The sequence below is a fragment of the Bubalus kerabau genome, chromosome 23, assembly GCF_029407905.1.
Source record: "Bubalus kerabau isolate K-KA32 ecotype Philippines breed swamp buffalo chromosome 23, PCC_UOA_SB_1v2, whole genome shotgun sequence".
Lineage (NCBI taxonomy): Eukaryota > Metazoa > Chordata > Mammalia > Artiodactyla > Bovidae > Bubalus > Bubalus kerabau.
In genome coordinates, this window is record NC_073646.1 from 39,893,162 (window position 1) to 40,031,409 (window position 138,248).

General features: G+C 58.3%; 2 protein-coding genes across 7 annotated transcripts; one reads left to right on the forward strand and one right to left on the reverse strand.

Moving 5' to 3' along the window:
- The first annotated feature begins 18,059 nt into the window (after window positions 1–18,059).
- TNRC18 (trinucleotide repeat containing 18) lies at window positions 18,060–102,917 on the forward strand. Of its 5 annotated transcripts, none has more exons than XM_055562681.1 (30): window positions 18,060–18,630; window positions 20,538–20,973; window positions 40,143–40,298; window positions 42,679–42,804; window positions 43,251–44,990; window positions 53,578–53,680; window positions 53,926–54,131; window positions 54,662–54,808; window positions 55,281–55,471; window positions 56,747–57,176; window positions 58,701–59,696; window positions 66,018–66,193; window positions 66,612–66,748; window positions 66,916–67,044; window positions 68,435–68,606; window positions 70,094–70,454; window positions 73,648–73,923; window positions 78,260–78,502; window positions 84,905–85,326; window positions 88,872–89,024; window positions 89,277–89,418; window positions 91,120–91,237; window positions 91,642–91,717; window positions 91,983–92,091; window positions 94,655–94,771; window positions 95,166–95,330; window positions 95,848–97,148; window positions 100,610–100,846; window positions 100,957–101,031; window positions 101,447–102,917. In XM_055562681.1, the coding sequence occupies exons 2-30, from the start codon at window positions 20,787–20,789 to the stop codon at window positions 101,651–101,653; spliced, it is 8,898 nt and encodes a 2,965-aa protein (XP_055418656.1). In that variant the 5' UTR covers window positions 18,060–18,630; window positions 20,538–20,786; the 3' UTR covers window positions 101,654–102,917. The 5 variants fall into 5 exon arrangements, with proteins under 5 accessions (XP_055418656.1, XP_055418657.1, XP_055418659.1 ...); XM_055562682.1 differs by having other exon boundaries at window positions 56,750–57,176; XM_055562684.1 differs by lacking the exon at window positions 66,916–67,044.
- Window positions 102,918–106,565: 3,648 nt separating this feature from the next.
- Window positions 106,566–117,783, reverse strand: SLC29A4 (solute carrier family 29 member 4). 2 transcript variants are annotated; one of them, XM_055561482.1, is made up of 11 exons: window positions 117,612–117,783; window positions 117,133–117,138; window positions 114,077–114,202; window positions 113,680–113,793; window positions 113,088–113,179; window positions 111,104–111,173; window positions 109,786–110,033; window positions 109,076–109,211; window positions 108,773–108,960; window positions 107,887–108,127; window positions 106,566–106,900 (listed from the first exon to the last, which is right to left on the reverse strand). In XM_055561482.1, the coding sequence occupies exons 1-11, from the start codon at window positions 117,781–117,783 to the stop codon at window positions 106,758–106,760; spliced, it is 1,536 nt and encodes a 511-aa protein (XP_055417457.1). In that variant the 3' UTR covers window positions 106,566–106,757. The 2 variants fall into 2 exon arrangements, with proteins under 2 accessions (XP_055417457.1, XP_055417456.1); XM_055561481.1 differs by having other exon boundaries at window positions 111,104–111,178; window positions 113,088–113,216.
- Between the last annotated feature and the right edge of the window lie 20,465 nt (window positions 117,784–138,248).

Sequence of the window (138,248 nt, forward strand, 5' to 3'; positions counted from 1 at the left end):
GTCCCCAACGCGTGGACAGCCGCGCGGAAGCATATAGTCTCTCCCGACCCAGCCTCGGATCCCAGAGGCCATGCTTCCGCCCTGTTCTTTTGGTCAAAGAAGTCTCGGGCCTGCCCTGGTTCAGAGCGGGGATGCACATTCCACCTTTTGGTGGAGGCGTGTTCTAAATCTGACACTGGCCACAAAGAACCTCCCCAGATGTGGATGGCTGTCCACACTGGCCCCCACTCACCTTCCCGGCCACATGCCAGGCTCCTCCAGGTGGATGGCTCGGTGGAGGAGGATCTGGGTGAAGACCTCGGTCAGGAAGATCCCCTGGAGGAGGAAATGGCAGCCAGCTCCAGTATTCTTTTCTGGAGAATCCCACGGACAGAGGAGCCTGGTGGGCTACAGCCCATGGGGCGGTAAAGAGTCGGACACGCCTGAGCGACTGAGCCCACACACAAGATGTAAGGGGGTCCTTAAGGTGGACCCAAATCCAGCGTGACTGGTACCCTTTAAGAAGAGATTAGGGGGACTTCTCTGGCAATCCTGTGCTTAAGAATCCACCTCACGATGTAGGGGATGAAGGTTTGATCCCTGGTCAGGGAACTAGGGTCCCTCATGGCCCATCCGCCCCCCTGAAAGTTAGAAGATAAAAACTTTCAGTTAAGCAAACTACATGGAAAACAAAGATGGTGAGGACTCAGACCTCATTGCTTTCTAATTCTTTCCCCACAGTTTACTTTTTTTTTTTTACTTTGGCCACAGAATGAGACATGCCGAACTTCCCTGACAAGGATCGAACCTGTGCCCCCCGCAGTAGAAGGCAGAGTCTTAACCAGTGGACTGCCAGGGAAGTCTAGGACGGTTTACCCTTTTTTTTTTTGTATAATTTTATTTAGTTAGTTTTTTTTTGGGGGGCAGGCTGGGTCTTCGTTGCTGTGTGCGGGCTTTCTCTAGCTGCGGTACTCCGGCTTCTCACTGCAGCGGCTTCCTTGTTGCCGAGCACAGGCGCTAAGCACACAGGCCTCCCTTGCTGTGGCCTGCCGGCTCCGGAGCACAGGCTCAGTAGCTATGGTGCACAGGCTTAGCTGCAAGTGGGATCTTCCTGGCTCAGGGATTGAACCCGTGTCTCCTGCCTTGGCAGGCCACCAGGAGAATCCCCACCATTTCCTTTTCTTATGCTTTTGAGTCTCTTCCCATTTACCGTGTCTGTGAATACACCCCATAAAGGTAGGTCACTGCGCATCTTTGTCCAAGTCCGCGTTGAGTGGCAGCTCGGGAGTATTTAAGGCACAGGGATCAGCAGATGCTCTGAACCAGTTCAACCTGTGCTGAACGTTCACCAGCCCTTAGCACCCACTGCCACGGTGCCCACGGGACAAGTCTGGGGGGGTGGGTGGCCTGGGGTGCAGGCCTCCAGTGGGGGGTTTATGAAGCATATCCTCAGAAGCCCTTTTCAGCTGACCCCCACATTTTAGTTATCTGTGGCCACGCAAGAAGCCATCCCAGTGCTGCTGCTGCTAAGTCGCTTCAGTCGTGTCCCAATGCTGGTGGTAGGCACTTATCTCGCTTGTGAATCTGTAGTTTGGGCAGCTCTCGGCGGGGTCAGCTCAGCCCTGCCCCATGTGGGGTCTGCTGGGACGTGTCCAGGGGCTGGGTGCCTACCTCCAAGGTGACTCCTGGGGATGAAGGCCGGCAACCAAAGGAGCCTGGTGTGCTCAGCCTTTGGGCTCCCAAGAGTCTAACATGACTTAGCGACTGAACAGCAAATTGGCTCCCACCCGCTTCCTCAAAGCTGGGCCGCCAGGGTGCCAGGCTCAGTCGGCAGTGCGTGGCCATGTGGGTGGCTCCCGGTGTGAAACACTCCCATCAGCGTCCACCTGATGGATGAGAAGACTGAGGCTGACCAGGAACACAGAGGAGAAATGGACGGAGGTGGGGCTTGTTCCCCCATCTCCCTCCTTTGCACCCATCCACAGCCCCGTGCCTGTTGACTTAGGCCCCTGCTGCCTCCAGCCAGACTGGGCTTCCAGAACATTCTGAGCCTCTGTTGCTTGATGCTCGGGGGACAGCTCCGACTGATGGTGAATTGAGCTGACACCATAATTTGTATCTTGAGTATGAAGATGCGGTTGTCACCGGAATAGACCCAAAACCCACCATGAATAATTCCTGTGTTCTCAGCAGAACACCAATAAAAGGAGCCTTTGAATAAATAACACTCAGCCCACCCAGGCGTGAAGGGGAAGAGAGATGCCTGGGATCCTTGGAGCTTGGCTCCCGTGGATGAGGTGGGGTGGTAGGGTCCTGCTCCCCGGGGACAAGCCGCGGCTCGTGGGCAGGCGGTCAGCAGGGCCATGGTGGGCAGGCCAGGGGCAGTGTCGCCTGTCCTGGCCCAGGACAGCCAGTTGCCTGGGACAGGAGGCCTTGCCCGACTCTCTCCCTTCCCCCAGGCCCTGCTGGGATCCTTTTGGCCTAAGCAGAGGCTGATCTTCCAGCCTGGAATGCCTGTCTCTGATTTTTTTTTGCCTAGTAAACTTCTCTTCATCCTTGAAAACCTGCCAGAATGACGTCATCCCCCTCATTCATCAAGTGGACATTTCACTGCGGTCTACTGGGCTGGGCATGGGGCTAGAGTAATAATAAAGCATGGGGCCTCTGGGATGGGCTATGGCATGCATGTCTGCATGTATCATTTTTACGTATTTTCTTTATTTGCCTGTGCCGAGTCTGCCGCAGCCTGTGGGGTCTCCAGTGCGGCAAGTTAACTTTCAGTTGTGGTACGTGGGATCTACTTCCCTGACCAGGGATCAAACCCACTGAAGCATCAGGGAAGTCCCTGGGCTGCATTATGGACTGAATGTCTGTGGGGGCCCCCCCCAAATTCATGTTGCTCTCCTAACCCCCAAAGGTGATGAGGAGGTGGGGGTCTTAGGGAGTTGATGAAGTTATGATGGTAGAGCCCAAACGAATGGGGTTAGTGGTCTTGTAAGAAAGACCCTAGAGAGTCCCCAGTCCCTTTCCCCGCGTGCAGATACAGCGAAGAGCAGCCGTCTGTGAGCCAGGACGCAGGCGCTCCCCAGACGCCAAATCTGCCGATGCCTCCATCTTGGACTTTTAGGCTCTAGAACTGTTTCTAGGGAGAAATAAATTTCTACTGTTTAAGTCACCCAATCTATGGTATTTTTGTTACAACAGCCCAAATGAACTAAGACAGGCTGAATTCCCCCCTACTCTACCACATAATCCGTAAGTTGAAATTCTAGCCCCAGTGCCTTGGAGTGTGTGTGTCTGTGTGTGTGTGTATTAGTCACTCAGTCGTGTCCCACTCTTTGCGACCCCATGGACTGTAGCCCACCAGGCTCCTCTGTCCTTGGGATTTCTCAGGCAAGAATACGGCAGTGGGTTGCCATTCCCTTCTCCAGGGGATCTTCCTAACCCAGAGATTGACCCCAGATCTCCTGCATTACAGGCAGATTCTTCACTCTCTGAGCCACCAGGGAAGCCCTGTATTTGGAGACGGGACCTTTATTTATTTATTATCTTGGCTGCACCACACGCATGTAGGATCTCAGTTCCCCAACCAGGGATTCAACCTGTGCCCCCCGCCCCCACAGTGGGAGGGCAGAGTCGTAGCCACTGCACCCCCAGGGAAGTCGCAAGAGAAGGGAACTTTAAAGAGGCAATTAAATTAAAATGAGGTCATTGGGGTGAGTCCTAATCCAACAGGATTGGTGTCTTTATGAGAAGAATCAGGGCACAAACATGCACAGGGGGACGACCGTGTGAAGACGCAGGGAGAAGACGGCCGCCTGCAAACCAAGGAGAAGAGGCCTCAGAGGAAACCAACCCTGCTGACACCTCGGACGTCGGGCCCCCAGAAGCGTGAGAAATATGCTTCTGTGGTTTAAGTTGCCCTGTTTTTGTTGTGGGGCTGTCCAGGTGGTAAAGAACCTGCCTGCCAATGTAGGAGACAAAAGAGACTTGGGTTTGATCCCTGGGTCAAGAAGATCCCCTGGAGGAGGGTATGGCAACCCACTCCAGTATTCTTGCCTGGAGAATCCCACGGACAGAGGAGCCTGGCGGGCTCCATAGGGTGCACAGGGTCGCAAAGAGTAGGACGCAACTGATTTAGTGGTGGCCCAAGTGGACTGAAGCAGTCTCTTAGGCTTGTAGACAATTGCAGGAGGGATGATGGGGACCATCGGGAGGGAACAAGATGGTCAGAGACCTGTTTTTCAGCTCCCTCTCAGGGGCGCCGGTTGCATCCTGCTTCCTCTTTATCCCCGCCCTGCCTTTCGTCCTATCTGGTTATGTACAGATTTTCCTTATCCTTTAGGTGTTTGAGGTCGTCTTCGCGTGTTCAGAATGTGTTCTGTGAGAACTGTTTCATTCATAAATGTATTCTTGATGAATTTGTGGGAGAAGGTGAGTCCATGTGGAACTCACTTCCTCCTACTCCACCATCTTTTTTTTAAGATTATTTTTTTTTTATGTGGACCATTTTAAAAGTCTTGCTATTGTTTCTGTTTTATGTTTTGGTTTTTTCGATCACAAGGCATGGGGGGTCTTTGTTCCTGGACCGGGGATCAAACCCACACGCTCTACGTTGGCAGCTGAAGTCTTAACCACTGGGCCATGAGGGAAGGCCCTACTCTCTTATCTTGACTGGAGCTCCTGAGAGATCTGAGTTCAAGTCCCTCCTCCATCATCTATCACCATTCCGCCCTGGGACCTTGGATGTGTCCCTTCCCCAACCTGGGCCTCCGTCTCCACGTCGTAACAAGATTCCAAGGCATAGCAGCGCGGTCGCCCACACCACACCCGGGCAGACCAGCAAAGGCCATGCAGGAGGACCTCTGCCTGCCAGCTGCAGCCTTGGTGATCCAGGCAGTGGTGGCCCTTTCTGAGCCCCTGTTGGCGCCTCGGAGGTGGAGACGCTGTGACTGAAGCAGGGTCAGCAGCAGGTGGCCGTAGGAAGGGACCCCCAGAGGCGGATCCCTGCATTCAGGATGTGGGCGCCGGCAGTTTATTTGGGGGGCTGCCCAAGAAAGATAGGGGAGTGACACAGGCAAGGAAACAGCCAGAACAAGGTGTGCAATTGGGTTTTGATCATTAAAAATCGCTTATTTGTTGATATTTAAGTTTTTTGGTTGCGCTGGGTCTTTGCTGCTGTACACAGTCTTCAGTTGCGACTTGCGGGCTTCTCAGTGCAGTGGCGCTTCTGGCTGCGGAGCACGGGCTCTAGGGTGCGCGGCATCAACAGTTTCGGAACGTGGGCTCAGTACTTGTGGCACATGAGCTTAGTTGCTCCGAGGCTCGTGGAATCTTCCCAGACCAGGGATCGAACCCATGTCCTCCGCATTGGCAGGTGGATTCTTTTTTTTTTTTTTTTTATGTTTTGAACCCCCAAATTGGCAGGTGGATTCTTAACCACTGTACCACCAGGAAATCCTTTATCCTTTTTTAAAAAATTGGAGTATAGTTGATTTACAATGTTGTGACAATCTCTGTTGTACAGCCAAGTGACTCAGTTACACACATATATGCATTCTTTTTTCAAGGGGGGTAATTTATTTCTTTAATATTTATTTTTACTTATTTGGTGGTGCCAGTCTTAGCTGCGGCTTGTGGGATTCTAATTGCCTGATCAGGGATCGATCGAACCTGGGCCCCCTGCATTGGCAGCGTCTTAGCCAGGGTCATCTGTGGCCGTGTAAGAGGCAAGACCACCAGGGACGTCCTCATTCTTTTTTCTAATAGTCTCTTCCATTATGGTTTCTCTCTGGAGATCAGATATAGTTCCCTGTGCTGTCCAGGAGGAACTTGTTTATCCATTCTAAATGAGACTGTTTGCACCCACTAACCAGCCCCAAACTCCTAGTCCATCTCTCCCTCCCCCCACCAGGGCTTAGCGTGGCGGGAACCCTGGAGACCGTGTAGAACCTGGCAGGGGGCGTGGATGCCCTCACTCTAGTCAAGGGCTGCTGGGTGGGCCACGACTTCCTGCCCCTCCCGCCTGCCCTGACCAAGTCACGGCAGCTTCTGATTGCAGACCCCCCATTAGGAGGGGAGTGTGTGCGCTGCCCCTACACTAAGAGACCTCAGCCTCCTCTCCCGCCTCGCAGCTGGCTGGAGGACCCCGGTCCTTCTGTGGGAGGGGCTTCCGGTTGTGTCCTGGCTCTGGGATAAGGCGTGGGTCAAGGTCAACGTTGTGGGTGGGATTCTGTGTCCCACAAAGATGTGTTCAAGTCCTGTGCTCTGGAACCTCGGTATGCGGCCTTATTGAGATAGAGGGCCATTGCTGATGTCATCAGTTAAGAGGAGGGGGTCACATTGGAATAGGGTGGGCCTTTAATCCAGTACGACTGGTGGCCTTGTGAGAAGAGGAGATGAGGACTTCCGTAGTGGCCCAGTGATTAAGAAGCCACCTGCCAGTGCAGGGGACACGGCTTTGACCCCTGCTCTGGGAAGATCCCACGTGCCAGAGAGCGACTAAGCCCGTGCTCCACAGCTACCGCACCAGTGAGCTTAGACGAGAGAAGCCAGCTCTGTGATGAGAAGCCTGCGGACACGGCAGCAAAGAGCGGCCCCCACTCACCACAACTGGAGAAAGCCTGTGCGCGGCAGCGAAGACCCAGCCATAAATAAATAAATAAATAAATAAAGAGGAGGCAAGGATTCCCTGGCAGTTCAGTGGTTAAGAATGCGTCTGTCAATGCCAGGGACATGGGTTCGATCACTGGTTCAGGGAGATGCCACACGCCTTGGGGCAACGACAGCCGTGTGCCATAGCTCCTGGGCCTGTGCTCTAGAGCCCCATGAGCTGGCGTGCACCTACAGCCTGTGGTCCGGAATAAGAGAAGCCACCTCCATGAGAAGTCCGAGCAGCAACCAGAGAGGAGCCCCCACTCGCCGCATCTAGAGAAAGCCGGTGCACAGCCAGGAAGACCCGGTGCGGCCAAAATAAACAAACAAATAGAAGAAAGCCAGAGACAGAACCTCTCAGAGAGGGTCTCCAGGTGAGGGCACGCAGACAGAGGGTGGGCAGCCTTGTGACGAGGGGGGCAGAGGTCAGAGTAAAGCGGCTTTCTAAGCCAAGAAATGCCAAGAACGTTGGCCGCCGCCATAAGCTGGAAGAGAGGCCCAGAGCAGATTCTCCACCACGGTTCCGGAGACGGAACCAGCTGTGCTGACACCTTGACTTTGAACTTCTGGCCTGAGCCGTGAGAGAGTAAATTTCTGCTGTCTGGGTGACAGAGGGTGACGACTGGACAGCATCATTGACTCAAGCGACATGAGTTTGCGCACGCTCTGGGAGATGGTGTAGGACAGGGAAGCCTGGCGTGCTGCAGTCCATGGGGTCGCAAAGAGTCGTACACGACATAGTGACTGAACGACAACAGCCGCCTAGTTTGTGGCCACTGGTATGGCGGCCCCAGGCCAGCAACAGAGCTGACTTCAGTTGTGCCCTGGTCAAAAATTGCCAGGGCAGTGGGCTGACCACAGTCCACGCATTGCCAGCTGGGAACCCATCCCCTCCTGAGCACCTGCTCAGTACCCAGCTGTTGGTAGAGGGAGTGAGGCGGTGGTCACCTGGAGCACGGGGCTTCTGTGCCCCCTGGCTACCTGAGCGCCTGTGAGCGTTCAGAACCGCGTGCGTCTCAGGCCCAGCTGCAAGCTCATTGTAAGCACAGCCCTCCTGCTTGATCTCAGGAAAGGAGCTCCACTTTACAGCCAGGTAAACTGAGGCTCGGAGAGGGGAAACGGCTTGTAAATGTCACATACCAAGTGAATGGCAGAATCGGGGTTGAACCCAGGTCGGCTGGCTCCTCAGATCCCTCCTGCTTCCTTCCAGGGTCATTCCATGAGCACCCCCCAGCACAGGCAGCCTGGCTAAGGACAGACAGCATTGAGTTTGAACCCCACCACAGAAGGGATGACACCGTGTCTTCTTTTTCTGACCTTGCTCTGGAAGTCACGGTATCACTTCACATGTCTGGTTGGAGACGGAAGATTCCGCCTCCACTGGGAGAAATGTCAAGGTCACGGTGTGGAAAGGGGACGCGTCCTTGGAGGATGCAATGTGTCAGGACAACCACCCGAAGAGCCTGGCCCCAGGGCCCTGCAGCCGTGGCGTTTTATCATCTGGAGCTGGAACTGTGACCTGGTGATCCGGTGTGGGCGGGGTGTGGCGAGGGGCTGGCAGAGAGAGAACCAGAGGAGGAGGAGAAGGGGAGAAGGGGGAGGCCGAGGCAGGGGAGGGACCGGGGAAAGCCTCCAGGTTTGCGGCTGGTACAAGCCCCACCCCCGGTGAAGCTCTGCCTCTGGGGCAAGGCTTTGTGGAAAAATCTCATCCATCAGTCATTCCTCAGGTCTGATTAGATCTTGCCCTTAGAGAAGAGCGTGATGGGAAGACAGCTTATTGGCAGTCTGTTTTCTGTCCAGCGTTTCCATCTTTCTGGATAAGCTGCTGGGGAATTGCCTCTTTCTCACTGCACATGGCCATTGCCTACCACACAGAGAAAATGGAAGTTCGCAGGAGAGGATGGGGCCAATGGGAAGATAATTAAAAATTGAGAGGGAGGGAGGGGGTCCTTGATCCACCTAGGACATTCGGGCTTCAGTAGTCAAGGCATGTGGACTCGGTGGTTGCGGCTTCCAGGCTGCTAGAGCACAAGCTGGGCTCTGGAGCACAGGCTCAATAGGTGGGATGCACGGGCTTCGCTGCTCCATCGCATGTGGGATCTTCCCGGATCAGGGATGGAACCTGTGTCTCCTGCATTGGCAGGTGGATTCTTTACCACTGAGCCACCAGGGAAGCCCCCTTTTTACTAAAAAAAAAAAAAAATCCATTTATTTATTTTTGGCTGCGTCGGTTCTTAGTTGAAAGCAGGAGGGACCTTCGCTGTCGCGTGTGGGCTCAGTGGTTAAGGCGTATGGCCTCAGTTGCCTCAAAGCATGTGGGATCTTAGTTCTCTGACCAGGGATTGAACCTACATCCTGGGCATTGGAAGGTGGATTCTTCATCTCTGGGTCACCAGGGAAGTCCCTGTGCTTCGTCGCTCAGTTGCTTGCAACCCCATGGACGGTAGTCTGCCAGGCTCCTCTGTCCGTGGGGATTTTCCAGGCAAGAATACTAGAGTGGGTTTCCATTCCCTCCTCCAGGGGATCTTCCCAGCCCAGGGGTCGAACCCAGGTCTTCCTCATTGCAGGCAGATTTTTTATCGCCAGAGCCACCAGGGAAGTCCCTGGGGCCCACTTAAAACCTCTCCTTCTTGTTTTAGGTGGAGGCCCCGTGTGACGTGGCTCCTCCTACTGCTCCTGGGCTTTCTCCTTGGCAGCGCTCACCAGGCTCACGGCTCTCTGTTAACCAGCTGTCCCCTTCTCTGGACTGGAAGCCCCACAGGGAGGGGAATTCTGGTTCATCGTGTTCACTTTATCATCAGGCCCTAGCACAGATCCTGACGTGTACGTATTTGTAAACAAACACAAGGGAATAAATACAAGGAATGATAAATGCTCTGGCAGTGAGAGTCCTCTATGATGATCCTCTCTTCCCCAGGATGACCTTACATGGAGGTGGACAACTCAGGAAATCTAAGTGGCCTGGGATGCTGAGTCACCACATGGAGTTCAGCTGCCCTGGAGGGTTGCCCAGGCTCAGAGCAGACCACGTGTTGGGGAGAACACATTCGTAGGAGCTGTGTTGAACTACTGAGATATTGGGGATTTTTGTCACTGCCGCATAACCTAGCCCATTCTGATGATGCACCATGAACAACAGGAGATCTGACCCCCTGGGGACTACTGGCTGCAACCCATTCCCCCCGCTAGATGCCGGGCCACTTCTGTTCATTCGTTTCAGGCCTGACTCTTGGGATGGTATGGAAATTCCCTGGCAGTCCAGTAGTTAGGACTCTGTGCTTCCTCTGCCAAGGTTGTGTGTTCAATCCTTGGTTGGGGAACCAAGATCCTTCAAAAAAAGAAAAAGAAAAACTGGGCTGGTATATTGGTTTGCTAAGGCTGGTATAACAAAAGGCCATTGACTGAAGCCACAGAAATGGATTCTCTCTCAGTTCTGAAGGCAGGAAGCCCAAGGTCAAGGTGCGGGCGGCGTTAGTTCCTTCTGGACTAAGGGGCAGGATGTCTTCCTGGCCTCTGCCTCTGTCTGCGTCCCGTTCGTATGAGGACACCAGTCCTCCTCCAGTATGATCTCATCGTCACTAGGTACAATGACCCTATTTCCAAATAATGTTACACTTGGAGGTACTGGGGGTCAGGATTTGAACACATGAATTTTGGTGGGGAGGTATTCAACACATGGGAGAGGGGCTCCATGAAGAAGGCCCAGGGGAGCTGGGCCAGGTGAGCTGGGCTGGACAGAGGAGGGTGGGGGAGAAGCCACATATTTCCAGCAGGAGAAACCTCGTAAGCAGGCCTTTCTGGCAGGGTGGCTCTAGAAGGTTCTTAAGAGACTCCCTGCGGCTGCAGAAAGTATGTGAGTGCGTGCGTGCATGTGTGTGGGGGTGGGGCAGACCAAGACAGGCAGGGAAAGTGGAGGGACATGGGAAGGGGGGGCCCTGTCAGGCTTGATCTTTGTGGGTTTGTTTTTGACTTTCTGCTGACTCTGGAAATGGACTGACAGGGGTAGGGGTGAGAAAGAGGCAGGAAGGCGAGGGAAGCTTTCAAAGCTGTAGCCATGGGAAATGTTTTTATTTTCTGCTTGAAAGAAAAATGCCAAAGAAGGATTAAAAAAAAAAGGAGGGAGGGGGTGAAGAGAGTGAGAGAGGCTCGTGTGTGACTCACACACACACACACACACACACACACACACACGCATACACATCCTGGAAGCCTGTGGGGTAGGAGGCTCCTGGGAGGCCTGGGAAGCAGGGTTTGGTCCTGCCGTCCCCTCCCTAGAGAGGCCACCACTGGCCTCGGAGGACCAGTGAGGAGCACGAAGACGCAGAGCTGGGTTGAAACCTGTCTGGCTTGCTGGTTGTCACCCAGACTGGGTGGTCTTAGGAAGGCATCTCACTTCTGTGGCTCCCAGGGACCCTTTGGATGAGTGTGTCTCTAACAGGGGGACAGACGTGTGCAACAGAAGGTATGTGTAAGGAGCAGAACGAATATCCGGAGGAATGTCCAGACTGGGGTGGTGTGTCAGACCAGGAGACCCCTAGGGAGACGGGAGGTGGGATTCTCCAAGGACGTGCTGAGTCCGAGCTCCTCTAGGTAAAGGGAGCCCCAGGGCCCCTGAACTCCTGACCAAAGAGCCCTCCCAGCCGGGAACGGGGGCCAGGCTCCTTCAGTCAGCCTGACCTTACCCTGCCCCTACCAGGCCCAGGCCAAAGGGGCTCCCATTAACCTCTGACCCCTGTTGCCTCCCCGTCCCAGGCGAGGGCAGGAGAGAGGCCCCAGGAGAAGGTGGAGACGGTGGACGAGGCAAGGCAGGAGTGGGGTGGCAGGCTGGGTTAGTGCAGTCGGCTGTGAACCTTTTCTCAGCTAGCCGTGGTCAGGCTTGGGGCTCCCAGGGGTGCTGGGACTCCCCATTGGTATCCCCCATTGCTCTGCGCCCGTGTGGGTCCACCGCTGCTTTCTGCACCTCGGGTTTCTGGTCTGTTAAATGGGCCAGACAGCACCCGTGTCAGAGGGCAGCCCAAGCCTGCACGGAGCAGAGGTTTGAAGCAGAAGGAATTTTCAGACGGGAGAGCAAGCCTGAGCGTCCTGCTGTGGATGCAGGTGGGCTGGGCTGGGTGTGCAGGGGCCACGTGGGGCAGGGCGGTGGGCAGGGGCGGAGACGCCTCTGGGGGGCCAGGCTGCCCGTGGAATTTACTCCGGAGCTCTCAGCATGCACAGGCCTGCCGGGTGGGGGTTCATAGGCCCAAATGGAGCTGCCAGCCGGCAGCAGAAGAGGACCTGGAGGAGACGGGCGGGCAGCCCCTGGGGGGGACTGACTCCCCATCGAGAGGTGCAGCACTCCTCCCCTGGCAAACCCTCCCCCACCCCCCACCGCAAGCACACAGGCTGCCAAGCCCTCCATTAGTCACCCTGGCCACTGACATACATAAATCCCATTAGTCATGGGCGCACACACAGGCTTGTGGAACACACCCAGGCACACCCAGACAAAGAAGGCCCCGACAGAGGCCTTGCCCGTGCCCGGTGTCCCTTCCCTGGGTGCCTAGAACAGTGTGGGGACCCTAGGCGCTCAATGGACACGTGGTCAGCCTCACCCTCCAAATACTGCCAGCCCCCCACCTCCCCTGCAAATAACCACAGCTGTCCCATCCCCTGGGAACACTAGTACCCCAATAAGCGCCCCTGAATGCCCTTGGCCAGTCCTTCTTCTGCTCCTCTGCGGAGTGGGAGGGGGCTCGGCTGGCACACGGGGCCCCTCCCTGTGCCTGTTCCCCAACGGGTCTAGCAGAAGATCCAGTCCCCAAGGTCAGCAGAGCTCCTTAGCAGGCGGCCCCCAGGCTGATTTATTGGCGGTTTATTGGGAGAAACACTATCGCTCTAGGATTCTGGGGGGAAACACACACACACACACACACACACACACACACACACACACACACACACACACACACACACACACACACACACACACACACACGACGCTCGCGGTGGACTTTAACCTTGGGCTGAAACCGCAGCGCTTTGTTTTCTGAGGCGCTTCCTGAGGCACGGCGGGGCTGGGGCCGGGGGAGGCGCGGCCGGAATGCGGCTCACCCGCCTCTCCACTCCCAGGCTGCGTTCCCACCGCCAAGGGGAGCGCTCAAATTCTTCTGGGCTCGGCCCGGAGGCCTCGTTCCCTTCACTTGTGCTTTTAGAAATTCTAGGAAGGAGCCGAAGCTCCCTGGGTGAGTATTTCGCAGCGAGGTTTCCAAACCCTCCGCCTCCGGCATCTTCCACGTGCCAGTTTGCTGTCGTGTCACTGGCACAGGGAGGCTCCCAGGAGGCACGGTGAGTGTGTAAGTGGTGTGTGTGTGTGTGTGTGTGAATGCCTCCCCCTTCGGCGGCTGTCCCCACCAAAGTCCAGGAGGCTGTCCAGAGGTGGCTGTCCTGATGAATAGAGTGCTCTGCCTGCTTGTCGGCTGCAGAGCACTGGTGCGAAGGCCTGTTCCCCGCCCCTCTGGCAAAGAGACAGACAAAGCTGGTGACATTAAGCGTAATTATTGCAAATCCACCCCATCTGGATCAGTCCCCCTCTACCCGCCCTGCTCCTGCCTGGGGTAGAAAGACTGCCGCCCCTGCCAGGCTGCCTCCAGCGCTGGACCCATTCCTGCTTTCCCGCTGGTTCGCCTGTTTTCGACAAAGAGGGTGGCTGACGAGGGGGTCGAACTGGGTCCACACAGGGAATAGCAAAGAGGAGATGGGGCTGGCACCGGGTGGGGAACCAGATGAGCCCTTTGCCTACAGGCGAGGCGCCCGGAGACCCCTTTTGGTCCTCGATGCACACAAAAAGTCCCCCTCCCCACATGGTGCACCCACAGAGCGCTCCAAGGGCAGAAGGGTGGCCCAGAATGGCCGCAGAGTCCGCGCTGGGAGGCTGAGTTCTGAGAAGCCACTGTGACCCAGTCGTCGTCCCAGGATGGCACGCACAGAACCCGAACTGGGCTCAGGCAGGCGCGCCTGCGGGTGGCGGTGCGCGCCCACCGCAGCCTCACCTCGCCTTCCAAGTAGTAAGCGCGTCGCTGGGCGCCCCTACCCCAGGGAGCAGTCAGGGGAGGCCCAGGCCCCCTCAGGGTCCCGCGGCCGCAGGGATGGAAGCTGGTGGTGCCCAGTGGACAAGGCTGTTCGTTCACTCTCTAGCCAACAGGGAAATTTCTGACTTGACTCCCTGCTTAATCTCAGGGCCCCCACGACCTGACCTGGAGGACAGGGTGTCCGGTGCGGTCCAGACGCCGGCCTCACCGGGAATACCGGCCCAGGCAGTGGGAAAGAGGCCCCCCTCCCCCCGCGCCCAGATTTATGGCCCCAGCCGGCCCCCCGCACCGGAGACTGTCTCCGTCCCCTTAAAGCCAAACAGTCGAGTGGAAGACCCGACCCGGCCTGGGGAAAAGGCCAGGGCTGGAGGCGGAGCCGAGCGCCGCAGGGATCCGCGGGACCCGGTCGGCCGGCCAGACGCTCCGGGGTCCCCGCTCTGTGTGCAGTGCGTCCCGGCCCCTGCGGCTTTCCGCTCTCTGGCGAGGCATCCTTAGGCTTCCTGGCGGGTCGGGACTGATTTCGGCGGGGCTGGTCGAAGCTCGGCTCGGCGCCGAGTCGTGACTGGGCCAGTCCCGGCAAGGGGATGGTGAGCCTGGCTTTCCCGTGCGGGGCCTCTCCGGGTTTTAGCAGTACCCGGGCCAGGAGCTCCCTGGTCGTCTGATCTGGAACCTGAAAACAGGCGCTTAAAAGACTGCGACACGGCTTCCCAAGCGGGCAGCGAAGGCCGGCGAATTCCCGGGGCTGCCTTCATGGAGAGGCTGGTGGAGCGCGGGGATTTCGGTCCCACTGCCCAAAGCGGCTTGGGGCAAGTGGTGGAGGTGGCTCGGGTGTCCTCGCCTAGGAAACGATGGTTTCTTTTCGTGGGGGGTGGGGTGGGGAAAGGGGTCGGGGGAGAATGCCGTCCCTGCGGCCAGCCACACCAGCATTACCGGGAGCACAGGGTTTGACCCTGAATTGGGCAGGATTGCCCCAAAGCGCGGAACGCTCAGCCCGCGCCGCGACAAAGGAGCGGCCAGGGAACGCTGAGTCCAAGGTTGGCCTCTCCTTTGGTTTTAAAACAAAGCGAAAGAAGATTGTCAGTCGGGCTGCGTCCACCGAACTGGAGACCCGGGAACGTACAAAAGGCCTCGGCTCTGGCGGCCCCGGGGATAACCGCGGACAACAGCGCGGGCCTGGGCGGGTCCTCCGGCAGACTGAGGTTTGGGGTTGCGAGGAGGTTCCCCGCTTCAGCCGATTTTCCGCCCAGCCAGTACAAAACACACGCGCACACACACACTGCGTCAACACACACTTTTTTGGCCACGGATCCTGCCGAGTAAACACAAGTATGCGGGGGGGAGGGGTGGAAGATGGCGGCTGGACCCGGGAGGACCGCGGAGCCCGCGCGCTCTGACCCGCTCCGCGAGGGGCGCCCAGGCCCGGGTTTATGTTGAGTGTGGCCACCAGAGCGGGGAACGTGTTTCCCCAGACCGCGAGCGCCGGCCGGGGGTGCCTCCGAGGCCCCCTACGAATGGCGGGGGGTCTTGAAAGCAGCATGGACTGCGCCCACCTCTCCATTTGGGATCCGTCCGCCGCCCTTAAGATGGCTCCCGGCCGCCTGTTTACCCGGCGAGTGCGGGCGGCGGGGCGCCGGCGGAGAAGAGCAAAGATCCGGGCGCACGCAGGTCGGCCCGGCCGGCCCGCACCCCGACCCGCGCTGTAGCTCGGAGACCCGGCACTGCCCCGCACGATCTGTCCGGCGAGCCAGGAGAAGCCGCCGCTGCCACCTCTGGGTTCCCAGGCCCTACACCCGGGCAGCTCTGGCCAGGGGCTCTGCGGGCCGCGGGTATGCGCGGGGAGGGCGGCACAAGGGGGCTGCAGCCCACAACGGTCCGGGGTATGGGGAAGGGAGGGGGCTTACGCTTGCCCCCCGAACCTCGGCCCTAATGAAATGCAGGCTTGGTTCGCCACGCCGACCAGGCGCACACTTGGAAAATGCAGACGCCATTGGCAAATCCAGGGCAAACAGGCACAATTTTTATTAGCAACTAAATGATTTATGGCACACATACCGCGCCGGCACAATTACGGCGTCTTGGAGCATCCAGGGGTGAAAACATTAAACATTTATAAAAATAGGCTTTTGTTTTTTTCCACCCCCGCAAGCCCTTTGTATTCCCCACCCCAACTCTCTCGACTTTTTTTTTTTTTTCCTTGAGCTATATTAAAACAAAGAAAAACATTCCAGATCCCGGGTGGGGGTATTGGGATGGAGGATAAGTGTTTGGGGTCTGAATACTGAGCGATGGGGGCTCGGGAGTGGGAGGGTTTACTAGGAACCCACAAAGGCCTCTGGATAAGACTGGAGACACTCGGCGCCCACCCGGGCTGCGCCCCCACGCAGGGCCCCTTCCCCGGCTTTGGCTTCCAGCAGCCTCGCGCAGCTCAGCTGCATTTACTTTACTTCTGTAGTCACCCCCCTCCCCCAAGGCACACAACACAATACCTCCTTTCTCTAACCCCCCTCTCCTCTCGGTCTGTGCTCCCGGCCGTCCCGGGGCTGCACTGGGAGCCTCCGGCCGCCCCGGCCGCCACTGAGACCTGCTTGCCCTGCTCCGCCACTCCTTCCCCTCGGCTCCCGCTATTTTCGAGGCTTTCTTTCCTTCTCTCCCCTCCGCCCCCCCCTCCCCAGCACGCAGAGCTCCAGCTTCCAAAAGAGGGCAGCCTAGAAACCAGCGCAGGAGGCTCCAGGAAGGGCAACTTGAAACTGCCCTCAAGAGGCTGAACTTTTTTTTCCCCAAAAATTTATACTGGAATTAAATTAAGACACCCCCAGTTCGCTCTCCAAGCCTACCCCCTTCTTTTTCTAAAAGTGGAGTAAAGAAAATAGAACGAATGGGCGCGAACTAGCTCATTATCCCCCTCCTCCAGAAAAGTTGCCTTAAAAATGGATGGGGGGGGGAGAACGAACGATGCAAAAACGCTGAGTCCGCAGCGAGGGGCGAAAGAGCGGGCTTCTCTTGTTTTAATTAAAATCTAATCACCACGGTCGGTCTCTGAGGCAGGATCGGAAAGGATTTCTGCCCCTCCAAGCTTCCTTTCGAGGGTACGTAATGCCTAGCTGGGCACGGGTTCCTGCGGAGCTGCGGAGGGTGCGGGCGCCCAGGACGGCCCCTACGACCGCGTCCGCACTCCTCGCGCCCGCAGCCAAGTAGGTTGCCGCGGGCAGCTCCCGGCTACTCAACCCAGAAAGGATTTTGCTGAAAGCGCAAAATAAAAGTACAAAGTCTGGGGGATTGGGGCTCCCCTCCCCCTCCGGCCGCTGCGGCCAGCCAAGCACTTTTTGGGCTTGGCTGCTGCTTCCTCTGAGCTCAACAGATTTTTTTTTTCCCCCGGTCTCGCCCTCCCTGGAGGGGGCGCGGCGGATGGAAGGCGAGAGAGGCCCCCAGCCAAGAGGTTTTTAATATTACACTTTAATAGGTTTCAGAAGGCCCCGTGGAGAAATGCTAATAGGCTGAAATGTCAGAATCGAGAGGGAGTCAGTTCGCGCTCAGCCGATCTAATCCTTTTTTCTGCTCTGATTTTTTTTTTTTTTTTTGGTCGGGGGGAGAGAGAAAGGGAGGGGAGCGCCCACGCAGAGAGCCTTTGGGGAGGGGCGCGAGGCAAAGCGCCGCAACCCCGGCCGGGGCGAGCGGGGGGCGCGCCCTGGCCCGCGTTTCTATAGGAACCCCTTTTAGAAGATTAGAAACTCACCCGCTGCCCGCCGCCGCGGCCTCTCCAAAATATTAATCAGTAACCATCTGACACCGCGTTTCAGGGAGGAACCCGCAGACCAGGGCTAGGAAAACGGCCTTCTCGCCTGCCCATCCCACCCAACCGCGCTGTTCGGGGAGAGGGAATGAATCGCTGCTTTGTTTTAAAGCGAGGTGGGGGAGGAGGGAAAAAGCCGCCCTTGTCCGTTTTGGCGTCTTCCACCGCGCGTTCTAGAAGGCGCGCCTCGGGGGAGGTGGGGAGCCGGGGGGCCCCGGGCGCGGGGCGCAGCCCGCCGGGCCCCCGGCCCTTGCCGGCTCGCTCGGCTTGTCACCTCCTCCCGCGAGCAGGAAGCTGACAGGCGGCCCATTAAACCGCGCCTTGCAAAGCCCAGGATTGCGGCGACAACCATCTTCCTCTATTCTGATCACTCAGCCCAGACGCTGGGGGGAGGGGGGAGGAAAAGGGAGGAGGAGGAAGGGGGGGGTCCGAGCTGGTGGAGGGGGAGGGCTGCCTAGAAACGGCCCGGAAAAATTCTCACCACCAGGTTTGATCATTCAGCCCCGCTGAGGGGAGCCTGGAAACTGCTGGAGCCCCTTGGTCCGTAATTGGTTTTATAGGAATGGCCCAGGGCCAGGGTGTTTACATGCGCGTGATGGGCGGCGCGCGCGGCCAATGGATGGCGGCCGGGGGCCGGCCTGCGGGGAGGCGGGCACCCGGGAACAATGCGTGTTTCTTCGCCGGAGAGTGTTCCCTTCCCCCAGTCACCCCCTCCCCCCCCGCTGGTTTTTTTTTTTTTTTTTTTTAGATCCAGCGAGAGGAACTTGAAAGGGGGGTTGTGTAATGTACCTTTTCCAATCCCGGGCTGTATATGGAGATTTGGGATTCTTTAAACCGGCGCTACCTGGATTTTATTAAAAAGCGGGGAGTTCGGCGGGAGGAAAGCTGGCTTTTCCGGGGGCTGCGGGAGCCCGGCCGCGGGAGGGCGGAGGAGTTGGCGCGTCGAGCGCTCGGCCCGGGGAGCGGTTTTCTACCAAAAAAAGGAAAGGCGGGCAAAAAGTGTGAGGCGGCTGCGGGTGGCGAAGGGGAGCTGCGGCCGCGGGATGGCGGGCAGCACGGGCGCCTAGCCGCGCCGGGAGCCGGGGCCGCCACCGGAGTCACCGTCGCCGGAGCCCGGATCTGGAAGCCCCGCCGCGCCAGGTACGCCGCCGGGCCGTCCGCCTGCCCCCTGGCCGGGCACGATGGTCTCCAAACTTCTCCAGATGGCCCCCACCCCACCTCTCCCTCGGGGTGCGCTGGGGATTCCCGCAGCTCTCCAGCTCTGGAGAACAGAATCGGGGGGAACCAGGGCCGGCATGGTGGGGCGCCCTGGGAGGGGTGGGGGTGAGTCCCTGAACGCTGGGCACCCGCCTGAGCCCCCAGCTTTGCTTTAGCCCGCCCAGCCCGGCCGAGGGGCGTCGGTTCCCTTCTCGGTTCCCGGCAGGCGGCGGGGGAGCCAGGGACGCCTAGACGTTTTCGATTATAGGCTGTTTTTAATTAAAAGCCGGAATTCAGCCATTTTAACTGCATTTAAGAGGGGGAGAAAAGTAGGGAGAACGCAGCAGAGCCCGCAGATGGCCGAACGAGCTTCTCTACCAGAGCAAGGGTGTTGCGGGGGGCTTCACCCCGACTTCCCCAAAGTGGGGCGCTGGGGTATGCCCCGAAGCGCTGGCTTTTAAAGGAAAGCTACACAAAGAACATTTTAAAAAAATCACGGAAAGCTCATCGCCTCCTTAAGACATGTATCTTCGGATGTGGCGATCTTAGATTTTTTCCAAAGTAAACGCGGATCTGGTAACCAGAGCCTGATGGGAGGCAGCGAGGGAGGGAGCGGGTGTTTGTAACCAAGACCGGGTTAAAATAAGCACCCTTAGCAAACTTGGGGAGGGAGTCTGGAGGACCCCTGGGTGGGGATGGGGGTTGTGGCTGAGAGGGTCTGCAGGTCCGGGGCCTGGGAGGCAGCCGGTCGCGGGGCGCAGGGCGGGTAGCCGTGAGCCCGGTGGCTTTGGCGAGATCGGCGGCTCTAGGAGCGTCCCGGCCTCTTGGAATCAGGAATCCGAGCTGCCGCGGGCAGACGGAGGGCGAGGGCAGGGTTGGCTCCCAGACCCCCCTCCCGCCCCCACGGGAATCGGCAAATCTTTTAAACAAACAGCTTTAAACTGGAACTACGCGGGGATTTGCCCAACGCTGGGGGAGGCGCCCCTCGGTCGGCCGGCGCCGCCAAGGTTTTCTTTGTAGGTTATTTTTGGGGTCGGGGGCAAGCTAGGGTAGGAGCGAGACCCCTGAGTGCCTCCTTTCCTCTCTGACGCCCCCCAAATCCCCCGCGCTAGGCCACGTCCTCGGGCCGCAAGATTCCCAGGCCAGGGCGTTGGAAAATGAAACCAAAGCTTGTTTTGAAGGATTCTTTCCAGTCCTCAGGCGAGAATGCCACGTCTCGGGTCCTCGGACTTAGACTGTACGACTCATAGTGGCCCGAGGCGGGTGGCGAGAGGGGGCGATGAATCTCTTTAAAAATGAGAAACCCACTTAGTACTCTCTGTCGTGAAAAAAACTAATCCCGCGGCTCGGGGCGAGCTCAGGGAAGCCAAACTCAGAAAAGGAAGACAAGGGCCCCCAAAGGTTAAATATTAAACTTTTCGGATCAGATAGTGACATAGTGTTTAGGGAGAGATTTCGCACCGCTCACGGGAAGGTTTCACGATTTGAAACCCTGGAGCATGTGACGCCCAGGAATCCAACACACTTCGGAGGTTTGTATTGACGCGCCCCGGGCGCGGCCGAGGGGCCTTCCTCAATTTCGGGAGCACCCGTGAGCAGCCGAAGCCGAGTCCGGGCTGGCCACTTTTTGAGCCGGGTGCGCAGGTGCCTGAAGCCGCCGAAGGGAGGAGCATGGAATTGAACTTTTTATGGAAAAGGGGTTCCTCCTGGTTTCACTTCTGGCCTCTTCGGCAGCCCCCGGTCCCGAACGGCAAGACGACTTTCTGAACTTTGTTTCTTTTTCCCCCCCCTCCTTTTTCTTTTCTCCTCCCTTCTGCTTCTAACGCGGCCCGTCTCCTCTCCCCGCCAAGACGCCTTGTGCGCCGCCTCGAGCCGCTCCGCCTGGCCGCCCGGAGGGGCCCCACCGCCGGCCGGCCGTGCGCCTCGGGCCGCGGGCCCGCAGCCGAGCGCAAGCCCCGCTGGCCGCCGCCGCCGCCATGCACGCCGCGGAGCCCCCGCCGCCAGAGGACTCTGGGACTACGCCGACGCCGAACTTTTAAGTCCCACTGAACGAGGCCCGCGGGCCGGGTGGGGGGCTGGCCGCGGCACTCCCGCGGAGGATGGATGGCCGAGACTTCGGGCCCCCGCGGTCCGTTCACGGCCCCCCGCCGCCGCTGCTGTCCGGCCTGGCCATGGACAGCCACCGCGTGGGCGCGGCCACGGCCGGACGCCTTCCCGCTTCAGGCTTGCCCGGCCCGCTGCCGCCCGGAAAGTACATGGCCGGCCTCAACCTGCACCCGCACCCGGGTAAGTGCCCTGCGCAGTGCCCGCCCCCTCTTGTCCCCTCGGGATCCTGCGGGGGAGGCCGGCCCCGGGGAAACTACCAGGTCTGTTCCCCCATCCCCGAGCTCGCACTGGGGATTCGACCCCTCCTTCTCCCCCGACCGGTACACTGGGTGCCCGCGAGTTACGGTCAGGCCCAGGGGGTCTCTCCGCCGGGGGCAGAGGCCAGTCTGGAGGCCCTGACGGACATGGGCGCTCCACTCTGTAGCCTTCCCCGGCGCGTCCGGCTCTCCCGAGGCGCTCCAGTCGGCCGAAATGGGAGCCATCAGGGGCGATTCCAAACCCGAGGCTCCTGCAGTTGGAGCCTGGGCTGGAGTTTTAAAAATCTGGGCGAGAAAAGAACAAACCCCGCTCCACACCCTTTGGAGACGTCTGCATCAGAGCTGCAATGCTTTTCTTGGCAAATGTCCTTTCAGGCGCCGGGCGTCCGGAGTCGGTCCTTAGCTTCTAGTCTCTCGTGTGGGGTCTCCAGCTAGTCCGGGCGCCTGGTGTGTGTGTGTGTGGGGGGGTGTGGAGTGGGGGGTGGGCAAGAGAACAGAGACCCCCCAACACTGGGAACTCGGCCTTCAGCGGGCGGCCGGCTGCCCTTGAGAAGACCCCACGTCCCCGGGGAACCGTGGCAGGACCCGTACCCCGGGAGGAAGGCAGCACCACGGCCCTGGAGACCCCTTATTCTCCGGCAGCAAAGCCGGCGGGGCCCGACGCAGGGATGCAGACACTGGGCGGCCGCCATCCCGAAGCTTGGGGAAGGAAGCGGCGCGGGAGACGATCGGCCCGGCACGATCCGCGGCGGGAACACCCTGAGTCTGACATGGAAGCGCGGGCGGAGAAAGCTCGCTGGATCCTGCCGTTTCCCCAGCGGGGCTGCCCAGGCTCGGTGGGGACCGCGCGGGAGAGGGGGAAGCCTGCCTGGGCCGCTGCGGTCTGGCGGGGGCACTCCCAGACACCCGGACCCCAGACCTGCCTTTAGCCGCTGCGGGAAACCCTGCCCCTGCTCTCCGGCTGCCTCCAGCCTCTGTGCCTGGCGTCCCACCTTCGGCTTTTAAATAAAAAAAAGAATAACCCATCTCTCCCACCACCAAGTGTAGTCTAGGACTCTTGTGAGTTCTCCGGGACCCCCTGACGCTCCCTTGGCCTTGGGGTCTTGGAAGGGACACCTCCGGCCACAGCCGCCGCCGTGGCCTTGCCCCACCGACCCTGCCCGCTCCGCTGCGCTCGCTTTTTTTTTTTTTTTTTTTTTTTTGCCTCCTTCTTTGATTTTTCTCTTGAAACTTTTCAGGAACCTGAGTTCCAGGGCTCGGCGGGACAAAGGGCCTTTGTGAGGCACCGGGCGGGGGAGGGGCGCGCGCGCAAAGATCCCTGCCGGCGGGGGCGGGGGGCGTGTGTGTGGGGGGGGAAGGAAACGGGTCGTGGCCTTGGGGCGCGCGTGTCCCCCAAGAGCTGCCACAGTGAGGGCCAGGGTTTTCTCCCAAGTGGTGCACTGCGGGCCAGGGAGGGGTGCCGGAGACCCTAGCCAGAGGAAGGGCCGGGGCTATCCCCCTTTTCGCGCGCCCCCAGAAGCCGCGGTCATTTTTGTGTCTGCGCTCCGGGAGTCTCTTGGCCCAGCTCCGGGAGGTGGCAGGGTGCTGGAATCAGACCTCGGGGTCTTTCTGACGGGCGGGGCCTTCTCTCGCTTTCCAAGAGGCTTGGGAAAGGGCGCCGCAAGCCTCTGGTCTCCTGTCTGGGCCTGGCCTGGCAGCCGCCAAGTCTTCTAACCAGAAGCCGGGGGAAAACAGCCGCTGCTCCAGGGGGCCCCTGCGTGCGCACACCAGGCCGGTGCGCTGAGCCCAGCAGCAGCCAGACCCGTTGGGTGCCCATTAGGTAGATGGGGAGACTGAGGCACCGGGCGAAGAGGCTTGGTGAAGGGGCAGGCAGGACGGGGAAGTCCAGCGGGAGGTGGCTGCAGAGGCCTGTGCCGGCGCCTTGTACGTTAGGAGCGGCCTGAGTTCTGCGTGCTCGGCGGCTGAGGTCATGGAGGAAACAGAGCCGGGCGCGGGAAGCGCTACCCCGGCAGGGCGCGGAGGCCGCCGCTCAGGCCGGTGCAGCCGCGGAGGGAAGGCTGGCTGGCACTGGCTCTCGCTCCCCGCACCTTCTCAGTACGGTGGCCGTACTGAGACCTAGGGACCCCAGAAACCTAGGGACCCCAGGCCAACGCCCAGAGCGAGCCCACGGCTAATCCCATTAGCCAGGCGGTGGGGAGCGGCTCCCCATTCACTGTTTGGGGTGGGGCCGGATTACAAATTCCTTCACCGGGAACGTCCCCGCCCTTCTTGCGGGGTGCAGGTGCTAAATTTTCTCTTTCAACGGGCGCATCACCTTCTTGGCTGTCAGCTCTCTAAGTCTCGCCAGTGTTATCTGCCTCATCTTTATTTATTTTTGTACTGGGAAGCCTGGAGAGGCTGAGCTATTTGCCCGGGGTCACACAGCCAGAGAGGCCCAATTACCTCTGGACTCCAGTGTGGGCGGGAACTCCGGGTAGATCCAGCTTTCCAAGGCAAGAGGGAGCTGGCCGAGTGGGGAGAGCTCAGAGCTGCAAGGGCCCCCTGGCTGGGGAGGTGGTGGTGGCTGGGACCCCATTCAGGCAGGTAGTGACAGGGGTTGTGACGAGTGAGGGTCTTCAGGGAGGAGATGAGGTCTGAGCCGAGAGGGGTGACTCCTTGTTCTGCTCAAGAGGAGATGAAATCAGGTATAGATGGGGCTTGGGATGAAGAGTCCCAGTTCTCTTCCCCGTATCCTTGAGTATTGTGAGGTGTGTGAGCCCTGAAATGTTCACAGCAGTGGGTGAAATGGACAAGTAAGTGACAAGCACCTGGTCCGCCAGCCCCTCTGCTCTGGGTTTGGGAGGCTTGGATTCAGTCCTCCTCACCATTGCAATTAAAGAGCTGTTAGCAGGATTTTGTGTTTGGATGTTTATTCTCCCTGCCCCCGACACCCGGGCCTGGCCCCTGGAGGCTGTGTGAATGTAAAGGTAGGAACCCAGGATCAGGTCCTGCACTTTGGACTGACCGGTGGACAATAGCTGGCTGTGGGCCTTCTCCAGGGTCTGATCAGCTCTATCTCTGGAATCCAGCCTGTCGGCCTACTGGGATTGATTTAAAAAGCTTAATCAGTGGGACTGACTGGTGGAGTGATGCGATCCCCAAGATAAGGGAGATTTGCTAGGTGCATCCTCCTCTGGGCAGAGGCCCAAGGGAGGCCTGAGGGAGGTTCTAGAATCTGGAAGGGCCTCTGCAGCCCTCCCCTCCTGCTCTCTGAGCCTCTTGGTTCTTTAGCTCTCAACCCCACGCTTTCTTCTTTCCGCACTTGTTCATTTGTTCTGCAGAGGGATTTCCAAGGGCCTCCTGCGTGCCAGGCACCGCTCTAGCTCTGGGGCTCCGCGGTGACCAAATACAGAAGTCTTTGCTGTCACTGAATCTCCCATCTTAGTGTGCAGGGGGCCAGGCAGTAAACGTAAGTCCGCCAAGGAAGTCATTTTAATGAGAGATAGAGGCTGTGAAGGAAGGGAAATGCCGAGGGTCTCTTTTTGGCCAAGTGGTGACTGGCTGGAGCCCTGAGAAAAGCCGGAGCTTGGCGGGGTGGGGAGGGGGGATGAGAGGAGGGGAAGGGGAGTGGATGGGACCCTGCAGGTCCCTGAAGGCCAGTAATGAGGTCTTGGAATTTCAAACTGTGAGGAGTGAGAAGGCAGTGGAGGGTTTTAAATGGAGGGAGTGACTCAAATTGAGGGACATTTTATGGAACCAGTCTGGACTCTTAAACAAAACATGTCGTGGAAGGCAAAATGAAGGCTGAGGACTGTTCCTGGTTAGAGGAGACGAAAAAACAGACAGCAGGAGGCCCTGTGTGGCCCTCGATTGGATCTTGGATCCGGGAAGAAATTGCTCTAAAGGACATCACTGGGGCAATTGACGAAATTGGAATATGAACTGTAGATTAGCCGATAGCACCCAGTCAGGATCACGTTTCATGAAGTCGTACTGTGATTATGTAAGAGAGCAGCCTTGCTCTTCGGACGAGAGACTTTCAGGGGCAGGGGGTGTGAGGGCTGCAGCTTAGGCTCAGGAATGGCTCAGGAAGAGGAAAAAAAACTCATCTAAAATGTTCAGATGTGGCAGACGATGATAAGTCAGATGACTTCAGATAACACGTCGGGTGAGAAAGCGGTTCACAGTTGCTGAACCTCAGGGAGGTCATAGGGCAGTTGGACTGTTTGTTCGCTGTGCTAGTTCAGACTTTCCTTTGAAATTATTTCCAGGGAGGCGTTTAACAAAGTTAGTCTGGATTGCTGGAGGCTGGTAGATGGGAGAGAAGCTGGGGACTTGTCAGTGATGAGGAGGCTATCAGGATGATGTTGGAGACCCGGGAGGGGAGCTGGAGGGGAAGGCTGGGGTGTGGTTCCTTGGGAGGGTGGGGCCTTGGAGATAGATGTGGAGGAGCTGATAAGGAGGACAACAGACGGGGTTTTTGGTTGGTGCTGCTTTTGCAGGAATGGGGAGGAGAGGATTTGAGGAGATGGTGGTGATGGAGCCTTCTTGATTTGAACGTGGCCAGCTCGGGGCGTGCTTGGCTCCTGGCGTGGACCAGTCTGATCTTAGTGACCTGCCACCAGGTCCCTTAAGCCCTCTCTTTGGTCACATGGGGTCCTGTCATGAACCTCCCCTGTCCTTCACTTCCCAGCCCAACTTTGGAGGGCATAGGCTTTAGGCCTGCCCAGGGGCTTCGGGGCAGGGGGGCCCTAACAGGGCCCCCCCCAGGGCTAGGGTCCTTGTTGCACCAGCTGCCCGCAGAGGCCTGGCATTTAACTTTGGAGGAAGTCAAGGCCATTTAGTGGGGATCATAAAAGCTCACTGCCTCTGCAGGCTGTGAATGTATTTACCATCTGCATCCCAGGTAACGAAGAGATGGACCCTCAGCCCAGAGTGAAAAACCTGCTTTGCACACTTGTCATGAATAATTGTGTATGGGCTGGGTCTCCATACACCAGCTGGGGCTCTGTCTGCAATCTCCAGATAACTGCTGAAGGCCGGAGGGCCTAGGGACTGAGGTTGGATTGCTGGAGTTTCGATGTTTTCCTCCTTGCCTTGCTGGGTGATGACTCAAAGCCTCGGTTTTCTTATCTATGAAATGGGTTCATTTAGTGGCCCGGAAGTGCCCAGCACACAAATAGCCCTCTGCAGAAGTGGCAGTAGAAGTGATTGCTGCAGTTAAAATATGTCATTCACCGTGAATCCCTGGCTCTAGTCTGGTCCTCTCCGAGGGCCTCTAGGATGCTGTTGGCCCCTCTGGATGGTCCATAGGCTCATTAGACTCCAGGGTCCCATCTGGAACCCATCTTTTTTATTATTCTCATTTTTGGGTGTAGTGAACATTCTGTAAAACGCTTCAGTCTCGAATGGTCAGTACTTGCCCTTTCACAAATCCTACAAATGGGTGTGTAGAACACACCCACGTCAGCACCAGCCAGCACAAGGTCACGACATTTCCTATATCCAGAGGGTTCCCTCTGTGCTCTTCCGGTCACTACCCACCCCCACCCCCAGGCTCATTTCTATACCTTAGTTTTGCCTGTGTTTGAACTTGCTGTACATGAAATCGTGCAACCTGTCCTTCTTGATCTCTGGCTCTTTTCACTCACACTGGGTGTGTAAGATTCGCCCATATCTGCGGCGTGAGGCAGTCATCGATTTCTGGTTGTTATATAGTATTCTACTACGTGAATACAGCAAAGTTCACTCAGTCCTCCGTTGATGGACATTTAGTTTCTTTGCAGTATTTACTATGAATAGTGCTGGTATGAGCATGGCCTTTTAGTCCATACAGGTGCACATTTCTTTGGAGAGAGAGAGAGATATATATATATAGTATGTAGAACTGAAATTGGTGAGTCAGAGTGTGTAGCTTCAGCTTTTGTATCGGTGGGCTTTCCAGTGGTTGCACCGTTGTACAATCCATTCCCTGTCTTCCCAGCCCGTGAAATTGTCAGTTGCTTTAAATTCTATTCATTCTGGTGAATCAGTAGTAGTATCTAATTGTGCATGTATCTTAAATTGTTTTTTTTTTTTTCCCCTGTATTTGTATTGAGGAATACTTTGCATCCTATAAAATTCACCCAGTAGAAGCATATGCTTCTGCATTATGCTTGGTATAAACTTTAGAGTAAAGGTTAGGTATCATTTTAAAAGTCAGATGGGGGAACTTCCATGGTGGTCCAGTGGCTAAGACTTTGTGCTCCCAATGCAGGGGGCCGGGGTTTGATCCCTGGTCAGGGAACTAAGATCCTGTGTTGCGCAACTAGGAATTGGCATGACACAACTAGAAAGATCCCTCATGCCCCAGAGAAGAGTGAAGATCCTGAGAGCTGCACCCAAGACCTGGTGCAGCCAAATAAATAAATATTAAAAAAAAAATGTCATATAGTGCTGTTAGGATTATAAAGAGAACAGCAATCTCTTGCCTCCTGTCTCTCTGTTCCTGGTGCCCCTTTTAATTCTCTTGGCTGTTTCTTTTGGCCTTTTCATCCATATTTCTGTGTAACAACCTGCTTCTACTGCCGGTTATTTTTTAGAGTTTGAGATTCTTTACTGACTTCTATGGAAGATGAGGATTTTGTATAGACTGTCTTAAGTTTCTTTTCGGACTCCCATTTATTAATATTGGCATGAGACCAAAGTCAAGTTTCTTTGCCTCTCCTGCCTTGGTTTTCTCATCTGTGAAATGAGGATAATAATAGTATCTGCATCATGAGTCGTTAATACCTGTAAAGCATTAGAACAGTATCTGGGGAATAATAAGCACTTAGTAAATGTTTATTGTTTTGTTGCCGCATCCTCTCCCCTGCCTCCATTTTCGCTTCCTTTCTCCTTCCAATATTTGTGAGATACAGTTTTGTTTAAACCAGTGTTATTATTCGGAGAAGGCAATGGCACCCCACTCCCCTACTCTTGCCTGGAAAATCCCATGGACGGAGGAGACTGGTAGGCTGCAGTCCAAGGGGTCGCTGGGACTTGGACATGACTGAGTGACTTCACTTTCACTTTTCACTTTCATGCATTGGAGGAGGAAAAGGCAACCCACTCCAGTATTCTTGCCTGGAGAATCCCAGGGATGGGGGACCCTGGCGGGCTGCCGTCTCTGGGGTCGCACCGAGTCGGACACGACTGAAGCGACTTAGCAGCAGCAGCAGCAGCAGTGTTATTACGGCTTTGGGTTTGTAAATACTGTTGATATTTGAGTCAAGTGGTATAATAAAATTCATTTCTTTATTTCCTTGAGTTATTAATTGCATCTGGCCCCCCCTCCCCCATTTGCAAGGATTACTTAGAATCTCTGTCTTCTCATTTCTTGGTGTACTTTTCATTTGGTTACATCTGTTGGATGAACTGCCTCTTTCTTTTCTTGGATTTCCTTTCTGCACGTCTTCTTCCTGCTCTAGTTGGGCTTGCCTGGTGCTTAGGTTCAAACTCATTGTCCCTTTGTGTTGCGTTGCATCTCCTGCTTCCTGATTTTCATCCCTCCCTTTTTTCTGCTTTACTTCCTTGTTTTGCTGGAGCGTATCTTGCAGTAGCATTCTATGAAAGGGTACATGGAACACACATTTTATTGAGGCCTCATATACCTGAAAATGCCTTTACTCTACCTTCACACTTGACTGGCAGTTTGGAAATTATTTGAAGGAATTACAATGCCACCTCCTAAATTCCAGTGCAGCTTTTTGAGGGTGTGATGTTATTTTGATTCTTGTTCTTTGTATGTGAACTTTTAGTCTTCCCTTTTACAAGTACTTAAACTCTTTTAGAACCACATAATAGTCAAGTACACGGGCTCCAGACTTCCCTGGTGGTCCATTGGTTAACACTCTGAGCTCCCAATGCAGGGGGTCTGGGTTTGATCCCTGGTCAGGGGACTAGATCCTGCACGGCACAATGAAGATAGACGATTCTGGTAACTAAGTCCCGGAACAGCCACAGAAATAAATATTTTAGAGAGCGTACATCTTAAAAAAAAAAATAAAGGAAGCAATGCTAACAAGCTGATGGACTGGGATCCAAGTGTGGGACTTGTTGACCTTTGTGGAACTTTCTGATGGAGTCTGCAGGTCTTCCTTGCTGTCTTTCTCGGTCTCCCAGGCAGGAGTCCTAACTGGTTGCAGGGAATTTAACCCTGGCCACCCCCTTCCAAGAACTGAGTGTACATTTCAAGGATGAAGAGTTGTACTCTGGTTGCATTTGAGTTTTGGTCTCCACACCAGCCCTGAGAATCTAGCCAAGCCCCTCAAGGGCTCCCTAGTGATCAACACGTTCCCTTTTTAAACCGTGTTAGTGTTATTTTTGTGACCTTCCAGCATCCGGGAGGGGATTTTTTTTTTTTTTTTGGAGGTGGGAGCGCTGTTCTGTGCAGCTTGAGGGATCTTGGTTCCCCAACCTGATACTGAATCCCTGCCTACTGCTGGAGAAGCGCGGGAGTCCTAACCACTTGACGGCCAGGGAAGAGCCTGGGACAGACTTGTCCCGCTCGGTCTCTGTGGGAGCCACCCCCCTGTCCTGGGGTCCTTCTCTGTCTCCGCCTTCCCCGCTGGGACAGATGCCCCCACGGTTCCTAGAACGCCCTCCCTCTATTCCTGCCTCTACTTCCTCTGGGCTGGGACCTCCGTTAGGGGGGGAAGAGAAATCAATGGGGAAATCCTCTGTAATTGCTTTCGAATTGGGAATGTCTGGAGCCCTGGGGCGAGGCTGGGGTGGATGCATTTGCATATCATTGGCCGGGCTGAGGCCTTGACCACTCCAGGCTGCCTGGGGATTCCCTTTATTTAGATTTGAGCCTCTACTTTGGGTGTCTGGTGGGAGCTAGGCAAAGGCCTAGCCTCCGGGGGTAGGGGGCAGGTCCTGGGCTGGGGGAGGGGCTGGGGTTACACCCAGATCACCCTTCCCTTGCTGGGGAGGGGCTGGGAGGTCTTGAGTGACTAAAAGGTGCCCGTGGATCTGACCGTCAGGGAGTCATGGCAGGCTCCAGCTGGAGGGGAGGGAGGCTTGATTCGGGGAGCTGGATGAATAAAGCCCCTCCTGCCTCCCTCAGGCCAGGCCTCAGGCCCAGCCAGACCCCTCCCCACCTAGAGGGGGCGGGGCAGGTTGATCTCCTGGTTTCTGAGCCTCTGCTTAGGTTAGAGGAGAAACACGATTCTCAGCCGGTTACCATAGGGATGGGAGCCTGGGGACGTCGATCGTGGTCACAGGTCCTGTGGGCCAGTCACAGGGGCAAGAATGTGCAAGGTAAGCCCCCCTCCCCACCCCTCCGCTCGCTCTGACCCTAGCCTTGCTGGTCTGTCTGGGGTCACCTTCCTCCAGGAAAGGGGAATGACGCCAAATAGAGGAGACATGCATGGCCCCAGTCACAGATTCCTTCCTTTGCTGCCTGCCCTTCAGTTCGCTTTATTTTTAATTTCCTGTTTTAAAGGGGAGAGCTTTGCATGATTATTACTAGCCACACTGTACAACTTGCGGGATCTGTGTCCCGACCCGGGATTGAACCCAGGCCGTGGCAGTGAACGCCTGGAGCCACTAGTCCACAGGGTACTCCCCGTTTTACTTTGGAGGAAAGTTCGGTTCAGGGAGGTTGTGTCCCTTCCCCAAGGTCACACAGCCGGGAAATGTGGGATCTGGGGGCCAGACCTGAGCTCTCTGGCCGGAGAGCCAGGGGCTTAGCAGAGGTAGCAGGTATGAAAAAATTTTTTCTTTCACTTCTCCTTTTCCTTTTGGGGCTCATTTTTATTTATATATTTGTTTTGGATTTTGCAAGTTCTGTCCATGTCAGAGTTCCATGGAAATTACTCAGAGTGTAACATCTTTGCACGCTTGTGTTCAGATCTGCCCTCTGCCCTCCATTTTTTAAAGGATATTTTTCTATTGGGGCTTAAGTGACACAGAAATCGGTGGAGATCATAAACGTCCAGTTCAGTTAGTTTTTTCATTGACGGAACCAGGTTAAGGAAGAAACCCAGGCGTCCAGCCCCGTCACCCTGTCCCAAGGTGACCTTTACTGTGGCTGAGACCTCCAGCTCTCCTAGTTGTGTTTCTGCGCCCTTCACGTTTGTGGAAGCATGTAGTGTGTTCTCGTCCGTGTGAGGTCGTGAGTTTTATCCTGGCCTGGTCGCTCCAGTGCCTTCTCTCGCTGAACGGGTTCCCTCCTATGACATTGTCACAGTTTATCCAGCTCATCATTGGAATTTGAGTTATTTCCCAGTTTTGGTGATTACTAGTGGGGAAGATCTCTGAATTCCAACTTGCAATCTTTTCTCCGCATACCCGCGAGGGCGTTACTGGGTCAGAAAGGTGTCTACAGTCTGCCAAACTGTTTGAGAATGGTTGTACTAATACTTTATGTCCTCTCTGGTTGTATATTTTTAATGTTGTCTGTCCATTTTAACTTTTCTGACATGTTAACTCTTCCGGTGGGTGTGTAGAAGTTTTCATTCACACTTCCTCCATGGTTTAAGAGGCTGAGGAGTTATTGGTAACTTGGACGTCCTTATTTGCCATCCTCTTGTTGAATCTTGCCAGTTTTTACATTGAGTTGTCTGTCTTTTGCTTATTGATTTGCAGGTGCTCTTTATATATACAAGCCCTTTCTTGGGAGCACAGGTCTTTTTTTTTTTAATGTGGACAATTTTTAAAGTCTTTATGGAATTTGTTATAATAATTGATTCGTTTTATGTCCTGGTTTTTTGGCCACGAGGCATGAGGGATCTTAGTTCCCCAACCAGGGATCGAACCTGCGCCCCCCTGCATTGAAGGTGAAGTCTTAACTACTGGACCACAGGGGAAATCCCAGGACACAGGTCTTTTTCCATGAGGTGGTTCACATTTTCATTCATCCAATAGTGTGACGTGACGAATAGATGTTCCTAATTTTCATATACTTCAGTATATTGTTCTTATCTTCATGGTCTGTGCTTTCTATGGGGTCTTTAAGAAATCCTTGGTTGCCCTTGATCCACGAAGGAGTTTTCCAGTGTTTTCTTCTGGAAGCTTGTGCCCTTCCTGTGTGGATCTGCAGTGCTCCTGGAGTGGATTTTTATGTATGGTGTGAAGGACGGGGTCGGGATTCATGGCTTTTCCCAGATGGGTGGCCAAGGGGCCCAGCAGTGTTTATTGAAAAGACCATCTTTCTCCACCTCGTGGGCCTGTTTCCTGTCACCCTAGTCCTATTTGTCCTTACCCACATGCCCATGCCACAACGGCTGCATTGTTGGCATCTGATAACCTAATTCTCCATGGGGTCGCAGAGTTGCACACGACTGAACGAATGAACAACGAAAACCGAAGTTCTCCACCGTTTTCTTCATCTGGAAGGCAACGTTGCCTTGGCTTTTCTTGACTGTGTGTTTCTGTATCACTTTTTCTTTTAACTAGTAAAATACATACAACAGACGCTTAGCATTCTAACCATCTTCACGTGGACAGTTCGGTGGCATTAAGTGCTTTCACACTGTTGCGTGACCGTCACCCCATCCATCTCTAGGACATTCTCGTGCCAAATGGAAACTCCCCCTTAAACACTAACTCCCAGCCCCCCTCCCCCAGCGCCTGGCACCCACCCTTGGACTTCCTGGCTCCGTGGATTTGACTCCTCCAGGGACCTCCTAGACCTGCAATCATTGTAACGATACTTGCTCTTCCGTGCCTGACTTATTTCGCTTAGCATCCTGTCTTCAGGGTTCATCCAAGTTGTGTCAGGTGTCAGAATTTCCTTTGTTTTTAAGGTTGAATAAAGATAGACCACATTTTTAACATTAAAAAATTTTTTTAATATGATAGACCTTTGAGTTGCTTCCACCTTTTGGCTGTTGTGTATAATGTTCCTATAATACATGGGTATGCAGGAATCTGTACAAATTTTCAGCCTGCTTTTAATTTCTATCTCACTTTAGAGACAGGTGTTCAGTTTCCATCCTTCCCCACCCAGCACACCCCTCTTCCCCGCTGAGATTTGGATCGGGATTGCTTTACATCTCTGGGTCACTTTGGCTGCAGTGGGCATTTTCGGGAGGGACCCCCGGAAACGGGTCCAGGCTTTTGATAATCTGCTGATTTATTTCCAAAAGCTGAAGATGTTGGCTCCCTCCTTACTCCCCCTGGGTTGCTCCCCTCCACCTTCACCCTCTCCACAACTGAACCAAAAATATGCTGATTTGGTAGATAAATATGATGTCATCCTTCTCAATAGCGATACTTTTACCTGAATTCTGATGTTATTTACTGTTCTTCATCTGTGAGTTGCTCGAGATTCTTACTGAATGATAAGGCTCTTTCTTTATAAGGCAGAGCATTAACCCTTTCTCCCACCTACGTATTCCAGAAGTCTCTTGGGGTGAATGGGAGTCTGAAGGTCATTTTATCCAGAGGGTCCTCGAACTATTTTCCGCCGCTGTCATAGAAACGGCTAAGTCACATGTCCATGCTCTGGGCTAGAATGGACTCTTTTTTTCGGGTGATAACCCTGATCGGATTGTGCTCATGAGATGTTCTGATAGCCTTTGGTGACATCTTTAAGGGATGTAGTTTCCTTTGCGAGGCCAAAACCTTCTAAGATAGGAAGGGGGAAGAAAAACATGTTTGTTCTGTGTTTGGTTGGGGAGGGTTCTCTCGAGTAAAAAGATGAAAACAGGGTCTTGAAGTCTGGGTGGTGTGGCTGAGTGGAAAAGTGTAGATTTCGGGGACAGAGCCTACTTCTTCCTCTATGAAAGGGATAAGAACCCTCCCCACCCCCCAGAGTTCATGGTAGGGTTGGGGGGGTGGCTTAGGGACAGAATGAAATGAAGGGTGGAAACTGTCTTCTGGCTGTAAAGTGGGACCCGAGAAAGTCTCCTCTTTGTCCTTAATTCAGTCCTAGCTTATCATGACCTTGCCCATCCCTCCCACCCATAAATTTTAATTGAGCACCTACTGTGTACAGTGGGGGGGCCCGGGGCGGGGGTTCCACGATGGAGTAAACCTTCACTGTAATGGATGGGTCTGCAAACTGCAGCCAAATGCGGCCCATCTCCTTGTTTTTGTAAATAAAGTTTTATTGGGACAAAGCCCAGTCCTTTTAAGTATTGTCAGGCAGGCAGAATAGGCCTGCGATGCCTGAAGTTTTAGTTATCTGGCCCTTTCAGGAAAAAGCCTGCTTTTCTACTCCTGTTCAGTGGGTGGAGAGGGACAATCAGCAAGGAACTCCAGTAAAGAAGGAACTAGCATGGATTTGGTCTGATAAGTGGTGATAAGCACGGTGGAAAAAAATAATTCAGGAAAGGGCGTGGAGGGTGGGGTAGGTTGCTGCATCACCTAGACTGTAAGAGAAGGGGTGACATATGTACCAATGGGAGCAAACAGATAACTTCTATCTGGAAGGAGGAATGGATTCTGGGCTGAGGTGCAAAGGCCCTGGGGCCATGGGGCTTTGCTGGTCCATGTTCCAGTCTAGGCTATGATAAAGTCCTCTGAGCCCGTCTCTGTTTACCAGACCTCTGTACCCACTTTGATCTCATTGAGTCCCCTCCCCGCCCCCACCAGCCAGGACTTCAGGTGCCTGAATAGTCACTTAAATAGTCAGCTTAGAGTCACTTATATAGTCAGAAGCTTAAATAGTTAGCTTCTGGAAGGATCCCCAGGGACTCCCTGCATTGCAGGGGCACGATCCCACTGGCGGGCTCAGGTGGCCTCACCGGCGTCCTCTCTGGGGACTGCCGGCAGGTGAGCTCCTTGCAGCCCCTTAAGGGGTGCATCCTGGTGGTCTTGTTCCCCAGCCCCAAGCATCCAGGAGCTGCCCCGCCTGAGCTGTGACGGGAGGAAGGAAGCATCTTTTCAGGATTCGAGTTCTGTCTCCTGGTGACCTGGGCCAGCCTTGGACTTGCAAAGCCCTGAAGCCCGCCCTGTGTTCTGGGTGTCGATAAGCGGGGGGCAGCAATGGCGGAGAACAGGCTGGCCTACACCCCCACACTCGTGGCTCTCTGCTGTGTTCCCACAGTGCACTGCCTGGGGTGGGAAGGGCTGGGATGGTGGTGGGTCCCAGCGAGGGGCAGGCCTGTTAGCTCAGTGCTGGAGGGGACACAGGCGAGGTTGGGGTGCTGAGGCTGGGCGGAGTGCCCAGCTCCCTGCTGCTCACATTCCAGAGGCACCCTGGACCCCTTCCCCAGGCAGCGGCAGGAGCACTTTGCCCCATAGCCAGGCCTCAGTGTCTCCTTTCTCACCCCCGGGATGTCCTTCCTCTCTCACTGGGGACAAGAGAAGACCTCCGAGGGCCAGGCCCTGCGTGTGTGGTGGGCCTCCCTCCCTCAGGGTCCAGCTGGGTGGGACTCCTGAGCTGAGGCCTTGGTGTGCAGTGTGCTTGCAGCATCACCCGAGGGACTTGATTGCCCAGGCTTGGTAATGCTGGGTCATCTCTCTGAGCCTTAGTTTGAGCCTTGTAATGAGATTCCTGTCCTATCAGGTCTGTGGGAGGGTGTGCCAGGATGGGAAGGTGCCCGTCTGGGGACCCCTGAGCCTCGAGGCATCCTGGGCAGTGGGGTCTGGGCAGCGGGGTGGGGCAGACCCAGGGAGGGATTCAGAGGCAGAGAGGAGCTTGTGTGTATGTATGTGTGTGTGTGTGTTTCAAAATTGAGGTGAAATTCACACAGTATGCAGTTCACGACTTGAAAGCGTGTGGTTCAGTGGTAGCTGTGCGTGTGTTGAGTCCTTCAGTCGTGTTCGACTCTGCGACCCTGTGGACTGCAGCCCGCCAGGCTCCCCTGTCCATGGGATTCTCCAGGCAAGAATATGTGAAAGTGAAAGTAAAGTTGCTCAGTCGTATCCGACTCTTTGCCACCCCATGGACTGTAGCCTACCAGGCTCCTCTGTCCATGGGATTTTCCAGGCAATAGTACTGGAGTGGATTGCCATTTCCTTCTCCAAGGGATCTTCCCAACCCAGGGATCAAACCCAGGTCTCCCGCATTGTAGACAGACGCTTTACCGTCTGAGCCACCAGGAAGTTAAGAATACTGGAGTGGGTTGCTATTTCCTCTTTCATGGGATCTTCCTGGCCCAGGGGTTGAGCGTGCATGTCTCTTGTATCCCCTGCATCAGCAGGTGGGCTCTTTACCACTGCACCACCGGGGGAGCCTTCGTGGCAGTTAGTACATTCATAATGGGCAATCACCAGTCCTCTTGAGTTTCAGAATTAAAATTTTATTTTAAGGAATGACAGATGGAATTTGGGTAGAGGTGGTGGTTCTGCTCAGACCCTGAGCTTTTTATTTTAATATTTATTTGGCTGCTCTAGGTCTTAGTTGCGGCATGTGGGATCTAGTTACCTGACTAGGGATGGAACCTGGGGCCTTCCTGCCTTGGGAACACTGAGTCTTCACCATTGGACCATTAGGGAAGTCCCCAGACCCTGACCTTGAGCAGTTGCTGGCCTTCTCTGAACCCCAGGTTGTTGCTCCTCAGCTGCTAAGTCATGTCTGATTCTTTGTGACCCCATGGGCTACAGCACACCAGGCTTCCATCACCAACTCCCAGAGCTTGCTCAAACTCATGTCCGTTGAGTCAGTGATACCATCCAACCATCTCATCCTCTGTCGTCCCCTTCTCCTCCTCCCGCCTTCAGTCTTTCCCAGCATCAGGGTCTTTTCCAGTGAGTCAGCTCTTCGCATCAGGTGGCCAAAGCATTGGAGCTTCAGCTTCAGCATCAGTCCTTCCAATGAGTATTCAGGACTGGTTCTTAGGATTCGCGGGTTGGATCTCCTTGCAGTCCAAGGGATTTTCAAGGGTGTTCTCCAACACCACAGTTCAAAAGTGCCACAGGTTGTGTGACTATGAATAATGAGGCGCTTCATGAAAGTATTTTGCAAATGTGAACTCATTTAGTCTGCGTGCCCCCTTGGAGGGGGCAAGGTTCCTGTCACCCTGCTCTTCAGCCTGGGGAGGTAAAGGCAGAGTCCCAGAACCCTGGGTGTGGGGGCCAGGGTGCGTCTTTCACTGTCTCCTGGGGGCCCCCCGTCACGCCCTGTTCTGGTGGGGGCCTGGCCTGCTCCGGTTTCTGGCAAGGAGGAAGCCTTCCACCCAGGCTGTGGCTAAATTAAGTCTAAATTAATTAAAATTTAATAAAATTGAAGATGAAGTTCTTTAGTCTCATCAGTCACGTGTTTTGGGGGCTTGGTGGCTCCTGAGTGTCCAGCGAAGATCCAAAACAGGTGTGGGTCCTGCGGGTCTCCGGCCGGCGGGGGTCACTGGTTGGTCGGGCCCTGGTCTGTCCACAGTGACCGGCCGGCCAGCGGGAAGGCTCTACCATAGGGGTCCTGGGGGCCACGTGTGGCCGCCCTGTAGGAGGGGGTGTGGGCTGCAGGGCTCTGGTTCAGCCCTGGCTCTGCCCCCCGGCCCAGGACTCTGTGCCCCGTGGAAGGCCTGGGAGGAGACTCGGAGCATCTTCGTGAAGCCTGGGGTCCGCTGGAGTTGGGCTGGGTTCCCCTTTATGATTGTGAATGATGATACTTCATGATGGGTGCCCTGTGTGTTCCATAGGCCTGGAGTTAAGATGCTTGCGTGGGTGGGCAGCGGCACAGAGGCCTGTAGTCACCAGGGGGCGTCCGGGGACCAGTCAGGGGGACTAGGCCCCCCTCAACCTCACTCTGTGATGAGAGGGGTGGAGACCACCCCCAGCCCCCCACCGCAGCCTGTGCTGGAGGATTTCCAGTGGAGTCAGTGGGCTCTTGTTTGACTCTCACTGCCCCCCCGCTGGAGCCCTGGGGGGGCCCCCACCCTTTTCGGGGAACCCAGGAGGCTATGGCTGTATCCCCAGGGGGTGGGTGTGAGGAGAGCTGAAGGTAGCGCTGGGGGTGTGTGTGCGGAGCTCAGAGGCAGTCTGGAGACACCCGTGGGGTTGGGGTGGGGGTCAGCCGCCTGACTTCCACCCCAGGGGTCAAGGCGGGACGACGCCTGGGCTGGCGGTGTGTCCTCAGGGGCTGTGTGTGCCAACCCTGACATGTGTCCGTCTGCTTTGGCCCTGAGCGGATTACATACAACGCAGCCCCTTTAGGCCAAAAGTTGATGCCTGCTCTGTGCCAGGCCTTGTGTGCCCCTGGAGAGTCCGCGGCCCCGCTCGCAGGGAGGGCATCCTCCCCTGGGCTCACGGCATCTCCATTGCCAGGTTGTCCTGGGCAGGGGGCTTCTCTGAGGCCCGGGGGAGGCCCCCGAGGTGGGAATGAGCGGAGGGTCCGGGTGGAGAAGGAGGCAGCGGCTGGGATTGTCTCCTGTGGACTCTGAGATCTTACCCTCTGCTTCAGGGGCGGCACTGGGGAAGTGGGTGGGGACGCTGAAGTTGTGGAAATAAACGCCAGCATCCTGGGGCTGGCGAGCCCGCCTTACAGCGTTGCACGCTGCTCTGGGAGAGTGGGGGACACAGGCCCGCCTGCGTCTCCGGGCCAGGGGCCCCCAGGGGAGGCAGTTCGGGGTGCCGTTGAGCCCTGTGGCAGGCGGGAGCCGTTGGTGGCATCCGGGCCCCAACGCCCTGCCAGGCCTGGGGTGCCGCTGGGCGGGTTTCACAAGCTGGGGCAGGGGCAGGCCCGGGGCAGGAAGAGCCGGGGGCTGATGTAAGCCCTTGCACAAACCCCTTCCGGAGCCAGCCGCCCGCCTGCTTGCCGAGGAGGAAGCCGGGGCTTGGGCGCCCCGAGGCCCCACTGCCCAGGCTGGGGCCACACGGGCCGCCGGACCGGCCACCATGGCCCTGGGGCCTGAGGGCTTGGCGCTGGAGTCCGGTGAGGGGGCCGGCGGGGCTGGCACTGGGGGGCACCAACGGGGTGGTGGTGACGCCACGTGTGGCCAGAAGGTGTCCTCCGATAGCTCTGGGAGACAGGGAGAAGGCCCTGCCCCTTGCACCCTGGGGGGACACGGTGGCCGTTCAGGGTGCCCTGTGCCCCCTGGGAGGTGCTGAGGGGGGTCTGCAGGCCCTCAGGGTGAGTTGAGGGCTCAGGTCGGGTGGGGCCTGCAGGCCCCTGGGGGCTGGGCTAGGGCCCCCTGGGTACCCCGAGTCTTACGTTGCCTGCGTCCCCACGGCCACTTTGCTCTGGGCCGATGTAAACAGCGGGTTTGGAGAGGTTACCTGGGGGGCACACGGGGAGCGCTCATCTCGGACGCCAGAACTGGCGCTTGGCACCCTCCGTGGGCAGTGCTGCTGTTTATTATTGTCACTAAGTGCATCCTTCTTGCTTCACCACACTTCTCAAGGGAGGTCTTATTCTCTCCGTTTTGTTGATGAGCAAACCAAGGCCAGGGAAGGGAAGCCCCCTGCCCAGGTCTTGTAGGCATCCCCCTGGGCTGTGAGCAGGGGGCCTGCCAGCGTCTCCCCCTAAGGGCGGGTATGGGGCAGGAAGGAGGAGGCCTCCCTGTGGGCCGGGGCGACAGGGGCGTGGCCGGGGTGGGTGTGGTTTCCACCTGGGCAAGCTGGCTGTCCCGCCTGCCTCCCCTGGAGGGACCCCAGTGGAGGGGCCCCTGGGCTCCCTTGCCTGCTGCTCTCATCCCTTCCCCGGCTCACTGGCTCATTCCTGTGGTCCTGGGTTGCCTTAAGAGTCCCTGCTCACAGGTCGTGGGGGTCAGGCACGTCCCATCTCAGCCTCAGCATTCTCATCTGTTAAATGGGCACACTGTTCCTCCTGCACAGGGTTGGCTGAGAGTTGATCCCGGCGCCTGTCCAGGGTTGCCGTGAGGTCCTCGGAGGTCCTTCTCCAACTGAACCAGGGGTTCCCCCGGGTCCAGGCACTCAGAACCTGAGTCCCCTGCGACCGCCTCATTCTGTGTCCCCTGGAGGTCCCTGCTCCCACACCCGTTCCCCAGCCCCAACTTTCAGCTGCAGATGGGGAGAACCACACCCCCTCGGGTATGGGGAAGATAACGCCCGTCTGCCAAGAGTGCTGGGTGCTCTGGAGGCACCTGGGGTCTCTTTCTCCAGCCCGGAGTCTTTCTGTGTTGACCCAGGCTGGTCCTTAAGTCCAAGGCGCTGGGGTGGGGCAGGGCGGAGGCGGGGAATTCGGGGCGGTGGGCTGGGCGGCGGGGGCCTGCTGGCTGCCTGACGGCCCCCTTCTCTCTGCAGGCGAGGCCTTCTTGGGCAGCTTTGTGGCCAGCGGGATGGGGCCGGCGGCCTCATCCCATGGGAGCCCGGTGCCCCTGCCCTCTGACCTCTCCTTCCGCTCCCCCACCCCCAGCAACCTGCCCATGGTGCAGCTGTGGGCCGCGCATGCCCACGAAGGTAAGGAGCGAGCCGGGCGGGCGGGCCCTGGCCGCTGTCCCCAGCACTCCCCAGCCTGCCCTCTCCCCTTTGCCCCACCGTCACCCCTCCACGCTGCGTGTGGCCTGCGGGGCCCAGCCCTGAGCCTCCGCTCCGTGCTTCAAGCGCTCAGCAACCCCTCCGGCTGCCGCAGGGCCTTCACACGTGCTGTTCCCTTGCAGCCCTCACCCCAGCTCGTGGGCTTGGCTCACCTCCCCCGTGCGCGTTCTCCTACTCGCTTGTGACCACACATTTCATCTGTGTGCTTTTTCATGAAATACCTATCTTTCCAGCCGGCCGAGCTCCCAGGGCCAGGCCTAGTTTGTTCCGCTCGCCGCCGTCCCCTGGCGCATAGCTCGACAGTAACCTTAACTGTGGGAGCAGTGGGGCCAGGCACCACTGGGCTCTCTTGCTGCCGTTCTGCAGTGACACCCCTAAATGTGGCGGGGGGGGTCTGCCAGTTGGCTTCCTGCCCGGCCTCCCTGGAGCCTCAGTTTCCCCTCTGTCACTGAAGGGATGGGCCTGGGGGTCGCCGCATTCCTCCCTGCCCTGGGGCTTGGGTGGATTTTACATGCTGGGTGCTCACTGGCTCCTGGTGCCTCCTTGGGCATCCTGGGGTGTGCGCCCGGCTCCCAGAAGATCGGGGTCTTGGGAGCAGCTGCTGCAGGTTCAGGCTTTCCTGGGCCTTTCACCGCCTGCTGTCTCCCCGCTTCCTCCTCTGTGCCTTGTCACTGAGCGCTTCCGTCACTGTCCTGACTTGTGGGTGCCCCACACAGAGGGGGCCACCCGCCTCTGGGTCTGGGACGCTGGGCAGTCCTTCCGGGCTGGAGTCCCATCTGAGCTTCCTGCTTCCACTAGCCCCGGGGGCTGGGGGTGAGGTGGGGGCTACCTGTGGTGCCTTGTGCTATCTGCTTGCCCCCCTGCTTTCCCTGGGGCTTCCCAAATGGTGCTAGGGGTAAAGAACCCTCCTGCCAATGCAGGCGACATAAGAGACGCAGGTTCAATACCTGGGTAGGGAAGATCCCTTGGAGGAGGGCATGGCAACCCACTCCAGTGTTCTTGCCTGGAGAATCTCATGGACAGAGGAGCCTAGCAGGCTACATACAGTCCAGAGGGTTGAAAAGGGTCCGATACAACTAAAGCGACTGAGCTCTGCCTTCCCTGACTCCCTTTTCTCCTTTGCCAACAAATACCAGTAACCATAGTAACGATATCAAACGCGCAGTGTGCTTCCGCTGCACAGAACGCGGCACAGTGGAACTCTTCATCCTCAGAACAAGCCGTGAGGGAGGGACTGTCATGCCCATTTTACAGATGGAAAAGCAGCAGGACCAAGCGCTGTTTCAGTGATGAAATGACCCATATCATGTTCCTCATTGTTTTGTGGTGGTCGTTGGCGTCCTTGCCGGTGGGCCTGCGGGAGGAGAGGCGGGCCCAGTGTGGCCAGGGATACTCTTGCCTTCCTGGCCTCGGAGGGCAAGGGGGCATGGGGGACCCAAGCCCCTCAGGGGTTGCCAGTGGGCCCGGGGTCCTGTATCACCCACAGCCCAGGCTGAGAGGCTGCCCGCCTCCCTGGCCTCCTGGGCCTCCTTCTCTTGTGTACTCTTTTAGGCCTCTTGTTTCTTTCTCTGTGGCCACTCTTTTCTGTCTTCTGTGGCCTGTAACTTACAGCCCTGGTTCTGGGCATCACAGGTGGGAGTGGAGGGGGCTTGAGAGGTTAGGAGGATCCCTGGTAGGAAGAATTCCTTCTTAGCAACACCTGCCTGGGAGACCCAGCAGCTGGAGATTATGCTGGGTAGGCTGAAGTTCAGAGAAGGCAGGCGACCTGCTGGAGTTACACAGCAGAGAAGTTAAACCAGTACACCCTTCAAACAAGGTCCATGTTGGGCTGAGGTTAAGAGCCCTGGTGACCTCAGTTCAAAGGCAGGCTCCTCTTTTAGGGGTGGAGTGGGGAGGGGGCCTTGGGCAAGTGGGCCTCTCTGAGCCTCAGTTTTCTCATCTGTAAAATGGGGATTTTAAGAGTATCTGCCTCATAGAATTTTTTTTTCCTCCCTGAAATGTGAATGGGAATTGAACAAAGGCAAAGCAGTTGAAAGGGCTTGGCCTCTGATGAGAACTGCCACCTGCATCATCATCATCATCGCCCTCCCCTGGATCCAGTTTGATTCCCTTCCCAGGGGATTCAGGAGTCCCAGGGGCTGCCTGGGACAGGAAGGAGGCCTGGTGTGCCAGGACTGGGAGGGGGCCGTCCTTGCCGTGGGGAACTGGTGCTAAACCTCGGCTTCCAGCACCAGCAGGTGGGGCCTGGAAGGAGCCCCCTGCGGGGGCACAGGGGTCTCAGCCGCGCCTTTCTCTCTTGCAGGCTTCTCCCACCTGCCCAGCGGGCTGTACCCACCCTACCTCCACCTGAGCCACCTGGAGCCCCCCAGCAGCGGGAGCCCCCTCCTCAGCCAGCTGGGTCAGCCCAGCATTTTCGATACCCAGAAAGGTCAGAGGGCAGGAGTGGTGGGGAGACTTGGGGGTGGGCTGTGGAATGGGGTTGGGGGGAACCACTACCCCAGCACTCCAGACTGCACCCTGGCTGTGTTTCCCAAGACTCCAGCCCCAGGCTCCCGGGGCCACCCATGGCCTTCTGGGACCTCCTAGCTACTGGGTCCTCAGCTTATCCTATTGGGCCCTCTGCGCAGCTCTTAATTCTGGCCTCTCCCCCTTTCACAGATGAGGAGACTGAGGCTCAGAAAGGTTAGTAGGTGGCCGAGATGAGGTTTCAACTTGTTTTTCATCCATTTCTAGAGCTGTCCTGTCCCAAGCCACACCGCAAGCAGTGCATGTTCCTCCTCTGTGCCTCGGGGTCCAGGGTACCCTTCCCGGCCTCCCTTGGCTCTGGACCAGGCAGTGGGGGCATTGGCTCAGGTCTGCGCTCTTTCTTTGCAGATGGCTTCTACCTGCCCGCCCCGGGGGCTCCGGGTGCCCCGGGCACCCTGCACTCTCATGCGGCCTCCTCCAGGACCCCCGGCAGCCACTCCTCGGGCACCTCGACCAAAGGCGCTTCTCGGGAAGGTCCAGCCAAGGAGAGGACTGGCCGAAGCGGGGAGCCACCCCCACTGTTCGGCAAGAAGGACCCGCGGGCCCGGGAAGAGGCGGCTGGGCCGCGCGGTGTGGTGGACCTGACCCAAGAGGCAAGGGCGGAAGGCCGCCAGGACCGAGGGCCCCCACGCCTCCTCGAGCGCTTGTCCCCTTTCCTGGCCGAGCCGGGGCCCCTGCGGGCGCCGGGTTCAGCCACCGCCGAGTCGAAGGGCAAAAACCCGCCGCCGCCACTGTCGCTGAGCCTCTGCAACGGTACCGGCACCGGGGACGTGGGGATCCCCGCACTAGTAGCCGAGGGGGCCCGCGGCACCAAGGACATTGCGCGCCAGGACGAGAGCGCGCGGCTGCGGCGCGCAGAGGCCCTGCTACCCGGGCCCTGCCCGTGCCCCTCGCCACTCCCGCCGCCGCCACCGCCGCCAAGCAAGGGTCCGCCTGCGCCCCCTGCCGCCTCCGGGGCCTTCGCCGCGCCGCAGCCCGCCCCCACTGGCGTCTACACCATCTTCCCTGCGGCGGCCGCGCGGGAGCCGGGCCGTGAGCACCGCGTGGTGGCACCCACCTTCGTGCCTTCCGTGGAGGCCTTCGACGAGCGCCCGGGGCCCATCCAGATCGCGTCGCAGGCGCGTGACTCCCGGGCCCGGGAGCGCGAGGTGGGCCGGCCTGGGGTCCTGCAGGGCCCGCCCGGGTCTCCGCGGCCACCCCCGGACCGGCCTGAGAACCTCCGCGAGAAGAGCTCTGTGATCCGCTCGCTCAAGCGGCCGCCGCCAGCCGAGGCCCCACCGGCGCGGGCCGCACGCGCCTCCCCGGACCCCCGGGCCTACCTCCCCGCCAAGGAGCTGCTCAAGCCCGAGGCTGAGCCCCGGCCCTGCGAGCGCGCCCTGCGTGGCCCCGCTGTCACCGCCGCCTCCCAGCAGGCCGCCAAGCTTTTCGGCCTGGAGCCTGGGCGGCCGCCCCCGCCCACCGGCCCTGAGCACAAGTGGAAACCTTTCGAGCTGGGCAACTTCGCCACCACGCAGATGGCCGTGCTGGCCGCGCAGCACCACCACGCCAGCCGCGCCGAGGAGGAGGCCGCCGCCGCCGCCTCCAAGAAGGCCTACCTGGACCCCGGGGGTGCGCTGCCCCGCGCCGCGGCCACCTGCGCCAGGCCAGGTGCTGACATCCATGCCGTGGCCCACGGGCCCGGAGAGGCCTCCGCCATGCAGAGCCTCATCAAGTACAGTGGCAGCTTCGCCCGCGAGGCCGTGACTGTGCGCCCAGGCGGCTGCGGCAAGAAGAGCCCCTTCGGAGGCCTGGGCACCATGAAACCCGAGCCGGCGCCCACAGCTGCCCCGCGCGCCCAGACGCGCCTCCCGCACCCGGGGGGCCCTGCAGCATCCAGCGGCCGACAGCTGAAGCGTGACCCGGAGAGGCCTGAGAGTGCCAAGGCCTTCGGCCGCGAGGGCTCCGGGGCCCAGGGTGAGGCGGAAGTGCGACACCCGCCTGTGGGCATTGCTGTGGCCGTGGCCCGGCAGAAGGACAGTGGCGGCAGTGGCCGGCTGGCACCTGGGCTGGCGGACCAGGAGCGGTCCCTGTCGCTGAGCAACGTCAAAGGTGAGTCCTGGGTCCCACCCCCACTTGCACCTTTAATTCCCCTTCACCTCCCCACCTCTGCGATCCTTTCTCCCTGCCTGCCACCCCAACACACACACACACTCTATCTCTTCTCTCCCAACCGGCCTGGTTCTCTATTTGTCCTTTATTCCCCTTGTGGGCTATGACTGCTATTTAGGGTTTATTGCTTCTTCTGTTATGCATGTAGAAGAATGCAGGAAAGGAGAGGGAAGTAAAGGGACCGTTAGATTTGTTTCCATGACCCTGAACACCTAGAGATCTGCCAGATTCATTTTCCCATCTGATCTGCAGAGCTCCCCGTGCACTGTGATCTTGGGTTCTGCTTTTTTTTTGTTTTTTTTGCCCAGGTAGGTAGGCTCTTGCTGTTGGAAACTATAAGTAGCAGTTTTGATGGCCTCTGTTGTTCTGTCCAGAGCACTCACCGTAGCTACCTTTGCCATTCCCTAGTGGCATTTCAGCTTTTGCTCTGATGTTTTTGTGTTTAGGAAGTGGCTCTGAATATTTTTGTGCATTGCGCCTCCCTGATATTTTGAGTCATTTTCTAAGAATAGATTCCAACGAATAGATTAGCTTTAAGCTTTCAATTCTAAGTCCTTGAGGGAGGTAATCGTGCCTTACTTACCTAGTTCTGTGTTCCCAATACCTAGCGTGGGGCCTGGCGCATAGTAGATGTCTGATAAGTGGGGGAATGGGTGACTGAGTGTGACCGCTGGAAGCCAGGGACCCCCGGTGTCCCTGTGGTATCGACAATGGATGCCTTTGTGACTTCTTAGGTAGTTAGAGATTTTTATATGCTTGTTTGAACTCTTTGATTTTAGACTACTCAGAGTTGTGTTTTATTAAAAAAACAAATGTCGTTAAGCTGGGTAGGAAGTAATGGTACATTTCTTTTAATTACTGGTGAAGTTGAATATCTTGTCCGAAGGGGGTTGATTGGTTACATTTAGTTTTGTCCCTTGCATATTTTCCCAGTTGGATTCCTTCCTGGAATTTTGCATAGTTGATACTAATGGCATTTTGGTTGGAACTCTGGGCTTGGGCTGCCCAGAGAGAGCCCAAGTGAAAGTGAAGTCTCTCAGTTGTGTCCGACTCTTTGAGACCCCATGGACTGTAGCCTACCAGGCTCCTCTGTCCATGGGATTTTCCAGACAAGGGTACTGGAGTGGGTTGCTATTTCCTTCTCCAGGGGATCTTTCCAACCCAGGGATCGTAATCAGGTCTCCTGCATTGCGGGCAGATGCTTTACCATCTGAGCCACCAGGGAAGCAAAGAGAGAGCCCAGCGTTGAGCCAAAGGCCCCACCTACAGGTTGGGCGCCGAGGCTGCCCTGCTACCCCAGGTGCGTCAGTGTGTGGAGGTGCGGGCGTGGCCGGCTGGGGCCAGAGCCCCGGAAGGCTCAGAGCGGGTGACGCTCAGGGAGCCTTTGTTAAAAGACCGACTGAAGCCGTGGCTCTGCGTGGAGCACCCTGCCTGGAGCCAGAGGCCGCCCTCAGACCCCAGGAGCTCACGAGGCCTTGCCTTACTTAGTCTGCAGTCGAGAGTCTGGGTGTCAGTCCTTGGCTTGGAGGTGGCTGGGTGGCTGGTGGACAAGCCCTCTTACTAGGTAGATTCTTCTGGGAGAGAAAAGACCTTTTGGGGGTCCTTTTTGTAGAAGAATGCTCATGAGAAGCGATATGGCCCTCCTGCTGGGATCACTTCCTGATACCTAGCTTGCCTGTCTCTGCCCCAGGGATCTGTGTCTGTGGTTGTGAGTGTGTGTGTGCGAATGTGTCTGAGGGAATGTGTGTGTGTGTAAGAGTATAGGTGAGAATGTGTCAGAGAGTGTAGGTGAGAATTTGTGTGTTTAAGTGTGTGTATGTGAGAATGTTTGTGTATGAGGGAACGTGTGTGAGAGAGAGAATGTGCATGAGGAAACGTGAGTGTGAGAATGTGTATGAGGAAATGTGTGTGTGTGAGAGTGTATGAGGAAATGTGTGTATGTGTGAGAATGTATGAGGGCATGTGTGGGTGAATGTGTGTGAGAATGTATGAGGGCATGTGTTTGTAAGAGAGTATAGGTGAGAATGTGTAAGAGAGTGTAGATGAGAATGTGTGTGTGTGTGTGAGAGAGAATGTGTATGAGGAAATGTGTGTGTGTGAGTGTAGGTGGGAATGTGTCAGAGAGTGTAGGTGAGAATGTGTGTGTTTTAAGTGTGTGTGTGTGAGAGAATGTGTATGAGGGAATGTGTGTGTGTGTCAGAGTGTAGGTGAGAATGTGTGTGTGTGTGAGAATATGTATGAGGAATGTGTGTGTTGAGTGTGTGTGAGAATGCATATGAGGGAATGTGTATGTGTGAGGATGTGTATGAGGAAGTGTGTGAATGTGTATGAGGGAATGTGTGTGTGTATGAGTGTAGGTGAGAATGTGTGTGTATAAGAATGTGTATGAGGGAATGTGTGTGTGAGAATGCGTATGAGAATGTGTATGAGGAAATGTGTGTGTGAGAGTGTAGGTGAGAATGTGTGTGTGTGAGAATGTGTATAAGGGAATGTGTATGAGAGAATGTGTATGAGGGAATGTGTGTGTGAGTGTGTAGGTGAGAATGTGTATGAGGGAATGTGTGTGTGAGAATGCGTATGAGAGAATGTGTATGAGGGAATGTGTGTGTGAGAATGTGTATGAGAGAATGTGTATGAGGGAATGTGTGTGTGAGAGTGTAGGTGAGAATGTGTGTGTGTGAGAATGTGTATAAGGGAATGTGTATGAGAGAATGTGTATGAGGGAATGTGTGTGTGAGTGTGTAGGTGAGAATGTGTATGAGGGAATGTGTGTGTGAGAATGCGTATGAGAGAATGTGTATGAGGGAATGTGTGTGTGAGAATGTGTATGAGACAATGTGTATGAGGGAATGTGTGTGTGAGAGTGTAGGTGAGAATGTGTGTGTGTGAGAATGTGTATGAAGAAGTTTGTGTGTGTGTAAGAGAGTGTAGGTGAGAATGTGTCAGAGTGTAGGTGAGAATGTGTGTGTGTGAGAATGTGTATGAGGGAATGTGTGTGTGAGAATGCGTATGAGAGAATGTGTATGAGGGAATACGTGTGTGTGAGTGTGTACTTGAGAATGTGTATGAGGAAATGTATGTGTGAGTGTAGGTGAGAATGTGTGTGTGTGAGAATGTGTATGAAGAAACGTGTTTGTGTGTAAGAGAGTGTAGGTGAGAATGTGTCAGAGAGTGTAGGTGAGAATGTGTGTGTGTAAGAATGTGTATGAGGGAATGTGTGTGAGAATGCGTATGAGAGAATGTGTATGAGGAAATGTGTGTGTGAGAGTGTAGATGAGAATGTGTGTGTGTGAGAATGTGTATGAGGGAATGTGTGTGTGAGAATGTGTATGAGAGAATATGTATGAGGGAATGTGTGTGTGAGAATGCGTATGAGAGAATGTGTATGAGGAAATGTGTGTGTGAGAGTGTAGGTGAGAATGTGTGTGTGTGAGAATGTGTATGAAGAAATGTGTGTGTGTGTGTAAGAGAGTGTACGTGAGAATGTGTGTGTTCAAGCGTGTGTATGAGTGTGAGAGTGAGTGGGATCCGAGAGCAAGGAGGGGACAGTCTGGGGACGCGGCTTTCAGGAATCTTGGGGCTGAGGCTGTTTTCCTGTTTCCTGACTACAGTTGGAAAGTAGGTGATTGGAACCTTGACGTGAAAAAAGGTGAAAGTGTTGATCGCTCAGTTGTGTCTGACACTTTGCGACCCCATGGACTGTATAGCCCACCAGGCTCCTCTGTCCATAGGATTCTCCAGGCAAGAACACTGGTGTGGGTTGCCATTCCCGACCCGGGGTGGAACCAGGGTCCCCTGCATTACAGGCAGATTTTTTTTTTACTGACTGAGCCACCAACTTTCCTCAAAAAGGAGCCCCATAAGAAGTGGGTCTCCCCGCTCTGGATGGCCTCACGGGAGGGAGCTGGCACCACCCTGACTAACTGTAGTTGTCAGCCGGGCACTGCTGGGCCCCCAGCCTCCCGGCTCCTCCTGGGGAGTGAGCCCATTCCCTGGCAGTGGGTTCAAGTCTAGGCTATGCCTCTTGCAGCGGTGTGCCCTTGAACCAGAGGCCTCAGCCCCCGGAGCCCTGGTGTCCACGTTCACTGTGTGGCGCTAGGAGGGCTGCCTCGTTCCCTGGCGCCAGGTGGGCTGATGGGCACGCAGTAGGTGCTTCATACACGGGTCTACCTTTTCTCTGCTCACATTTAGAGTCTTCAAGGCTCAGAGTTTCTGCCCTAAGCCTGAGATCTTTTTTGAGAAATGTCCCGAGTGGGCTCACTCAGGGTCTGGTCTGGCTACTGGGATCTCGGACCCTGAGATGGATGAAGGACGGACCTTGTGTACACCTGTGAGCTCCAGACAGCGGTGCCGATGCTCGAGAGGCCAGCAGACCAGCACTGTCCCTGCCATTTAGCCGGGGGCAGGTGCAGGCAGGCCCACGTAGCCCCGGCCAAGGTCTCCTCCTACAGCCCCCCAGCGGAGGATCTGTTCATCCCCCAGCTTCCAGACGGGAGAGCAGGGCCCGTGGAGGTGGAGTGACACGCCCTGGGTCACTCGGGCTAGAACAGGTGGGCTGAGCTTGAACCTGAAGCCCAGGGCTGTGCCTCCCGCCTCTCCCCCTTGCCTGTTGTCAACTCTGTGGTGGCGTAAAACCGGGGACCAGATCTGGGGGGCTGTGATGGTGCCCCCCGAACCCTGCTCCACTGTCCATATCACCCAGCAGAGCCGGGGTCGCACTGGCTATAAGCCGTGGTGTGGACCCCAGACTCGAACGAGCGTGGAGTCAGCCGGAGCTGTGGAAATGTGCAGATGGGAGTCCAGGAGGAGGTTGCCATGGGAACCGGGCCTCAGCCTGGGCAATAATGGCTGGGATTAGAGGCTGTGACCCACAGAGAAGCTGTCGCTGCTGGGGATGCGGGCCCCGGGGCGGGGCTGCAGACAGGCAGGCTGTGGGGCTGCCGTTTCCCCGGCGCTCACCCTGTGCAGGCTCTCTGCTTGGGGGCCGTGCACCTGCGTGGGGGGCGGCCGGACAACTCACTCAGACCCCGACGCCAGCTGGGCCCCTTCTAGGCAGTCAGGAGTGTGACCTGGGCAGTGCCTCTACCTGTCTGTGCCCCGGTTTCCTCATCTGAGGTGGCTGGTGTGAGGGCTGGAAGTCCTCTCCTGGGTTGATGACTGGATGAATGTGCGCACGGAGCGGCCCTCGGACCCTGCTGGGCACAGGGTTGACTTGAAAATCGCCAGAGCTCATGCCTCAAGGGCTGGGGAGGAGGGGGTCTTCTGTGTGTGTGGGACCTTGGGCTTGGCTCCCCTCTGCCCCACACACGTGCCTCCTGGAGGAACTGGCCCCCGCCAGCCTGAGCTCAGCAGAGACAAGCCAAGGGCCCTCTTGGTTTGCTTGTTCGCAGGCGGTTTTCAAAGCCTTAGTCAGATCACGTCTCATCCCTGCTCAGCACTTCCTCTGGCTTCTCCTTTCACCTTGGACGGAGTCTCAACCACATTCCCTTCCACGGCCCACAAGGCCCTGAGTGCGGTCTGCACCCTGCCCTTCCCCTGCCTGCTTTCTTCCTTGGCATTCTCACCCTGATGAGGCAGGCACACTCCTGCCCCAGGGCCTTTGCACCTGCTGCTTGTTCTCTCTGCATTGCCCTCTAGATGTTCTCACGAGTTTGTTCATTCGCACTCCCCATGTATATGCTGAGCACCTTCCTGTGTCAGGCGTTGTGTAAGGGGAGAGGTAGATACCTCAGAGTGAGACTGCTCAAGCCAGAGCAGCGCACTGTCTGATGGAGGAGACGGACGATGAATAACCAACAAGCAGAGTGGCTGTGTGATGTGCTCAGTGCAGTGAGGGAGACAAATAAGGGAGCATGATAGAGGAGAGGTGGTCTGGGAGGGCTTCCTGGAGGAGGTAGCATATGACCTGAGGTCTTCCTGGGGAGACTGAGTACTACAGGGGCCAGGCACGTGCACTCTAGGTGGGGGGAACAGTGTGTGGCCCTGAGTGTGGCTGGGGGTGCACTGGACAGGACAGCTGGGCGGCCTGGCACTCGGTAGGAGGGACAGGGTGAGCAGGGGTTAGAAGGAACAGTTGACGCAGGAGGTCGGGGTGGTGCCCAGGCCGCGGTGGTGGAGGGCATGTCACATTTCTTTGGACACCAGCTGAATTTGGAGGGAGTGGTCTGGGGCTCTGGCCTGAGGGACCCTGCAGGTGGTGGCTTCTCCAAGCTGGGCTGGCCTGCGTGCAGGCTTCTGGTGGGGCCTGCAGTGGGAAGCCCCTGAGGCCTGTGTAGTGACAACCAGGGTGGTGGAGAGGAGTCAGGCCTGAGGACTGAGCTCTTGGGGACAGGCCACACTCCAGGCATGTGACCCTTCTGGGAGCACCAGAAGCTCTTTGCCAGAGCCTGTCCCCCAGTGCAGCATGGTCCCGTAGATGGAGGGCCCTTGGGGTTTCTGTGGGCCTGGGAGGCTCTCCCCTGGGAGAAGGCGTGTGCTCTGGTTTCTCGGTCTGGCCGCAGGACTCTGAGTGGCCCTGCCCAGAAGTGTGGCCGCCCTTGAGGGCCTCATTCCTGAGGTGGGGCCTGTGAGGAGGGCCCCTTCCAGCCCTTGGTGAAGGGGGTGGGCAGGAGGGTGGGCGCAGGGTACCCTTTGACTTGCGAACGGCACTGAGTCTGGCGGCCTGGGTACCCTGGCTGCGTCTTAGCTTCTCTCCCACCGTCCACCTTTCCCCTCTGCTTCCCGGCCTCTTGCCACGAGCTGGGTACAGTCATGGGGCCTGGGCGCTGGCACAAACAGAGGGTCTGCTCTGGCCCTGCGTGGAGTAAGGTGGCAGGCAGCCTGGGGCTCGCTTCTGTGACCCACAGGGGCCAGATGGGAAAGACTTCTTCACCCATTCTCACCCCACCCACCCGGTGCCCCAGCTCACTGGTTCTTCTCTCCTTAACCGCGCATGCTGCTTCCTCGTTGCCCCAGGGGCTTCTGGAACCTCCTGGGCCTGCCCCTGGTGCCCCCCAGCCTGTCTCCAGCTGTCTTTTGAACTGTATCCCTTCCCTGACCTGCTTGGTCCATTGGGCATATGGGCTTATGGCTGTCCCTCCCTGCCCACTCGCCTCCTGTTCCCGGTGGTGGGCTCCCACCTTCCTGAAAGGAAAGCCTCTCCTGGGGAACAGTTCTCAGGAGGTCTTTGGGAGTTCCTGGTGTTGGGGGTGCAGGAGGGAAGAAACAAGGCGAGAGGCCAATGGCAGCATGCCAGGTTGGATCCCTGCCCCCGGGGGCTGTGTGGGGCTTGGGGGGCCTGCTGGTGGACCCTGGAGAGGGGACGGGAACACTTGTCTGCAGCAGAGTAGTAACTGACAAGGTCCATGTGCCCGCGGGCCTGGGGGCGGCTTCCTCCCTGAGCGCATGTCTGGAGCTCCAAGTGGGTGGACACTGGCCCCAGGAAGGCTGATCCTAGGGAAGGAATTAGTCCAGCCTCAGTGGGTTTCTCTTTTATTTTTGGTTGCTGTGCATGGACTTTCTCAAGTTGTTACTACTGGGGGCTTCTCTCTTGTTGCAGAGCACGGACTCTAGTGTGCACGTGGGCTCGGGAGTTGGGGCTCCCGGGCTCTGGAGCATAAGGGCTCAGTAGCTGTGGTGCACGGGCTTCGCTGCCCGGTGCCATGTGGGATCTGCCCGGCCCAGGGATCAAACCCATGTCCCCCGCGTTGGCAGGTGGATTCTTCACCTCTGAACCACCAGCAAAGTCCTTGGTTTCTCTTTTGAGAAAAGTCTCGGCTGCTGGCTGAGTGGTCTCTGCCGCTGGTGGCCGTACCTGCCTCCTGGGCCCTGGCCTGCCTCTGCAACCATGCACGTTCTAAATTTTGGCTCATGATGTAGAAGATAACCCAGGGATGAGGAGCTGGGGAAGGTGGCGAGTGAGGAGGGCTGAGCTCCCGTGCAATCGGTCAGGGCTTTGGGAGGGGCGGGGAGCCCAGGGGAGGTGCAGAGGGACCAGCTGTGGGGGCCTGGGGGTGCCTCCTGGGCACCAGGGCCAAGATGGGCCAGTTGGGGGGCAGCCCCTCCAGTCGCCGCCCCCCCCCCAGCCCCGTCCCACGCACATAGGGTTCTCCAGTTTCAGTTTTCCGACTTGATTTTGAAGAGATCAGCCACACGTGTGCAACCGCCGGAACCATGGCGGGGCCTCCGGGTGGCGGCTGGCTTCCCGTGACCCAGGCTTGGCTCCACGTCTGCATGGCGACCGCTGTTTTGGGTTGTGGCTTTCCCTCCGTCTTGACCCGCCCCCAGCACCTGCCTTTCCGGCACTAAAGGAGGAACCCTGTCCCCGAGTGCTGCTCAGTTCATCCTGGGTTATGGCGCCGTCTGTTTTACGACGTTTTCCTGCAGCTTCCCGGTTACCTGGGAGAGTTACAGGTGGGCTCTTTGAGGGTGGTGGAGGGTCGTTTCTGGGCACAGAGGATGTCTGGCCAGGGTAAGGGACCTGCTCAGATGCTGAGGGCTTGTTGGGGGCTCTGAGTGGGGCTCACTTCCTGCCCTCCCACCCGCCCAGGGCACGGCCGAGCTGACGAGGACTGTGGCGATGACCGGGCCAGGCATCGGGAGGAGAGGCTGCTGGGGGCGCGGCTGGACCGAGACCAGGAGAAGCTGCTCAGGTGAGGCCTGGGGGGCCCCCTGGGGCGGGGTGGGTGGCCCTACGTGGGCATAGGGTGGTCCTGAGCGTGTGGGACCCCTTCCAAGGAAGGCCTGGGGCCCCTCTCTGGTGAGCCCCAGCTGGCTTTTCTGCCCCTGGGTGCTGAGCAGTGGCCTGGTGTCCACTGGTCCCTTGGGGCACCCCTTTTTTTGTCCCCCTCGTCCCGGGGCCGTCCCAGCCTCACCGATGCCTCCGCTCCCCTTCCAGAGAAAGCAAGGAGCTGGCGGACCTGGCCCGTCTGCACCCCACCAGCTGTGCTGCTAACGGCCTGAACCCCAACCTCATGGTGACTGGGGGCCCGGCGCTGGCGGGCTCCGGTCGCTGGTCTGCCGACCCTGCGGCCCACCTGGCCACTCACCCCTGGCTGCCCCGCTCGGGTAGCACGTCCATGTGGCTCGCCGGACACCCGTATGGTGAGTGGGGGGTGGGGATAGTGGAGGCCTGAGTGTTTCCGTCGGAGCATGGTGCTGGCGGCTGGTGTGGGGCGGGACCCCTCCTTTCACCCCGGTAGTTCACCTCTCTCACTTGTCCGAAGTGGAAAAGTGTTAGTCGCCCAGTCGTGTCCGACTCTTGTGACCCTGTGGACTGTAGCCCGCCAGGCTCCCTTGTCCATGGGATTTCCCAGGCAAAAATATGGGAATGGGGTTGTCATTTCTTTCTCTGGGGGATCTTCCCGACCCAGGGATTGAACCCAGGTCTCCTGCATTGCAGGCAGATTCTTTGCCGTTTGAACTGCCAGGGAAGCCCAAGCAGGGTCATTATTGATGGCCCCAGCCTTGTGGGGTTCTCTGCCAGGCCTATTGGTGGACAGTGGTCAGAAGGGGTGACGGGGGAGGGTTCACAGCCAGCCAGCTCTTATCCTCGGCTTCCTCCGTGAAGACCCAGGAAGAGAGGGGGAGTGGGGAGTGGCCCCAGCACTGACTTGGGCCTGGGTCTCTCCTAGGCTTGGGCCCCCCTTCTCTGCACCAGGGCATGACGCCTGCCTTTCCGCCTGGCCTGGGGGGCTCCCTGCCTTCAGCCTACCAGTTTGTCAGGGACCCCCAGTCAGGCCAGCTGGTGGTCATTCCCAGCGACCACCTGCCTCACTTTGGTAAGTGGTGGTCCGTGGTAGGGGGCAGGGCTGTGATGGCCTCATACAGTGAGACTGTCCAAACGCCATGGGCCTCCCGAGGTGGGGAGGGGGTGTCCACGCCGCAGAACGGGGTGGGGGTGTCACGGAGCCACAAGGGTCCTTGTTCTGATGAGTTCCTACCCAGAAAGCCCATGTGGAGAACCTAGGCAGGGCTGCCCGGGCGGGGGGCCTGGACTCCGCCTTGGTGCCCCCAGCCCTCAGGAATCCAGTTTGCAGAGCACTGGGTGTAGTGGGAGGAGGTGTGGAGTTGCCGTGTTGGCCACTCCCGCTGTGTGGCCTCGGGGCCCCCAGGAAGCACCCGGAGGCCCAGCTGAGCCCGTTCTGCCCCTGTGAGCACACGGTCCCTCTCTGGGCCTCGGCTTCCCTGTCTGTGAAGTGGGGTGACAGGAGTCGGGAGCTGGGTGCAGCCTCACGGTCTTCTCGCCCGCAGCGGAGCTGATGGAGCGGGCCGCCGTGCCGCCCCTCTGGCCCGCCCTGTACCCGCCGGGCCGCAGCTCTCTGCACCACGCCCAGCAGCTGCAGCTCTTCTCGCAGCAGCACTTCCTGCGGCAGCAGGAATTCCTCTACCTGCAGCAGCAGGCGGCCCAGGCCCTGGAGCTGCAGAGGAGTGCCCAGCTGGTGGTGAGTTGGGCTGGGGGCCATGGAGACCCTTCCTGGAGCCCCCTCCCATTGACGGCGAGGCAGAGGGGCCAGCCGGCAGACAGTCCAGTTCTGGACTGGGAGGGAGAAATGAGAGGTTGGTGGTCAGGGAGGGCCCCCCCGAAGGAGGTGACGTCTGTCCAGAGACCTGAAGAAGTCGGTTGTGGAGGAGCCCTCTGGCCAGAGGGGATGGGGTGAGCAAGCCCGAGAGGCAGACAGAGCCTGGCAGGGTTGAGGAGCCATGGGGAAACCGAGGCAGGAGAGGTGGCCCCTCCTGTGGATGGGAGGTGTTTGCCTGGGAGCTGAAAGGATCCCAGTGGGCTCCTGCCATCTCCTGAGCCCTGCCTGGCCTAGCCGGGTGCTTGATGGCCTGGGCCTCCCTCTCGGCCAGGGCTGGCCTCCACCCACGTTGCCTGGTCCCGTAAGATGGGCGACACTTGGTGTCCCCCTGTGTGGGTGGACTCCCCAAAGCCCACAGCCCTCCTGCCTTCTTGAAGGTGTTCCTGGATGCTTGTCCTCTGCCCAGCTTTGTCCCTCCTTTTTCGTGCTTCAGCCGCTCTGAAGGAGTCAGCAGATGACATACAGAGAAAGGGGCCTGGTTTTGAACCTTGTAGTTCTGCCATGCCTGGCTGAGTCCCTTCGGGCGAGTGAATTCACCTCTCTGGGCTCCAGGTTTCCTCCTGTGGAAATGCAGCGGCTGTAATTTCTGTGTCATCGAGTTCTTTATTGAGATTTTACAGCGGTGAGGGTGGGGGGCTTGGAGCCCTTCTTCATGGTGTTTTTGTGTGCGGGCAGCCTGCTGGGCCTGGGCTGATTTTGAGCCGTTTCCTCACAGCCCAGGAGGCTCACTGTCGGAGGTGTTTGAGACCTCGCTGTCATAAAGCAGGAGAGGGTTCTCAGGTAGTGAATCCTCCGTGCAGGCAGCTTTCCTCAGCCCGTGGTGGAGCCGGGGGTGGGACAGTCCTGCGTCTTCAGGGGCCTCCCACCTCTGCCTGGCCCCCTGCGCTCTGTCTCTGGGGGTCCTAGGGGAGGGTCAGGGTCTAGACCAGAGGTTCCCCCAGCCCCGTGTGCTGGAATTCTATAAGGAATGCTGTGCTTGTTACGCGAGCCGGGACGGAATGTCCATCTCAGGCAGGGTCCTGCAGCCGCTGACCCTGCCTGGCATTCTCCGTGGGCTGGGGGGAGCCTGGGGGGACGGGGCCGGTGCTGGGTGATGGCTCCTGCCTCACTGACCCTGCCTGCCGGCCCCCCCGACAGCAGGAGCGGCTGAAGGCCCAGGAACAGCGGGCGGAGATGGAGGAGAAGGTGAGCAAGCGCAGCCTGGAGGCCGCAGGCAAGGCCGGCCTGGGCGCCGCGGGCCCGGGGCTACTACCGCGGAAGCCACCTGGCCTGAGCACCGGCCCCACGGGTACCTACGGCAAAGCCATGAGCCCGCCGCCTTCTCCCCGCGCATCCCCTGTGGCTGCCCTGAAGGCCAAGGTCATTCAGAAGCTGGAGGACGTGTCCAAGCCTCCCGCCTACGCGTACCCCGCCACGCCCAGCTCCCACCCCAGCAGCCCGCCGCCCGCCTCCCCACCACCCACCCCGGGGATCGCCCGCAAGGAGGAGGCCCCCGAGAACGTCGTGGAGAAGAAGGACTTAGAGCTGGAGAAGGAAGCCCCCAGCCCCTTCCAGGCCTTGTTCTCAGGTAAGAGCCGGTGAAACGGGTGTCCCGGGCGCCACTCACTCATTGGTTCAGCCGCTCGTTCCTTTCCCTGTTGAGCGCCTGCCATGTTGGCTCCGCCAGGAAGTTCCTTCTGGTGTTTTGGCCAAACTGGTACGTGGCCTGCTGCCAAGCTCTGGAACGAACCATCCGCCCTCGTCTCTCTAGTCTTCCCTCGGTTGGAGGGTCAGGGGAAACGGGTGTAATGTTAGAATTAGGTCCTGAGTTCAGAAGGCCTTGTTCTGAGTTTTGAACAGAGCGACGCCTGTGAGGTATTCGGCACCACCTGATAATAACAGTACCTTCCGGGTCGGACCCCTGCCCACGTGCGGCACGCGTGCACACATGCGCCCTCTTCCCGTGTCCTGTGTCCATGGGGACACGCAGCGGGTGGCCTCGATGGGGCCTGAGGCTTGTGTTCCTCGTCCCGTGTGAGGACGTGAGTTCGAATTCCAGAGTTCAGATTTCGGCCTCTGGGATGCTGTGTGTGGTCTCGGGCCGGTGGCGTCCCTCTCTGGGGAGAGCCGATGTCTTGCTAACGGTCGAGTCAAGTGTGGAGCACGGGCCAGGCTGCGGTGCGGTGGGGGTGCTCCGTGTATCTGTCTCCCCTTGTTGGTTCCTGTTCAACCCTTACTGCTTGTGCCCCCCACCTGCCCCCTGGACGGGGCCTGATGCTGCAGAGTCAGCTGCACACCACCCTGCTCTCCGGGAGGTTATACTTTGTGGTGGGGGGAGGTCGGAGGTAAAAAGGTGGGGGCGGCACAGTGTTACTGTCAGCGTTTGAACAACTTGAACTTCCCGACTCTGCTGGTGGATTCTTGTGGGACAGATGGCAGAGTCCGCCGGGCTGGGTGGGGACCATTTAGGGGTCTTTTTTCTTTTTAATAACTTCATTTATTTCGGCTGTGCTGGGTCTTCGTTGCTGCGCAGGGCTTTGCCCTAGTTGTGGGGAGCGGGGGCTACTCTTGCGGGGCACGTGCTTCTCATTGCGGTGGCTTCCCTCGTTGCAGAGCACGGGCCCTAGGGCGCGTGGGCCTTGGTCGTTCCGGCTCCCCTGCCCTGGAGCGCGGGATCGGTAGTTGCGGTCCATGGACTTAGTTGCTCTGTGTCATGTGGGGTCTTCCCAGACTAGGGATCGAACCCGTGTCTCCTGCACTGGAAGGTGGTTTTTTTTTACCACTAAGTCACCAGGGAAGCCCCCTGTTTAGGATCTAATTACCAGGTTCTTCTGGTCCAGCTTTGTGCCAAATGCTGAGGTTAGGAGCACCAGAGACCAAAGGTTCTGCCTTTGAGACCCGAAGACCCTTGGGGGCTGCAGGGTCGCCGTTTTTTTCTCTCTGGGGCCCAGATGTGCAGAGACGCCCTGGGGTTCGTCAGGTGCCGTCGGGAAGGGCCTGCAGCCCTGCAGGGCGGCTGAGGAGAGAGGGTGGCGGGCAGGTGGGTGTTGACGGGGACACAGTTGTTGCACAGGGCCAGAGGGGCCCCCACTGACCTGCGTGTCCTCTGCAGATATCCCAGCCCGGTACCCGTTTCAAGCTCTGCCGCCGCACTATGGGAGGCCCTACCCGTTCCTGCTGCAGCCCACGGCGGCTGCCGACGCCGACGGCCTGGCCCCCGACGTGCCGCTCCCAGCCGACGGGCCCGAGCGCCTAGCGCTCTCCCCTGAGGACAAGCCCCTGCGCCTGTCCCCATCCAAGGTCCCAGAGCCGCTGCGCGAGGTCCCGGATGAAGAGCCGCTGGTGGAGCGGGAGGTGAAGGCGGAGGTGGAGGACATGGACGAAGAGCCCGCCCAGCTGCCCTCACTGGGGTCCCCGCTGACGCTGCCCCCCGAGGACGCCCTGGCGGCCCCGAGCCCGGCGGGAGGCCTGCTGGAGGCCCAGGCGCTGAGTGCCAGTGGCCAGGGGCCTGAGGAGCCCCCCAGGTGCCCGGACTTTGCTGAGGGAGCTGAAGCGCGGGTCGATTCGCCGGGCCTGACAGAGTCCTGTGCGGCCGCTCCGGACTTGGGGCCGCGGCTGACGCCGGAGCCGCTGGTGGAGGCCAAGGAGGAGCCAGTGGAGGTGCCCGTGGACATGCCCGTGGCCGTGCCTGTGCCCTTGGCGGAGGTGGTGCCCGGCGAGGAGGACCTGGCCCAGACGGCCCCGAGTGAGCCCCGACCCAGCCTGGAACTGCCGGACTGTGATGTGCCCGCTGGGGAGGGCGAGTGCCCAAGCCTAGAGGCCCCCGAGGCCGGCCCTGTGCCCGGTGGCACCTGCTTCCTGGAGGAGGCAGGCTCTGAGGAGTTCCTGCCCAGCTTGGAGGACCCGCTGGCCGGCATGAACGCCCTGGCGGCCGCCGCAGAGCTGCCGCAGGCCCGGCCCCTGCCCTCCCCAGGCACTGGAGCCCCGGCCCTGGAGACGCTGGAGGCCGCGCAGAGCCTCGTCCTGGAGCAGAGCTTCCTGCACGGCATCACCTTGCTAAGCGAGATCGCCGAGCTGGAGCTGGAGAAGAGGAGCCAGGAGGCGGCAGGTGAGGCTTCTGGGGGCTGCTTTCCTCTCCTTGGCCTATTTTTTAATTGTTATTTATTTTTGGCTGTGCCACCAGGCTTGTTGGGATCTCAGTTCCCTGACCAGAGCACAGAGTCCTAACCACTAGGCCACTGGGAAATTCGTGCTTTTTCCCTTCCTATTTAAAAAAAAAAACAAACTTATTTTTTTTAAGTGGAATTTTTAAAGTTTCAGAATCTCTAGAATCTGGTTTATTTCTCATCACTTTTTTCCCCCTTTGTGAATTAATTTTTAAAAATTGTAAAATACACATACCGTAAATTGTACTGCTTTAACGGTGCTAGGTTTTTGTTGCCTGTGTTTTTTTCTAGTTACAGCAAGCGGGGACTGCTCTCTAGTTGCAGAGCACAGCCTTCTTACTGCAGTGGGTTCTCTGGGTGCCGAGCACAGGTCCTGGGGCGCTTGGGCTTCAAGAGTTGCAGCTCCAGGCTCTATAGTTGTACGGGCTTAGTTACTCTGGGGCATGTGGGATCTTCCTGGATCAGGAATGGAGCCCGTGTCTCCTGCATTGGCAGGCAGATTCTTGACCACTGAGACACCAGGGAAGCCCCACCTTAACCATTTTTAAACGTACAGGGTGGTGGTATGTAGTCACATTGTCATGTAACCAGCTTATGGCTTTCTTAGTGGTGAAATTTCTCCTTGTTCTGTCAGTGGTGAATTAGCGGGATGCTTTGCACTGGGAATGACCAAGACTCACTGGCTTAGAAAAAGTCGGGGAAATTTTATTGGCTTGTGGAATCACAATATGTCAGTAATGAGGTCATGTTTCAGGTATGGCTGCATCCAGGTGCTCAAACCCAAGTCAAGTCATCAGGAGTTCTTTTTTCCCTCTTCCCTGTCCCTCCCTCTCATAGCTTCCCTGCTTTCTATTGGCTTCATTCGGGGGGGTGCACTTTCCTCGTGGGTCACTGGTACTTCTCCCAAGCCCACGGCCCATGGACTGCAGCCAGCATACACACAGAAGAGGCCACCTCTCTCCTGGTAGCTCTGGCAGAGATGCTGTGATACACTCAGTAGTTGGCTGACTGTGGTTCATGCTTTTTGCAGAAGCAAAGTCTGTATCCCAGGAGATGGGATGGACTGGGCTGATCCTGCCCAGCCCTGGATGGGGGAGCAGTCACTTCCAGGATGTAGGTGTGTGTGTAGGTGGGTGGTCATCCTCAGAAGGAATGGAGTGCCTTCAGCAGAAAGAAAGTGTCTTCAGTGAATTCTGGGCTGGCACAAAAGCACTGATGTTCAACATAGAAATCGAAGTGCTCCAAGAAATACGTAAAGAGCCAAAGAGTCAGGCGCAGCCTTGCCAGTCTGCCGTCCAGCCAGAACACTCGCGGGGGCAGGGTGGCGCTCAGCTGGGGGGAGGTCGTAAGAGCAGTTCCGGGTGTTCAGCTGTATTTCCTCTAGAATATCTACACTCGAACGAGTTTCTATAATTAAGACCATTTTGAAGCAATGTTTTGTTACCTGCCTTTTCCACTTTGTTGTTGTTCTGCCGCTACGTCGTGTCCGATTCTTTGTCCGATTCATTGTGATGCCGTGGACTGCAGCACGCCAGGCCTCCCTGTCCATCACCAACTCCCAGAGCTTGCTCAAACTCATGTCCATCGAGTCGGTGATGTCATCCAACCATCTCATCTTCTGTTGTCCCCTTCTCCTCCTGCCTTCAATCTTTCCCAACATCAGAGTCTTTTCCAATGAGTCAGCTCTTTGCATCAGGTGGCCAAAGTATTGGACCTTCAGCTTCAGCATCAGTCCTTCCAATGAATATTCAGGGTTGATTTCCTTTAGGATGGACTGGTTTGAGCTCCTTGCTGTCCAAGGGACTCTCAAGCACTCTCAAGTCTTCTCCAGCACCCCAGTTTAAAAGCATCAGTTCTTCGGCACTCAGCCTTCTTTTTCCCTTAGTATATCCTTTATTAAACATTTTTGAAACTGTGCGTTCTTAAACAATTTTTTGGAACTACGCAGTTTTCTGGCCAGAGGAGGCCCCAGACTTCAGTTGACCCAATCCTCAATTATCAGGCATTTTAATTTGCCTTTTTTTCTATAATTTTATTCCCTTCCTTTTGCTGTTGTAAGTAACGTGATGATTACTCTTGGAGAAAAATCTTTGTCCGCACCTCTGCTTTCCTAGGGGTTTGTTCCCAGGGGTGGAATTGCTGGGTCAGAACCAGATCTCTTTTGTCATCAGGGTCCAATGCCCCCTTTCCTGGAAGCTTGGATGAGTGACACCTCCTTCCCCGCAGGCGTCTGTTGTTTTGTGGGGTTTTTTCTTTTCTTGGTTGCTGTGCTCGGGCTTTTCTCCCATTGCAGGGGGTGGGGGGCTGCTCTTCATTGCAGCGCTCTGGCTTCTCGCTGCGGTGTCCTCTCTTGAGTTGTGGTGCACGAGCCTAGCTGCTCTGCAGCACGTGGAATCTTCCTGGACCGGGGATTGAACCTGTGTCCCCTGTATTGGCAGGTGGATTCTTAACCACTGGATCACCAAGGGACTCCTGTTGTTCAAGTTAATTGTTTCTTTTCTTTCATTTAAATAGTTCCGTACAAATTTCCCACCCCCACCCCCAGAAGACACACCTGTCTAGATCCTGCCAACTGGTGGGTTTTCAGTGGGGACCACACAGGCCAAGGGGCCTCTGGGAAGGAGAATGCTGAGGATGGGTCACCAAGTTTGGGGGCTTCTGCCTGCTCTTGCCTGTCTTCACGCTGCTGCCTGATTCATGCATTCATTTAGCTCCTCCTATACACCCGGCAATATTGGGTACCAGCAGTGAACCAGGCTCTCAGCGTGCGGCCCTCAGCACTGTTGGGGTGACAAGCGGGAGGCCCAAACAGTGGGGGGGGACAGGGCAGGGGTGGGAAGGTGGTCTCCCATAGCAGATGGCCAGGGAAGCCCCTCTCAATAGGTGGGGGAGGGAGATTCTTCAGGGGAAAACCATGCCAGGCTCAAGGAATAACAAGTGCAAAGGCCCTGGGGTGACTGTTTGCCCCAGGGTAGAACAAAGGTGAGGAGGCCAGGGGCTGGAGGGGAGCCCAGAGGGGAGAGTGGGTGTTGGGAAGTGGGATCACTGTGGGGGGGTCATCTTTTACTCACTTGGAGTGAAATGAGAGGCCACTGGAAGGAGGATTTGCGTTGCACTGATAGGATCAGACCTCACTGCGGTCTCTTTGGGGGCTGTGCGGGGGCTGATGCTGGGGTGGGGAGACCCAGTAGAGGCTCCCGTCTGCATCCAGGCCCAGGGTGGTGAGGGGTGCACAGGTGCGGGCAGGTGGGTTCTGGGTGGAAGTTGGAGCTGGCAGGCTTTGTGAAGGGACTGCAGTTGGTGTGTAAGGACGAGGCTAAGGGTTCTGACCCGAGTTGCTGGAAGAGAAGAAAGGTTTCTGAAGCGGGGAAGCAGTGGGAGGGGCGCATTCAGGGGGATCCCAGCGGCTGGCGTGGACACGGATGCTCCTGGTGGTGCCCTGCAGTGCCCTCGGCACTCTGCAGTGCAGGTCTGCTGGCCTGAGCGTGGGCTCTGTGATCCCGGGGTGGGGGCCGGCGTCAGGCTGGAGCGGGCGCTTGGAGGCGCCGGCGTGCAGGGGAGGGCCTGGGGGCCCTTTGCCTCCGACAGTCATGAACGGACCCTAAGCGTCGGTGCCCTGCCGAGGGCCTGCAGGCCTGGGCCGCGAGTGGTCCAGGGCTCCAGCTTGCCCCACGGCCCCATCACTTCCTGGCGCCACTCCCACTTCCCCACTCCTGCCCCACGCAGCCACCCGTGGGCAGCAAGCACGGGTGTCCCAAGGCGAGTGGCCGTCCTTCCCGCCCTCTGGCACCATAGTCTCTGTGATGGACGGCTGGTCCTGTGGAGGTTCCAGTGAGTGTTGGGCTGGTTCCCAGGTCACCTCCGCGTTGGTACAGCTGCAGGGCTGGGGTATTAGCTCGGGCTGCTGTAATAAACATACAAGCGCGGTGGGGCGGGGCAGGGGGACAAGTCTTGAGTAACAAGAGTATGTGTTCTCATGACTCGAGAGGCTGGGCATTCTAGACCCAGGTGTCAGCAGGGTTGGGTTAGTTCCTCCTGAGGCATCTCTCCTCCACAGACCTGTGGACAGCCACCCTTCCCTGTGGAATTCTTCCATGTGTGTCCGTGTAGCCAAACGTCCCCTTTTATGATGATGCAGTCTCGCTGGATCAGACAGAGCCCACCCTGACACCCTCGTGTTAATTTGTTCCCTCTTGAAAGGCTCTGCCTTCCGAGCTGTGATGGTGTTAGGGCTTTCCATGTGGACTTGGGGGCACACAGCTGCTGCCCTCGGGCCACCAGGCTGCCCTCTGTGTCCTGGGGACCCCAGCGAGGCTGGTACGTTGGAGGGTGAAGCAGGTGATGGAGTCACTGTGTGGTCCCCTCTGATGAAGCAACTCTCCCCTGCCTTATCCAGCAACTAAGAAACTTACAGCTCGGAGGACCTTGAAGGGATTGGGGTGGGGTGTGTCACCTGGGGTGTGGGCCACATGCTTCAGTCTAGTGCCAATGCTTGAGGCTGGTGGGGTTCACTGCTTTGTGGCCTCAGTGTCTGTCCCAAAGACACAGAAGACCAAAAGCAGGGACTCGCACCTCCCCACCGGTGACGTGTGGTTGTGACTCGAGGGGAGCACTGCTGACACCTAGTGGTGATGGCGAGGACGCCTCTCAGTGTCCCAGGATGATGCCCAAGAGCCGCCCTGCAGCAGAGATTCGAGCCCACGGCCATGTGAATGGCGCCAGGGGTCAGAAGCCCTGATCTGGGCGATACATTTGTTAAGGCTGAAGTTAGGGAATTCTGCACGTTGGTTGTAAGCAATAAACTTTTCCGGCACTTCCCAGGTGGTCCAGTGGCTTAGACTCCACGCTCCCAATGCAGGGGGACCGCGTTTGATTCCTGGACAGGGAAGTAGATCCCACATGCCCCGACTAAGAGTTGGCATGCCACAACTAACGGTTCTGCATGCCACAACGAAGACCCAGTGCAGCTAAATTAATAAAAACTTTTAAAAACTCTCTCTTTAAAAAGCGAATATACTTTTCCCCTCAGATACACACAGACCGTTCTCAAAAATTGATCATATGTTACATCACAAAGGAAACATCAGTTGGAAAATGAAAACTCATGTTATTTTGGTAGAAAGACTGTGGAAAAATAGGTTCTCAGGTACCACCGTTGAGATCCTGAGTTGCTGCAGCATTTCTGAAGGGCAGTCGGAATATTCATGAGAGATAAACGCACACACCTTGATCATGTTAATTGCACAGACAGGAATTTTCTGGAGACAGTGCCTGTCTGTTCACTACCAAAAAAAAACAAAAAAATCTGGAGCCACCTGAATGCCATCAGCAGGGGATTGTTTAGGTAAATTAAAGCTTATTGATCCGAGAGAAAACTAGGCTGCTGTTACTCGGTTTCGCTGCATAAAATTGCTGATATTCTAGTGGTTCTGACTTACAGAAATGGCACTTTCTGTTCGGGTTCAAGCTATAGCATGCATGCGTATTTTTGTGCTAATGGGAAAACACGTTGAGTAGCAACGAGCAGAGTGTGATGCGGTGTGTATTGATGGGTGCCGATTTCTGCTTGTGAAACTCGAGGACCTCCCTGGTGGCTCAGATGGTAAAGCGTCTGTCTACAATGCGGGAGACCCGGGTTCAATCCCTGGGTCGGGAAGATCCCCTGGAAAAGGAAATGGCAATCCACTCCAGTACTATTGCCTGGAAAATCCCATGGACAGAAGAGCCTGGTAGGCTACAGTCCATGGGGGTCGCAAAGAGTCGGACATGACTGAGCAACTTCACTTTCACTTTCTGCTTGTGAAGGATGCCTGGGTGTTACCCATGTTTGAATGTGTGTAAAAGTTTCTGGAACCACCTGCCACGCAGTGTCTGCAGAGGCATCCTCTGGGAGGGGCCTGGTGGTGGGAGGAAGAAGGCTTGTGTTTCATGACACTTCTCTGCTTGGTTTGTGGTTTTTATCATGTGCACATGTGACTTTCGCAATTTACAGAACTTATCATGGGGTTATTTTTTTTCTCATGGTGAAAACCACGCATAGTCCTTGTGGAAGATTTTCAGGACAGATAAGCAGAAAGAGAGTTGCCTTGTTAGGGCGCGGCTCTGCCGTTCTCTGGTGACCACCTGCGCGTCTGTGAGTGGACGTGCTGTGAAGGACAGGACCCTGACCCGTGTCCTCTTCCCAGGTAGGGATCTGAGGAGGGTCGCCTAGGTGCTCGTGAGCCCGGCCCCCAGAGTGTGGGCTCACTTGCCTCCTCCCACAGGTGCAGAGCGGGGCCCGCCCGTGCGGCCCTCGCTGGAGAGCCTCCTGGCGGCCAGCAGCCACGTGCTGAAGGAGGTGCTGGACGGCCCCTTCGTGGATCCGCTCAAGAACCTGCGGCTTCCACGAGAGCTGAACCCCAACAAGAAGTACAGCTGGATGCAGAAGAAGGACGAGCGGGTGAGGCGTCCTGGGTGTGGCTCGGGGGAGCGGGCTGGGCAGAGGACGGGGTGCACCCAGAGAGGCTGCCTGGCCTGGGCCTTGGCAGGGTGCACGCTTAGGGGAACCTGTTGCACTCCCAGCTTCCACCACCACCTTGTGGGACGGTCCCTGGCGAGTTGTCTCCTCTTCCCTGGCCTCAGTGTACCACGTGATCACGTGTCCAGGGTGTGTCCCGTGGGCAACGGCTTGGGGGCTCGAGGAGAGCAGATGTGCGCGTGACAGATGCCAGCCCTGCCCGAGAGGCACTTGCAGGCCACCTCAGCCTGGACACGGCCCCGCAGGGTTGGCTTTCTGGTCCCTGGCGTGCACACGGGGAGTCTTGGTGAGGGTGGCGTCCCTGCTGTGAGACCCCACGCTCACCCGCCGCTCCCCACAGATGTACGCCATGAAGTCCTCCCTGGAGAGCATGGACGCTATGGAGCTGGACTTCCGGATGCGGCTGGCGGAGGTGCAGCGCCAGTACAAGGAGAAGCAGCGTGAGCTGGTGAAGCTGCAGCGGCGCCGCGATTCCGAGTGAGTGCGCCCCGCGGCCCGGGCTCTGTAGGCGCCGCGCTCAGGAGGTCCGCCGTGCAGGCCGCCAGGTGTGCGTGGCCCCGAGTGACGTGTGCGCTCCGTGCGCCCCCTTCTCCGCGCCCCACCCCACCCCCGGGTTCACAGCCCAGCGTGTGATTCTCTTTAAGGGACAGGCGCGAGGAACCCCATAGAAGCTTGGCACGCAGAGGCCCTGGCAGGCCACGGAAACGGACCCACGCCCTGAGCGCCCTGTCGCCCCCCCGCAAGAGAGGGAAGAGCCGCATCCATAGCGGAAAGTAAGGCTGGCCCCTCGGTGGGTCGGGGACTGGCACAGAGCTCGGAGGGGAGGCGCGCGGGCCCGTGTGGGGCCTGTGTCAGCGCCGGGGACCTGGTGTCCCTCAGGCTCTGACCCGCCGGGATCGGCAGCTCGCGGGCAGCACGGCGCGCTGCCCCGGGCTGGCCAGGAGGGTGAGCGTGGAGCGGACAGGCACACCCACCCCAGCCAGCAAGTTGAGCGTCACCCCAGAGTCAGGCCCGTCTTCCTGCCGCACTGGCGTCTTTTGCGGCTAGGGCCTGCTTCCCTCTGTGATGGGCGGCGTCACTCCCGGGCTCCCGGTGCATTGTGCCCGGGGTGCTCCCTGTGTCTGGGGCCTCCGCCTCCACGCACGCTGGGGAGAGGCTCCTTGGAGCCACATGTGGCTGGAGCGAGAGCGCTCCCTCTGGGTTAGCTGTGGATAGAGGAACGGTGCTGCGGTTTCCCCGGGCCTTCGGAGCACGCCTCAGCCTGGGCCAGCAGGGCAGGCGGCCAGCAGGGCTTGGGTGAGGAAGCAGAGGGGCCACAGGGTACCTTCACAGCCGCAGGAGAAGACAGCCCCAAGAGCCCCCCTGTCTTGCATTTAAGCTTGGATGTCCCTGACTGACCAGAGGATGCAGAGAGAAATACCCTGTTACCAGCCACAGGCGGGTGGGGAAGGCCACTCGTGGAGGAGCAAGCAGAGGCTGGGGCTGCCCTCACGTGGAGCCGCTGGGGAGGTGGGTGCGCCTCCTGCCGAGTCCCAGGTCTGCTGCGCCTTGTGACCGTGGGCCAGGTGTTAGCTCCTGTAGGTGAGCACCTTCCTCTATAAAGAGCAGTGTGTGGAACCAAGTGTTGTTTTGTGGTTAAAACACAGACACGGAGTGAGACGCACGGTAGAGACCTGGTAAAAGTTACTTCTGTCTTATTAGTACTTGTGAGGCGTTAGCGTGAAGCGGGCCACCAGGACCCTGGCCTGAATGCTCAGGCACAGCACAGCGAGGCGCTCCTTCACAGCAGCTCTTGATTGTAACCCCCGCGCCATCCTGGTGGATGTCTGTTGCATTTCTGGTCCGTGTTCTTGGCGTGCTTGGGTACGGAGGTCTCTGACCGTGACGAGATGTGTGTGTGTGTACGTGAAGGAGCACAAGAGAGAAAGGGGCCGGCAGAGACACTGCTTTCGAGAAGTTCTTCTTTTTTCCCCATTAAACACTCATTCTGCCTCCTTCACAAGTGTCCTAGAGTCCTGGCACCACAGTGCTTCAGACTCGTCAGCCTGCCATCAGTCTGTGCTTCAGCATCCAGAGCCCACCCTTCAGGGCCATGAGGGCGGACCCCCGGCCCGTGCATGCTGCCTGGCCGGGCTGCTGACCGGTCCCATGTCTGGGTTTCAGGCTGAGCAGCAAGCCCCTGCTGACCTCAGACGACTACGAGCTGGGAGCGGGGATGAGGAAGAGACACAAGGGGCCTGAGGAGGACCACGACGCCCTCGGCGGAGCAGGGAAAGCCCGGGGGAGGAACCAGCCTTGGGACGAGCACGAAACCTCGTCAGACTTCATGAGTCAGGTTGGTTGCCCCATCTCTCAGGTGTGCTGTTGGCTTGAGGCAGAGGGTCTGGCAGGGCTGCCGGGGCTCACACACCCCCTTTGCGGGTCTCCTGGCCCTGTTGCGCAGACATTTTCGGAATACACTTAACTGTGGAATCACTATGGATAAAATGGAATAGTAACCTGGGCGCAAACGCTTTTGTTGAGGGTGGTTGCCTTAGTGCCAGAGCCACTCCTCCAATCTTGGTCATTGTGCAGAGCAGGAAACTAAGGCCCAGGGGAGGTCAGAGAGCTGGCGAAGTAACACAGCCCCAGGTGGAGCTGAGGCTGAAAGCTCGTCCTGTGTGTGTGCTCCGTGACCCTCTGCTGAAGTGCAGAGGAGAGACTGCGAGTTCCTAACCCGATAGTGCAATTACTCAGTTGTTTCATGGTATAATTATTTAATGAGCGGCTTCACCATTCTGGAGTTTGAAGAAACAAGGGCTTGATGCCATTGTAATTTCCTCTGGGAACTCTCCTGAGGTAAAGGGGCGAGCGCCAACACCTTGAATTTTCTTGTTTCTGCAGAGCATTGAAATCACCCACTTGAAGGCCCTCATCGCTGAATACTAACATACCTTGTTGTCCCTCCCAGAAAAACCCTGTGGGAGGGGGCTGTTACGGTTGACTCGGGTGTCAGAGAGAAGGACCTACATAGGGGAGAGTGGGTCTGTGGGGAGGGGAAGAGAGCCAGTTTGTAGTTTGTACGTCAGCATCCTTTGTACTCTCGAACCGTGAAGGGCACTCTTGTTGTCTAATTGACACTATCCCAACTTTTTCTCTCCTTATGAAATGTTACCTGATTAGAGACAAAATAGCAATGAAATGTTCAAATGAGGGCCATTGAAGCTGCATGTTTCAACAGCAAATGACTCCAGCTGATGGGAGACGCGCAAGCAGGAATTTATCTGTGAAATCTCTAATCATTCTTTCTGCTTCAGGCGTCCAAGGCACATTCAAGGCATTTTCTTGGCAGCTTCAGCCCATTTAGCTGGATGGCCTGGTTTAGGCTGCGAGGCCACCTTCATCACCTGCTTATGCAGCTGAGATAAGCAGATCAGCTGTGCTGTGATATGGGTTTTCCGTCTTTGGGTTCATCCCTCCTCCCTTAATCCAGCTACCTTCTTCCCCTTGGCTCCCTGGCAGCACTGTTTTAGACGCTCCCCCCTAGGAAGCACAGCGCCACAGCCAGCCGGTGGCGAAGAGAACTGTGACCACAGGAACAGCTCTTTAATAAGAGCTTCAGGTGCCTTTTCTCAGTTCATCTGCAGCACAGCCCAGTGCTGCCTGTGCGTAATCACCCCCATTTTACAGGGTAGAGGAACTGAGGCTAAGAGGAATTCAGCAACGTGTCAGAAAGCCACAGAGGCAGGGAGGAGGAGCCCAGGTTCGTCTGAGCTCATGCACTGAGACCCACTGTGGGTGTCAAATGTCTTAACCCCACGACTTCCCAACTTCCCTTTCCAGCTAAAGATTAAGAAGAAGAAGATGGCTAGCGACCAGGAGCAGTTGGCAAGCAAGCTAGACAAAGCCCTCTCCCTCACAAAGCAGGACAAGTTGAAGTCGCCCTTCAAGTTCTCAGATGGTTCTGGGGGAAAATCAAAAGCGAGCGGGGGCTGTGGCAGGTACTTGACGCCCTACGACAGCCTGCTGGGCAAGGACAGGAAGGCGCTGGCCAAAGGCCTCAGCCTGTCTCTGAAAGCCTCGCGAGAAGGTAAACACAAAAGGGCCGCCAAAGCCAGGAAGATGGAGGTGGGGTTCAAGGCCAGAGGCCAGCCCAAGTCGACCCACTCCCCCTTCGCCTCGGAAGTGAGCAGTTACTCCTACAGTAAGTAGTGGGCCGCGCCGCCTCAGGGCTGTTCTTCCTCCCTTTCCTTCCTTTCCTCCTCTTTTGGCCTCGAAAGCTCGATGGCCTCTGGTGATGGTCTCTTTTTCCGCTTTGGCGCCGGTACCAGGCCGGAAACGGAGGTGGTTGTGATGAATGGGCACTGTTCTTTGGGCAGCCACCTGTGATTGGTGGGGACTCGTGATTGGCGGGCGGGTGGGAGCGGAAGTCCGCCAGCCCTCCCGTACCCGCCTTCCGTTGGTCGGCGCTAAGGCCATCTGTGTGGAGGCCTTGTGCTACAGAGTTGGCGGCTGCTCAGCCTAGAGCGGTCGCTCGTGAAAACCATAGAGCTGACCGGGTCGCTCCCGCCGTCAGGCGGCTGCCAGTCCTCGAGCTCAGTGTTAGTGAGGAAGGCGTCTATGGAGCACACACCAGGGCGGCCTTTCCTGTTGTCTTTGCGACGGCCCTCCACGTGGTTACCCGGTTTGTTTCCGAGGATAGATGCTGAGGCAGGGCCCAGCCCGTCAGAGTCAGCGGCGCGGGATGGCCCGTCACGATGGGCGCTGCGTATTTGCTGCCTGGGCGGCAGCCGCCAACCACATGCGGCTTTCGGGCCCCTGAAACGTAACAGCTGGTGGCACTGAGGCACCGAGTTTACGCGGAGCCTGCGGCCTTGGCGCTTCTTGTCTGGGAACTGGGGGAGCGTGGGTTTCCGGAGTCCGGACGGCCTTGTCCTCACCCCCACCCCCGACACCCGTCCGCTGGCCCAGAGCCCGCCGCTTGGCACCTAATAGGTGCTCAGTAAGTACCTGGGCGGAGCGTGTAATGCCAGGATGGGTGGCTGCCCAGGGCTGTGGTCGCCGCAGCAAGGCCGGGGAGGGGCTGTTTGCCTCCAGGCATCTGTCCGCGGGTTTCTTCGAGGGGGACCCCAGGGCATGACTTGGGTAGAAAGCTTTCTCCTTGGTGACTGCGTGCGTCTGTATGACTGGGCCTTTCATCGGCTCTGTCTAGTCCATAGGGTCGGGGGCGAGGGTGATGACTGTTAAAGGGCAAGAAATGGAGTGTGTTCTTAAGGAAAGAAAGTCTCTATAGAGTTAAGATACCATGGCCTGCCCCTGGAGTGCTGTCCATAGCCCTAAGTGAGCTCGCTGGGTGGGTGAACAGCTGGGAGAAGGCATCTGGCGCGAGATGAAGCTGCTGCTGGTGTCTTTGGATTTTAACGTTCCTGGTTTTGGTTACCCTGGGTCTCCAGCCTTGATGCTCATGGGTGGGGGGGCAAGGATCTACTTTTGTGCCTTATGTCCCCTAGGTGGGATCGGTGGCCGAAACACCTCAGATTCAGGTGGGTGTGAGCTGAGCGGCACTGCCCAGGCCCCTGGCTGCCTCGCGCCAGTTCTAGAGACTTGTAGTTCCGAAGGAGAAGGGAAGGGCTTTCCTTTGCTTGTTCTGGAATATCACAGAGAGCAGGGATTGCTTTTCCTTTGATCTTTCAGTGGATGTGGCCTGGCTGGTGTTGGAAGGATCCTCTGCTCTCCCCCTCTTACAGGGGGATGAGGTGGGGGTTCAGGCTAGAGTCCAGAGATAAGCTGAGGTCTTTGCAGGGGGTGGGGGGGCTCTAAGCTGCCAAGTCCACTGTGGCAGATGTGTGTAGGCACGCAAAGCAGTGTTCAGATTGCTCATCTCTGTTGCGCTCTTGTTTAAAACTGCACTGTTCAGTTGAGAGAAGTGGGTTAATGCTGCCCCAGGGTGGTCAGAAGGCCTGTCTGCAGTCAGCTGGTGGCTGTGATGTGAGAGAGAGTGGAGAGAGTGGCTGGCTGTGGAGAGAGTGCGCCTCTTCTATTTTTCACATTAGTCTTTTTGCCTTCCCTGTAAATGCGTGCATGCAGGGTCACAAAGAAGTCGAGGTGTTTCCTAGCCTTGAGATGCTGTATCGGGAGGAGAGAACGTGGGCAGAGAGAACGTCGCCCTCCTGCATTTTCACTGTGGGTTGTAGGGATCCGGTGGCTTGCTTGGGTTCTGGTGGGAAGCCAAGTTGGTCCTTGTCACGCACGGACTTGTCCAGCCTGGCAAGTGGCTTCAAGAAGGACAGGATGGAGCACACAGGAGGGAGAGCTGTGGCTGGGGGACAGGCAGAGGCGTGTCCTCGTCCCACCCAGAGTTGCCAGACCACCCTGAAGTTGGGTGTTGAGCGGAAAGCATAGATGTTGGAGGAGGCAGCCAGAGAACCCCTGCCCCCCAGCATATGCACGTGCACACACATACACACACACTCTCTGTCTCACTCCCTCCTTCTCTTGGACTTGGGGAGGGCAGCTGTGTTCCTTAACGTCTTTGGGACGGATTTGACGAGATGAAGGGATTACAGCCTTTGGCTGCAGAGCCTTTCTGTTGGATGGAATCTTGCTCACCAGCCTCGTGTGTAGAACAGACCAAAGTGGTGTGAGTCTGCCTGGGGAGGGATTGGAAGGGGCCAGAGCTGTGCCCACTTGACAGCTCCCTCCCCAAAGCCTCAAGCAGCTCCAAGGCTGGAGACGTGTGGGAGGCCAGAACCAGCATGCTGGTCCCCCGGCTCGGATAGGAAAAGAAACGGGGTAGGGCTGGGAGCCGCAGTGCCATTCGTCAGACGCCGCTGTGCTGACTGCCGAGCAGGAAGCTGGGTTGTGAGTCTTTACACGCTTGCCCCGAATACCACTGCGAGCTGGTGTTTTGGGAAAGAGGGGCTTTACCTGAGTCCTTCCCTTCTTAGGCTGCTTCCCTCCCCACGAGGAGCCCGTGGGCTGGCTGCAGTCCTGTGGGGTGGACTGGACTCGGCAGTGACCTCCCTGCGCAGGGCAGAGACCTTCCTGAGAGTGGGGCTTCCACCTCCCTCAGGGCCGGGAAAGACTGTTCGCCCTCTGGCCATGTGGTGGGTGGTGCTGGCAGCAGCGGCCCAGCCAGGGCCTGGGTCCAAACCATGAAGATGGGTTGTATGGGGCCTGCGGCTCAGAGGCCTCCCAGGCGAGAGATGAGGCCCAGATGGGGAAGAGCACGCCAGGCGGTGGAACTCTGCTGGTTCCACGGCTGGTGGGCGTTTGGACCTCGGTTCTGGCGCGTGGCAAAGTGTCCTCAAAGGTGCCGAGGCTAATGGAAGAGACCCTAGTCCCTTCCCTCCCCCAGCTCTGTGACTTATCTTTATTAAAAACTACTTTGACTGCAGATACGGATTCAGAGGAAGAGGAGGAATTCCTGAAGGACGAGTGGGCTGCCCAGGGCCCCTCCAGCTCCAAACTGACACCTTCCCTCCTGTGCGGCATGGTGGCGAAGAGTAGCAAGCCAGCCGGCGGCCCCAAGCTGACCAGGAGGGGCCTGGCGGGCGCCCGGACTCTGAAGCCCAAGCCGGCCGCCAGCAGGAAGCAGCCGTTTTGTTTGCTGCTTCAAGAGGTCGAGCCCCGTTCCTCCTTCAGCGATTCCTCGGAGGACTCGTTTGACCAAGGTTACTAGCTCCAAACACAAAATAACCTTCCGTGTTTCCTATCGAGCGAGTGAGTGCGAGAGCGAGAGCAGAGCGCGAGCGCAGGGAGGGCGGCCGGGAGCCGCCGGGATGGCCCGGCCAGGTCGGCCGTCCGGTTCTTGGCAGCGTAGCCTGCCGTATCAGCCTGGGTCCTTTAATTTTTGTTTTTATTTGTACCTGTATCATTGTGATAATACCATTGGCTGGCTCTTTTGGAGCTTTTATATGGACTGTTTTTAGTCTTCCTCCCCTTCTCCCACCTCCGCCCGCCTGCCCCCTCCCCTCGCCTTCCCGCCCCTGGACCGCAGGCCTGGGTGGGTCCTCCTGGCGTGGCCATGGCTGCGGAGGCCTCCCAGGGGACGTTTTGTAAATGGAATTCTGTCGTGTGGGCGTGTGACTTGATGTTTGTACCGCGATTTTGGTAATACCAAGCTTTATTAAACATACCGAGTTCATTTTTAACTAAATCCGTGTGCCTTGTCTCTCTTGCTGTGTCCTGACTGGACCATTAGGTTGCCGCTTCCCTCATTTGTTCCCCCCTCCCCCCCTCCCTACCCCCCCCTCACCCCCACCCCACCCCACCCCCACCCCAGAAGGGGTAGATGGAATAACGCAGTCTGCGCTCTCTCTATTATTCAAATATCCCTGGTAGCTGTTGGCATGCCTTTCATTTTCCAGGTTTAAAGTCAACTGCTTTCACCTCAAGCTTCATCTTTTTTTTTTTAAGCTGCTTGTTTGTCTTTTGTTTTCTTAAAGCTTTTTATGCAACAGTGGTTAAAAAACTTGCAAACGCTCATTTTCTAACACATGTTTCTGCTTTGGAGGGCATGTAGGCAGTGCAGGATCAAGACCACTCTGCATCCCCGAGTTCTGTTGTGAAATCCAAAGGCTTCATTGCCTTGTTGGGGCAGAGCTCAGAGGAGTCCCAGGAGTCCCAGGCTGGTCTGCCCCCGGCCTCACTTAGGCAGAGAGGGTTGGTTTCAGCGACCCCTGTGAGCTCCCTGGTAGACTGACTTGTCTCAGTCTTCCAGGACCTCCACTCCCAGATGTCCTGAGGTGGGGGTGAGGCTTTCCAACCCTGGTTTAGGGTTTGCTTCAGGGCAGACCCCTTTCAGGGACCCCAGCGCTGGTGGGGGGATCGCAGAATCCTGGGGGGTCTGAGCCTGACTGGGAGGCGTTTGGATGATCAGGAGAGGATGGAGCCGGTGCTTCGGGGCTCAGGCTCCCCGTGCGGCCGCCACACCTGAGCGAGCACAGCCTGGGCCGCTAGGTCTCCCGCCGACCTCGTCTTGTGAGGCCTTTGTGGACACGTCTGGCTGGTTCCTCATTCCCCTCTCGCCTTCCCGGGGCTGGGTCCCCATACCTCCTCCCCTTCAGAGGCCAGAGTTCCAGCTTCCAAGGTTTGGAGCTCCCGCCCTAGCCCAGACCCCGCAGAGAAGCAGGCAGCATCCCAGATCTGGTAGCCAAGGGCCCACCTACCAGGGCCAGGCCCAGCAGCGGACAAAGCCCATGCAGGGGGCAGGCGGGTCTTCGCTGCACCCAGACCGCTGGTCAGGTCTCAAAAGGGATATTTGGGTAATAGGGCCTTCCTGATGCCTGATACTAAAACACCTAACTGGCTTGGCTTTTCTGGTGTGTCTGCTTTCTCCCCCCAGCAGCTTGGCCATACCTTCACCCTTGACCCCTCCCCATGACGCTTTGAATGTCTGTTTTGGTCTCTCGCATTTGCTCTCACGCTGCACTCTGGACGCACAGCGAAGGCTGGGAGTAGGGCAGACGCGCAGCGGGTCACTGAGCTTGGGTGCGAGCCGGGCTCGTTGCTCCGTAGGTAGGCACAACCCCTTTCTCTGTGTCCCCTCTGCACCCCCCACCCCTCGGGGTTTGCCCCCATCGGCTATGGCAGCAGCGGATCGCTTTGGCATTTACGGATCGGGTTTTGAAAAACCAAGTGACAAGAGCCAACCCCCACATATTGAGCCAACAGGTTTTTTTTTTTCCTCGGGGGAAAAAAAAGTTTTTCTGCATTTCCTCAGGTTTCTTTGTTGGGACTTTTTCCTCCCCCTGCCCTTGGCAAGCTCTGTCGCCTCAGGTGTGGACAACTCCAGAGTGGATTCCGTGGTCCCGAGGCACCTTCCCTCTCTCAGTTTCCCCTACCCCCTTGGGCTCTGGCCTGAGCAAGACTGGCCACCCTGGGAGGAAGCCAGGGCTGGCCCACAGGCTTGCGGGAGCAGGGGATAGGGAAGGGTCTCAGGAGACCAGGGTGACCCATTCAGCATTTCTTTTGTGGGAGACATGCCCTTTATTTTGGCTTTTTGCTTTCCAAACATTCTTCCATCTCGTGGTGCCGGGTTCAGGCTACTCCTGGCTTTCTGGGATCCAATGCAGACAGACGTTCCAGACATCCAGAAACCCAGAGCCAGACTAGGAACCCTGGGTGGGAGAGAGAGCCGGAGTCTCCACACCTGAGCAGCCCCACACCCCACCCCACGCCCACCCCCAGCCCAGCCAGCCCCCTGCCTGCACCCTGCTCAGATTGGCCAAGCCCCAGGGTGGAGGGGGGCCTGCCCGAAGCAGGGGACCCAGGCGCTGCCAAAAGTCTGCCTACACTTAGCCTGCTTTGCCGCTGTGGCCCACTGGGCGGAGACAGAACCATGTGACGTCCGCAATGTGAATGGATCGCAAGTGTGCACGGCCTGCCTGCCGCCTGCCCGCCCCGCCGGCCTCCATCCCGCTGCCCCCATCGCTCAGGGAGCCGGGTCTCCGTCTGCTCACCCCTCCTAACAGCCCTCCTCTCTCTCTGCCTCCTTCCTTTCTCAGCCCCTTCTGGGCCTTCCTCAAGCTCTCATCCACCTCCCTCACCGAGGGCTCCCTCGGCTGGGACAGGCAGACCAGACCCCCCACCCCCCACCCCTCGTCCTCCCTGGCATCCCCGAGGCCGCCTCTTTGGGCTGCTCACTGCAGCGCAGCAAGCAGGCGACTGGGGGGCGTTGGCAGGAGAATGTGGAGTTGGCCACCGTCTAGGGCTCGTCCGCCCCTGGACCCAGACTCCCAGCCCCCAGACAGTGCAGAGAGGCAGTAGCTCATAGTCCTCCTTCCTCTTCTTGGTGAGTCCCCTCCAGGCTCCCAGCGCCCCTGGGCAGACAGACACCTCCTTGGTCACAGCGCCTCGCGGGCAGACTGGCCGGATGCCCTCCCACCCACTGGCCTGGGGGGGTCAGCTGAGCTGTCTCCCCAGAAAGGCGGGGCAGCTGGCCTGTACCTCCAGGCCATCTCTCCTTCTGGCGGAGGACTTAATTCACATGCACGGAAGGCCACCTTCCCTGGTGCGGCCTCCAGCCCCACTGCCCTCCCCGCCTTTGTGCCGATGGTCCGAGCTGGGCCAGTTCTTGGGGAGAAGCATCTTTCCGTCTCACCACCCAGCGAGGTGGGCTGGGGCTCTCCAAGAGTCTTTTTCCCACTAGGCCGTGGGTGGTGAGCTGCCAGCCCCGTGTTCGAGTCCCACTCTGCCGCCTGAGCGCCTTACCTTGTGGATCAGAGTGGGCCGACCAGCCCGGCCGCTCCCTTCCTGGCCCCTGGAGGTGTAGCCGGCTGTGGCTCCCTTGGCTGAGCCAAGCTGAGATTCTCACAGATGAGGAAACAGCAGCTCAGAGAGGACTGTGGATTTGCCCCAGGCTTCCCCAGGGTGCTGGGCCTCAGCTGTGGACCCCAGAGCCTGTAGAGCATTACCATCATGGGAGCCCCCGACCCACTCCGAGATGAGACAGAACTCCACCTTCTGCTGCCAGCCAACCCCCAGGCCTCCTGTGGGCGAGACTGCCCCCTGCCCGCCCCCACACACCCCGGGGCCAGCGCCCAGCCTGTGCCCGCAGGGTCCTCCCGCCCCCTGACCCCCGCCCCGCCCTCACCTCCCTCCTCCTCCTCCTCCCACCTCCTCCCCCAGCTTTCATGTGTGTTGGGTTGTGTGCGCGCGTGTGTGCGTGTGAGACCGTGGAGAGCGCTGTCTCCAGTCCTCGTCCGTGTGTCCGTTCCACCCCCCCCCGCCCCCCCACAGCACAGGTGCATGTTGGTGCTCCCCTGCAGAAACACTCGCCTCCCAAAGCCGCCGCCCACCTCTGGGCTGCCAGGTCGCCCAGGTCTTGGGCTCACTTTGATGGCTGGGGGCGGCAGGGGGCGGGAGGCGCGTGGGCTGGTGAGGAGTCCGGAGCCGGGCTGGGGCCGCGTTCCCCCCTCGCTGGCGCTGCAGCGGCGTAGGGGGCAGCGGGGGGCGGTGCCGGCCCGGGCCAAGGCTCTGACTCGTACCCTGTTTTCTGCACGCCAGATGAGAGCTCCGAGGAGGAGGACGAGGACGATGAGCTGGAGGAGGACGAGGCTGCCGGCAGCTATAGGCTGGGCGCCCGGGAGCGGGCCCTGTCGCCGGGCCTGGAGGAGAGCGGGCTGGGCCTGCTGGCACGCTTTGCTGCCAGCGCCCTGCCCAGCCCCACCGTGGGGCCGTCCCTGTCCGTGGTGCAGCTGGAGGCCAAGCAGAAGGCCCGCAAGAAGGAGGAGCGGCAGAGCTTGATGGGTGAGTCCCGGCGGTGGGCTGTGGGGCGGCGGGTTCCACTGCCCGGCCTGCAGGAGGGGCTCAAGAGAAGGACGGGAACTCCAGGGCTGGGCCAGGCCTGGGTGGACGGCCCTGGTGATGGGGGCCTCCCTGGCCTGCCACTCCCTGGGGAGGGGTCTCCAGAGCTGTGCCCTGACCTTCACTGGCGATGTTCCCAGCAAACAGGACCTCAGGCGCCCAGAGGCAGCTCTGGGGTCTGCAGAGGCCTCGGATCTGCACGCTGGGGGCTGTGGGAGCCCACTGGAGGCCCCTGGCCCAGCCCAGGGGTAAGGGAGACCACTGCAGGTTGGCGACACCCAGGCTGAGCCAGGAGAGAAAAATGGGAGCTGGCTAAGGTGATGTAGGAGAAGTCGAGGTGCACGTGGAAAGAACAGGCCGCAGGAAGGTCTGGAAGAAGGGGAAGCTCTTCACACTTAGGGCAGTAGGCGGGGCTGGTTTATTCAGTGAGATGTGCTGGCCCAGACAGGGCAGATTTCGTGGGCCTGGGGTTGCAACCCAGCGGAGGTCATTAGTGGGGGTGACCAGGTGCCGGCTTACCGTCTCGCTGCCCGGCTGGGCAGACAAAGGCAGCAGGCACCAACCCTCGGGCAGGAGGCCCAGCCGTGTCCTGGCCTTGCGTACCTCCTTTCTGCGTCTCCAGTCGTATCTCTGTCTTCTTGGGACAGACAGACACCTTGGGACTGTCTCCTGGGCTCACTCCCATTCTCACGGGGCCACTTTCCCCACATGGACCCAGCTCACCTTGACTGGGGGTTAGTGTTTGGGCTGTCAGCTCCCTTTGCCCTTTTCTGAGCCTCGGTGGTACACGTGAGGCCCTCCTGGCAGGGGCTGGAGCACGGGAAATGGGCCCTGCTTGCCACCCTGCCACCCCGACCCCCCGGCCTCCCGCAGCTGCCCTGACTTCGTGCACCCCAGAGCACATTCCCAGTGGCCCGCACCGCCTCCAGGGACCACGTCTGTCAGGGCTGGATGGCCCGGTGCTTTCTGTGCTGAGAAACGTTCCACTGTCAGGACAGACCACAGTTGGTTTCTTCACTCACCTGCTCAAGGGCCCCGAAGGGCGTCTGGGTGGCACCCTGGTTCTGGCGGTTTTCACTGAAACTTCTCTAGACTTTTGTGTGCAAGTTTTTGTCTGGACGTGTTTTCAGCTCCTTTGGGTAAATACCAAGGAGTGTGATCACTAGATTATATGCATATGTTAAGATCACGCTTCGTTTTTTAAGAAACTGCCAGACTGTCTTTCGAAGTTAACCACCGTTTTGCAGTCCCGCCAGCAGTGAATGCGAGTTGCTGCTGCTCAGCACCCTCACCAGCGTTTGGTGTTAGTGTTTTGGATTCTGGACGTTCTCATTGTTTTAATTTGCATTTTTCCTAATGATACACTGTGGAGCTTCTTTTCGTATGCTTATTATTTGTTATCTGCATATCTTCTTTGGTAAAGTGTCTGTTAAAGTTTTTGTCCCATTCTTAAATTGGGTTATTTAATTTAAATCTTAATACTGAGTTTTAAGGGTTCCTTTTGTATTTCAGATAACAGTCAGATGTGTCTTTTGCAAATATTTTCTCCTGGGTCTCATCTTTTCATTCTCTTGGCAGTGCCTTTCACAAAGCAGAAAATTTTAATTTTACTGAAGTCCAGCTTATCAGTTCTTTTTTTTTTTTTTTAATGGATTGTGCCTTTGGTTTTGTATCTAAAAATTTACCGTCATACCAAAGGTCATCTAGATTTTCTCCTACATCATCGTCTAGAAATCCTGTATTTTTGCAGTTTTAAGTTTAGGCCTGTGATCCAGCGTGAATTAACTTTTGTGAAGGGTGTAAGGTCTGCGTCCAGGTTCTGGTTTTTTTTGCGCGTGGATGTCCACTGGCTCCAGCACCATTTGTTGAGAAGATTCTCTCTTTTCCATCTTTTTCTCCTTTGTCAGGCATCATCGGACAGTTTTATGGCAGTCTCTTTCTGGGCTCTCTATGCTGTCCCATTGACCTGTTTGTCTATTCTTTTGCCAATATCTCCCTGTCTTGATTACTCTACCTTTACAGTAAGTCTTGAAATGAGTTACCTTCAGTCCTCTGACTTTGTTCTTATCTTTAAACATTGAGTTGGCTGTTGTGGGCCTTTTGCCTCAATATACAAACTTTAAAATTGATATCTACAAAATAACTCGCTACATTTCTTACTGGGTTTATTACATTGAATCCATAGATCAATTTTGAAAGAAATGACACTTTGACAGTATCAGTTCTTCCTGTCCATGACAATGGACTAGCTTTGATTTCTTTTATCAGATTTTTTTTTTTAATAGTTTTCCTCATTTGGATCTTTTACATATTTTGTTAAATTTAGTTTACTTCATTTTGGGGATTGTTAGTGTAAGTAATACCATCTTTTAAATTTCAGATTCCCACTTGTTCATTGCTGGTATATAGGAAAGATTCTTATCCACTGTACCACCAGGGAAGTCCTTTTGGATGCTATTATAAATGGAATTCTGTTGATTTTTGTAGTGTTTGCTGCTAATGTATAGAAATGCAACTGATTTTTGTAAATTGATCTTATATCTTGCATCCTTGCTAAACTCATTTGTTCTAATAATTTTTTTAAAGTAGATTCCTTAGGATTTTCTATATGTAAGATCAGTTCAGTTCAGTTCAGTTCAGTCGCTCAGTCATGTCCGACTCTTTGCGACCCCATGAACAGCAGCACGCCAGGCCTCCCTGTCCATCACCAACTCCCGGAGTTCACTAAGACTCACATCCATCGAGTCAGTGATGCCATCCAGCCATCTCATCCTCTGTCGTCCCCTTCTCCTCCTGCCCCCAATCCCTCCCAGCATCAGAGTCTTTTCCAGTGAGTCAACTCTTTGCATGAGGTGGCCAGAGTACTGGAGTTTCATGCCATCTACAAATAGAGGTAGTTTTATGTTTTCCTTTCCAATGTATATTCCCTTTATTTTCCTTGCCTAATTGCTCTGGCTAGGATCTTGCGTGCAATACTGAACAGAAGTGCTGAGAATAGATATCTTTGTTTTTTTTTTCCTGTCCTCCCTGCTCCATAGATATCTTTGTGAGAAAGCTTTCATACTTTTTCTATTAAGTATGATGTGGTTGTTTAGTTGCTAAGTCATGTCCAACTCTTTACGACCCCATAGACTGTAGCCTGCCAGGCTCCTCTGTCCACGGAATTTCCCAAACAAGAATAGTGGAGTGGGTTCCCGCTTCCTTCTCCAGGGTATCTTCCTGACCCAGGATCTCTTCCTTGAACCCAAGTCCCCTGCTTGGCAGGTGGATTCTTTACCACTGAGCCACTTGGGAACTCCAAATATAATGTGTTATTTAGCAGTGTTTTTTTTCCTTCATTTGTCAGGTTAAGGAAGTTTCCTTCTGTTTCTCATTTGTTGAGTGGTTTTATCACAAAAGGGTACTGAATTTTGTCAGTTGCTTTTTCTGTGTCTGTTGATGTGCTGTTCATGTGGTTTTAATGTTTTATCCTATTAATATGGTGTATTATATTGATTTTGTAAAGAGTGTCCAAGCAGCCTTGCATGCCTGGCCTGTGTCTCACGGGGTCATGGTGTATAATCTTGCCTGTGCGTTTCTGCGTTGCGTTTACGTCTGTTTATAGTTATGTTTTCTTGATGGATCGATCATTTTATCATTGCGAAACGTCCTTCTTCTTTCTCCATTTCTGTCTTCAAACCTATTTTGTCTGATAATAGTAGAGACATACCTCACAGATCATGTGGGTTTAATTCCAGACCAAAGCAATGTTGCATTTACCCAATATTGCAGTAAAGTGAGCCACACAAATGTTTTGGTTTCCCAGTGCATATAAAAGTTGTGTTTATACCATGCTGCTGCTGCTAAGTCACTTCAGTCGTGTCCGACTCAGTGTGACCCCATAGACGGCAGCCACCAGGCTCCCCCATCCCTGGGATTCTCCAGGCAAGAACACTGGAGTGGGTTGCCATTTCCTTCTCCAATGCAGGAAAGTGAAAAGTGAAAGTGAAGTCGCTCAGTTGTGTCCGACTCTTAGCAACCCCATGGACTGCAGCCTACCAGGCTCCTCCATCCATGGGATTTTCCAGGCAAGAGTACTGGAGTGGGATGCCATTGCCTTCTCCAGTTTATACCATATTATAGTCCTAAAGATGCAGTAGTATTATGTCTTAAGAAAAAAAGCACCTGCCTCAGTTAAAAAATATTTTATCGCTAAAAATTGACAACCATCTTCTGAGCCTTCAGTGAGTTGTAGTAGTAACATCAAAGATCACTGGTCACAGATAAAACAAGCATGGTATCATATAATGATAATGAAGAAAGTTGAAATCTTGTGAGAATTACCAAAATGGAACACAGAGGCATAGAGAGAACAAACGCTCTTGGAAGACGATCGCCCATAGACTTGCTCGACGCAGGGTTGCCACCGATCTCGAGTTGGTAAAAGGTGCAGTTTCACAACGAAGTGAGGCCTGTCTGTACAGCCACTGCAGCTCAACTTTGGTTACTCTTCGCATCGTATGTCTCTTTTAATCCCCTGATGTTCAGCCTATTTTTGTTTTATTCTCTTCTCTACTATTTTTTGTCTGTTTTCTGGGCCTGTTCCTTTTTCCTCCTTTCTGCCTGTTTTTTTGGGGAGGAGACATTTAGGACGCTGGCTGGGAATCAAGGCTGGCCGTTCTGCTCCCTGCTCCGGCCTGTCCGCAGCAAGGCTGCAGCAAGATGCTTCCGTCTCTGCGGGCCTCGTGCTTGTCCCCACCGCAGGGCCCTGACGAGACCGCGTCCTCTGTTCCCGGCACTGCTTGTGCTGCCCCAAAGGCTCTTAACTGTTATCTTCCTACCCGATCTTACGGTGAGCAGGAGGCCCCAGCCCCTGCTCTTCCAGGCGAGGGCCCAGCCCCGCTCGCCGCCCTGCCCTGCGCCGGCTCCCTGTGCAGTGCGCCTGCAGCGTTCTGTGTGCGTCCTGGATTCCAGGGGGCTTTCTGCAAGGGACCTGTCATCAGGTGGGGGTCTCAGTCCCTCATACCCAGAAGCAGAGCTCACAGGCCAAGAGTGTTTTATGGCCTGCACCCTAATCAGCCAAGAAAGCCCCAGCTGTCTCCCCTGCAGCAGGAAGTCTGTTAACTAAAGATGAATTAATTAATAAGATCATCATTCTTTGCAAGTGGTTCCTTCTCCTGGAGTGTGGCCCCTCCCCTGGCCCTGCCCTTGCCACCGAGGCTGCATCTGTTGGGGTGATGGGTCTCAGCCTCCCGCAAGAGCCTTTGTGGCCAGGCTGCTGGCTGCCCAAGGGTCAGTAGGCCTGAGGTTCAGCCCTGGCTTCTCGGCTGACCCGGGGCAAGTCCTTCTCTGGGGCGGTCAGCCCAGGATTGTCACAGACATCTCGTCCCTGGGGTCTGCCTGGAGGAGGCAGGCCCCTCTTCATTCCCCTGATGGGGAGAAGCACCACTCACCCCCATTTAGAGTCTTCTCCTGGCCACCAGCTCTGGGCCAAGCTCTGTACTGTACCACGCTGGGGGCTCCAGGAGAAGGTGGGGATCTACTTCTAGGGGTGGAGCACGCCAAGATAGACAAACACAGACGGGACCTCTGCAGTATGCTGTGTACCTGTGGTGAGGAGGGGTGGCCCGAGGACTCCCCAGGGCGCGGAGTGGGTCTTCTTAGAAAGGAGGCTGCAGTCATCCAGGTGGAGGGCAGGGAGAGATGGTGCTGTGGGCAGAGGGGCCAGAAGGAGCAAAGACCGGGGGGCTTACAAGGACAGAGGACAGCGGATGTTGGGGAGAGGTTGTGCGTTCAAGGAGCCCAGGAGCTGGGCGGAAGCTGGGGGCTGCCCTGCAGCAGAGGGAAGTGGCCCCCTGGCTGTGGGGAGGGGCTGGGCCCCAGATCTGTGTGGGTTCTGGGGAATCCTGTCCTCTTGAAAGGGGACTGGGTGTCTAGGACCCCCCAACTTTGAGAGGCAAGGCCCTGCTGGGGCTCGGGGATTTTGTGTGGACTTTCCCGCCCGCCTCCCTTAGAGCTGCTGCCCATGCAGGTGTGGGGCTCTCCCCGGCTCACCCTCCCAGGGCTCCTGGATTCTCGAGGAGGCCCAGGAAGAGCCGGGAAGCTCACACGTGCCCAGGCAGGAGACGCCACATTCCCAGACAGTGCTTTGGGGCAAAGGGTCCGGAGCAGAGTCTGGGCAGCCTGGGGTGATTCGGGATGGGAGTGGGCCACAGTCCTTCTGATCTTCGGCCTCAGGTTCCTCCCCGGAAGCGGCGGAAGCCTCCCCGGGCGGCCTCATCCCTGCAGCAGGGGTGGCGTGGCCAGGGTGGGAAGTGGGGGCCGCAGAGCGCCCCGTCCACAGCCGCCCCCCTCACCTGCACGCAGGCACGGAGTTCGAGTACACCGACTCAGAGAGCGAGGTCAAGGTGCGGAAGCGGTCACCCGCCGGGCTGCTGCGGCCCAAGAAGGGGCTGGGGGAGCCAGGTCCAGCCCTGGCCGCGCCTGGTGCGCGCGCCCCTGGCCCCAGCAGCCCCGACAAGGCCAAGCTGGCGGCCGAGAAGGGGCGCAAGGCCCGCAAGTCGCGGGGCCCCAAGGAGCCGGGCCCGGAGGCGGGGCCCGAGGCCAGCGACGACGACCTGTGGACGCGGCGGCGCAGCGAGCGGATCTTCCTGCACGACGCCTCGGCGCCCCCCGCGCCCAGCAGTGCCGCGCCCACCGCCGCCAAGCCTGGCCGCTGTGCCAAGGCCGGCCTGCCCAGCCCGCGCAAGGACGCCGGCCGCGCCAGGGACAGGAAGGACCCCAGGAAGGTAGGCCCGGGACGGGGAGGCCGGGAGCCCGGGGGGCAGCGCGATGCTGAGGCCTCCGTTCGTGGTGGGCACTCCTCTGGGTGCCCCTCGACGGGCGTCTTTAGTGAGAACACCCAGCAGCTGGGCCAGTAAGTGCCGTCGTGTGAAGCGTGGGCTCGGGCGGTGTTCCAAGGCCTCTATGGGAACTGTCGCATGCTCCACGGCAGTGACTGCTGTCGGTGGCAAAGGCTCACCCCAGGGGAAAACCTCATTTCTGGAGAAGTTAGTGAAAATAGACGTGGGATTTTTTTTTTCCCCACCCGAGGGAACATCTCCCTTTTGAGAACTCGGTGAGAAGTCTGTACTGATGGGGCCTGCTGCCCTTCCAGCTGCACTCATACTATACAGCCAGCTCACAACACTGGTCTCTAGCTCAGGCCCCTCTGCCTCGCGTCCCCCACACCACAGTGTCATTCTCGAGAAAGCCACCCAAAGAGCTGGGACTCGGCGTCGGCCGGTAGGGGAAGGGGCTGCGTTTGGGCGGCATCTGCAGGGACCCCTTATTCGTGACCCCTCACGGCCAAAGCCACCTCGGGTTTTTCTGGAGAGAAGATGCTGGAATAATACATGATGATGACCGTACTGGGGGATCCGCGGTGGGGGCCCGGCATGTCCTAATCGCTCTGCCATGGATGCTGCATGTGCTGGTGGGGGGACGCTTATGTCCTCTGCTGAAAGACTCTGACTCCAACTCCCCTGAGCTGGCGCAGACCCCACAGGTGGAGCCCTCACCCCCGAGGTCGGGCGCAACTCCCAGGTGGTCACCTGTGCTCTTTGCCCAGCTGGCTGTAAATCAAGGATTTTCATGACTCCACCCCCGCCCCCTACTCGGGTCAATAATTCCCCAAAATGACAACTTGGGAGGACACTTGATTTACTGGTCCAGTTTATCGTAAAAGATGCAGCTTGGGAGCAGCCAGGTGGAGGAGACGTGCGGGGCAGGGTGTGTGTGAAGGGGCGTTGAGCCCCATGCCCCCTCCGGCACGCCTCAGTGTGTGGACCAGCCCTCTCATGGTCGGAGCCCCAGCGCTAAGGGGTTTTCGTGGCCGCTTCATCACGGAGGCACGATGGAGAGCAGTCACTCAGGCTCCATCCAGCCCCTTGCTCCTCTCCCAAGAACGGGGATGAGGCCGAAGTTTCAAGTTTGGGTCGTGGCTGGTCTTTCTGCAGACCAGGCCCCATCCTAAGGCCACCAATGGGCTCATCACGCGTCCCCTTCTTAGAACAGAAGATGCGCCTGTGACCCCGGAAATGCCAGGGCGCTGTAGGAGCGCTGTATCAGGAACACAGCAGGGGACAGGGAGAGACCAAGTACATACTGCTTTTGACATCACAGGCCATGTAAGGAGGGTTTTACAAGCCATATAAGAAAGTCTTAAAAACTGCACCTCACAGGTAGCCCCGGAACCGTCCCAGTCAGCCCAGCGGCTAATGATCATCAGAGCTGAGCTTAGAACACTGGAGGCCTAGCGCCTGAGCCCTTAACCACAGGGCTCCCAGCCTCTCTGAGCCTTTCCCAAAAAGGCAGCTTCCCTTAGAAGAGAACCAGGGGCTCACCTGATCCCAGCCTTCTGACGATACAGTCAGAGGCGGAACGGAACAGATTAACTGTCTAGGGCATCAGACACGAAGGCAACCGCTCTAGGGCCAGACAGAGTTGACCGTTTTGTGAGACGCACTTTTGTATCCTGCTCTCTAGACTTGGAGTTAGATCTTGTGCATTCCCACATGCCATGAACTTTTTAGTTTACTTTTCTTTCTTTCTTGTTTAAAGTCACTCTCTAAGTGAAGGAATAGCATCCCACCATCTGGCCATCCTGTGGTTTTCAGTATCTCCTGCCAACAGCCATGCTGGCCATCGGTGATCTGGTTGACGGTGGTGTTTGCCATGGCAATCATCCCAGCAACAAACATCTCTGCTCTGTGTACAGGACTCGTCACCTTCAGAATTCTTTTCTTTTTATAAAAGAAGAAATGTTTCTTAGAAATGGGCTTTCTGGTTAGTGGGAAAGAAAGTTACCAGTTTTATCTGATTGTAACAGTAATTGGATGATAAAGAAAAGGAAGAAAATTAAATTCCATGCAGCGGTAACTTTTTTTTTTTGCTGTCAATTTCCCTTTCTTCCTGAGTATGCAACTGCAAAGACATGCCCCATAAGACGGGCTGTCTATTTAATAATAGAAGTCAGGTGGAAAAGGAGACATGACCACTGAAACCCTGTCCTTCCACCCCCAAGATGCCTTCTGATTTCAGAAATGGGAAGAGGATTACAAGACACATCAGAAATAAGAAAACACTGTGTGTGTCTGTGTGTGTGCACGCGCCAAGTTGCTTCAGTATATATAAAGCTGTATATATATACTTCTGCCCCCAAATAGAGATTAAAACGAACACATTTATCCTTGTAACATTCCCCACTTTGTTCCTTTTAACGCTGTTGGCTTTGAATTTCACTCGTCTCTTGTGGAAGCTGTGACTTCTACTGTTGTCTTGGTAACATTTGCCCAGTCTTCTTTTTTTCTCTGTCTTAATTTCCGTCTCCCCTGACCCATGACTCGGTCATTGGTATCAGGCACGTCTCTTCTAAAATGCACCAAGTGACCCCTACCCTTGCCTCCCGTCACCTCTGTGGCCTGAGCCTGCTTCCTGCCCCGAATATCATCACGTGCATCTCCCATGCTGTCACCTCTTCCTTGGCACAGGGCCTTGGCCCCTGGGATAGAAGCTTGTAACTGTCTGTGGACACTCCGGGTTGCTGGACGTCTAGGTTGTTGCCACTCCTTTGCTCTGATAAGTGGAGCCTCGCGCAGTCCCCATGCACTGGCCCACTTTCCAAGCCCCCAGTGGAGGGAGCATCCCAGATCCACCCTGGGGGCTTTGAGCTCGGTGTCCCCCACTGCTGGGGTGAGAGGAAGTGCCCCGGGCAGTGGGGGCACGGTGCTGCACGCTCCAGCCAGGAATGTGCCCGCCTCGCCGAGCGACGCTGTCGTCATTCTTGGCCTCATTCAGCAGAGGGAAAAAGCAGGCAGGCAGCCAGATGAATTTCAGGTCTCCATGCCAAGGCACCTCGGTCGGCTGGTCACAATAAAAAGGGAGGCCTCTTCTCCGTGTCTGCCAGATACACTTGGCAGAGGGTGGGGGGAGGGAGGCTGCACAGTGGAATTTTCGGTAAATTCCCATCCGTGTTTAAGGAAAAAGAGTCCTGTGTGTGCACAAATGCGTTTCGTAGCCTGTGAGTTTACATGGTTGTGTGTGCTTGGGGAAAGTTCTGGAAAGGACACGCCACGCTGTTATCATTCCCTCTAGTCACCTCTGCGGTCGGTGGGCTCGTTGGAGAGGAACTCAGTTACATGCACGTCGATATTCTTTTTTTTTTAATAACAAGTAATACATAGTGGTAATAAAGCCAGATTAAAACCAGAAATGCTTGCCAGGGGCGGGAGGGTGAGTGTGGGGACTGGGCCCACTCTGCCCTCTGACAGCCACTCTCTGGCTTCATCCCCAGAAGAAGAAGGGCAAGGAGGCCGGATCTGGAGCCTCGCTACCACCGCCCCGCGTTCCTGCCCTGCCCACCGAGGCCCGGGCCCCTCATACCAGCTCCCCAGCCTCTGCCAAGAGGAGCAAGGCCAAGGCCAAGGGCAAGGAGGTGAAGAAGGAGGTGAGGTTCCCCGGGGGCCTAGGCACGGCAGAGTTGCTTTGCTCAGTTAACAAATGCGGGCGATCCTGGGTGCCCCTCCCAACCCCAAGATCCGTGTGCAGCTGGAGGTGCTCCCTCAACCCATCTTGTCCTCCTCCTGGCGCTCAGGTGGGATCTGGCTGCTGCTCTCTGTGCCACGCTGCATGGCAGCCTGACGGTGACCCCGGGGTCTGGCCCGGCCTCAGCCGTCGGTCTGTCCCGCTCTGTTCTCAGAACCGGGGCAAGGGAGGAGCCGTGAGCAAGCTGATGGAGAGCATGGCCGCTGAGGAGGACTTTGAGCCCAACCAGGACTCGAGCTTCTCCGAGGACGAGCACCTGCCCCGAGGCGGGGCGGCAGAGCGGCCGCTGACCCCAGGTGAGCGCCTGCCATGCCGTGTTGGCACGGGCCTGGAGTATGGGGGTGCAGGGGGTTCCCCGGAGGCCGCTGCCAGCAGGGCCCGAGTGGGCCAGGCCAGGCTTACATAGAGAGGGGACAGGGTGACGGGGGATTGGCGTGTGCAGAGGCCCCGAGGTTGGACGGGAGCACAGCAGTGCCCGAGGTAAGCTGCAGGAAGGCCAGCGTGAATCTGGGCTGGTCAGTCAGGGCGGGAGAGCGGCCTTGGACTGGGGGCAGGCAAAGCAGAACCCCCTGTCTTGAGGGCCTCGGTGGGGGTTTGGACTTTGCCCTGAAAACAGTAAGACGGAGGTCAGGATGGTCAGGTTGGTTTCACAGTAAACTCTTTGGCTGCTGTGTAGACAGGGAATTGGAGGGCTGGGGCAGGGAGTGGGGGCCAGGAAGATGAGTTAGGAGACTGCTGGGGGATCTGAGTGAGCAGCAGTGGGGGTGGGCCGGGGAGTGGGTCCAGGGGTGGTGGGACCCCTGTGGGGAGAGCCGGGGGCACATGGGCGGGATGGAGTGTTCGGGGGCTGTGTGAGCAGACGCGGGGAAGCAAGGCCTGTGGACAGGTGTTGGCAGGTGGGGGCAGCTGTCATCGAGGTGGGTCACAGAGGGAGCCGCTGGGCTTTGGTGGCTGGGGTTTGGGGTGCCTGGAGGACATCCCAGGGAGATGGCTTCCAGTAGGCACTTGGACCTGGGGGTCTGGAGCTTGAGATTAAAGAATGTGAATTGGGGGAGTACAGTGAGAAGAGCCAGGCCAGGCCCGAGGAGCTTTGTCACCTACTGGGGAGTGTATTTGTCCCCTATCGCTGTGTAACCACCAAGCATGCAGACTCAGTGATGGTTGGGAATAGGCTGTCAGCAGGACGGCGGGGGACCTCAGCCGGGCTTGCTCTGCTGATAATGGGACGGCCAGCAGTCCACTGACACCAGGGACAGGTCTGCCCGGCCGGGGCCGCTGGGCTGCTCAGGGTGTGTTCTCTGACGGCCCTGCTGTCAGAGGCTCGAGAGGGACCGGAAGGCCTCTGGAGGGAGGCCTCCCTTCAGATTCAAGTGCTTCTCCCCTTATCCACTGGCTAAAGCAGGCCACATGGCCATGCCCAAGGTCAAGAGGTGGGAAGTCCATTGCACCCATGCTCAGGCTGTGGCAGGGGTGTGGGTGCAGGCGGGGACTGAGACCTGGGCCCGTCATTCCGTCCATCCCAGCCAGTGATCCGGGTTTCTCTGGGTGAGGTGACAGCTGTCAGGGGCTGGGTCCAGGGTCCTACAGAGAAGAAGGCCGGGTCCAGGAGTCTGAAGCAGCGTGGGTGGGCCTGGAGGAGAATGGAGGGAAAGAAGGAGCGGCAGTCTCGGGCCAGGGGCTGGTTGGGGCAGGGAGCGCAGCCTTGGGGATGTTGCTGCCAGAACAGGCAGTGCTGCCCTTGGGGAAGGCCGGAGACTGCAGCTGAGGGGCGGCAGTGGGGTCTGATGGCACGGAGCCTGCAGCTGAAGCTCAGCAAGCGCTGGTCCTTGCATGGGCGTCACCTGGGTTCCCACCTGCCTGGGGTCTTTGCAGACACTGGGAGGGGGGCGTGTGCACGTGGGCACACTGCAGAGAGGGGTGCTGGGGTGGCCAGGTGGGCCCAGGGGGCGTCTTGAGGCCACCCCCTGCTCCAGCCTCACCTCACCGCCTGCCCTCAGCTCCTCGCTCCTGCATCATTGACAAGGATGAGCTGAAGGACGGTCTGCGTGTGCTCATCCCCATGGACGACAAGCTGCTGTATGCGGGGCATGTGCAGACCCTGCACTCGCCAGACATGTGAGTGGGGGCGGGCCGCCCCGCACAGAGCCTTGCTGGGCCGCTGTGGGCGCCTTGCTTCAGCTCTCTGAGCTGTGGCTTCCCCACTCCCCCCATAGGATGGGGGCTTAGGCAGGCTTGGAGGACAGCACACTCTGTGGGCGGGCCAGGGGGCAGGGCGGACTCCCAGGTGGCACCCAGGTGGACAGGGCTCAGTGGGAGGGAGCAGGAGAGGGTGTGCTGGCCTTCCCTGCATCTGTGACCCCGCCTGGTCATGTCGAGGAGACCGTCCCAAGCTTGTGCAGCAAGTCAGCAACCCCCCCGGCTTGCACACCCCATCCTGGTGGCCCAGGAGGTAGAGCTGGCCGTGGGCTGGGGCGGGGTTGCCTGGGGGAACCTCACGTCACCTCGCCCCATCTTTGCAGATATCGAGTGGTGGTGGAGGGTGAGCGTGGGAACCGGCCCCACATCTACTGTCTGGAGCAGCTGCTGCAGGAGGCGGTGAGGGCGGGCCCGGGGGCGGGGCCGCGGGGGCTGCTGCAGGAGGCGGCGGGGGCGGGGCTGCGGGGCCGGGGGCGGGCCGCTGGGCTGCTGCAGGAGGCGGTGGGGGCGGGGCCGCGGGGCGGGGGCGGGGGCGGGGCTGTGGGGCGGGGGCGGGGCGGGGCGGGGCCGGGCCGGCCCGGGCCGCTGGGCTGCTGCAGGAGGCGGTGGGGGCGGGGCCGCGGGGCGGGGTGGCCAGCCTGGCGCTCACTCCTCCCCTCCCCAGATCATCGATGTGCGGCCGGCCTCCACGCGCTACTTGCCGCAAGGGACCAGGATCGCGGCCTACTGGAGCCAGCAGTACCGCTGCCTCTACCCTGGCACGGTGGTCCGAGGTGAGACCCGCCCCCAAGACCCTCACGGCACCCCCGTTTCCCAGCGTGTCAGCATGGATCCATTCGGTTCCTGAAGGCCAGCTCAGACAGACTTAAGCATCGAGTTTTATCGGCGTTGGACGTGGTTGGAGCGGGGACTTTCCCCTGGGGTCATCAGGACTCGGTCCCTGTGTGCGTCAGCCATGCTGTCAGCTGTGCTGGCTTCACTCCCCACTCCCGAGGACTCTCACCTTCTGAACAGACCCTGTCCTCATGGAATGCGCCGCTTTCCCATCTGAGTCCCAGGATGGAGTTGCACTGAACTGGCCTGGGTCACCTGGGTTATGTGTCTTGAGCTCATCCTTGCTAATGAGTGAGGCAGCTTCCTGGTTTTGCCTGTGGTCTGGAAGAGACGGGAAGGCGGCTTCCCTAGGGAATCTGACCATGTGAACAGAATAAGAGGTTGACAGCTGGGCAGACAAAGGGTAACAGTAGCCCAGAAGACGTGGGTGTGGATGCAGACAGAACTAGCAGATGGGCAGGTGGTGGACACTGAGCTAGTGCAAAACCAGTGTATCTGGGAGCCAGGAGTCTGGGCGTGTGTTATAACCCCAAGTCAAACCCGGGGGCAAAGGGAGTCCACCTGTCGGCCGCCTAAGTCACCTGTATGTGCCCAGGAGATGGGGACGGAGCGCTGGGCCAGAGTCCCCTGATGAAGGGAGCCGTGCCTCCCCATCCAGCTCTCCTGGGGCTCCAGCCGGGACCTGCTCTTGCAGTCCTGCTGAGAATTCCACCTCTCTGCTATGCTGCATCTCGTGTCTGTCTCTTTCTGTCCGTTTCCCTCCTTGTGGCAGAGGACCTTCTCACGGCTTCCAGAGACAAAGGGTCCATGGGAGGGAAACTCCTCAAGTACACACATGTCCGAGTCCGCTTGTTTTCTCCCAGTCTTTAGAGGTAGTTCATAGGTATAAATTCTACATTGGAAATCACCTTCCCTCGCTTTTTCTGAAGTCAGCATTCTATTGTTATATGGATTCTGATGTCGGAGGTATCCTACACCAGAGTTATTCCCAAATTGTCATGGGAGACTTGGCACCGTCCCCTTACTTCCAGATCTGGAATCTCATGTGGCCTCTCTGTCTCTCTCTCTCTCTGTTTCTTTCTCTCTCTCCTGTGTCTGTCTGTCTCTCTTCTTCTCTGTGTCTCTGTCTATCTCTTCCTCCCTGTCTCTCTCTTTCTCTCTCTCCTCTGTGTCTGTCTGTCTCTCTGTCTTCCTCTCTGTGTCTCCCTCTCTGTCTCTGTCTGTCTTTTCCTCCCTGTCTCTCTCTCTCTATCTCTTTCTGTGTCTCTCTGTCTGTGTGTGTGTGTTTTGTTGGGTATTTGGGGGAAGGGCGTTTTGGTTTGGAGGAAGATTTCCAGTTCTTGGAGATTTTTCTCGTCTCTCTTCTTGGAGAGTCTCCTCCCTCATTTACCGTCTTTCCCTGGGTCTCACACTTGTCTGGTGGCCCTCTCTTGCTGTCTTTTGCCCATTATCATCTTTTTCTTTATTTTTTTCTACTTTCTGGGAGATTTCCTCACCCCTGCCTTCCGGTCCTTCTATTCTGTTGCACTTTTGATGTGTCTGCTATTGTTTATAACATTTCTAAAAGTTCTTTCTTATTCTTTGATTTTTTCTGTTTTTAGTGATCTCTCTTTGTTTCATGGATTCCTTTTTTCCCTGAGGCCATAGTTTCCATTTGCGGTTTCCTCAGCTCTGTTTCCTTCTGCAGTCCCCTTCCCGTCTTTGTGCGGGCTCCTGTCTGTACCTCTGTCCTTCTGCTGTCTTTTGCTGAAGGCTCTTCTTTCATCACTGGCGATGCTCAGCAGAGGGACTGGAAGCTGTGTGTGGGCAGGGCCTGACGGCGGGGGCGCCAAGTACGAGCGCCAGCGGCTCCTCTCCCGCCAGCCCGCCCGTGGCACCATCCTTCGGGACTTGGGGCTCCGCGTCCGGCACCTAGGAGTGGGGCTGGGGGACACCATTCAGTGTTTGGACTTCCTGTCGCCCTGGTTGGTGTGGTGCCCACCACTCTCTGCTGTGCCCAGTGTCCTGGCGTGAAACAGCTGCTGTGTGGCCCCTAGTCTGCCCAGTGACCCCTGCACCTCAGCCTGCAGAGGCGCTCGGTGCTCAGGAGAGGGGACCCCAGGGCTCCCCTGTGAAAGCTGGCTTTCTTCCCATTGGCACAGCGGGCCCAGCATGGAGGAGTCCCGCTCGTCCACTCGGGTGTCATCTTCCGAGAGGGCACATTCTTGCAGCCGCTGTCCTCCAGCCCGCTCCCTCTGCTGTGTGGTCCCACGCTCGCTGTTCCTTCATCACTCTGGGGAGGGCCTTGAATAGGTGGACATGGCCACGTGCCTGGCTGGACAGGGGGAGCCCACGCTCCCGGGACTGCCCAGCTCAAAGCCCACGTCCTGCTCCATTGCCCACCTGCCCTCACGCGTCCTGCGCCCGGGGCTGCTCAGTGGCTGGTGTCTGCTCCCCTTTGCCCCGCGTCTGCCAGGGGGCCCAGGCCCGTGGGCCTCCCCTGACCCTGCCCTCCTCCAACAGGCTTGCTGGGCCTGGAAGATGACGGGGACCTCATCACCGTGGAGTTCGACGATGGGGACACCGGGAGGATCCCCCTCTCGCACATCCGCCTCCTGCCGCCCGACTACAAGATCCAGTGTGAGTGGTCTGGGACCCCCCTGCCCCTTGACCAGTAGGAAACCCGGGCTTCGGAGGGGAGATGCCTCATCGCAGCTCCCTCGACTAGTCAGAATTAGGACCGGGACACTGACCCAGAACTGCCAGGGCTGCAGGATGTTGAATCCTCCAAATGGACCATTAAAACCACAGTCAGCCCTGCCCTGCTCGTTTATTCGAGGAAGCCTCACTGCACACGGGTGCAGACCCCCGAGCTGCGTTCCTGCCGACGGGCCTCCCGCCTGACCACGCAGCTGGTCCAGGCCACGCTGCAACGTCCGATTCCCCTCCACCCCTCTGCCCATGGACGGGTGACGCTCCAGCAGCAGTGGGGGGCGGAGGCCGGGCCTGAGCTGCTGTCTGTCCTGCCCCGCAGGTGCGGAGCCATCTCCGGCACTCCTGGTGCCAAGCGCCAAGCGCCGCAGCCGGAAGACCAGCAAAGATGCCGGGGAGAGCAAGGATGGGGCCGCGCCAGCATCCGAGGAGCCCGGCGCTAAGGCTCGGGGTCGCGGGCGGAAACCCAGCACCAAAGCCAAGAGCGGTACGTTTTGGGGACCGGCCTGCCGCACTCTTGTAGTGTCTGCACAGAGACCCCCCCACCCGCCTGTGCGGGAACGTTGACAGAAGCAGGCTCAGGGAGCTCGTGGGCCTTTCAGAGGCAGAGCCGAGGTCCAGGCAGGCGTGTCCTTCCAGAATCCAGTGCAGGGCTTCCAGGGCAGTGGTACGTTTTGGGGACCGGCCTGCCGGCACGCGGGGCCTGCCGCACTCTTGTAGTGTCTGCACAGAGACCCCCCCACCCGCCTGTGCGGGAATGTTGACAGAAGCAGGCTCAGGGAGCTCGTGGGCCTTTCAGAGGCAGAGCCGAGGTCCAGGCAGGCGTGTCCTTCCAGAATCCAGTGCAGGGCTTCCAGGGCAGTGGGGGTGGTGCGGTGTGAGATCCGCTCATCCCGAGGACCTGAGAGGGCCCCCAGCTCCGCCCAGCCCTGCAGGGCCAGGAAGGACATGGGCTCGCTGGCCCCCCAGCCCTGACTCACGGGGCTGCTCCTCCTCTCTTGCAGACAGAGCTGCCGTCCTGGAGGAGGGGGGCTCGACAGATGACGTCCCCGGTACCCCACTGGTCCTGGAGCCCGTCAGCACCCCAGGTTCCAAGAAGAGCCCCCCAGAACCTGTGGACAAGCGGGCCAAGACCCCCAAGGCTCGCCCGGCGCCCCCACAGCCCAGCCCAGCACCATCCACCTTTGCCAGCTGCCCGGCTCCCGAGCCCTTCGGGGAGCTGCCAGCCCCTGCGGCGGCCCTGGCCCCCGCCCCCCTCGTCACCGTTCCCATCACCATGCCCGCCACCCGCCCCAAGCCCAAGAAGGCCCGGGCTGCCGAGGAGTCAGCCAGCAAGGGCGCCCGGAGGCCAGGGGAGGAGGCTGAGCTGCTGGTCAAGCTGGACCACGAGGGCGTGACGTCGCCCAAGAGCAAGAAGGCCAAGGAGGCCCTGCTTCTGCGGGAGGAGCCCAAGGGCCTGCTCGGCCTGGGCAGCTATGCGCCGGCAGCCGGGAGCCCCGAGCCCAAGGCCGCCCGGCCCAAGGCTGCGGATGGTGACCTGGCCCAGGAGCCTGCGGTCGGGCTCACGTTCGAGGACTCTGGGACCCCCAAGAGCCCGGACAAGGGCCAGGCCGAGCAGGACGGGGCTGAGGAGTCGGAGAGCGGCAGCAGCAGCGGCGGCAGCAGCAGCGACAGCGGCAGCAGCAGCTCCGAGACGGAGGCCGAGGAGGACGGCCAGGGCGGCGGCGGGCGGAACTGCAGCGCCTCCAGCTCCAGGGCCTCGTCCTCCTCCTCCTCCTCGTCCTCCTCGTCCTCGTCCTCCTCCTCGTCCTCATCCTCCTCCTCCTCCTCATCCTCCTCCTCCTCGTCTTCATCTTCCTCCTCCTCCTCCTCCTCATCTTCATCCTCCTCCTCCTCATCTTCGTCCTCCTCCTCATCCTCCTCCTCCTCCTCCACCACAGACGACTCCTCCTGCAGCTCAGATGACGAGGCCGCCCCTGCCCCCACGGCCGGTCCCTCCGCCCCGCCGGCCCTCCCCAGCAAGGCGCCCAAGCAGGCGGGCAAGGCCCGCTCCTCAGCCCACTCCCCTGGCAAGAAGGCGCCGGCGCCTGCAGCCCAGGCTCCCCCGCCACAGCCTACGCCACCTCTGCCGCCCAAGGCCCAGGCCGGGGCCAAGAGCCGGCCTAAGAAGAGAGAAGGTGTCCACCTCCCCACCACCAAGGAGCTGGCCAAGCGGCAGCGCCTGCCGTCTGTGGAGAACCGGCCCAAGATCGCCGCTTTCCTGCCCGCCCGGCAGCTCTGGAAGTGGTTCGGCAAACCCACCCAGGTAGGTGCGGCGGGGGGTCATCTTTCTCTGTCGTCCCAGCAGGCCCATGGTGGAGGGTTGGGTCACAGCTGTGGAGTCCATGTGATACCGAGTCCCACCCATCCCGGAGCAGCACTGCCCCCCTGGTCCCGGGGACCTAGACCCACCCTTGGAGGCACCCGGTTGACCCACACAGTCCTGTGGCAGGCCTGTAGTGACTGTGTGGCTGGTCTCAAAGCCATATAGCCACGTGGCCTGAGTTTCTTTTCTTCACTTTCGGGCCGGCCAGGTTAGCAGTCATAGCAGAGGCACTTCTTTCCCTCTTTGCAGGTTGAAGTCCAGGACTGAGTCTCCTGGGCCTGGCTGGGTCCCTGCCCGCCCTGAGCTAGTCGGGGTGGACCGGAAGGCCCAGCATTCTGGCTGACTGGGTCTGAGGCACATGGCCGCGCCTGGAGTGGGTGGGGGTCAGTTCTGCAGAAGGACCCCTCCTGGTCCACCCTGTGCCTTGTGCACATACTGACACACTTGTACACGCACATGCACACACCTGCATGTGCATGCACATACGTGAAGCTTCTATATGTAGAAAGGGAACAGTCCAGAGGCCACCAGTCCGCCCCACGCCCCTGGGCAGGAAGAGCCGGGCTCCTGGTCCAAGGGTATAGCCAGTCAGGTCAGGTTTGCCCACAGCATCCGCTGCCCTGAGCCAGGGTCCTCTGAGGCCACGCGGGAGCCAGGTGCCCTGTTGGGTGTGGACCTCTGTAATGCCAGTGCTACCAGGCACGCAGGCTTTAGGGGTTCGTTTCTGTGGTGATGTATCGAGACTCGCTTGGGGGTTTCTGTCTTGGCAGCATTTAGGGCTGGCCACTGTGCCAGCCAGGGGCGGGTGGATCCCCTGGGGCGGAGCAGACAGCTCCACCTGCCTCCAGGCTGCACCCCAAAGACTGTTTAGGATAGGGTGGGGGATCCCCCTTTGTCAGACAAGGGGGTGTCCTCCCACTCCCACAGCTCGTGCTCTCCTTCTGACGTCCTTGCCTTTGATTCATCACCTGGGGTCATCTGGGGCAGAAGATCTGCTCCTTGACCCTGCAGGGTGTGAGCTATCTGACTTTCATCCACCTTGGATTGCAGGCTCCAGGCTGAAAGCGCTTCTCTTGGCAAGGCCACTACTCGAGACAGCAAACCGGGGTATAGGGATTCTTTTAGGGTCTTTGCTGATGAGCCACACTCAGACATTCCTGACCAGGCCCGCCAGAGCCCTGATCCGGGCAGACACTTCATCCAGGGACATATCGAAGAGCAGTGGTTTCTGAGCCAAGGACAGGCTCACCCCCACCACCCTGTCCCCAGGGCGATTGGCCAGTTCCTTATCTTGGCATCTGCTCTCTGCACATTCCAGTGTTACTATTACTGAGTGCACTTACTGCTGCAGAGGTTGGAGCACAGGGCCAAACTTAATAGAAAAGTCTGCGGTTGTCAGCTTCAGGTCTAGCTGGATCCAGCAGCCCAAAGGCTGTCTTCAGATCCCTCTCAGACCCGTGCTCCCAGCTTTACTTTCTCCTTTCGCTCTCTGTCCTGCTCTCCTTCTCCGGCAGCTCCTCTCCTCTTGGCAGTAGGCAGCCCCGTAGCTTTCAGCTGACCTGCTAGCTCAGAAGTGACAGTGGGAAGGAAGGATCTTCTTTTAAAAAATAGGGTTCCAGGGAAAGTGGGTGGAGCCTCCTTTGGCTTAGGGCCTGAGCACACCCCTGAGCCAATCACAGTGGTCAGAAGGAGGGTGGGCTGTTTGGATTGGCCAGATCAGGTCCCGTGTTGGCCACAGGGGCGGGGTCAGCCCCACTAGGCACTCCATGGATCAAGGGGGGCATCTCTGAGTCTGAAGAAGGTAGTCTTTGAGGCCTGAAAACATACCTGCTGTCAAAGATGAGCCGGCTTAGAGGTCTTAGCCACCCATCTCACCTTGAATCAGTTTGAAACATGCCTTGAGCTGAAAATAATTTGAGCGGTTTACAGAACAGGTAAGAAAGTCTGTCATGGACTTCACTCCTTGTCCAGTGGTTAGGACTCCCTGTTTCCACTGCAGGGGGCACAGGTTCGATCCTTGGTCGAGGAACAAAGGTCCCACATGCTGTGATGTGGCTAAACAAACAAACAAGTCTCACCAGGGACTCAGTGAATTAAAAGTAGAAAAGGGTCAGCCGGGTACGGTAGGAAATTAGTATGCAGGTTTTCCTTGTTCATACAAAAACAAAAACAAAACCCACACCCTTGGCGCCGCCTAGTGGCCAGTCCGAGAAGGGAAAGGCGGGTTTTACAACTCGGTTTGAAGGGAAGGCGCACGGGCTCCACTGGAGGGCAGAGCAGAGCTGCGCCGGCTTGGCTCCTGGGCAGCATTGGCCTGGGGGCAATGACTGGTCGCAGGGCTGCCTTGGGCAGAGTTTGGGCTCCGATGGCTGATCTGTTGACTCATTGGAGCCTGCATACCAGCCTGTCCCAACGCTGGAGAGGCAGGAGCGCTGAGAGGCTGTCAGGGAGTGTTTACTGCGAGAAGAGAAATCCAGCCACCAGCCCAGGGCTGGATCCTGTTGGCCAAGCTATGATCTTTGTCAGTGGCTTTCCTGGGGTAATGTGGGGGGCAGTCGGCTGTGCCTGGGGGTTGACAATGTCCAGGCCCCTCTCCCGGAACAGACGATGGCACCCCACTCCAGCACTCTTGCTTGGAAAACCCCACGGACGGAGGAGCCTGGTAGGCTGCAGTCCATGGGGTCGCTCAGAGTCGGACACGACTGAGCGACTTCACTTTTACTTTTCACCTTCATGCATTGGAGAAGGAAATGGCAACCCACTCCAGTATTCTTGCTTGGAGAATCCCAGGGACCGGGGAGCCTAGTGGGCTGCCGTCTGTGGGGTCGCACAGAGTCGGACACTAGTGAAGCGACTTAGCAGCAGCAGCAGGCCCCCCTCCCTGGCCTCTGGTAGGGCCCACTGGTGCAGAGACCCGGCACTGCTAGCTGCTCAGGGTGGTGCATGTAGACTGAGGCTGCCCAGAGGGCGATGGGCTTTGCAAGTGTCCAGTGGAATCTAGGTCCAGTGGAGCAGAGAGCACGGGGCTGGGGCGACCTCCCCATCCCTGTCTGGAGGTTGGGGGTCAGCAGGGGCCGGCTCTGCCTCAGGGGCTAGTGTCAGGACCCCGCAGGAGGAGCGGGGGCCTGCTGGGACTCAGCAGTAGGTGTGGCGTCTGCAGCGCTGTGCCTCATGTGGGGGGCGTCCCAGGGCCCTCCCCCCACCCGCATCAGTGCCCACCCGGTTCTCAGCACGGAGTCTTAGTTCACGTAAAGTCCCTTTGGAGGCCCACTCTGCCGCGGGGGTGAGCCGGGGCTCCCGATCAGGGCAGGCAGGGGCCTCTCGCCCTGCACTGCCGCTGCAGAACCCAGGGCCTGGGGTTGGGGAGGCGCACCCTCCCTGACCCGCCCGCCCGCCTGCAGCGCCGCGGCATGAAGGGCAAGGCCCGCAAGCTCTTCTACAAGGCCATCGTGCGCGGCAAGGAGATGATCCGCATCGGGGACTGCGCCGTCTTCCTGTCGGCTGGCCGTCCCAACCTGCCCTACATCGGCCGCATCCAGAGCATGTGGGAGTCGTGGGGCAGCAACATGGTGGTCCGCGTCAAGTGGTTCTACCACCCCGAGGAGACCAGCCCGGGCAAGCGCCTCCACGAGGGCCAGGTGGGCCGGGCTGCCCTGCTCTGGGGTCTGGGGGCCAGGTGCCGGGTTGGGGCCAGGGGTCAGGCAAGGCCGGGCCCAGGCTCACTGCAGCCCCTCGTCTGCGCACACAGCCCTGGGACCAGAAGTCCGGCCGCAGCCTCCCCGCCTCCCTGCGGGCCTCCAGCCAGAGGAAGGACTTCATGGAGGTAGGAGCGCGGGGTGGGGCCTCCTGTGACTCCGCCCACTCGGGGGACTCCCGACCCACATCGGGGTGGGGCCTCCCATGGCCCCGCCCGCTCGGGCTCCGGACCCGCACCTCTGCCTACTGTGTCCCGGTCTCTGCCTCTGCCGGCCTCTGTCGCCCTTGCTGTCTTCTTCCTCAAGTCCCTGGGTCTCTGTGTGTGTCTGTCCCTTCCTTGATGTCTCAGTCTCTGTATCTCTCTGTATCCATCTCTGGGTCTCTCTCCGCCTCTGCCTGTGTCCCTGTCCCAGGGGCTCTCTCTGGGTCTCTGGCAGCCTTCCTCCTCCGCCCGCCTTCCTCCTCCGCCCGCTGTGTTTCTTGGGTTCTCTCCGGGGCTACCCTCTGGCCTGCCGTGCCCTGATGCCGCCGTGTGCCCACAGCGCGCCCTGTACCAGTCCTCGCATGTGGACGAGAACGACGTGCAGACGGTGTCGCACAAGTGCCTGGTGGTTGGCCTGGAGCAGTACGAGCAGATGCTCCAGACCAAGAAGCACCAGGACAGCGAGGGCCTGTACTACCTGGCGGGCACCTACGAGCCCACCACGGGCATGATCTTCTCCACCGACGGCGTGCCCGTGCTCTGCTGAGCCGGCGGCCCGCCCGCCCCCCACTGCCAGGGCTCGGCGGCCACGTGTGCGGGCTGTGTGCATGCAGGTGTGCCCGTGGACGCCCCAGCGTGTAAGTGTGTACATGTGTGTGCCCGTATGCATGCACGTGCGTGCTCACATGTGCACAGGTCCCGATCCCCTCCCCTCTCAGCGATCAGGGTATGGCTCTGTCGGCCTCTTGGGGCCCCCCAGCACCTTGTAAGCACTTGGCCAGGCCAGGCCCCGGGACCCTCAGGCCGACGCCAGCTGGGGGTTTGGTGGGAGGGGGTGTCTGAGCAACCAAACTCATGCTTGCTCGGAGGTTCCCACCGCTGGTGGGTCCTCCTGGTGCCCAGCCCCCTCAGCACAGCGCCCACCCTGAGCCTCCCACCACGGGGCCGGGCTGGCCTCCTGCCCCCAGCCTCACTGACCCGGCCGGGCCTGCGTGGGCACCTGCCTGGGGTCCGGCCTCCACCCTCCACCCTCTCAGGATGGCCTGGATTCGGGGAGCAGAGCCAGGTTGGGGGGTGGTCCAGCAGCATTGGCCAGGCGCCAGGGGGAGTGGGCTGCATGCCCTGAGGCCCCAGGGAGGGCCCACCCGCCGGTCCAGACCCTCACACTACAGACAAGCCCATGGTGCTGAAACCTCGTCCCCATGCCCGCGGGGAGGCGGCAGTTCTTAGCCTGTACAGTTTTATTGTACCAAGAGACTCTCCCCTGTATCATACGCCTTTAAATGGAGTCAACTTTTTAATTATATATATAAAGATAAATATATATAAATATATATAAATATAAACTTTTTAAAACTGTGAAAAAATAGCTACGAAATTATAAAAAAAAAGCGAACACATTCTGACGTGCAGAATATTATTTTTTATTTCCTGTTAGATTGTGAGTGTCTAGCACCCCGCTTCACGGGCCCCCGTCCTGTCCCAAGCACACCCCCCGCCCGCCCCCAGCCCAGGTGTACTGAACTTGCCCCCACGATGGAGAAGGACCTAGGGAGAGCAGAGGCTGAGAGGGCAGATGGCCCCGCTCAGCCCACGAAAGCACTTAGCAGCCCCCGCGCCTTCCAGGGGACGGGAGGCCTCGTCCAGACAATCTTAAGGGAAGGAAAAGCCAGACTTCGGTTTTGTTTTTTGGGGGAATTATTGTTTTACTTTTTTTTTTAAGTTTCTTTTGGAATTTTGTTTGTTGGCGAATTCTGTGTGATCTTTTTCATAAAAAAAAAAAAAGAAAGAAAAAGCTATAATTGGAAAAGTGCGGTTGTCTGGCGTGGTTCATTTCAGGGGTTGGGGTGGGCCTGGTGTTGGGACGCAGCTCCTGGAGGGAGGCTGACATTTCGAGGAGGAGGAGAGCAGCCAGCGGCTGCCTGCGACTGTTGGCGAGCGAGCCAGTCTAGCGGAAATGGAAAGTACCCTAGCCGCACCGACGCTGTCCTTGCTGACGCTGGTCAGCGGACACAGTCAGTGGCTACCGGGCGGAGGCTGGCCTGTGTCCGTCGGTGCCGAGTTCTCCCGGCCAGGCTGGAGTGGGCCAAGACGGCAGAACATAAGGACCCGTGAGCACACCAAGATCACAACTCTGCGAAACAGTCATCAGTGAAAAGGACCAGGACCTACCAGAAAGATCTGCAACTGAAGACGTAAAGAAGGAACCCCAGTGAGACAGGAGGGGCGGACGTGCAATACAGTCCAGTCCACACCCCCAGGGGCTGAGCCACATACTGGAGAAGAAGGACTCCTGCAGGAGTGAGCCTCAGAGCCGCACACCAGGCTCCCCTGCTCGGGGTCCTACTCTAGGCAGACATGCCCCCCAGCATCTGGCTTTGAAGGCCAGCAAGGCTTAATTTTGGGAGTTCCACAGGGCTAGGGGGAAAAACGTCACCCTTAAAGGGCACACACGGAATCTCTTGTGCTCCAGGCCTCGGGGGCAAAAGCCATACCTTGATGGGAGATTGGCAGGTCTCCCAGATCTTGGGGTGGGGGAGGTCTCCTGGAGAGGCAGGGGGTGAGCAGCTATGGCTCACCCTGGGGACACAGACGTGGGCAGCAGCCATTCTTGGGCACTCCAACCACGTGGATGCTGGTGTGCACAGCTGCACAGCTGTGGGGCACCCCCTCCAAGAGCTGGTCCTACCCAACAGCCTGCAGGCCCCAGTGTTAGGACACTGCCTTCTGAACAACTAACTGGGTGGGGGGCGCAGCCTCACCCATCAGCAGACAGGCGGCCTGTAGACTCGAGGCCAGCACAGAGCCCAGCTCCCGGGTGCCAGCCTCTGGCCTGCCCTCCAGGAAGCCGGCTGCAGCCTTAGGCCAGCCTCACCCACCAGGGGGCACACACCACACAGGCAGCAATTCCTCTCTGGGGCACAGATTCAGACAAAACCATAGAATTCAAAAAGACACAGGCACGCCTACGTTCATAGCAGCACTATTCACAACAGCCAAGACGGGGGAACAGGCTGAATGTCCATTGACAGATGAATGAGTAACAGTGTGGTCCATATATGCAGCGGAATGCTGCTCAAGCGTAAAAAAGAATGAAATAACGCCATTTATAACCAGAGAGTATTATACTAAGTGAACTCAGGAACAGAAATATCATATGATATTACATGTGGAATCTGAAATATGACATGAAACAATCACAGACAGAACAGACTGATGGCTGCCAAGTGGGGAGGGATGGAGTGGCAGGTTGGGGTCAGCAGACGTAAGCTTTTATATAGAGAATGGATAAGTGACAAGGTCCTACTGTACAGCCCAGGTAACTTCAATATTCTATGATTATAATGGAAAGAATATGTTAAAAGATATTAACCGAATTGCTTTGCTGTACAGCAGAAATTAACACGCTGCAAGTCAACTATACTTCAATAAAAATGTTAAAACTGAAAAAAAGGCACCCAAAATCTATAATACACACACAAAAAGAAAAAGGAATACAAACATTAAAAACAGGCATCATATCACAAGAGAACAAAAGAAAGTTTAAAAAAGAGACCTATAAAATGCAACTCCCAAGCAATTAGCAAGAGGGCTATGAGAAAATATCGATAATTACTTTAGGGACTTCCGTGGTGGCCCAGTGGTTAAAAATCCGCCTTGCAATTCAAGGGACGCAGGTTCGATCCCTGGCCAGGGAACTACATCCCACATGCCTCGGGGCAACTAAGCCAACGCTCCACAACTAATGAGCCCGTGCTCTGCAACAAGAAACCTGCGCACTGCAACTAGAGAGTAGGCCCTGCAATTGTAGAAGGTCCACGCGCAGCAACGGAGAGCCTGAACTGCAACAACGACCCCGCGCAGCCAAAAATCCTAACAAAAACCTATGGAGCTGAGTGCTCCCAGCTGCATCCACTCTGGAAGAGATAACGAGGGTGCTGACGCTGGCGCGAGATGGAGGAGCCGCACTCTTGCGGGGGTTCGGGGGATGCTGCGCCAGGGTCTTGGCGCTGACCCCGCCCCGCCCTGCCCCGCTCCCCCGGCCCTGGGAAGCTCAGGCCGGACCCAACGGGCACCCGCCCAGCGCCCCAGCGCCCCAGGCGTGCATGGGACACGGATGGCTTTGCTGTTTGAGGGCGGTGCGTGGAGGGTACAGTGTGCCGATGGCGAAGGCAGCGAGCTCAGCGTCTGCAGAGCCTGGGATGGGCTCCTCCATCCAGGACGGTCCTTGGGCTTTAGAGAAACTGAGTCACGGGCTGGTGCGCGCTCCCCCTCCCTCATCCCTCCACCTCTTCCCCTCCCCTCCCCGGAGCCCCGAGGAGCGGCCCCTGTGGCATCGCCCCGCGTGGGCTCGGCCGGTCCCCGCCTCCCCAACCCTCCTCCCACGCGCCCACATCAGAGAGTAAACCGACCCGGTTTTCGGGGAGACTGAGACACAGAACAGCGGAGGAATCTGCTCCAATCACAGTCTGTCAGCCACAGAGCCGAGACCTGACCCCGGAACGCCCCCCAGCCCGCTTCCTCGCTCTGACCCTGGACGACAGGGCCGAGCTGCCGTCCCTTCTCCTCCCCCATTTCCAGTGGGCGCGAGCCACCCTCTCTGACCGCCCTGGAGCCAAAGGGCACCGAGCCGCCCTTGAAAGCCCACGCGCATCCTGTCCGCGCCCCTCCTCACAGCTCCGTCCTGGGCCCGCCACGTGCGTGGGGGGAAGACTGGTCCCAGTCGCCACCAGCCTTGCCCCACCAGGACCCCTCCTCCCACCCCGGCGGGCAGAGACGGCGGTGGCACAGACGTGACTTCCAGGCGTTGCTGGGGCAGAGGCTCTGCCTTCATCTTTAATGGCCAGTGCGGTACAGTCAGTGGACCGACGGGTGGATGGGACCCGGAGGGGGTGGGAGGGCGCCTGTCTTGCCCCTGGAGAAGCCCGCCGCTGGCAGGATGCCCCGGGAATCCCCCCAGCTTGGGGTGCTGAGCCAGTCTGGAGCTCTGGAGGGACCCCCCCCTCTTCTATTTGCCAGGCACCCCTGGGCATGTCTGTGCCCCCCCTGGAAAGGGCTCAAGGCCTAGGTCGGGGGGTGTGACTCCAGCCAGGCTGTGGGCCCTGCTCATGGCTCTCAAACTGTCTCCTCCTGTATCACAGGTGGCTGGAGGAAATGGGGGAGGTCGACCGGGCTCCCTGGGCAGACAGACCCCCAGGCCTGTGGCATCAGGGGTGTACCAGGGTGCATGGGTGGTGCTGGCGCAAGGTGGGCGCACCCAGGCTGCAGCCCCCTCGTAGCGGGGGTGTGGGGGGGCAGGCCTGTGGGAGCAGGGTCCCCAGTGGAGGGGGAGGTGCTGCCGACGGGGGGTCAGGGCCGTGGGGCCCTCAGAGCGGACCCAGGAGGGGACACGGGCTGGTGGTCTGCTCTCCTGGGCCAGGACGGCTGTGAGTGACCCCACAGAGCGGGGCCCGGCAGACACGGGCCGGGGGTGAGGGCAGGCATGAGACACAGCCGCATCCGGGGCAGTGCGTCCAGGCCTCTGAGAGCGGGGCGGAGCCCTGGGGCCAGAGCACCAGGAGATGGTGGTTTCGGCACAGGGAGGCGGCTGGGCGCCCAGGCACTGCAGGCAGGGGTGGGGAGGGGGCCTGGCGGCCCTCCCTGGGCGGGGCTCAGAGGCCGGCGGGGAAGGAGGCGTTGGCGGCAGAGGGGCGCAGGCAGCTCCGGTGGGCGCCCCGCGTGAGGCTGTAGGCGCAGTAGGCCACGGCTGAGCCCAGCGTCAGCCCCGTCATGTAGGACACGGTCATGGTGTTCCCTGCGGGCAGGACCGGGCCTCAGTGGGCGGGGCTCAGGGCCCCTGGGGGGCGGCGGGCCCCAGTCCTCGGGGGGTGAGGCGGTGACCACGGCCAGCTCCTGCCGCCCAAGGGCTGTCCCACCTTGACGGAACGTGCTGGGCGGCCCAGCCTGGCCTGCGCGGCCTCCTCTCCAGCCTCCCACCTTGTCAAGGATGACCTGGGGTGCCCACCAGGCTTCCCGCAGGTACCCTGACCAGAACCCACCTCCAGTGCCCCTTCCCCACTCAGCCCCCGTCTCTGTCTCACTTGACAACCGTCCAGCCTTCCTGCCCTCAGCAACAGGCCCAAACTTGGGAGTCCTTCTTGACCACACCCCTGCCCCCGCCCCCTGCTCATGCTCCATCTCCCAGTCAGCTGGCCCTGCAGGCCCTACAGTCAAAACAGATCCTGGAACCAGCGTTTCCTTCCAGGCTCCTCCCACCTCTTCACCACCTCCCTGGCTCGCGCTGCTTCTGCCCCTGGGCCTTTGCACATGCTAATCCCTCCACTTCCTTTGCACCATCAGGTGGCTGGCCCCTCAGGCCTTCCTCCAGGGCTCTGTTCACGCAGCCTCCTCAGTGATGCCTTGCCAGACCACCCTGCTTCCACGGTGAGGCCCGACCCCGACTCCTCCATTCCATCGCTGTTTTGTATTTCTCCAGCACAGCACATCTTTGTGTGCTGTGTCAGCTCTGGATGGTCAACCCCATCAGCACAGGGACCGCTTCTATCGTTGCTGTGTCCCTGGAGCCTAGGACAGTGTCTGCCTCGCGGCAGAGGCTCACCGATCCGTCATGGGATGAATGAGGAAGGGCTTGATGAACGTCCCAACCTACGCGCTCTGAGCTGACTTGTCCCTGGGACCCAAATGCAGCTGCTTGCAGTGTGGCCTTGACTTCTATGGGCCTGGGTTTCCCTGCCTGGTGGTGGACAGTCTCACAGGCAAGTGGGCCAAGGGGGGCCTTACCTGCCAGCTCCCGCTGCTTGGGGCCTACTTTGCCTGCTGCCAGGATCATGGGCACGCTGCCAAAGTAGCCATTGCTGATGCCCATGAGGAGGGAGAGGACGCAGGGCCAGGCCGGGTGGCGGAGGGCGGGTGTGCCGCTGGGGTAGACGCAGAGGATGAAGAGGGGGATGAAGACCACGCGGAGGCAGGAGCAGGCCAGCAGGTGGGTGCCCCGCCAGTCCATGGGCAGCGCCGCCAGAATCTGCAGGGAGACGGACCTGTGGGCCCCAGCCTCTGCCCTCGCCTCTCGAGACCCACTCCTGTCCCTGGACACTCCCGGCTCAGGCCGTGTCCCTGTCCCTGTCCTTTCCTGTTTTTGTCCCCCCAAAAACCGACCAAACCCCCCACTGTGGTGAGACACAGGCCCTGCGGTGTGCTTGGCACCCAGCTAAACACGACACGTGCCCTGCGTCAGTCCTCACAGCGCCCTCACCGGGCAGGCTCACGACCCCATTTGAGAAACAAGGACACGGCGGCCCAAAGAGTCAGGCCCACCTGTGTCAACTTGTAGGAAGCAGCGGCAGCTGAACCCGCTAACTAAGCTTGGCTTGGGGTTTCTCAGACCTCCCCGCTGTGCGACCGCAGGCAGGTGGCTTTCCCTCTCTGAGCCTTGTGTTCCTCCAGAAAAGCCCAATGACAGGCTAGCCAGTTCTGGGTGCTCCTGCCCCCTTGCATGTGTCCACACCTGTGCTACCAGAGACCCCTCAACCAGTGAGCCTGGGGCCAGTGCCAAGTGCCCCTCCTCTTGCCCCTGGTCTGGTCCATGGCTCGGCTCCCACCCTCCCCACCTGGAGCCACGTGCATCTTCAACTGGGGGCGCCCTCCCCTCCGCCGGGGCGGGGCCCACCTTGCCCACGAAGTCAGAGAGGTTGAACACAGCCATCAGGAGGATGGGCAGCCACTCGCCCAGGATGCAGTGGCGGATCTCCGACTCGAGACCCGGAAATAGGCACAGCGTGATGAAGTAGGTCACGGCGATGGATAGCATGTCCGCCCAGATGACGCGGGCCACCACGTAGCGGTGCAGGAGCAGGGCTGTGGGCGGCCAGCGGGGTCAGAGGGCAGCGAGCCCAGGGGCCCCTGCCTGCAGCCCGCCGGAGCACCTGCCCCACCCCGCGCGCAGACCCGACGTCGGGCCAGGCCCGCCCACCTCGGAAGGAGGGCCAGCTGCGCCTGATCCTTGGCCGAGGCACGTCGAAGCGCGTGTAGGCGCCCCCGCCCGTCACCTCGTGGGCCGGGCTGTCCTTCGGCGACCCGCCGTTGGCCAGTGTTGGGCCCTGGTGCTCCTGGAGGGAGGACGGAGTGGGGGCCGGGATTTGCGTGCGGGTCCCCTCCACCCCCAACGGCCTTCCGGCCGCACGGGTCAGGTCTCAGCCCAGAGCCATCAGGGGAACCTCCCTGACCATCAGGGGGGCCTCGCGTGGGCCGGTCTCTGGCTCACTCTTGTGTTCCCAGCCCAGGGCCCAGCGAGGGTGACTCGCTGGAACAACTCCTTTGAGAACATTTTGGCTCCCCTTGCCCTGCCCTTCTCCTAGGCGGCTCCCCGGCTCCCCTGTGCCTAGCTCCCACACCTGCCATCCCTGGGTCCTCTGCGGGCTAGGCGGCCCTGTCGCCACCAGAGCGCGCCCCAGCCCCCAGGACGGCTGGGCACGGACCTCAGGCCGCACGTGTGGTCCATCACAGCCGGCGTGGGGGGGTGTTAAGGCCTCAGGGGTGGGCTCTCATATCCAGAGGGGGCTCAGGCCCCAGACATGTGTGGCACCGGGGGATGGAACCGTGGTCCACGTGAGGAAGGAGGGCCCGGCTGGGACAGGGTGGCGGCCGTGCCCGGGGCCCCCAGACCTCGACCTCGTGACTTACAAAGTGTACGTCCTCGGCGGCCACGTCGTGGTGCACGCGGTAGCCGGCCCTGCGGCTCGGGCGGCAGTGGCGGGGCCTTGCCGTGTGGTAGAGCACGAAGCGGCTGCCCCGCACCAGCAGGTGCAGCAGGAAGCAGAGCAGCTCCAGGCCCGCGGAGACCAGGAAGAAGATGAGTGTGCCGGCCCGCTCGTCCGGCAGCAGCAGCTTGGTGAGGATGCGGCTCAGCGAGACCATCACTCCCGCGGTACCTGCGGAGGAGGGGCCGTGACGCCCGCCCCGCCCCCAACGCTCAGCCCCGACCTCCCGCTCCGCCCCGCCCTCCCGCTCGGCCCCGCCCCACAAGCTACCCCGCAGCCCTGACTTGCCCACAGGACGCATCCACGCAGACCGCCCCTCCCCGGCCTGCCGCCTGCTCACACCCTCTCCCGCCCCACTGGAAGCGTAGATGGAATGCCTGCTGTGTGCCTAGCACCGCACCGCCCTGAGGACACAATGGGGATGATGCACACAGGCCCTTTCCTTATGCGGCTGGAGGGGAGAGACCTCCAAGGTCGCATAGAAGAACACCAGGATTTGGGGGTACAGGCAGGGGAAGAGGGCATGAACTCTGCGTGTTTCTATTTGAGGAGCTGAAAGGAAGTTGTGGGCTTGGAACCAGGTGGGTGGGGAATCACAGCAGGCCAGGTACCTTCCTGGGGGCCCCTGCTGCTTGGGGCTGGATGGAGGGTGGAGCTGCCGTTGTGTGGAAGGGGGGCACCGCATGAGGGGGTCAGCTGCCTGGACCGGGGGCTGGAGAGGCAGGATCAGCCGGAGGGCAGGCAGGCAGGCCCACACAACTTGCAGAAGGATGGGGTGTTGAGTAACTTTCAAGTTTGAGCATGGGGGTGCAGTTCACTGAGGCGGTGGGAAATGACACGGTGGGCTTGGGGTAGTGAGTCTGAGATGCCAAGTGGCGGTGGTTCATGGGTGTGGGGCTGCGAGGAGAGCCTGGTGCTGAGGGACGGCACTTGACATGACATGTGTGGATGGGTTGACCCCGCACACACGCGCACACACACGCACACACAGACACAAAACACATGCCTCACACAGGCGCTCCGAGACACTCTCGACCCGCCTGTGCCTCACATCCCAGAGGACCGCACACCAAAGAGGCCATGCCCTTCACAGCCACATTCCTCGTCTGGGAGTCCTGCCCCTGCTTCCAGCCAGGCATTCCCGCCGCATGTGCCCAGGGCTCCTGAGCCCCAAGTCCCAAGGAGAGGGTCTCAGAGCCCAGAAAGCCCAGCGCCCACTCCTGAGGTCTGCAGATACTCACTCTCCCCTGTCATCACCCCCTGCGTGTACCTCTTGGGCAGCATCCCTGTGTACCCGTAGAAGCTGGATTGCTGCACTTGAGAGAGAGAGAGGGTAGTAACCATGAGACACCACTTATCACCTGTTCAGAAGTTCAAGAACACTTGTGTTGGCAAGAGAGTGGGGAAAGGACATGAACTCCACTGGGGGCAGAGGGAGGTGGTCCAACCACCGTGCGGGGTGTGGTGGAAACAGCATTGCCTGCCTTCCGTGTCCCCACCCTGGACTGGCCAGGCTCCCCCACCTCCTCTGGTCACTGACAGCCAAGCAGAAATGACATACATCACTCCTGGACCAGGCAGGAGAAGCCCTCGTGGTCTTCCAGTCTTTTTTTTCCCCAGGGGCAGCTACAGACAAGGCCACGTGTTACAAATGGAGAGCCACCGTCAGCACCAGTGAGTGTGGAGAGTACCCCAGGGACCGGCTGGACGTGTGGCAAGAGTCGGGAGTAAGACTGGTTCTGCGAAGCCGCTGAGATTTCTGGGCTCATTTGTTACCAAGCATAACCTCTCTCATCCTGACCAATAAGACACAAGTGCAGGGACTTCCCTGGTGGTCCAGTGGCTAAGACTCCATGCTCCCAATTCAGGGGGCCTGGGTTCAGTTCCTGGTCAGGGAACTATTAATAGAACCCACCCACCACAACTAAGACCCGGTGCAAGCAAAAATATATATATATATGAAGACAGAACTGCAGCAGTGTCTGGGGAAAATAAAGCACACTGGCTCACACCCTACAGTCTAATGACTCCATGTCTAGAAGGAAACCCTGGAGCAGGATAGGCAAACTGGGATCTCGTGGTTGTCACCAGGATTTTTGAAAAAATAGAGCAGACCTGTGTACAAAGCCTGGATTGAGAATATTATCTCACAAAGCCTTGATTTCATTTATAAACACACACACACACGTTTGCTGAGTCATAATGTGAAATGCATTTCTTCACAGAAGTCATTATCAACAAAACTACTGGCCTGGACCTTTGTAAAAGTTGCTGCCATAAAAGACAGAGGAAAACTGAGGACCACTTGGATTAAAGCCATGACCAGTAATGCAGCATGTGGCCCTGGGTCAGAAAGACAAAAATTATAGAGGACATTATAGGAACAGCCTGTGAAATCTTTACATGGGTTATAGATTCCATGACAGTGCTGTATCAGTGTTCAATGTCCTGATATGGGCAATTGTAGACACGGTTCTAGGGGAAACGTCTTAGGTTTAACTGCTACCACAGTGAAACGCCCTGAACTGTTAGTATTATGGCAAAAAGTGTGACGATGTCTGGAGTAACTCCTGAACGGTTTAAAGAGAAAACGTTCATTATTTTACATTTATATATACGTATGGGGAAATTTATATATACAGCTACTTTAGAAGTGGGGAGAGACACAGAAAGCCAGAGAAGGAAAGAAAGCATTTGCAGCAAAATATTAACAATTGGTGAATCGAGGCAATAATGAAGGGCGGGAAGCCTGGCCTGCTGCCCTCCACGGGATCGCAAAGAGCTGGATGTGACTTAGCGACTGAACAACAATAAGAAGTTGAAAGATATATGCGAACCCATTATATTATTCTTGCAACTTTTCACAAGTGTGAAATAGTTTCAAAATAAAAAGCTTTTTAAAAAAAAAAACCTGGAAAGCTACTGCCCAAGAGAAACACCGACACGGAAATATATGCCTGAGAGTTTGTGAAGCACAGTTTATACCTGAGAAACCAGGGAGGTGCCTTAATGTGCACGTGAGGCTTGGGCGTGTGGACATGTGCGCGGCGTGTGTGCTCCGACACGGCGCGCCCAGCACACACAGCCCTGTGGGTGTGCAGTGTGCGATGTGTGAAAGTGGACATGCCCGTGTGCATGTGGACACACACCAGCCCTGAGCCTGGCTCACCCTGGGTAACACGCCCCCAGCACACAACTCAACCCACCCCGGCCCCCTGGCTCTACCTGTGCAGCCGAAGGCCACAGTGCCCACAGCGGCCAGGTTGATGGCGTAAGCCTGGTCCCTAGAGAAGAGCTGCAGCCAAACGTCGCAGATGCTGATAAAGAGGAGGGGCCCCAGGGCTAAGAGGTAACCTGTGTGGGAGGAGGCCAGAGAGGGAGCAGTGAGCAGTGGGCTGGGGGAGCCCCCTCACCCCCACACAGGGCCAGGGCTGAGTGCTCTCTCTCTGCCGTTCCCCTTAGGACTGGGGGGGCAGGACATCTTACAGGTCTCAGAGGGGCACCTGGAAGACTTCCTGGAGGAGGCGCCTTTTGAGCTGGACTTTGAAGCTGACTGTTACCATGGAGACAAATGGTAGAGAAAAGCAGGGGAGAGCAAGGGCCCCGAGACACATGTGGGGCACACAGCAGCCTCCCCAGGTACGGGCATCATGCTGGCGTGCGCTGCACCCCTCGAGCCCGACCCGGTTTTCATAGTGGAACCTATGACATTCCTAGGAGGAGGCGCGCCCATCTTACAGACAAGGAGAGTGAGGCGCAGGGGTGCGTGGTGGCCAGAGGGGAGGGCTGGGGGCCGGGTGGGCAGTGGGCAGCGTACCCGCGGTGATCCTCGTGTGCAGGCTCAGCCTCTCCACCAGCGCGTTGTTCAGGAGCACGGCCGCCAGTGCCACCAGGATGTAGGTGAGGCTCATGTCAAACACAATCGAGGTTCCTGCGGGTGGTGGGGGGCGCTGGGGGGGCAGCCGGGGCTCAGAGGAGCCCCGCCCTCTGCACCTGCCCCCACAGAGCACTGCTTCCTCCCTCTGCCCCAAAGGGGCTAACAGCCCAGGGAGGGTGAGGGGCTACCCTGGGGTCACGCGGCAGTTCACAGCCGAGCTAGAGTTTGAAGAAAACGGGCCCCTGGAGCAGGGTGCCGCCCGAAGGGTTTCTGGAGGGCAGCTGGCCCGAGCCGAGCGAGCAGGCAGCGTGGATGGCAGGACGCGGCCGGGGCCCACCTGGGTACTTGTGGTGCAGGTAGTCCACGTCGGTGATGAAGCTGTTGTAGGGCAGCAGGAAGCCCACGCCAGCCAGCAGCATCGCGAAGTAGATGGCGTGGTAGCGGTCATCAGGTGCCGGCTCCTCTGCCGACAAACCCAGACTTCAGGCGAGAGGCAGACAGGCCCATGCGTGGCCGCAGCCACCACACTGGGGTGCAGGCCGCTGCCACAGGCACAGTGAACCACACCACCCCCCGTCGTGACCACCACAGCCGTAGCCACTCGGTGTCACCTAACCGCAGACGTGGCATCCCACCATTCGGTGTCTCTGCCACCTTAGCCATCATCATGGGCACCATCAGCATGGGCATCCCACCATTCGGTGTCTCTGCCACCTTAGCCATCATCATGGGCACCATCAGCGTGGGCACCCCACCATTCGGTGTCTCTGCCACCTTAGCCATCATCATGGGCACCATCAGCGTGGGCACCCCACCATTCGGTGTCTCTGCCACCTTAGCCATCATCATGGGCACCATCAGCGTGGGCACCCCACCATTCGGTGTCTCTGCCACCTTAGCCATCATCATGGGCACCATCAGCGTGGGCATCCCACCATTCGGTGTCTCTGCCACCTTAGCCGCCATGGTGGGCACCATCAGCATGGCCACTCCTACCATATGCAGCCACTGAAGCCATCATGACTGTGGGCACTCTCCAGCCCTATGGCCACAGCTGCCCACATCCCGTCAGCACGGCCAGTCTCAAAAGTTACAGAACACTGTGGCCCCTGTCACCATCGGACCACCATCACGCCCACCCTCACTGTGCTGGGCCCCTCCTCACGCAGGCCGCAGTCACCACGGCTGTCATCACCCCGGCGGCCATCCATCCCACAGCCGAGGCTGGCAAAGCCAACCGTGCATCACGGCTGTTGGCATCACCGTCACAGCCACTAAACCAGGGTCACGGTCACTGGGCCCCTGTCCACCCTCATGGCCACTGCCGCCCGAGTCATCACCATCGCAGCTACTAGGTCTACAACCACGCATGCCACGGCCAGAGCAACCCTCACGACGGCCGCTGTCCGTCACCAAGAGGCCACCATCTCCACAACCCCAACCGCCACCGTGACCCTGACCGCCACCGTGACCCTGACCGCCTCTGTGACCCTCCTCGCCTCCGTGACCCCCACCACCACCATGACCCCGACCGCCACCGTGACCCCCACCACCACCGCGACCCCGACCACCTCCGTGACCCCCACCGCCTCCGTGACCCTCTCCGCCTCGGTGACCCCCACCGCCTCGGTGACCCCCACCGCCACCGTGACCCCCACCGCCTCCGTGACCCTGTCTGTCTCCGTGACCCTCTCCGCCTCCGTGACCCCCACTGCCACTGTGACCCCCACCGCCACCGTGACCCCCACCGCCTCCATGACCCTCTCTGTCTCCGTGACCCTCTCCGCCTCCGTGACTCCCACTGCCTCCGTGACCCCCACTGCCTCCGTGACCCTCTCCGCCTCCGTGACTCTCTCCGCCTCTGTGACCCCCACTGCCTCCATGACCCTCTCCGCCTCCGTGACTCTCATCATCATGGCCACCGAAATGCCTGGCTGGACAGAATGCTGAAATGGCTTTTTACAGACTCAGTACAGAGCCAGCTGGGTGTCAAAAGCTAGTGGGGCTGAGACAGTGTTCTCTGGGAGGCTGTCTACGCTCTAAGTCCATGTCCAATATACGGTCCAGGTCCTCCTGGAGTTAGCGTTCTCATTCCCACGAACCACGGCAGAAGTGAGAGCAGGCCAAATCACCACAACCGGCAGAGGTCCCTAACTAGTGATATTGATGCTTTCCAACTGCAGTGCTGGCAAGAGTTTTGAGAGGCCCTTGGACTGCAAGGAGATCAAACCAGCCCATCCTAAAGGAAATCAGCCCTGAATATTCATTGGAAGGACTGATGCTGAAGCTGAAGCTCCAATCCTTTGACCGTCTGATGCAAAGAGCTGACTCACTGGAAAAGACCCTGATGTTGGGAAAGACTGAGGGAAGGAAGAGAAGGCGGTGACAGAGGATGAGACGGTTGGATGGTATCACTGACTTGACGGACATGAGTTTGAGCAAGCTCTGAGAGATGACGAAAGACAGGGAAACCTGGGGTGCTCAAGTCCATGGGGTCTCAAAGAGTCGGCCACAAATGAACAGCAACAGCAAAACGTTCGCTTCCCACCCCCATGTCTCCAGGCTCCGCTGGTGCAGGGGGCTTCCTTCTAAAGTGCGGGACGGTTCCACCCCAAGACACTGTCCTCTGCAGTGACCCTGCAGAGGACAGAGTTGCTGTGCCCACTGGGGGCGGGGGGGCTGATCCTGACCATCACAGGGACATCCGGGTGCTCCCAGATGTGTGGGTCTGGAAGACGGGAGATTCCTTATGGCCTCTCTCAGGACGTCCGTTCTATGTGATACAGTCCATGGAAAATGACCCCAACCCAAGTCTAGCAGGACTGGTGGTGCTCCAGAGCCTTCCAGAAAAGAGCCCTGACCAGTTCAGGTGCTGGTGGAGGGCACAGGGAATGTGGGTGGGGGTGGGTGGGAGAAAGTAGTTATAAATACCAGCTACAGTCGTGACTAGCCAGATAGGAGGACTGACTGCTCGAGCATTTCTTCCTTATTTTGATATGAATACGTGTGTGTATACGTATTAAGGCTTCCCTGGTGGCACGGACGGTAAAGAATCTGCCTGCAATGTGGGAGACCTGGGTTGGATTCCTGGGTCGGGAAGATCCCTGGAGAAGGGAATGGCTGCCCACTCCAGTATGCTTGCCTGGAAAGTCCCATGGACAGAGGAGCCTGGCGGGCTACAGTAGTCAAATGTCCTTATTGTATTCACTTTCTCACCCCTGTATCATCTAACATAAGGTGTGCTCGTAACAGTTAGCTCTGCATCTCAGTGTTTTCAGTTTTGGGGAGCAGAGAAGAGCTGTGGACTTTGCAGCCCCTGGGGAAAGGGTGAGTGTGTTTTCGTGACTTGCCCAAGGTCCCTGAGCAGACAAAGAGACGGGAGCTCTCTGGAACCCAAATCTGCCTGACTCCAGACCCGCATGCTGCCCGCTCTGCAAGTCTGCCATATTTCCTCCACCAAGGGAGCCCGAGGCTCAGAGGCCGAGGTCTTTGCTCTGGGACACACAGTCAGGGAGTAAACAGGGTCCTGGAGTCTCACGCCAGTCCTCTTTTCGGGGACTTCGCTGAAGTGAAGCAAGGCTGGCTCTGGCCAATGAGTGTGGCCAACACAACAGACATCGCCTGCAGACAGCAGTCCACACACGGGTCGGTGCACCTGCCCCCGTGGAAGCCCACATTAAGACGGAGGCTTCCCTGAACACACCTGGACACACGGCGTTGGCGAAGGCACTGGGACCGTGGGCTCCTTTGTCGCCGCAGCAGGTCTAATCCATCCTGCCCCCCAGGCTCAGTGATCCCCCCCACCGAGGTTCCCCATCCTAGGAAGGCTCGGGAGGACTCCCAAGGCCGACCCTCCGCTGCCCCTCACTCACCAGAGTCCGTGAAAATCGGGATGCCCCTGGTCCTACCGCCCTGGGCCTGGGTGGCCCCGGCCACCGCCTCCTCCAGGTGGCCGCTGTCAAAGCTGAAGCTCATCACCACGCTCCCGTGTGGCGTGCTTGCCATGCTGGCCTCCCGGGGGTGCTGGCTGCCCACCGAGCCCATGGCGGCCGCGCTGCAGAGAAAGCAAAGGAGGCCGGATGGGGAGCCCAGGAGAGGACCCCAGCCCCACTGCCCTGCTGCCAGCCCGCGCCCCCCAGGGCCATCCGTGCTCTCTATTCATCCCATCCCTTTTTTTCCCCCTTTTTCCTTTCTTTGCCATGCCACATGGCTTATGTGATCTTAGCTCCCCGCCCAGGGATTGAACCTGAGCCCTCAGCACTGAAACAGCAGAGTCACTGGACGCAAACCTAAGCGGACACGTGATGCCATGTGACTTGTGTCTTAAGATGCTCCCTGGCTGCAGCAGGGAGCAAGACTGGAGGACTGCATGAGGGCGGCAGCGGCGGGCACGGTTGAGAGGAAACAGATGCAGTCGTGCAGGAGGGGTGGTTTGAGCATGTGTGTGCCAGTGCCGCACTCGAGTGTCCCATGAACCACTGCCCTCTGGGAGGAGGTTCCAACATCCACTCATTTGACGGCCGATGAAAAGGAATGTTACTGGGTGAATAGCTCCTCTGCCCCGCCACCCCGGTCTAACAGGCAGTGAGCGGCGGGACCTAAACGTGGACCCAGGCCTGTGGGTCCCCGCACCCCCACGGCCCACGTACTGGGGCCAGCCCCATGGGGTGGCAGGAAGTCCTTTCTCTCTGGCTCTTGCCTCAATTCAAATCTGTATCTTTGGAGGAAAGGAGCTAACTGATCCTCAATGGATGTTGTTGTTCAGTTGCTCAGTCGAGTCCGGCTCTTTGTGACCCCATGGACCGCAGCATGCCAGGCTCCCCTGTCCTTCACCATCTCCCAGAGTTTGTTCAAACTCGTGTCCATTGCATTGGTGATGCCAGCCAACCATTTCATCCTCTGTCGCCCCCTTTTCCTCCCGCCTTCAATCTTTCCCAGCATCAGGGTCTTTTCCAATCAGTCGGTTCTTCCCATCAGGTGGCCAAAGTATTGCCATTTCAGCTTCAGCATCAGTCCTTCCAAAGAATATTCAAGACTGATTTCCTTTAGGATGGACTGGTGTGAACTCCTTGCTGTCCAAGGGACTCTCAAGAGTCTTCTCCAGCACCATTGGAGAAGTTGGGTGTCTAGCTTTTTTCCCTAAAATACTGACCAGTTTGTTTTTGGAACAACCTTTAATCATTTATCTGATTGCCAAGAGGATACACACTCACTGTAGGGAACCGGAGACAGAGATGGGACGTGGCAGCATCGGGCACTGAGTGTGGCGCCCCTACTTCCTGATCCCCTCCCCCTGGAGCACGGGTCAGGGCACCCACAGAAGCAGCAGGGAGAGGGACCGCTCCCCAAGGGACCTTATGTGCCCGCAGCTGCTCCCATTCTCTCTGAGCTTGGCCCATAGCCATGCCCACCCCCGCCTCTGCCTGGTTCATCTCCTTTCCTCCAGCAGCCCCACCTGTCTACCTGCTCCCCAGCCTCCCCTGGGCTCCCCCCGCTTCTTTACTCCCCATAGAGAGTTTTAGTTGGGGTCTGAGAGTCTGGAGCCTTCTTTGCTTCCAGGTGGGTCTTGGGGAAGTTCTGTCCTTGCAGGCTGGGGGCTGACCGGCAGATGGTCACCCAGGAGCAATGTGTGTGTGGGGGCCGGGAAGCCAGGCGTGACCCCCCTCCAGGCTCAGCCCTGGACCTCCTGCCACATCTGGAGCTGGGGGGCCGAACGGTACTCAGGACAGAGCTCAGTCTGGGGGTGAAGGGCTGTGGCCCTGGGCAGGGTCCTGCACTGGAGGCTTGGACACCCTGGGTCCCCCAGCCACCCGGCCTCCCAGGTGGGCCCAGGACAGGGTCTGCAACGACGAGCACCCCTCCCTCCAGCCTTGGAGGATGTCCGCTTCCGACCCCCTGGCCTGTGTTCCCGAGACAGACGCAACGCCGGGGACACGCCCGGCCTCTGCGCTGAGGTTTCCGCCTAGCTGAGAGGCCACACCACCCGGGAGGCGGACGTGCTCCGCATGGAGCCAGGAGGCCACCCCGCTGCTCCCAGACACTCTGCGGGCGAGACGGGCAGCCGCCACTCACATTGCCTGGGCCACTGTGCCCTTGTGCTCCTCCAGGCCCCCTCCTGGGAGGTGCTCAGTGGCCCCAGCACCCCTGATATGACCTCCCATATTGGCAGGGCAAGGGGGGTTGGCTGGAGGGGGCTGCCCCTCCCTCTCCTGGGCTGCAGGCCTCCAAGCCATCCCCCCAGACCCCCCTACGCCCAGCTCCACCCCACACAGGCAGGCCTGAGCCTAGCTCTTCCCCCGGCCCCTCCTCCTTGGGTCCTGCTTTAATTAAACTTTATGGACAGGCTCAGGGGCACAGGGGTCTTCTCCACACCCCAGCAGTCCTGAAGGCCCCCACTTCACAGAAAGAGAAGCTGAGGCACAGAGAGCCGGGTCTAGGGGCCACACAGCGCGTTCTGGAGCCCCGCCAGGCCTACCGCCTTTGGCTCCCTCCCATTTCAGAGGCAACTGAGTTCTAACTGTGCCCCCAGGGCACTGTGAAGGCTCTGGGTGTCTGAGCCTCTCAGGGGCTGCGCTCCAGCCAGAGGGCACATGGAGCCTGGGATCTGCTTGGAAAGCCAGCCAGCTAGTCTCCCTGGGGCCTCAGCCTCCTGTGAGCCCCTGGCCCTGGCTGGCTGGACGCCCTTGGATGGCCCTAACCCCCGGACCCACTATCTGAGGCAGCCTGTAAGTTCTCTACTGCTCTTTCCGCAGCCAAGCCTTCCGGACTGGCTCAAAGTCCTCCCTGGTGGTTCTGCCCATAGGAAAGTGGGTTTCCAGGCCCACGGGCCACCCCCTGCCTGGAGCAGGGTAGGAGGCAGGTGCAAATGCATTGGCCAACCCACCACAGGCGCCAGCCTGACCGGGGTGCCTGGCCCCGCCCCTGGCCCCTGGCCCCTGGCCCTGGTGCTGCAATGCCCCCAGCCCCGGCTCCCTCGGTGAGACCAGCTCCACAGCAACGCAGTCGGTTCGCAGGCCAGCGCTCCTGGGCGAAGGACAGACGGTAGGACCCCTGGGAGGTGACCTCTGGGCGCAGGCCCCACCTCTTTCAGCCGCTCTCCCAAGAGCTGGGAGGGGGCGGGCAGGGGTAGGGGCGCGGTGGGGCGGAGGAACTTCCAAGGAGGAACTTCAGCTGGAAGGATGCTGGGGTGTGCCTGGGGAGGAGGTGGCGCCTGGCCAGGCAGGGCCTGGAGCCGGCGGCACTCTCCGCTTCCCGGGTCTGGGTCCTGCGCTCGCAGAGGGGCTGGTGGCGGGCTGGCCCGGTCCGGAGGCTGGACAGGGTGCGCGTGGGAGCCTGCTGATCCCGGGATGGAGTGGGAGGATGAGGGTCTCGGGGTGCCCGGGGTCACGCGCCCGCGCCCCTGGACTCGGCGGCCGGAGCCGGCGCGGAGTGGGGGGGAAGCACGGAGCCGGGCCGCGCGCGCCTCAGACAAAGGCTCCGACAGGTCCCCGCGTCCCGGCCGGCCCGCGCCCCTCCCGCCGCCCCCGCGATGGCCGCTTACCTCGGTCCGGTCCGGTCTGGGGGTGGTGGGGGTCCTCGGGGCGCCCGGCCCCGCCCGCGCCCGACGCCCCCGCGCCGGGACCCCTGGGCGCCCGTGCCCCGGTCCGCTGCGTCCCGCTTCCCGCACCCCGCCTCGGGCCCGGCGCGGCCGGCGTCCTCCGCGGGTCCCAGTCCGCCGGCCCCCGGGTCGGCGAGCGCGTCCGGGGGGCGCAGCGGCCGCGGCGAGCACAGCGGGGGACCCCGCGCTCCGCCCCGGCCCGCCCCCCGCGCGGAGCCCCGCCCCTTCCCCTCCTCCCTCCCGCCCCCCCGCCCCCCTCCCGCCCTCCGAGCCCGCGGGGAGGGGGAGGGGCGAGACTGAGGTCTGGGCCACCCCCCCCCCCCCCGGCGACCTCGGGGTGACCTGTGGCTGATCTAGCTACCACTGCCCATGCCCACCTCCCTGCCTGGGTGCCCAGGCCTACTCCCATCCCCATCCCCGCCTTGCCCCTTCACCTCCTCCAACTCGGGTCCCCTCTTGTGGGAGGCCTGTGGTGCTTGAAGAGTGGGTGGGACAGGTCATCCGGTGACCAGATTCAAGTTTTGAAGGATGAGTAGAAGTCCGCGAGCAGGAGATCCTGTGCATTCCAAACAGATCTAGGGGCTTCTGCGGCCTTGGTCCCCATTCCTGCCCTGGGGTCCTCCTGCTCGCTGCTTGAGATCAGACGCTGTGGAGGCGGCTTCCCATCTCAGAGCCTCAGTTTCCTCCCAGGTGGATGGACTTACAACCCCCCTCCCCAGGGCTGTTGGTCCCTGTGCGCACCTCTCTGGGAGCCTCCCTTTGCTCATTTGTGACCTGGGAGGAGCCCACCACACCGGGAAGGGAGGGAAAGTTCCTTGTCAGGAGAGGCGTCCAACCTCAAGGGGAGGAGAAGTGGGAGGTGGAGGAGCAAGCCCATGGGAAGCCCCCCACTCAGGGTTGAGCTCCCCCAGGAGGGATCCACACAGGTGCCTGGCAGAGACCATGCTAAGCCCCTACCTGGATGTCATCCCCTCACTTCCCACCAGACTAGCCCCTCCTCCTGTCTGGTGACCCACCTCTGGTGAGCAGAGAGTGGGCTGGGAGACAGGGCCAGTTGTTCAAAATCATTTATCTTAGAGTTAATGAGTCTGGTGTCTCCCAGGGCTCTAGAGCATTGAAAGGGCCAATGCAGGAGGCCATGGTGGAGCTGCCCTGGTGCAAGGAAAAATTATTTGGTGCCTGTGAGACATTGTTCCAGGTGCAGGGAACCCATCAGGGTCCCTGCCCCCATGCGGTTTCACAGGCAGTAAGCAAGTGCAATCATTTCTGGAAGCTTCAGATGCCTGGAAGACAGAGAGACAGTGGTGGGAGAGACAATGGCATGTGCCTACGGGGGTGGGTGGGCATCCTAGTGGTCAGGGAAGGCCACTCTGAGAAGGTGACACTGGACGGGAGAGACTTGCCCCTGGTGGGGAGATTTGTGGGAAGGGTGCTCTGGGCAGAGGGAGCAGCCAGTGCACAGTCCCGAGGCCAGAAAACCTCATTCTATTCAAGAACAGAAAGAAGGTCAGTGTGCCTGAAACAGAGAAAGTGAGAAGCCACTCCAGGGGGGAGGAGGGGGGCAGAGGGCAGAAACCAGCCTGAGGGGGCTCCTGTTGGAGCCCCTGGTGTGTCTTATTTCTTTATTTTGGCCACACCTAGCAGCATGTGGGGTCTTAGTTCCCTGATCAGGTATCAAACCCACATCCCCAGCAGTGGAAGCAAGGAGTCCTAACTGCTGGACTGCCAGGAAAGTCCCTGGAGTGTTTTAGTCGGGGGAGAGTTTTAAGCCTAGATTCCTAGGGTGCGAAGCGAAGTTGCTCAGTCGTGTTCGACTCTTTGCGACCCCATAGCCTACCAGGCTTCTCAGTCCATGGAATGTTCCAGGCAAGAGTACTGGAGTGGGTTGCCATTTCTCCTGGGGTAGGGGGATGTGAATTGGAACAATCCTCCCAGAAAGTAAATTGGCTTAAAAAAGATGCCTTTGATTTGGAAAATCTAGCCTAAGGAAATAATTCTAAAAATACAGAAAAGGCTTTCTAAACAAAAACATTCGCCATAATAGCCAGACATTGCAAATAGTCTGGTTATCCAAGAAGAGAAGATAAGGAATATTCATCATGGTGGGAGACAGATGACATGATTGTTATATTTGAAAAAAAACAACAAGAAAACTAGTGGAATAATTTGTCGCCACTAGGATGTACCGTTAATGTGGAAACTGGCTATGTGAAAGCAAGTGGCAGATAAACAGGAAGTGGGAAGAAATACAAAAGATACTCGGCACTTTGTGGCCCAAATTAGAAAAACTGGATAAAAGATTTTCTGGGAAAATCAAAATGAGCAGTCAAGCTGCCATCAAATAAGAAATCAGATCTAAATAGAACATTTACTGGAGAAGAAATAGAGAATTTTGTTAAAGAACTATGTCTTCGCTGCTCCCAAACCCAGCTGTGGGCAGTTTCACAAAATTACGGATTCTACCCAACATTTAAAGAAAGGAGAGCCAAGGTGCAACGTCATCCTTTCAGAGCACAGGAGAAAAGAAAGAGTGTGGTAAACCTGAAGAAGGGTTCTCTAAGAAAATAATAGGTGAGCCTCACCTGTGAATATCAGCATAACACCCTAATAAAATATTACCAAATAGCGATTGCTTCTGAGAAAGGAGATGGTGGGGGCAGGATCAGAGAAAGGACACTGATTTTTTTACTGTCCCCTCTCATACACTGAATTTTTTTAACATTATTTGGACAAGCCCGATACGCAGTTTGCACACAGTATATGTATTCTGCATAGAGGAAAGACTAGAAGGAAATATAGTCACCATTGAATGTGGGGACTGGAGAGGCATCATTGTCTTTATTTTTCTGACTTTTTTTGGTTATGCCGCAGGGCACGCAGGACCCTAGTTCCCTGACCAGGTTCCCTGTGAGTGGAAGCCCGGAGTCCTAACCACTGGCTCTTCAGGGAAGTCCCCTGCCTTTTCTATTTGCTAAGAAAAGTTTCAGTTTGCTAAGACAGGGGAGAGACTTCAGGGTTTAGATGAGGGCCAAGGTCTGGGAGGATGACTGATGTTGCTCGTGTCCAGAGGACCTTAGCAGGAGCTGGCGATATCATGGGAGTGATCAGGGCTGTGTCTCTGATCCTGCCCCCACCATCTCCTTTCTCAGAAGCAATCGCTATTTGGTAATGGGCCTGGGAGAGGCGGATACATTTGAATAGGGCTCGGAATTGAGAGGGGCCAGGCCACTCCCACAGCTTGCCACATCAGGACCCTTCCTCAGGGTCAGTCCAGCCATGAGCTCTGTAGGGCTCACGTGAAAGCCACACACACCTCCTGTCTACGCTACTGACCTCTGGAGGGTGTTTGTTACGCGGCATGGCTGTGGCATAACTGATACACTGGCTCGTGCTGTGCCCTCTGCCCTGCTCTTGAATGTCTCCTTGCCGTGCACCATGCCGTGGGTCTCATGCCCAAGGACCTTGCTTTACCCTCTGAGGGAGATAGGAAGACTTCATTTCCCCCACGGGGACCCTCAACCCTCAGCAGCTGGCGAGAGCTCAGCCTTTCTGCTGTGTGACCTGTGGCCACTCACCGCCCCTCTCTGTGTCTCACCTGGAAAAGGAGAGCTGGAAGGACTGTTGTGAGGGGTAAAAGATCTAACACGCTTCACCAGGGAGGGGGCACCAACGCTTGCTGAGACCTCAGTGCACATTCAGAGACATCCTTCCCCTCCCCCCGCCAGCTGCCCTGTGCCGGGGACCCCTGGAGCCATCCCCATTCTACTTGTGGACAAACTGAGACCCAGAGAGGTCCCAGCCATCAGGTCAGAGCCGAGTCTTTGGCTATGCCTCCTGAGGGTTCGGGGCTCAGTGGCAGGCCCAGGAAAGTGTTCTCTGTGGGGGTGCCGGGCTGGGTGAGCCCCAGGACCTGGCCTGCTGTCACTGCCGACGACACCCCAGCCTCGCTGATGGCAGCAAAGACCCTGCTCGTCGATGCCTGTGCTCCCATCCCTGTGAGCAGCCTTCCCTTGGAGAAACGCCATCTGCCAGGCTGAAAAACGCAGCCAATTAAGGCCTCCTGGAACAAGCAGGTGACGGGCTGTGGCAGGGGCTGAGGGAGGGGCCCGCCATCTCCCCTGTTCTGTCACCCAGCCTCGTGAGGGCGGCGAGCTGGCACAGGGAGAGGCTGGGGTGGGGTCTGCTTCATGCCCCAGAGTGACCTGCAGCTGCCACCGCCAGGGACCAAGGCCCCTGCCCGGCCTGCACTCGACAAGTGCTGGGCGCTGCTCTCGGTGGCCTCGGAAGCTCCCCCCAAGTCACCTGTCAGTGGAGTGCTACCAGGGCCTCCTCCCTGGTCTCCTGGCCTCCCGCACTGTGCCCTCTGACCCAGCTCACTAGATGGACAGAGCGAGCTTCCTGAAAGCTAACCTGCTCGTACTGACTCTCCCAGGATCCCTCAGGGTCTGCAGGGGTAACACCCACAGCCCATCCTGTAACCTTCCCCACACGTCACGAATGGGTGGGAAGGTGGGTAGGCTAGTGGGTTCTGTCCCAGCAGCAGAGATTTGGCTCAGCTGCTCAGCCCAATCTGATATAATTGTTTTAAAAATGCTGTGGGCTTCCTATGTATCAAATTATAATCCGTTCCTCTATTAATAGGTAAAAGCTGCACCCACACATCTCTCAGTGCTGGGCTGAGGAACAAGGTCCCCACGATTTTTAGAAGCTCTCTAATCTAACAGACTTCCCTGGTGGCTCAGACGGCAAAGCATCTGCCTACAATGCGGGAGACCTGGGTTCAATCCCTGGGTCGGGAAGATCTCCTGCAGAAGGAAATGGCAACCCACTCCAGTATTCTTGCCTGGAAAATTTCATGGACAGAGAAGCCTGGTAGTCTACAGTCCATGGGCTCGCAAAGAGTCCGACACAACCGAGCAAATTCACTAACTTCACTTCACTAATCTAACAGAGAAAGTCTCAGGTGCCTGCTTTTAAGATTCTTAGAAGCCTTTTCATCTAGCTAAGAGCATTTCAAGCCACTACCTTAAATATTTCTTATTAAAAAATATGTATTTACTGGCCGCACCAGGTCTTAGTCGAGACACACGGTGTCTTCGATCTCAGTTGCAGCATGTAGGATCTTTTAGTTACAGCATGTGGGATCTAGTTCCCTGACCAGCGATTGAAATGGGGCCCTCTGCCTTGGGAATACAGAGTCTTAGCCACTGGACCACCAGGGAAGTCCCCTTAAATATTTCTTAACCATATCATTTACCCCTGACAATAGTACTTTGAAATTTTGCTTGACCCAAGACCATGTTTTGTTGGCAATACTCTACATTCGATCTTTCCCTAGGGTGATGGCTTTTTTGGAGGCTCTTGGCTTTGTTCCTGCTGGTGGCCCATCTAACCAACCCTCCAGGTGGGTGCCCTTGTGCACGAATCTCGGGGGATACACTTTGGGCCCAAAGTGGACGCTTTAGAATAACTCCCACCATTGCAGTGGCAACAGCTACCAAGCCTGCCCGCTCACTGTCCATCCCTTCCCAGGGAGTAGGTGCCTCCTAGACCACCATGGCCCCCAGGGGGACGCCGTGTGGGGGGATGTGCTCAGCCCAAAGACCAGCGGGTGTATTGGGGTATTTTCCTGTCCCCCTCCAGCTTCAGGGTGGGCTTGGCTTCTTTGGAGGGAGGGACGGACTCAAGGTAATCTCAAAAATAAATGTCCACAAAAAGGCAGATACAGATTTTATGCGTAATAGCAGAAACCTGGAAACAGCCTGGGGCCTTGCGAGGGAAGATGGTTAAACAGACTGTGGTCCAGCCCCACCACGGAATACTACTCAGGAGTGAAAAAGGAGCACGCTGCTACTACCCCCATAACCGGATGACCATCAGGTGCAGTTATGCTGAATGGAAAAGACAGACACAGGAGAGATAGGCACAGAATTCCTATCGTGTGGTTCCATTCACGTGAAATTCTAGAACAGACAAGATGAATCCAGGGAAATCCAGTTGATGCTTACCCTTCGGGAGGGAGAGGCATCAGGGTGAGCAATGCTCTCTATTTTGATAGAGATTTGGCTAATCCAACATGTCCATCTGTCAAAACTCAGCAAATGTTCACTTTAGATTCGTGCCTTCCACTGTTGGTAAATTTTGTCTGAAAAATCCCCAAATATTGACCTCTAGCTACCGCTCTGCAGGTGTGGGGGGCGAAGTGTCCTGGTGTCTGCAGTTGGCTTTGAACTGCGTTGAAGGAAGGTGGGTTGCTGGGTGGAGAGGGGGTGGAGAGCTGGACTCTCAGAAACAGAGCGGAGTCCAGGCAGACTCCCCTGGGGGTGCCGCTGGGGGTCCCCAGCATGATTCTTCCGACTCTTACTTATGTTGAAAATGTTTGCAATGATACATTGGGATGCTGGGGGTGGGGTGGTGCAGAGAAGGGGCCCAGTGGTGCGCCCCGCCATGCCCCCTCCCCACCCTGCCCCACCCCTGCCAGGGCTCTTCCAGTCCATCTGCTTCCCGCAGAGCCCAAACCTAATTTATTCCCAACTTATTAACTTAAAGCCCATTAGAATCTTCCCATCGACCGGGACATGCAGCCAAGAGTCAGGCAGAGACTGTCAGGAGGGGCTGGGGAGGGAGAGGCAGACAGAGGCCCCCCCGGACAGAGGCTGGGTGCCCACTCGGGCCCGCCAGCTGCCGTGCTGGGCAGGCCCAGGCCTCCAGAGACGGTGGAGGGGCGAGGGTCTCCCCGGGGCACCTCCCCTCTCACCTCCTCTAATTTGTGCAGGGACCCGGGAGCGCCCTTTGAGAGCTGGGGAAGCCAGTGGGGCAGTGGGGAGGTGGGGGTGAGGGAACAGCGGGTCTTTGCACAGTCACGCCATACGCAAGCCGGATTCCACGCTCACAGTGACCCCAGGACACGGGTGATGTTGGTCACCTCAGGGCAGGCCCCGGCACCAGGCTTCTGACCTGGGCAGAAAGGCCCCCTGGGCCGGCCGGGACCCCCCTGCCCGAGCCTTGCAGGCATCACATGCTAGGACGCCGTCAGCTCATCCCTGCCTGTGCTCTGCCTTTGAGCATCGTGGTGTCAACTTAGAGAAAATGCGACCCAACCCTCTGGGCTAAAAAGGCAACTTGAATAAATAAAACCCCAGGATTGTCTCCTAGGAGGGCAGGGATGGCGTGTGTGGTGCTGAGCAGGACAGGATTGGCGGGGGGAGCTTGGCACTGGCAGATAGCGCTAGGAGCCAGTCCTGGGCCAAGGTCATTGCTCAGATCCTCACAGTGAGTCTAGGAGGGGAGGGGACTGGTTCAGAGAGGCCAGTTGCCTTGCTCAAGTCACACAGCAAGGCCAGGCAGATGTTGTCCCTTCTCAGCCACCCCTGTCTGTCCTAGGGGGGCACACTGCTCCCCAGAACCCCCCAGACCCCTGGGGTTGGAGGTCAGAGGGAGGCGCACGGGGGGCCAGGTTTCCGGGACTGGGGCCCCGAGCCTTCAGTGGCATCTTGGGGTCCGCCCCTCAGGACACCTCAGGCCAGGCAGCGAGTGGGCATAAAGGCTCCCTGGGGCCCTGCTGGAGGCTGGCCGAGGCGGCGGCAGCTGCTGGCCAGGCTCCAGGAGCTTTTAGCTGGAAGAGCTCTTCATTATCTGAGGACAGTGGGGGATGGGAGCCTCGGCAGACCCTGGGCTGGCTGCTGCACCCCGAGCTCTGATCTCCACCTCCTGCAGCTCCGAGCCACCCCCCACAACGTTCCTGCCCACCCCCAGCCCCTCCCTTGAGGTCCCAGCCACACCCAATTTCCTGAGGCTTCCCCTCCCCCAACAACAAGGTGACTCTTTCCCCAAGCTTTTGCCCACCTAGTTCCCTCCACCCCCATCCACACACGCCCCTCCCCATCCCGCCAACTGCCATCCACCCACAAAGGCGCAGCACCACTGTCCCCCCGCACGGAGCCTCCCCCTGGCTTGGGCATGTCGGGGGTGACCCTGAGCACTCACTGGGGGTCACTGGACCCTCATGGCCTCTGAAGGAGGCTTGAGGACTCGCGAGTATACAGACGGGGGTGAGGCCCGGGGGAGGGAAGCCGTTTGCCCAAGGTCGAATGTTTGCCCAAACTGAGAAGCCTCGAGGAGTCAGCCCGTCTCTGAGCCTTGGGGCTGGGCTTGGAGAAGGTCTCGGTCAGTAAAAGGGTCTGGGTGAACCAGCTACCACTGGGGTTGGGGACAGAGTGGCACTGGACCCTGGAGCCACCAAGCTGACCCCAGAGGAAGGCAGGCAGGGTGACCAGACTCCCAGATCCTCGGATTCCTGGAGCACCTGAGTGATGGCTTGCATCCGGGTCCCTTGCCATCAACACGCCCATTTCACAGATCAGATGAGGAAACATGTGCCACAGGCTGGCCCAAGTTTTCCCAGCCAGGCTCTGGGGAGTGGCAGGAAAATGGCCCCGAATGGCCGACGCTCCTGGCCACGCCTGGACCACACCTGGCCCACGCCTGGCCTTACTTGGGGCTTACCTGGGACTTTGCTGTGCTCTCTCTGAGGCCTCTCCCCTGTGGAGTCAGAATTTGCTCGTCAGACACGCGGCGCGAAGGAGCCTTTGTACTCTCTATTTACAAGAGGAGCCTTGTGAGCAAATTAGCAGGGTAACCAGGGAAATGTTTGGCTTCCGTGGGTGGGAGTTGGAGCCATCTGTTCCCATGTGCTGAGAAAACACCCGAGCAGTCAGTCTCTGGGGCCGCCGTGCCCAGCAGAGCCATGCGGGGTACCCGGGGGCCCTGCGGGCTCTGTGTCCCTGGAGCTGCGCCCCCACCCTCTCAGGACCTGCCCTGGTAACGTTGAGGGGGCCGCCCAGCCTTGGCACTCCTGAAGGCTTCCTGCCTGCCTCCCTCGTCCTCACCGTGTAGACGAGCCTCTCCCCAGCAGGGGGAGGCTGCTAGCCATGAGGACAGAGTCGGCCTCCCCAGCACCAGACGCTGGGGTTGGATCTACTACCACTGCACTCATTTGTTCCCGAGCTGAAAATAGCTTTATTGTCTCCTCTGATTATAAAGATGATAATTCGCCGATCCAGAAAAGTCAACCAAGCAAGGTACACCTCTCCCTGGATGGATGGATTATCCATCCAGGAGAACATCTGTCTAGACCGCTCTCTAAGCAGTGTTGGAGGGGGCGGGGGTCCCTGTAAGGGGGGGTGAGGTCATTGACTAGGATATTTAAGAGATGGAAATAGAGATGGAGATGCAGACAGAGAGAGGGAGGGACTTATCAATATTCCCCTCATCCCCGGACAGTTTCGCTGCTTGTTAAGATCCCCAGAGAGCGTGGCCTTCGGCACACGGTGCCCGGCCATACGTTGTCGTCCCTGCTCGGGAGAGCAGAGAGGCTAGATCTGAGCCTTTGTGTGCCTGCGTGCTAAGTCGTTCAGTCATGTCCAACTCTTGGCAACGCCCTGGACTGTAGCCCACCGGGCTCCTCTGTCCACGGGATTCTCCAGGCAGGAATCCTGGAGTGGGTCGCCATGCCCTCCTCCAGGGGATCTTCCTGACCCAGGGATCGAACCCGTGTCTCATGTCTCCTGCACTGGCAGGCAGGTTCTTTACCACTGAGCCTTGCCGTCAGACAAATCTGGGTTTGACTCGAGTCTTCCACCTGCCAGCCCGGGACCTGTGGCGTTCCTTCGCCTTGCTGAGCTGAGCTCTGTCCGCGTCTGTAAGATGGGCTGACATCAGTAGCTGTGTCATTGCAGCTAATCACATTAGTAACTGTGACGGCCGTCAAGCTGCCACTGGGGCTGTTGACCGCGATCTGCAGGACCAACAATAGACAACAGATTGCACGAAGCCGGCGCCCGGCGAGCAGGACTTCTTGGTGAGGCTGGGCTGTCCCTCCCGGGGGCGGACTTGGACATCCAGCTCGTTTCCCCGGGGCTGCTTTGTTGAGGGTAACAGCTTCGGCGCAGAGGGCTTGTGACAGCTGACAAGTGTCCGGCGTGATCTGGTGGTGGCAGATACCCCTCCCCCTGGGCAGTTGGAGAATATTCAGCCTGTAGGGTGGGGGGATCACAGCCAGACTGAAGCTGGGGGTCCCCCTCCCCTTGCGGTGCAGCAGGTGGGGAAAGGAGCTGCCGGGGCTCTCAGAGCATGTAGCCGATGTGGGCTGGGCTGCGGGGTCTCCACCAAGGATGCACATCTGCATCTGTGGGCATGGTTGGCATCTGGGGCCAGGCTGTCCCTCAGGCAGGGGATGAGGCTGGAGGTGGTCCTTGAGGGGTAGTGGGCACAGTTCCCCATTACCCCCACCCCCTACCCCGCCATGCACTTAGTGAGGGAAACTTCTAGATGCCACACTCCAGCTTCCCAGTGCTATGCTGGACGTGCTCCTGTCAGCTCTGCGAGCCGACAATTACCTTCTTAGATAATTCTGCTCGACGGTTGTTGAACTCAGCCATTGTTAAAAATTAATTAAACGGTGCTGAAGCTGAAGCGCCAATACTTTGGCCACCTGATAAGAAGAGCTGACTCACTGGGAAAAAACCCTGATGCTGGGAAAGATTGAGGGCAGGAGGAGAAGGGGGCGACAAAGGATGAGATGGTTGGATGGCATCATTGACTCGATGGACTTGAGTTTGAGTAGACTCCGGTTAATGGTGAAGGACAGGGAAGCCTGGCGTGCTGCAGTCCGTGGGGTCGCAAAGAGTCAAACACAACTGAGCAACTGAACAACACCAACCAAGCTACTACATCCTCGGGGCTTCCCCGGGGGCTCAGTGGCAAGGAATCCACCTGCCGATGCAGGAGACGCCAGAGACATGGGTGCGGTCTCTGGGTCGGGAAGATCCCCTGGAGGAGGAAACGGCAACCCACTCTGTATTCTTGCCTGGAGAGTCTCATGGACAGAGAAGCCTGGCGGGCTGCACCCTGTGGGGTCGCAAAAGAGTCAGACACGACTTAGCGACTGCACAGCAACAACAGCAAGCTTTTGAGACCACGTCCACTATATCTGGATGGCGGGAACGTTCAGGTGGGCTACCGCATTCCTCTTGCCGACTCTTTTCCATGACGTCACGTGGGTGTCCTGAAATCGGCCAGGGCGGGTGCGTTGGCAGAGGCTACAGGTCAGGGCTTGTCACCCCAGAAAGCCAGTCATCAGTTGCTAAGGTGTCCCAGCACACCACTCTTTCCCACCCACCCCTACCCGACGTCTAGGGTCTTACAGTCCTCTCCTCTGAGGGTCCCTCAAACACATCCCTGACTCCCGAGCCCTGGACTCCAGCCTGGGGTCCCCTCTCCATCCGTCTCCTTGGCCCCTGGCCACTGCTCTGCGCCACCCCCGCCCCCCGGTCTCTTCTGCCTGTGGCGTCCCTCCCAGCATAAAGCTGACCGTGCTGCTCACGGCTCCAGAGCCTTCTATGGCTCCCACCTGCCCTCAGGACAAACCCCAGCTCTTTAGCCAGGCTCTCGAGGTCCTCAGGCCTGGCCGCTGCCAGCTCCATCCACCTCCCTGTTCACTACCAGATTCTGCCAGGCGGACACTGCCAAGGAGAACCTCTCCTAGGCTCCGGTCTGGGACCCCTGACCTAGGCCACTCCCTGGTTTCCCCCGTCTGAGCAGTCCTAGGCCCCTGATGATCGGCCGCATGGCTGGTGTGTGGACCCTGAGACCCGGGGGTGACCCAGGGGACCCCTGCATGCATGTGCACGCAGCGTGCGATGCCTGGTTTCACACACGTGTTGCGTTTCACCCAGCTGGGGTTGGCCAGGATCAGGGTCCAGAGGTCGGAGGTCAGCACAGTGCCACCTGCCATGCCCACATCCTGGCAGGGAGCTCCGCTCATACCTGGCCTTCCAGGTCCTTAGGAAGGTGGAGACGTTTGCCTCACGCTGGCTCTGTTTCCCCCAGTTGACCCCTGCCTCAGTCCCTGCACGTTGAGGGGCAGATCTGACTGCTAATTCCAGACTCTACACCTTCTTTCGTGGATTCCCAGCCCAGAGCGCCTTGTCCCCGGGGAAGCCTTCCTGGGCTCAGAACGCCTCTGCTGTTTGTGGTGGCTGTTATTATGGGCGGTAGCATCCTTAGGCCCAGGGGTGTTTGCTGCGGGGCCTGTATCCTCCAGGGGCTGGTGCCAGCTCCCAGAAGCAAGTGCTGGGGGAGGGCGGTGTTTTGTCCCTGGAAGGAGCTTATCTTGGCTGAATTCTCCTAACCCTCTCGGAGGATTAAGGAACTCAATGCACGTAGGTCCCCTGATAATGCGTTTAAGAACTTAATAGGCTTCAGGCTTTCCCAGAGAAAGCTCAGACTTGTCCTTGACTCTCTGGGTGACCTTGATCTGTGTCTCCATTCGTCCGCTTGTAAAGGAAGGGGTCGGTGGTGGTCTGCGGGCCCTGAAATGCTGGGGGTGGGCTGGGGTTGCCATAGTGCGTGTTGGTTCAGAGAGCTTCCCCATCCCGCTGCCCCTGGTCACACAGCAGCGGGCCGGTCACAGACAGCACCCACTGGAGCATGGTGGTTGGGTTGGGACGGGCATTGGTCTGAGTCTGGCCCACTGGAGCCTTCCTCGGGACAGACGATAGATGTCTCCTCTGTATTAGTTTGCTAGAGCCGCTGTGACCAAGTACTACAGTTCGGGCGGCTTAAACGACAATACTTGTGATCTCACACTTCTGGAGGCTGAGTCCAAGATTGAGGCATCAGCAGGGTCAGTCTCCCCTGAGGCCTCTCTCCTTGGCTGCCCACGGCTGTCTTCTCCCTGGGTCCTCACCGGGTCATGCATCTGTCCTAACCTCCTCCTTCTCGAAGGATCTCTCTCCTGATGGCCCACTTTCACGACCTCGTGTGCGTGAGTGCTCAGTTGCTCAGTCGTGTCCGACTCTTTGCAACCCCATGGACTGTGGCTCCTCTGTCCGTGGGATTTCCCAGACAGAGAAATTTACCGGCGCGGGTTGCCGTGTCCTCCTCCAGGGCGATCTTCCTGACCTAGGGATCGAACCCACCTCTCCTGCAGCTCCTGCATGGCAGGCTGATTCTTAACTGTGGAGCAGCCAAAAAATAAGAAAAAAGAAAGAGCAAGCCCTGCCTTTGACCAGACATTCACCCCTGGGTCCTCAGGCATTTGTCTGTGGAGCCCAAGAGGGCGGGGGATTCAGACAAGGCCTCCCTCCACCCGCCAACCCATGTGGCTGACACGGGGGTCACATGTCACAGTGCCATGGTCTCAAGGTGTCACAGGGACGCAGGAGACCTGGACACCCTCCGTGGTTTGCAAAATTCCATTGTCAGCAGGTTTGTCCTTTGCCCAGGGAGGCTCAAACCTGGGAGCTCCCAGCTTCTGAGGTTTGTGGGTTGACGCCCCACCCCCACCCCGACCTAATTTTCCCTTTTTAGCCAAAGGCCGCGTGGGGTCTGATCGCTTCCAGCCTGCCTGTCTCAGCCCCTCTCAGTTTTCTTGGGCTTTTAAGGGATGTTTAATAATTGATGGCGGTGGCTGCCTTCCGGGCCGCTGGGGGCCCAGGGAGCTGCGGTTTCTCCAGTTTGAGGGGAGGTGGCAGCGCCCAGGAGGGTCTCTGGGGAGCTCTCTCCCAGCTTCGCAGCCTGTGACCTTGGGTGGGTCACGCCTTGACCCCGGCCTTGGGCGTTGCATCCATGAGACAGTGTGCTGTCAGGGCCTGGGCGGGTGGAGTCCTGATCCTCTGAGCCACCACCCAGGGCTATCTTACCATCTTATGGGCCAAAAGCTGCTCAGGTACCATCTGGAGTCCCCGCTGGGCGTAGCCATGGTCACCCCCGCCGCTCCCGTCTTCTCCCAGCAGGGCTTCCGCCCCTGGCTCCCCGTGCCCAGACGCCTCTGCCAGGCCTGCCCTGGGCCGTCGTCTCTGCCAGCATGCGCTCCGCTCTGGGTTTGCTGGGTCCTCCTCCCCTGCCTGAGCGTCGCAGGTCACGTCCCCTTGGAGCGGCGCCCCCAGCTTCTTTCCCAGTCGTGCCCACTCCCGTGACCTCCTGCACTGGTGGCCCTGGAGGTCGGCGACCCAGCCCCCAGCCCCGGCCTGGCTTTCTTTCGAGCTCTGGGAAGGCATGCAAGGCCACGGGCCCTGGAGTCCTGACAGTGCTGTGGAGCCCTGTGCCAAGGTCACGGGTGCGAAGCCCCACACCAGGGTCGTCTCTGGATCTGACTGAGCCCCATAGCAACCGTTGCCATGGGCTCCCCTGATTGAATCTGGCCAGCTTCCTGACCCCGTATTAGGTAAAAACACCCACCCTCACCCATCTCCTGATTCCACCCTTCCGGCAGGAATTTTCTTTGTCCCGAGGCTGTAAACATCGGCTACTAACCCATGGAGGTCGGCTCTCCCGGGGCTGGCGGGAGGTCAGCTCACGGTGCCCTTGCTATCTCTGCTCTCAGTTCTTAATAAACTCACTCCTTTCTGAAATACTCTGGGTCTGGAGATTCTCTTCCAACCCGCATCCAGACCAGGACAGATGTGACCTGGGCTCGGGTTCTCGGCTGGTAAGCGGGGCTGAGCCCTGCGTCCCGGGTCATGGCGGGGCAGGTCTGTGGGTCCCCCGAGGCCTCCCTGAGAGCTGGAGGTGGGCAGGGAGGAGCCAGTTGGGTGTCTACTCCTTTACCCGCCTTCCAGTCAGTCCCAGACGCTCGGGCAGCTCTAACAGGATACCACAGGCTGGGAGGCTTAAGCTACAGAGATTTATATCTGCGGTTCTGGAGGCTGAAGGCCAAGGTCAGCATGCTGGCGGCTTCTGTCCCGGGTCTGCTCCCGGTTCGTAGACGATGGCTTCTCCCTGTGTCCTCATGTGGGGGAAGGGGTGAGGGGGCCCTCTGGGGTTCTTTTGGGGTCCCTTTCATAAGGGCACTAATCCCATTCTTGGGGCCTTCCCAGGTGGCTCAGTGGTAAAGAACCTGCCTGCCAACGCAGGAGACTCAGGTGTCAGGCCCTGGGTGGGGAAGATCCCCTGGAGAAGGAAATGGCAAGCCACTCCAGTATTCTTGCCTGGGAAATCCCATGGACAGAGGAGCCTGGCAGACTACAGTCCATGGGGTTGCAAAGAGTCGGACGACTGAGCTACTAAACAACAGCAACAACAAATCCCGTTCACGAGGGCGCCACCCTCATGACCTGATGGCCGCAGAGGCCCCACCTCCTGACACCATCACACCCGGGGTTAGGGCTTCCGCTTATGAGTCTAGGGGGACGCAGACAGTCAGTCCACTGCACATGTGGGCCAAACCTACGCAGCCGGTATGGGCGCTGGAGAGTCACGTGGTCACTGTAGAGACTATGACGGCTGTCCTTCAGCTGGAGGAGCCCCTAAGTGACCCTACGTCCTTCCACTGAACCAGTCCCGTGACAGCGGGTCAGCCGTGATGCTCCAACCCCAAGCTGTGGTCACTCACTCAGCAGTGACCAGGAGACCGAAGCCCCTCTGAGCCCTGTTATGTGGATGTGGGAGAGGGCTTCCCGCCTGGGGAGATTGTTCCGTGGCATCTGTGACCACCGTACCCCGGCTACAAGCGTGAAAGGGCTGCACGGAGAGGCCGATGGATGGACAGAGCCCCAGACGGCTGGTGACATCTCTGGAGATGCCCCACTTTCGCAAACCACATGTTCGCTGTCTTGCTCAAGGTGGCTGGAACTGGGTTTCTGAAACGTGCAGCGCCAGGGGTCCCGACCAATGCAGACAGACGAGGCCTCTGCCCCCGTGGCTTTCGCAGTAACAGGGAGGCAGATGAACACAAGTGGGTCTCTCTCTTCCGTGGTGACAATTTACACTAAACACGGTGAAGGATGCTGGAGTGGGGTTTGCGGACTGGCGTTCAGGGAAGACTCCTGAGGAGGTGACGCTGAAGCCAGGAAACGGGTCAGTGTGTGGAAGCGATAGCTCACCTCCGGCTGCATGGGGCGGGCCGGGCCGGGCCGGGCTGGGGTCCCAGATCAGGACCCGGGAAGTTTCAGGGGATGTCAGCCCAGCTCGTGTAATCAAACTGGGGCCGGGGCCAGGGCCAGGGTGGGTGGGGCTGGGCATCGGAAGCGGTTGGAATCAGGGACAAGAATACTGGCAGCAAGGGTGAGGGGCTGTCTCTGGCCACCCACAGCTTCCGGCTCACGGCCACCACTGCCTCCTCCCCAGACGCCTGACCCTCCCCCAGTCCCCTGTGCCAAGTCCAGGGGAGAATCCTGGTTGGCCCAGCGCGGGTCACTGGGCTGCCAGGGGGCAGTCAGATAGTCAGATACAAGGCTGGGGGAGCTGGAGGCTCACCTCAAGAAGGGATGCTCTTTCAAGACTTGAGAGGGTGCATTCAGAGTGGTGGGGGTCTCATCTAGAATATTCTGCAGAGAGAGGAGAGAGCCTGAGGCGTCTTTGAGTTATAACAGAGCCCTTCCAGTCTATTCTGGTGGCTTTGATCCTTATCTGTATTGTCAACGCCATGACAACGCGGAGAGGAAGGCTTTCAAGCCTCCAGTGATTTTTGTAAGCAACAAAGTTTATATTTTTATCTCTGTGAATCCTCTCCAATGATCTCATTCTCAAGGGCTGGGGTCGGGCCTGGAGGGTCTCAGAGGCCCATGGTGCCCCTGGGGGGGTCCCTCTGCCCAAGCTCTAACCGAGGAGACTGCCGCAGACTCCGTTGTGTGACTTCATCTCTCACTTCTGCTGCCACAGCCTCTGTCTGGCTCCCACCCTCCCCCACCCCTCCTCCGGGCCGCAGCCCTACCGTGTCCGCCGTGTCCTTCGCGTCTTCAAGGACGTTTGCAGGTAAACCTGAGCGTCACCTATTCATTCGCTCAGACTGGGTTTCACTCGAGCCTCAACCTTCAGCTTGAGAGGCGAGACACACAAAGACACGCACAACAGACACACAGACACAATCACATACACACAATCACACACACACACACAGTGACACCACCAC

What these genes read in the sequence shown, in the direction of transcription:
- TNRC18 (XM_055562681.1), top strand. Translation starts at nt 20,787, where the DNA reads ATGGATGGCCGAGACTTCGGGCCCCCGCGGTCCGTTCACGGCCCCCCG. An exon ending in GGCCGCGCATGCCCACGAAG is followed by an intron (nt 40,299 to 42,678) that starts GTAAGGAGCGAG and finishes TCTCTCTTGCAG; the next exon opens with GCTTCTCCCACCTGCCCAGC. An exon ending in AGAGGAAGGACTTCATGGAG is followed by an intron (nt 101,032 to 101,446) that starts GTAGGAGCGCGG and finishes GTGTGCCCACAG; the next exon opens with CGCGCCCTGTACCAGTCCTC.
- SLC29A4 (XM_055561481.1), bottom strand. Translation starts at nt 117,783, where the DNA reads ATGGGCTCGGTGGGCAGCCAGCACCCCCGGGAGGCCAGCATGGCAAGC. An exon ending in CCTGCACCACAAGTACCCAG is followed by an intron (nt 113,794 to 114,076) that starts GTGGGCCCCGGC and finishes CACCACCCGCAG; the next exon opens with GAACCTCGATTGTGTTTGAC. An exon ending in CCGCCGAGGACGTACACTTT is followed by an intron (nt 109,212 to 109,785) that starts GTAAGTCACGAG and finishes TCCTCCCTCCAG; the next exon opens with GAGCACCAGGGCCCAACACT.